Here is a 144,179-nt window from a genome sequence, read left to right on the forward strand (position 1 = left end):
ACGAATGTTCTAAAAGTTTGCTGAGACAATTTGAAATTGCGAATCACCCCATTTACATTGATTTCGTTTTGTTTAAAGAGAGCTGAAAACAGTGTCTTCTTTCTATATTGTGTATATGATGATTCTCTATTCATGCCTTTTAACAATCACAATTTGATTTCCCATCCATTATTTTGGAAAATTGTGGAGTCTTAACAAAAGAAGGCGTTATGACATTCAACCCATATATGCATACATACATATATACAAGAGTCTATTGCTCAAGGTAGTCATCATTGACATAATGGGAAACGCATTATTCTTTGTAGGGAGATTATGTGATTACTTGTAAGTTCTTCCAAGTCAGTCAGAACAATGTTTGAGAGGTCCGCACCTATTGTATTTAATCATAATCTTTGATGCAGGTTCTTCTCAGAGGTCCAAAGAATGCACGTGAAGCAGTGAAACACTTTGGTCCCGCTCCTGGTGTGCCACACAGCCACTCCAAGCCCTATGTCCGATCAAAGGGGAGGAAGTTTGAGAGGGCCAGAGGAAGGAGGAACAGCAAGGGATTTAGAGTTTGAGTTAATTTTTTTATGGGTAAGGTTTGAGTTAGTTTTAGTAGTTGGTGGGGAAGAAATGTTATTTCTTACCATGGTAATTCAAATTTTTGCTAGACTATTAGGTACCTGTGTTGTGGAGGTTGTTTGGCATCGTTATTGTGATATGCACTATGGACACGATCTTTCAATGCTTGTTACTTGAAGACTTATCCCTTTTTACACTGTCTTGTCTCAAATGTATCAAGATAGGGCATCTTGGATATTACGTTTTTTTTTCATTAGTAAGAAAGATAGTTTTATCTTGGATATTCACGTTTGGTTCAATACATTTCAGAAATAATGATTGATCACAGTCGGGATGCCACTTGCAGTTCATCATCAATCCCGACCGTATTTGGTGCAGATTAGTTAATTATTATTGGATATTTTTGTTTGGTCACTTGAGCTACCACCTGATTTTGAGCCCTCTTTACTTCATGTAACTAGAGTTCCCCTAGTCCTTGCTTTATTAGGTCGGCACTGGCCTGGGGAATCCAAGTGGCATTGACGAGGCAAGTATGTGCTTCTCAATAATGATCGTTACAAGCATACCCAAAAAAATATTGTGCTTAGAATTATATTTAGAGAAGTTCTATATTGAGTAGGGGACTCAATAGAAAGGAAAGAATATCATTTTCAAAAAGATATTATTGTAATTTTAAAATTTTTTAAAAATATAACTGAATGGGCTTGTATGAACAATTTCTATTTGAGGACTGTATGTAGACTAACTCTTATATTTATTTGTTCATATCGGATAAGCTCATGAATTATAAATTATTGTGGTTGACTTAGAGTTTTAATTAGACTTAATAACTAGGTTAAATTCTATTTATTATTTATTAAATGAGTTAATCTTTTTGGAATTTAAAGATAGGCTATTAGAAATTTATTTCAACTTAAAATCATTACTTATTAAAGTTTCATTTGCAGTTTCAATCACTGCCAATTCTATGTTGAATGAATTCTTAGATCATGTTTTTCAATTTCAATTTCTTTTCTTGGATGATCACGACCAAGTTTTTAACAGATTAGTGTTATTACATATATTAACCAAATCCAACTCGAGCCGATTGGCATTCTTTCTCAAATTTCTTTATAAATATTCTCTTTCTTGTGTTATTTCGAAAAGATCATGAAATCCTCGTCTAATCTTGAGGACACCCAGAAACAATCGGCCAGTCACCACCCATATTCGTTGCCTTCTATCTCGACCAATAAGCCGCTGCCCCACTATCGCACAGTTTCATCTTCTCGATGAGCTCTCTATTCTAGGGGTGTTACCTGCACCATACTGTGCGGGGGCACTCCCTCCTCACCCCCCTCCCTGCACTATAGCTCACTGGTACTGGGGGTGAGATTGAAACTGCACCTTACCCTGCCCCTGGCTCAACCCAATGACCTATTGGGTCTAAAATTTGTTTTAAACCAAAATTATAAATTAAAATTTACATATTAAAAAAGAATATAAACTCATTAGAGTTGTATTTTAGATTGTTTTGGTCTCTTTACAACTTTTATATAGGAGGCCAGTGTAATATAATAGTCATACTTAAACAATGTCAAACTTACTGTTAACTTGAATTCAACTTCAACTTTTTAACAAATTGTATATCTATAAACAATATATTTATATAAATATTAAAAATACATTTTTTTTTTATATTAAATATGGGAGGGGTGTGGAGCGGGATGTGGAGTCAGGCCCCGTTGGGGTCAGCCGGCCCCCTACCCCCGCATGGGCTGTGCGGGGTAGCCTGCCCGCCCTCCCATGTAGGTGGCGGGGCGGAAGGGGGCGAGATAGCGAGGGACGGGCTCCCGCTGCCCACCCCTACTCTATTCTTAGTTGTTCTTTTTGTCTCACCTTTCTTTTTTTTGATACATGAGAGATGTGAGATTTGATCCTTGATTCTCTTAGTAAGAAATCAAGGAGTTGCTAATTGATCTAAATGATCATGGCTTTTCTCTCACCTTTCTCTCTCATCGAATTGCACTAGTTTCAAATGTTTTATTTCTAAGCTTGGACACGCGACTTTCATCTCCTTTAGCTTTCAATTGCTACCTTTTCCTTTTCCAGCTTCCAATTGTTTTACTTTACCTTTTCCACCGAAAGAGATTTTGTGCAAGTACAATATGGCCCTTTTTATTTTCTCAAGTGCATATTTATTTTAGGGGTATGGTCTCCTAGGTTTAAGGTTCAAATCTTCTTAAGTGTAAACAATCTTTAGGGACCATTGGACTGGATGATTTTTCTTTTAAATTACCTGAAGTGCACTTGCAACTCCTCATCGAGGACTTATACATGCTCAAGATTAGTTAGTAAGTTGTTTCAAACATCTTGTGCCAATCAAAATTCTCTTGGCACCAATCTTATTAGCTATTTAAAAAACTCGAGAAAGGGCTAGCCTTCGACTTTTAGAGAGAGAACGTCTCCCTTCTCTTTAGAAAACTCAATCCTCCAAAGTGTTTTCGCCGGAGAGGAAGGTGAAGTTGTGTCTCACTCTCCACTCCATTCCCTTTCCGAAATCGCTTTGTGTATATGCTTTTGTGGTAATATTTTTTTTCCCTCTCCCTTCCACCAGTTTGGTTTTGGTTAGATCTACCGCTCTCCGGCGACCACCTGTTGACACGCATCCCACCACGCTGCCGATCTACTAGAACGATGCGGAACTGCTATAAAAATGTCGGTGCATGACCCGCAAGCATGGCTTAGTTCTGCGAGTGGCCTTCACATGCTGCCGTAGCTTGACGAGCCTGATAGTTACACGTGCCACACCAGCAGATTCCTCACCTCGAGATCTTTCAGATCTGCCCCACCTCACCTCTCAACCATCGGCGTGTGGCCTCCACGCGCCACTGTAGTTGTACGGGAAGACAGATGATTCGTCTTTGATCAGTCTATCTGATACTGTGCTTTCTACTATCTCAACACTTTCCCTAACCGATGATCTTGAAAAAACGATCCCTCCAAGAAATATTTCAAGATAACAAACTGCAGTGCACCTACTTCCAACGCCTCCAACGGTGTTGCCATAGTTCGCATAGTCATGTGAACTGTAAAAAACATCTTTTAAGACGGCACCCTTTTTATAGGGCAAGGGTGGGGATCAAGAAATTGGTATCAAAATCCGTTTATTTTTCTTTCTTTCCTCTACCTTTGTACTGTGGTTATTGTAATAGGACGTTTGTTGGAGAACACCACTCCCTTCTCATGTATCATCTTTCTTATCTAAATGAAAATTTGCCTTAGAAAAAAAAAAGCCCAACTATTTAAATTCTTGTCCTTTCAACTTGTAATTACTTTTCTGACAAGAAAGAAACCTTTCAAGTAATAAGTCAGACCATTCTTGTTTGGTGGGAAAGAAATTATTATAGCCCTATAAATCATAAACATGTTTAGACTTTCCATAAAATTACCATAATACTACAAAGACTTATAATACGCTTTGCTTTGTATAGAATCAAAGGAGACTGCGTTTAAATTCTTTACGGAAATTAGCTCATAAAATATTGAATTAACACTATAAGGTAAGTAGTTTGATCATAAATTAGGATTAGCATATGTTAACTAGTTATATTATTATTAATTAAAGCCAATTCTTTAGAAGCTAATATTTATGTACAACGTATGTTATGATATCTGCAAATACGTTATTCATCATAATTTATGATCATATTTTCTTTCCCATATTATAGTTATGTATGTATTATGCATCTCACATGTATAAGACATGTAAGTTTTTATAAGATCAAGTGTAAGATAAAGATTAGATTAATCAGATGGACATTCGGATGCATGGTACAAATGCAGTTAGGGTGGACGTGCAAGCCACGAACTCAAGCGTGGTCCACCATAGTATTTTATCAGATCAAATTAGCGGTCCCCTTTGTGGCTATAAGATGTAGGACCAGTGCACAACCTAGGGAGTCAGAGTGCTACTACTGATTCCTTATAATAAATAGAGTCGTTTTGTATTAAAATACTGAAATCATAAATGACAGTGTGTGGAATCATTTATTAAAATTTCTCAAAGTTTGTGTCATAAAAATTATAACTTAAAATCTCTGTACATGATCTATGCTACTGTCACGCCTCCCTGGACTAACTTCTGTCCTACAACTCTGCCTTCATAATATTTTGACTTGGAGTGGTTTGAAAAAAACTAAAACTAAAATGAGTCAAAGATTCAGTAAGAAACCTATCATAATGTAAGCATACTTAACACAAGTTCTTTCATAAAATATTTTATGCTGAGAATTAAAATCATGACCATTCATACGTATGCTTATAACATACATGACGGTATTTTGGCTTATCTGACTTATTTTACTTATCATACTGGCACACATAACCTTGTGTGTAAGGTTGTGCACTAGCTCCACATCCCGTGACCATCAGGGGAACCGTTGATCTGATAAAATACTATGGTGGACCACGCTTGAGTCGTGGCTTGCACATCTATGCTATTTGCATTGGTACCATGCATATGAATGACCATCTAATTTATCTGATTTTTATCTTACACTTTATCTTATGAAAGTTTATGTGTCTTATACAACTTATGATGCATGAGATGTATAATATATAAATAATTATAATATGTGGAATGAAACATGATCATAAATTATGATAATCATGACATACATGGTACATAAACATTAGCTTCTAAAGAACTGTCTTTAATAATAATAATATAACTAGCTAACTTATGCTAATCCTAATTTATAGTCATGGCTTGCACATCTGCACTATCTGCATTGGTACCATGCATATGAATGACCATCTGATTTATCTGATCTTTATCTTATGAAAGTTTATGTGTCTTATACAACGTATGATGCATGAGATGCATAATACATAAATAATTATAATATGTGGAATGAAACATGATCATAAATTATGATAATCATGACATACATGGTACATAAACATTAGCTTTTAAAGAACCGTCTTTAATAATAATAATATAACTTGATAACGTATGCTAATCCTAATTTATGATCAAGCAACTTGCCTTGTAGTGCTAATCCAATATTTCCATCACATAATCGACCACCTATAAATAGACACATAATTTGCATAAATTTCGAATTAAATACATACTCTGTAATTAAAATCTAAAATAGTAAAGTAACCTTTTTTTTTTTATAAAAATCTTAAACCCCAATATTTCCAAATTTATTGTCTATTTTCTCTTTCATTTTATTATCGTAAATGAAAAGCACTAAAAATCAGTGCAAGGGGTTTTTGTGATACAGAGGCTTCGTTTTTCTCCCCAAAGTTTTTTCTCTACCCACAGTCCACCATCACAACGTCACTGCCCAAGGGGGGGTGGAGCTTCGTCTCCTCCCCCCTCGTCTTGCCCAACCCTTATTCTTAGGTTTATTTCCAGTTTCTCTATAAATTTTTTGGTGATAGTAACAAGTTGTTTTGATCTGTTGCTTGTCGGCAATATTCGACCGCCACGCAGTCCTCCAACGGTCATCCCAGCCGCAGATCTATCGGATGGATGAAGAAATCTGTCCAAGTGAGTGGTGTATATGGCTCATGCGTGGCTTATAGTACACATGGGCCTCACTCGCTGCCGCACCAGAGGGGGTTTCATGCCACCACACGCAGCACCATCGGAGCCAGCTACTTCGGATCTTTCAGATCTGTGTGCTTCTTTCTTTCTCAGTGTGGCACGCGCCACCACCGTCAGTGGTGGTCCTTCGCTGGTGCATCAGGTCATCTTCAAGTTGCTATTTTCCTATGTTCCTACTTTCCCTAACCAGCGATCAAGACGATGTGATCGTGATAGTCTCTTACAGTTGGACTAGATCAACAAAATGCAGCGCACCCCTCTCGACTGTGGCGTTTAGTTGTAGGATTATTGTCTGTTTATCATACTATATTAAAACCTTTTTTGAGCAGCTTCTCCGCTTTTGGCTTACCCCACTTCTTTATTTTTATTTTCGGTGCTACTTTTGCTTGTTTTGGGAAGATTGTCGAGGACTCTCACTCCATTTAATCTTGTATCCTTGTAACCGTTTAGTTTATCTATGCAATGCTTAACTTGTCGAGGAAAAAAAAACAAATAGTGCTAGGGTATTTACCAAATTTTATTATAAAACACTCATACCTCACGGGGGCACCTTTCACATGGAGAGGAACTGAATTTACTCGTGGAGAGAGAGAGAGAGAGAGAGAGAGAGAGAGAGCTAACGTGAGGGAGAGGCTTACTGTGCAATGGAGGGACAACGATAGTTGTGAGCAGGAGGGAGGAAGAGACGATGGTGGCCTTGCCGTGGCTGAGGTTGATGCGTGAAGGAGCCGTGCTCTGTTTTGGTGTGGAAAAACAAGGGTGCGTTTGGCGTCGTTTACATGGGCTACGGAACTACTTTGTTTGCCGTGTGATGGTTGCTGCGTGTGGGAAGGGTGATGGTTCTTGGTGTACTGCCATGTGTGTGCTGTGGTTGATCCTCGTCCTTAGGGATGCTAGCATGGGGTGGTGGCGTGAGGAGGTGCAGTGGCTTATCTTGGTGCATGTACGGTTGAGCTTAAGTCCGTGCATGGTTGTAACTGGGTACCAGGTTGAAGCTTCATGTGGGTGGTGTGGGTCAGGCGGTTGCTTCCTGTACTAGCTTGCGGTTGTGTGGTTTTGGGTTTGCCCATGGGCTGGCGGTGCTTGTGATTATTATGATCTTGTGGAGTTGTTGTGCAAGCGGTGACAAGAAGGGCTAGTGTTTATGGGATTGCTTCTCAAGGTGTTCTCCCTGGCTGTTTAAGGTGGTTGGTGGCTATGAAAGAAGAGAATTAGCGGGTAGGAAGGGGTGTGGCTACTATGCCGTCCCAACTTGACCGTGGCTTCTTGGTGCATGTACGATTGAGCTTCAGTCTGTGCATGGTTGTAATTGGTTACCAAGCTGAAGCTTCATGTGGGTGGTGTGAGTCGGGCAGTTGCTTCCTGTACTAGCTTGCGGTTGTGTGGTTTCGGGCTTGCCCATAGGCTGGTGGTGCTTGTGATTATGATCTTGTGGAGTTGTTGTGCAAGCGATGACATGAAGGGCTAGTGTTTATGGGATTGCTTCTCAAGGTGTTCTCCTTGGCTGTTTAAGGTGGTTGGTGGCTATGAAAGAAGAGAATTAGAGGGTAGGAAGGGGTGTGGCTACAATGCTGCCCCAACTTGACCGCTGGGCTTACTGCCCAGCGTAAAAAGTTATTTTTTTTTACATTTTTTTAATACATTTAAATATTTAAAAAAAATAAAAAAGATACACCAATACACTTAAAATTACTTCCTTAATCACTGAGTAAGAAAAAAAAAAATTTTTAACTAGCGGTCAAATAGAGTGGGCAAAGTAGCTTTTTCCTATAAAGAAATTGGGAGATGGTGACGTTGATTTAAATTTGGACTGTGTTAGTAATCAACGAGAGTCTGAATTTTTTTAAAAACATCATGTAATAATTTATTCAATTAGGATTGGCAATGACTGAGATTACTTCAACAGAGGATTGGTAGTGTCCGAGATTACGTAAGGTACTTCTATCAGTGAAAATTTTAAATTGAATTAGATTTTTAGTAGAAAATTTTTAAATTCTAGAAGGATTTTAACTAGTTTAATAAATAATAAATTGAATTCAACCTAGTTATTGAGTTAAATTAAAAGTCCTAATTAATCTCAGTAATTTATAACTCGTGAGCTTATCCAATATGATCTATTAAATAAAATTCAAGCCCAATAAAAATTATCAATATTAGAATTATTGGGTTGGGTCATTACAGTTGGCCAATCAGATAAGTCAGTCAATTCAAATATGCTAGATAATTTAGATAAGTCAATATACCAGAAATATTTTCAAGTCGTGCATGTCATCAGCATATTTATGAACAATCATGATTTTAATTTTTCAGCATGAAATATTTTATGAAAAACTTTATATTAAGTATATTTATATTATGATGTGTTTCTTATTGAGTTTTAACTCATTTTAATTTGTTTTATATTTTTAAACCACCTCAGATCAGAATATTTATGAAGGTAGGGATGTAGGACGATATTGATCCAGAGAGGTGTGATGGTGGCCTAGATCATACACTGAGATTTTAAGTTATGATTTTTATAGCACATACTTCGATTTTAATAAATACTTCCGAGAACTCTCCCTTATAATCTTAGTATTTTTAATAAAGAATGATGTTATGGAATCTTTGTATATGGTGCAATTATAAGAAAATATTTTAAAGTGAAGTTCAGTAGTAGCACACCGACTTCGACTTCTCGAAATTTTCTAAAAATGACTTTATTTGTAGCTATACGGAGCTGAGTGTTACAAAATATCTGCAACATGGATCATATTACAACATAGCTGCGTCATAGATTATATTTGTAGGTTTACTCAACCATTAAAGCTTACTTCAATTGGAGGTAACAGACTGAATTTCAAATAAACTAACAGGAACAAAGCTCAATATAAATAATAAAGCAGCTCAGAACTTTGTGATGAAGTCATAGATGTGAGAATTGGTTTCCTCTGCTCTTTCTTGGTTGATAAAGTGACCTACTCCTTCCATGATAACAATTTCCTCCAGACAGGGCACATCTTTCTTGAAACCACCATTGTTGTGCACGTACTCCTTCACTCCTGGAGTTGTATACGCCATGTCTAACTCCCCTGTAATATACTTCACTGGTACCTTTACTTGCACTCCATTCCATGGCGCCGTGAGCTCCCAGTTTCTGCAAGATAAATAAGGAATGCCTGTTTTATTTTCATGCTTATATTTGATAGTTAGACCAAGAACTCAAGATTTCTTGTTCTACCTATCAAAAGAGAATTTTTGATAGCTAGACCAAGAAACATTTTCCCAGAATTTCAAAGTACGTACAGGTTCAAGGCTCTGTAGTAGTTCAATCCTCCAGTGAAGCCATTCTGGTCAAATTTGGTGGCGTAATAACTAAACTCCTCTTCTGAAAGCCAAGAGGGCAAGGTAGCTGAAGTGTCAGGACCGATCCCGAAGGCATTTCCTTTAGGTAAGCAGGGTGGACCCGGTCTGCGAGTTGAGAAAATGCCTTTGAGTACAGTTGCCGTGCCCAATTGACCAAACTCAGCCTCAATCTCTCCTTGTGCCTGCAACATGTATGTATGGCAATATCAAAGTATCATTGGTTGTGGTTACACTCGATTTCTTACCATTATGAATGCCATCTGTATCAAACGCTATGCTTTACCTAAAAACCTCGTGCAAGAAATCCTAGCAAACCAGATCATGGGACATACATGAAAGCTTTCACTTGAAACAAAAAAAAAAAAAGAAATTTTCTTGGATGAAGTTTTAATGGTGATACTCTCTGTATTTTTTTGTAGAAGATTTCGGGACATGTTTTTCAAATAGATTGTGGAAGATATATTTACAGAATGCCTTTGTAAGAGAACAGTTGGAGATTGGGATATGAAATTACAATGAGCTATCAATAGCTCGAGGGGCAGAAGTTTCCATGCTACTTAATTGATATATAATAGCTTGGGCTGCCCTGATTTACCATGCATGGCTGGAAGGAAGTGCTAGCATTCATGGGTGAGAATATGATGATAGGATTCACTCTTAATGTTGTTGGCAACAATGTTAAAGGCTCAATCGAGATCATCTTCAATTCTCTCTCAATACAAAGAGACAAACACAACATTAAAAATACTACGTGGGATCCATCCAGTTAAAAAATATTATTCTGGCAATGCTAAATGCTGTATAGCCCACATAATATGGATATATTTATAGAATTTGACCGTCTAATACGCCAATACATTAGAGAGTATTTCTGTTTCCATAGCAAGACTAGTAGGGATTTGTGTCATTTCTGTTGACTATTTTGTCGCGATAGTTTTGCATAGTGATGCTATCTGCTATGTGTTAATTGTGTCAATCTATGTTGCAGTTCGTTTGTCTTTTTGGTCAGCTTTTGTGTTTCATTTGCAGCGTATGGTTGTTGAGCCTTCTGTACTCTCTTTTATTGAATGAAGCTTTTATTCCTAACAAAAAAGGGATTATTACCCACCTGATTTCTCTACTTCTAAAATAGTTTATGTAAGTTGGAGGGGGCCCACATGGCCAAATCCCTCCTGTGCTGTAACGGCTATGCGTATAAGCTTAAAGGTTAGTTTCTAAGGTCAGTCGTAAGAAATGTACAGGAAGAGTTATATATAGCTCCTCAAATAGTTTTCAGATAATTCAAAAAAGTTATACAAAATCTCCTTTTGTTTTTTTTTTCTCTCGTGAAAGTATCCAAGTTGTAGATTTTTAGAGTATTACTTAAGTTTATTCTATATAGTATACTTCACCGTTAAGAAGAGACGCTTAAAGCTTGTTAGATTATTTGTTCATATTGGATAAACTTGTAGAGTAACTCAATAAGTTGTGTTTGAGGTATTCGAATTCTCTAACGGTTTGATACCAAAAAGGGAGAAAAAATACTAAAATCACAATACAAGCCATATCTGTTTAAGTTGGTAAGGCAAGTAAAATAATTAAGAACCTGAAATCTGCATATATAGTAGTCATCTCCAAAGAAAGCTCGCATGCTCTCCACCGGCATCATCTGTGGATTTCTCGGCCTGAAAGGAACACTAAGACACACGAATGCCTTCACTTTTTCCGGCCGAAACATGCACAAGTACCAACCTATAATGGCTCCCCAGTCGTGGCCCACAAGAAAAACCTGAGTCACACCGAGAGAATCAATGAGCTCGACAAGGTCTCCGACGATGTGAAAACAGGTGTAGTCGGATATGGAGGTCGGAGTTTCAGTGTCGCCGAAGCCACGAAGGTCTGGTGCTACAGCATGGTATCCAAGTGAAGCTAAAGCCAGAATCTGGTGGCGCCAGGAGTACCAAAGCTCAGGGAAGCCATGGAGGAACAGAACGATGGGGCCTTGCCCTTTTTCTGCTATGTGCATTCTAATGCCATTGACGCTTACAGTTCTGTGCTCTATCCCCTCCTCCATGTCTAATCCCTACAAACTTTTTTTTCCTCGCTTTCCCTTTTGAGCTGAAGTTGCTAGAAGTTTTAAAGAGAGGAGGTGTATACGAACATCTTTAATGGAGTTAATGCAATGCTATGGAAGGTTTCATTAGGTAAAGGTACCTTTTCCGTCCTTCCAAGGCAAAGGGCTGTAGGGAAACACGAGAATATAATGCTACAGTACAAACGAGATTATACAGTGCAACGAAAGTCAGAAAGGGCTGCTGAGAGACGAAATAACTTTATTTTCCGTACCTGTTTCGGTAACGGCGGCAGTAATTTTACATGTAATCGTATAATTATTTTAAAAAGGAATAAAATTTATTATTAAAAAATTAATTTTTTTTATGTAAATATTTTATTTATTTTTTTAAAATAATTACGCGACGGTTACATAATTCACATTTATAAATATCTTTTCTCTTTTTATAATCATTTTCAACTCATCTCATCTAATCGTTATAATTTTTTTAAATTCTCATACAAAATAAAATAAACAAATCAAAATTTTCAAACTCCAAAACAAAAATAATATTAAAAAAATATTTTAATAATATTTTATTTAACTTTTAATTTTCACCTCATTTCATCTTATCTATAAAAATAAACGAGGAAATGCTATAGCACAAACACGTCGATTAGGTTTGGAGTTTTTATGCTTAACAATTTTGTGATAAACATGTCAACGTCTTAGTTAAGGGGTTGCTTGGATGTTGAGATGTTTTCCCCTCGTTCCATCTTATCTTATTTTATTATATTTTAATAGAGAAAACCTTAGCATTGGTCCATCTAATTTTACCCAATTAATAGCCCACTAATAGTTAAGTGACGCATAGACTTCCCACCACAACTATCATAGAGTTGATGTGCATTTCACTTCTCAGGCCCCACTCGTTTCTCCCTTCAAACTCGTTTGTCTCTTTACAGATGAAAAGCTCGCTTCCCTTCCCTTTCATCTACTTCCATCTCTTTGCATCGCTGCCCAAGAGCAAAGTCAACAACACCGACTACCCCTTCGCACGGCTTCAGCCCCTTCATCCATGGAGCTAAAAGATACTCCATGGACGAAATTGCTTCGTCCCCTTCACACGGCTTCAGCCCCTTCGTCCATGGGGGCTAAAAGTTACTCCAATTTATCTTTTTGTTTCATTAAGTTCATTAAATCGATGAGTGATTTTCATTCTCTTTGTTCTCATGATCATACGCTTGAAGTCAATAACACTTTGAGGCAAATTACTAGTAAAACAAGCAGGGACGAGATTTTGTACCGAACTAGTGCTAGCATGTCTTCCTCCACCAATTAACTTGCGTTGTAAATTAGCAACTTCCGTCGTGAGCTTGTCCAAAATATCCTCCATATCGTATGCCAAGTCTTCGACATCCTCAAGCCATTTTTTCACTTCTCTTTTAGAGTATTGCTTGTCATGTGCATCTCCAAGCACCTTTTGAATTTCTAACAATTTTTTCTCCCACTTGTCCAACCGTTTTTGAAGTCCCCCTCGGGCAGCAAAGTCCAAGAACTCACGAGACGCCAACCGTTCGAACAGTACCGAAAGGGATGCAACAAGAAAGACCTCTGCCAGTACCATTATTCTCTTTGGAAAAAGGAATGAAATAAGAAAATGAGTAGAGATTGCTTGGCTTTGACAAGAATCCCTAAATTGTTCAAAGCAACGAGCTGGGAGTTACTTCCTAACATTTGTTGGCTTCTTTCCCTACGCATCTACTACTTTTTTCTTTTTCTTGTTTTTGTCCTATCTGTTGTGAAAAATGAAGACAATAATTGAAAGTAAATGCGAGAAGAACAACCAAGCAATCACACAACACAAGATTTACGTGGTTCGGCAACTTGCCTATATCCACGGGAGCTGCAGATGATTTTTATTACTTGAGGAATCACAATATACTAATGGGCGACTACTGTGCACTCATTGTACGACCACAGTGACAAAAAAAAACATATAAATAGAGTACACTGCGGAAACCCTAAAATCTCAACAAAAGCAATGTTTGCTTGAGCGGCGTGTCGAGTGCGCATCAAGCAAACCTGTTTTTCATCAATTGCTCGAGCCATATGTCGTACGGCTCATGAGTGAACTCTCTGACTTGAACTCCACTCGAGCGATATGTTGAGCGAGTGTTGAGCGAACTTTCTATATCTTATTCGCTCGAGCTCACTGTCGATCAGGCCTTGAACGAAGTCTCTGTGATGCCTCCACTCGTGGGGCTAAAGACTCCGCTCGAGCGGTGTGGACCAGACTCCACAGTACTCAACAATTATCCCACTTGGAGACTAGTACACCCATTGTATCATCCTCTGCCTCAAAATATGATATCCTCCACCTTTGCAACTCATTACCCTTGACTTCATGCTAGAAGACCAACTGAAGTTGGGCACAATTTCAGTTTCTTAAGTGTAACACCCTTTGTCAGCATATCAGCAAGGTTCTTACTTTCACAAATTTTCTCAAGTAACAACTGCCCATCATCTAGCAATAATCGAATAAAGTGATATATGATCTGAATGTACTTGGTCCTGGAATGAAATGTTGGATTCTTGGCAAGGAATATAACACTCTGACTGTCGCTGTCTAGAGTGTCATTTTGATTTTTTTTACCCAATTCCTCTAAGAAGTCTTGTAACCAAATCATCTCCTTTGACACTTTTGACACTGCAATATACTTAGTTTTTGTAGTAGATAAAGAAACTGTTTAACTGCGAATTAGAACTCCATGACATGGCAGTACCATCCAGAGTATAAACAAAGCCTGTGGTACTCTTTCTGCTATTTGTATCTCCAACTAAATCAGCATCAACATAGTCTTGCACCTCTAAACTCTCTTTTGAGAAACACAAGCACGTTTCTGAGGAGTCTTTTAGGTACCTTAGAATCCACTTCATAGCTTCCCAATTTTATTTTCCTAGGTTATTCGTGTATCTGTTCAGAACTCCCATTGCATGGGGAATATCTGGTCTTATGCAAACCATAACATATATAAGTGAACCAATAGCTGAGGCATAAGGAACCTTACTCATGTAGTCTTGTTCCTCCTCTGACTTTGGTGACTGATCCTTACTGAGTCTGAAGTGACTGCCCAAGGGTGTGCCAATTAGTTTGGCCTGGTCATATTGAGCCTGCTGAGTACATTTTTCACATTCTCAACCCGCAAGAGTCTTAACGTGCATTTGACTCTGTCTCTAACAATTCTCAAGCCAGGGTTTTGTTTTGTAGCTCCCAAATCTTTCATTGCAAAGTGCTCTGACATTTACTTCTTCAGATCATTGATCTCATCAATACTTGCCCCTGCAATAAGCATGTCATTCACATATAACAGTAAAATAATGTAAGAATTGTCAAAATATCTGACATAGCAGTAATGATCTGCCTGACATCTGATGTACCCTAAACTACACATAAAATTGTCAAACTTCTTGTACCACTGTCTAAGAACTTGCTTCAGGCCATACAAGCTCTTCTTCAGTCTACAAACTGAACCTTCATTTCCCTGTACTATGAACCCCTCAGGTTGATGCATGTAGATATCTTTTTCTAGGTCACCATGAAGGAAAACTGTTTTGACATCTAACTGCTTAGGAAATAAATCTTTTGTGGCAACCGTAGCTAGCACTAACCTGATGGTTGTGATCTTCACCACAGGAGAAAAGATCTTAGAGTAGTCAATACCCTTTTTCTGTTGAAAGCCTTTTACAACAAGTCTAGTCTTATACTTTTTACTGCCATCATGCTCAGTATTCACCCGGTACACCCATTTGTTATGCAATGCATTCTTCCCTGATGGAAGTTCTGTCAATTCTCATGTCTGATTCCCTAACAAGAAATCCATCTCATTCTTCATGGTTAGCTTCCCACTTGCTTGAATTTTCATCATGCAAAGTTTCGTCATATCTCTGCGGTTCTCCACTATTTGTCAATAAAATGTAATTCAAAGTAGGTGAGAAACGCTGTGGTGGACGAATAGTCCTAACTGACCTATGAACTGCAGCCGCAGGAGTGGACAACTCTGAATCTAACTATGGAATAATAGGAATGGGTGCACTAGGCCCACTCTCCCCGTTACTCACATCTCTGCACTGTACTGCTCATAAACTCAGACTTCTGAGGAACTGTTTCAACAACTGTACTGGACTTGTGCTTGTACATAATCTTCTCATTGAATATCACATTCTTGTTTTTTATAATCTTCTGACCCTGCTCGTCCTATAAACGAAAGCCAAATACCTCGTCTCTACAGCCAATAAAATAACATTTTTTTGACTTAGCCTCAAGCTTACTACGAGCAGAATCAACATGAGCATAGAAAGACAGCCAAAAGTTTTAAGGTGAAAAAATTTGACATCTTTCCCACTCCAAGCCTCCTTAGGCAATTCACACTTCAAAAGAACAATTAAACAACCACACGACACAAGATTTACGTGATTCGGCAACTTGCCTATGTCCATGGGAGCTGCAGAGGATTTTTATTACTTAAGGAATCACAATACACTAATGGGGACTAGTGTGCACTCACTATACGGCCACAGTGACAGAAAAAGAAAACATATAAATAGGGTACACGGCAGAAACCCTAAAATCTCAACAAAAGCGATGTTCGTTTGAGCGACATGTCGACCGCGCATTAAGCGAACCTGTTTCTCGTCAATTGCTCGAGCCATGTGTCGAGCGGCTCATAAGTGAACTCTCTGACTTGAACTGCGCTCGAATAGTATGTTGAGCGAGTGTCAAGCGAACTCTCTGTATCGCATTCGCTTGAGCTCACTATCAATCAGGCCTTGCGCGAAGTCTTTGTGACGCCTCTGCTTAAGCGGCTGAAGACTCCGCTCGAGCGGTGTGGACCAGACGCCATAGTACTTAACACTATTGCCATGATTATGCTTCACCTTGTCCTTAGGATACTATATGTGATGTGATTCTTCTGTGTGATTGAGCGTATAGAGATTATTATGTGATTTCTGACGTGGCAGCTAATGAAATGAGGGTTGTTATACTTCTAATATCGGCCTGACGACTTAGAAGCGAAACTGATTTTAATATTCAAATATCACTTAAACATATTTTTTAATTTTTAATTTTTACTTTGTATTTAATCATTAATACCTAAACTTTTTGAAATTTCCAAACAAAATAAAAATAATAATTCAACTTTTTCAAATCTCAAAATAAATATAATATTAAAAAATTATATTATAACAATATTTTAACTTTATAAGATTTTTATTTAACTTTTCTCTCTCATTTCCCAAAATCTCATAGAATATCATAACTCAAATTATTTCATTACTATTCACAAATCATTTCACTACTATTTTCAATTTTCTCATCTCATCTCATTCCCCAAGTATATTCTAAATTTAGCTTTATACCATTCAATAAGATGTCAACACGTCACCCTTTAATTTCGTACCATAATAATATGTAAAGATGAGAGTTATAGTCGCAAGGAGATTTCAAAGAAGTAAATTTATAAATTGATGCGATATGTTAAATCAATTTTATTATAAAAGTAGTTTTACAATATAATGTAACAAATTAAAACACAACAATATGTAGGTTTACTTTTATAGAATCTCTTTATGAGGGTTCATTTGATAACACAATTGTTCTCAAGTATTATTAGATATTTTTTTCTTAAACATCACTTAAACACAAAATATCTTTAATTTTAAATTTTTAAAATTTTTATCTAATCATTACTTAATTATTATAACTTTCCTAAATTCCTAAACAAAACACAAAAAAATTCTATTTTTTTTAATTTCAAAATAAAAATTATATTAAAAAATTATCTTGAAACAATTTTTTAACTTTAAAAAATTTTTATTCAATTTTTTCTCTCTTCTTTCTTAAAGGAAAATGATATTCCCATCGAGGAAAGCCATTGACTAAACCTATAGATTGTTTTTTTTTTCTTTTTTTTTTTAACTTAATGGTTAAGAAAATTGTTTTAATGAGTTTGTAATTTTTTTAAAAAAAAAATGTTTTAAGGGTTTTAAAAAAAAATTTGGAAAACAAATTTTGCACGTTGGTAGGAACTTTCGGTTGCTTTCCACGGTAGGTGTAGCATTACCCTTTCCTAAAACTTAATAAAAACATCTTAATTTAAGCTATATCACTACCATTCATAGATATAATGAAAGATTCTATGTAACCAAACGCCCTAAATCATTTCTCACATGTAAAACATACAAGATGATGCTCTAAAGTTTGAAAAAGAACATCTCTATGCCACTCTTATCTTTAATAATAGATAAGATAATATGAGATTTATATAAAAATAATAATTTTTTAATAATAGATCTTACTCTTTTTTAAGAAAAAAACACTACACGTACTGGAAATACTTTACTACTATTCGTTATTTTATTCTTATTTTTTACTTATTTTTTATTACTATTTACTATTATTCAATATTTTTTTATTATTTTTTTAATACTATTCACAAAATAATTGAGATAACTTCACTATTCAAATGCAAACTAAATCAAACGTTACACCATTTCTACTGGCTTTTACATGCCACCAGCTCTTCGTTGATCATTCCGCATTATTTCAGTCACTATTTTCAGATAAAGGAAGGTACTTCTTTGGTACTCCAAATTAACTCTCTGAAGCCTGAATTACAAGCTGCCGTCGAACCCAGATTCTCCCTGACAAAATATACCACTGCTAATTTCTACAATATCAAAGTCACAAACTTATCTCACTCGGACGCTATATATAGCGCCGTTCTCACTCGCCATTGTAGAGTCTACACTCGTTTCAAGCTCGAGATTTCGTCTTTTTTGCTGATTTGGGTTTCACATTTGTGGTTTTAATTGGGAGATTCCTTGTTGACATTCTGATTTAAGTAAGAATAAGATATATTAACCATTTGTTTCGATACAATTGATGATGTTTTAAAAATGCTGCAATACGCTTATGTATCCATGCATGTTTTGCCATGCCAAAACACGTACCAATAACTTATAATTTTTTTTTCAAACAGCTTGGGAAGTGATGATCTGATCCAAAACTGACAACTTATAGATGATGATATGATAATTTGAAGACGGTGTGGATATTGTACAAAAGAGCAAATTAAAAAGAATGTTCCAAGGAGTAACTAATGATAAACTGAAGTTGAAAAAGTCTTGGCATATACACGGGAGTGGATGGTTCAAACCCCTAATTTAGGCCAACTCCTACTGTCCTCAGGAAGCCCAAACAGACCGCTTAAACAGTACTACCGTTCTTAATATGTGGTCATGCACTGATCTACCTCTTTTCTTCTTTATATATATATATATATATATATATATATATATATATATATATATATCCTTTGACAATAGCTACTAAGAAAGACAATAACATTCTCCCTACTGTTAATTTCTTACTGTCATAACTCACATTCATTATCCTCTTCTATCTGCAACATAATAAAAAGCATTCTTTCTAGCTAGTGAAAACATGAAACCCATTTCAAAGCTTTTCTTTTTGCTGTTTTTAACTCTCTGGCTACACAAAATTCTAGCTGCTCACGGTGAAATACCAGATTTAATCCCCATAGCCTGTGATCATACCTTGCACAAAGACCTTTGCATAAACAACCTTGAATCGGACCCCGAGAGCATGGAGGCTGTTGATGTTCATGGCCTTACCACTGTGGCAGTAAAACAGGCAGCACTTAATGCCACCAACATACGTAACTACATCACCAAGCTGGACGAGGAAACATCTGACGAGGTTGTTCACCAATGTCTGTCGGACTGCTTTCAGAACTATGAGGATGCAATTGATCAGCTTGATGATTGCCTCAATGCCTTGCAATCTAAACGGTATGAAGATGTTGTAACATGGGTCACGGCCGCCATGAACGATGCTCTTACGTGTGATGAAGGTTTCAAGGATCATGGCCGCCAGTCTCCACTCGCTAATTTGAGAAACTTATTCGATCCGCTATGTAGCATTGTCTTGAGCCTTACCAATCAACTGAAGCAGTGATCTTTTTCTCAAGCTCTTTACCATACCAAGCTTAGCCTTGCGCAATAATAATTAATTATTTGGTTTGTAAATTTTCATTGTTTTCTAAAGTATCAATAACATTTTCTGGTTTGTGTGATTTTACCCGACTCCAAACATCTTTGATCATATCCCATGTCATGCTTTTGTTTGTCTTGGCACAAGCCATTCCCTGGAAATTAAATTGAATCCAGAATTTGATTTAAATTTTGGTTACAAAGATTAACACAGACCTTCAATGAACCTTAATTATTGCTAATTAGAAACTAACACAGACCTATTTGTTTTCATTTCCTTTTCTTGCCTAGCTTCCTAGAACAAGACCATTGATTCGCATTGATCGCTGAGTAAGCAACTACAGCTTTACGGACAAAAATTCTTTGGATAAGAAGAACAAGTTAGACGAAAAGAAAAAGACTTTTTGCAAGGAGGAGGAACGTTACCTCCAAAAAGAAAAAATTGAAATCAAAGTTCAATATGAAACAGAACGACCATGTGCTGCACAAACCAGTACTTGATTTTCAAGAATTTCTTGCACAAGCTGAAGAAATTCAAACCTAACTCATCTCATCAAATCGGTTCTGCAATAAAAGATTGTTCATTCTTTATAAATATGTCCAAGACCTTGTCCACAAACAATGTGAGATTATTCCTCAATACTCTCTCTCACATTCAAGCCATTATTTTTTTCTAATCATTGTCACGAAATAAGTAGTGTGGATCCCGTTCATCCCGTGATAGGCTCTGATACGTCTATGAAGAAATTCATAGGCCTAACTCATCTCGTAAAACCGATTTTACAAAAAAGAATTATTCATTCCTTATAAAGATGTACAAGACCTTGTCCACGGATAATGTGGAATTATTCGTCACCACAAGCAACCAAACACTGCCGTTAAATGGTAAAATCAATCCTTTCGTGGGTTTGGAGAGAGAGAGAGAGAGAGAGAAAAAAAAAGGTTATCCGATAACGCTCCATGTAAAAAGGAAGAATGCTCGAGCAGCAAGGAATTTGATTTTCTGGAAACGAACCATTTCTTTTTCTGCTCTATCGCAGATACTAATGTTCTGGAAACGAACCATTTTCTTTTTCTGCTCTATCGCTATGCGTTCTAATGTGATTGACACTCCTTGTCCTGTGCTCAATCCCCTCCATGTTACCCCCTCCCCCCTTCCCCCAGAGAAACTTTGCTCTGATCCTCGCTCTCTCTTGTGATTGCTTCATGGATACTGGATAGTGAAACATGGAATGGGACGAGAGGTATCTCTTTTTTAGAGGACTATGACGAGAGGTATTAAGGGCAGGTGGTGTGAACAGAATAAGCACTAAATGGTTTATACGAGCACTAAATCAGAGAGTAAAATATTACGAGAAGTGTGAGAGTTCATAAAACCATCTTACGAAATTAAAACTCAAAGTATATTGATATGTTAGATTTATATTATAGTAAAAAGAACATTACAATCTAATGTACGAAAACAAATCATTGAAGTTTGTGAGTTTTTTTTTTTTTTTTTTTAATATACTTTTGTGACATCTCTCAGTGAATTAACAGTGTAAAACTCAATAGGAAATAGAGGGTAGTTTTGTAAAATTGAAACTTATTTATAATGAATATACATGAATGTATTTGTTAATTGTAAAATAGTTGTAAAGCATGAGTTACGAATCATGTTTCAATTTCATCTGTGAATGAGCATTTACCTGTCGTGTGTTTAACGTTGTTATGGGAATGAATTATGATGAATAATCAATCTTTTACTACCTATTCTTGTATTGCTTTTCTGGAATTGGGATCCCTTTGCCCGGATTGCATGGACAATCTAGAGACAGAAAACTCCCTACCCTCTTTCTCTCTCTCTCCGGGTTGCCAATTGGAGCACAGCCAAATTACAGGACAGGATCTAATAATCTGTTATGGTACTTTAAGCCAGATCAAAACTCAACAAACAACAAAAGTTGAACAAGTCTTGCTACAAACATGGGAATAGATCATGCAGACAACTACAGAAACATTGGAATAGATTGCCGAAACTCCTAATTCAGGTTCAACCAAACTCATGTTTTCCATTAAAAGAGAAATGAAGACCCCAAAGAAATCGCTTAAACAGATACATTTGTGTGGTCATGAGCTTTTCTCCAGCACATACCAAAAAAAACTTCTCCTTATATAATGTAGTTCCGCAATGGGTAGTAAATCACAACATTCCAATTCTTCTACTTTCTCCCATTTGTCAGCAGAAAAGATCTTTGTTTTTTGCAGAGGAAAATTTTCTGTCTTGACAACATGAAGCCTATCTTAAAGCTATTCTTTGGGTTGCTTTTCACTCTCTGCCCATACACCATTTTTGCTGACAACAAAGACCTTAATTTGATCACCACAGCTTGTGATCGCACTCTGTACAAAGATCTGTGCAGAGCAGTTTTGTTAAATCACCCCAAGGCCCGTACGACCACTGAACTTCGCGTCCTAGCCAGAGTTGCCCTGAAGTACGCACTAATCAGTGCCAAGCAAGTAGAAACCCAAATCAGAAAACTGAAGGATGCACCTGCAGCCCTCAAAGATTGCGCTGAGAACTTCCAAAGTGCAACTCAACAAATCAGTTACTCTTTCAAGGCCTTGAAATCTAAGAGTTATGGTGATATTAATATATGGGTGAGTGCTGCCATGACCGGAGTCGATTCCTGTGAGGAAGGTTTCAAGGAACTGAAAAGCAACTACCCAATTGATAAATCAAGCAAGATATTCAACCAGCTCTGCAGCATTGTCTTGGCCTTTACCAATCAACTGAACAGCCACTAATCTTCAGATGCTGTCATTGTCCATCGAATCCTTTGAACGCAGCTTACATTCGTGTTGGAAATAAAATTTTTAACATATAAAGCTTTGGGTCCTCCCAGTAAAACATCATTGTGGTCTGAAAATCTGCAGTATCGATAATAAATGTACAATGAAATGGTTTTACTTTGATTCCAAAAACGTATTTATACGATCATTCGATTCAAAGAATCTCCCTTCTAGAACCGTGTTTCATGTCTTTCACGTGTAACAGCAGATTTCATTCCGTATGACCCCGCTCTCTGCTTCTATGATGATGTCTTTGACTACCCTGAATACTGAATATCACGACATAAGTTGAAGACGAAATTTTACGTACAGAAACTTAATTCCCTCCACAAAATGCTTCATCGCAAATAAGCTGAAGACAGACTGCAAATAAATTAAATCCCTTTTGTTCTTGCTTTCTGTTCGTGTTATATTAGTGAACAGACCATTAGAAAGATTCGTATTGATTTTCCTACGCCGAGAATTTTCTTACACAAGCAACCAAACACTTCCCATAAATGGTTGAACCAATCATGGGTTTTAAAGAAAAATGTAATCCAATAACATTGGAGCACATCTCCATGGACTGAAAAAGGAGAAAGCTCAAGCAGAAAGGACTTTGATTTGCTTTACGCACAGATAAAATCCTGGAAACCATTTCCTCGGAAAACGGGTTACCAAGAAGAACTATGTGCGAAGTTTAAAACACAGAAAGATTGAACACAGAAAATATAACCCAAAGATTAGAAACTAGAGAAAGCCATCATCTATAGTGACGGTAGGCGCAAAGCCTCAGATCCAGAGGAAAACCATTGAAAGTTCTAAAACCCTAATTATCTGAACCGTATTTATAGAAGAAAGCTGGTGGGGACTAGGGAGGGGCTTACCTTTTAAAATTACAAAAAGGGCCTTGAGTTTATATTGTTAAAAAAATCCGCTCTAAATACTGATGTGAAATTATATTAATTTATAAATTTATTTTTATGAAAGTTGTCTGTATATTTTGTATAAGCGCTGCATCCATTTTAAAAAAGAGTACGATGTATTATTAAAAAATTAAAATTTTAATATAGATCTTATATTTATTTAGTGCACGACCTTTGTACTTTATAATTATAAATATTATTTCTTTCTTAGATGTCTTTTCTCGCTAAGCAACTCGGTCTTCGACAAACAAACTCACGATATTTAAGTTTGGAATATTTAGATTACATTTGAGTAATAAGGTAATTTTAAGTATTTAGTAAAAAAATAATAAAAGAATAATAATAAAATATTAAATAATAATAAAAAATAATAATAAATAGTAACGATGTATTATAATAATTAGTACCAAAACTAGAAACACAGATACCACAGCTTAATACCTGAACAGGGCTGCTACTTCTCTCATCCCGCTGTTTCTATACAGGGCTCCCGTTGCCAGGACAAACACGACCAGAGAATGAAACAACATCCAAGGGAAGCCAATCAAGCGCTCCAATCATCATGTCACAGACCCCAGCTCCAATTTCAAAGATCCAATCCATAAAACAGGCAGAAAGTATTATAAACATCTCAAATATTATAGTAAAGGTACATGGAACTTTCACAGCTTATAGATAGAAAACTAGAATTGCATTGAGAAGTTTTCAAAGACACTTTTATTTTCTTCTTCTTTTCATTTCTTTCACAGGAGAAGGGAAAGCTTTCTTATAAACCCAGTGTAGTGTAGCACATCTGAGTCATTATGGACCTTATGTCCTATACCTTTAAGGAAATTCAAATTGCGTTCATAGTTACCATGACACATTCTCTTTTGTTCTGTTCATGTATTTAGGAATGACACAACTCACTCACAATTTAGTCACCACCATTAGCACCGTTCACTCGACCCGACCGGGCCGGAATGTTTAATTCCGGCTCAATTTTGCACGGCTTTGAACATTATTCCAACCAGATCCACTGTTTTGGCCAAATTTCCAACTCCAATTATATTCTCTTTTGGTTTTCTTTCCTTATTTTTTCAATTTGATGTCAAAATGTTTAATATTTATATAGACTAAAATATTTAAATATTTATTTGTTGTGTTTTTATTTCCAATTGCATGTTCTATGATTGGTAGATCCAAATATATAATATTTTATTATTATTAATTAATGTCTACGGAAAAAAACAAAAAAAGAAGATGGTACCCCCTATTTTATAAATAAACCATCACTTGTAGCAGATGAATACTGTGGTTACAAAATGAATACCTTGAGGGTTACAATAAAGTATCAATAAAGCCCAAAACCAAGGTATTACAAGTATAAAAACAACAAAAAAGAAAAAAGAAAAAAGAAAAAAATAGCCATAATTCTTATCAGTACAAGCACCATTAGCAAAATCCTAACTAGAAACAAAACGACCGTCGAGCTCAGTAGCCATCTCACCACCAAAGTCGATAATATTCATCATGTACAAACACAAATACAAACTAACAAAAAAAAAAAAAAAAAAAAAAAAAGACACGGAAAGAAGGGAACCATTGCATCCAAAAAACCCACAGAATATTAGACACTTTCAAGACAAAAGTTTTTGAGATAATCCAGTTTGCATATATTTTGACAAAATCCATCCTGCAAGAAAAAATATCAAATGAGATGGGTCAGGTTAAATGGATAAGGAATGTAATGACACCAAGAATGTCAAACTCGAGAATGTCAAATGATAATTTTGTCTAATCACAGATACGAATTTGACTTCTAATGCCTTCCATTATGACTAAATTCAAATATTTCTTTCCTTTTCTCATCTCCCACATGTTTTGTAGTATTCCAACTCTAGCAGTCAGTAATTTAGTACTGCTTAAATGCACCATTGATCACATTACTTGACAGATCCAATATCATGTATTATATTTGTCAGTTCAGACAACCTAATCACTAGGGCCTTATGCTAAAGGAACATCATACAAGAGAAAGCATCGATTTTAAGAATTATCTTCTCTGGACCATCATAAAGTTAAAAGCCTTCCTGAAAATACCAAAAACAAAGGCCAGACATATAACGTAGGGTTCTAAGAAATCAGAGCAACCTAGCTCTACTGCTTTCATATGACTGGAGAAATTAAGGTATGTAACAAGGAGTAGAAATAGTTTCTGATAAGATGAAGCAATAGAATAATAAAAGATGGGAGGAAGGTTGCAATCATTTAGAAAGCTTTGCTACCAACTTAGGGACACAAAAGGGGTGCACGTAGGAACCAACTTTGATTGGAAAGATCAGTAGAAAAATCTGGTCATATAGAAAGCGGTTTAGAGATTTGGTCTTACCCTTAGATTAGCTAGTTTTGTACCAAAAGGAAGGATAACATCATAAGAAGCAAAGATCCATATTTACCTGAAAAAATTTATCAAGTTAAATAAGTTAGCCAGCCAAATAAAGTTCTAAATAAACTTCTGAAACACCATAAGAAACTTCATAATCACCATAAGTCCAAGTAAGGAAAATTCAAGTATTCTTCAATCATCCTCAGTCCAAATATTCTTCAAATTTATCTCTACATGGAAAAAAAAGTCAAGTTAAAATATAATTGTTAGAAAGGACTATAAAAATATTCTTCAAATAGGAATCTTATTAGCTTCTAACTTGTAGCTTTCAGCATCTTCCATTATTTCTTGGGAGTCATAATTAATGGAGGGAGCCTCCAACCAATTTTGTGTGCAAATAAGAGCTTCAATTGTTGTCGGGGCCAATGAGCTACGAAATGAATCTAACACACGACCCCCAATGCTAAATGCTGACTCAGGAGCAATAGTACATATGGGAATAGCTAACACATCTCGAGCTATATTGGCCAGAATTGGAAATTTCGTTGACTTCACCTTCCACCACATCAAAATATCAAAGTTGGGCATCAATTCTTCAAGGCTCCCCATAAAATATTGATCCAATTCTGATTTCGACTCCACAACACCTTTTGATGCTTGATACCGATGAAACCTACTAAAAAGATCATCCTCATCATCATAAGATGTTGTGTTGCTTTGGGTCTCGCCAAAACTACTTGAAACTATATTGGGTTTTGAATATTGCTCATACATCTGCTCAATCATTTTCCTTAACCTTGTAACAAGTTCGGATGCTCGCTCAGGACCATGAAAATTTGTAAACCAAAACTCCAAAACTTCTACCTTGGAGCGTGGATCAAGCATAGCCGCAATAAATAATATTTTGTCCACTTTCTCAAACTCCCCCCAATATTTGTCATATTTCAACATCATCCTCTCCGACATGATTTTCAACATAAAATCGTCACTCATAGAAAATTTGTTTAAATGGTTATAGATTGTAGCTATTTCTTTAAAAAACAAATTTGAAGTTGCAATTGAGCTTGAAATCCACAAGGTGACATTGTAAAAAATCTTCAAAAGTCCTACAGAAACCTTGATGGTTTCCCAATCCTTTAAAGTTGGTGGCCCTCCTCGTCCAACCTCACATAAATATGGTCCAAACTGATCGTCTTCATCTTGCATCACTTCAAACGTCGCATGATACTCTAGAGCTGCACTCAACATTAGATATGTTGAGTTCCACCTGGTTGGAACATCAAGAGAAAGAAGCCCATCACCCGAGATATTTTGTCTCTCCACGCATGACTTGAACTTATCGAGTCTTGCAAGGGAAGACTTCACATACTTTACTGCATTTCGAATCTTCATAATCAATCCATCAATTTCTTTCAGTCCATCCTGGACAATGAGATTCAAAATATGTGCACAACATCTTATGTGCATAAGCTCGTTGTCTAATACCAAACAATCCCTAACTTTGGAACTTTTCCTCAAATAATCGATGGTCGTAGTATTAGAATATGCATTGTCAACTGTGATCGTAAATATCTTCTTTATACCCCACCCAAGTACGGATGACTCTATCTCTCTTCCTATTGTCATCCCTTCACGATCAGAAACTTTCATAAAATCTATTATTCTTCTATGCAAGATCCAATCATCATCAATAAAATGGGCTGTTATGCACATATAGTTAAGATTTTGCACTGATGTCCACATATCAGTGGTGATGCAAATCTTATAACTGGATGCCATGAATATGTCCCTTAACTTGTCCTTTTCTAAAAAGTATATCTTCAAACAATCTCGCATAACAGTAATGCGAGAGAGTATTGGAAATCTAGGCTCAACTACAGTCATCAAATCTTTAAATCCCTTTTTTTCTACAAATCTAAACGGCAACTCATCCACAATTATCATCTTAGCTAAAGCCAACCTTATTTTCTTCTCATTATACTTGACAAGTCCAACACTAGGACCATCACTTGAATCATCCCCATCATCATTCCTCCTAGCTCCAGTTGGAGGCACATTGCTATCCAAATGCATCGCATTGGCGTTTGATTCAGACATTGACGAAGGTATAGTACCACTAAATTCCATAAGGCTCAACTACATTTTCAAGATAAAAATAGAAAAGCAAATATCATTATTCATTAATCAATTCTAAGTTAAGAACACCAATGAAAACAGTACTGTTCATTCCCGTGGTTTATTTTTAATAATGCTTACTTACGACAATAATTAAAAATAAAGTAATTCAATCACAAGCAAGCTTCACTTACTATTAATCAATCACATAGATATTAATCAATAACAAGCATAAGATGTGTATAAGTATAAGATGTGTGGTATTAATCTAATAGATCTAGTTCTGGAAGACTAACAGTAACTTAATCATGAGCAAACACTTAATCAAGATGCTCCATTTCCTATTTATCTAACAGCAACGTGAAGACCAACAGTCATTTAGATGCAAAGTTTTGAAAACCGTTCCATACCAGCCGAAACGGTTTGAATTTGCCATTCCGGAACAGTAACTGGAACATTGTGGCTGACTATTTCATACCGGATTCAATTCCGGTCATTTCGGTGCGTTTGGGGTCATTCCAGCCGGAATGACCATTTTGGTCCAAAAATTAACAAGGTTTTTTTGTAGTTATTTTGAATCCCATGGCATATCTGTAATTTCCTCATCTTCTTATTTACCCCCACTGATTTCTTTTCTTATCAATATGTCAGTAGACTCAGTACACATCTCCATCTACCATTTTCCTTTTTCTGATCAATATGTGTCAGTACACGTCTCCATCTACCATGTAATAAATAAAAGATATGGGATTTTCAGGCAAAAAATAAAAAAAGTTGGTTACATGTTTTTAAAATATTTTCTTTATGAGAACTTGGAGAAGAAGGACGTCCTTGTGATTATCATTCTGAATGTTATATATACTAGTGGCATTTACTTGAGGGAGGAATGGGAAGGTGTGTTTATTGAGTATTTTATTGAGTTTTATAAATATGTGTGTTTAAGACTTGTATTGACTATTGAGAAGTATTATTAAGTTGATCAGGTATGTATGTTTTTAAAACTTGTATTGATTTTATTTTGGAATATAGTTATTATATATATAATTTATTTTATTTTTGATAAATAAAACAACTTTTATCAACAAAAGAATGGGCAAAATGCCAATTACAAAAACTCCTATGCCCTAGCTAGGTAGGCGCATTAGAAGCAAGGAAATTATGTAGATCCATATTATATATATATAATTTATTCATATAACGTCTATTCCGAAATGGTACACCGAAACGTACCAGTACCGAAATATTCCGTTCTGGTGCTTCAACTGGAACGGAATTCAAAACTTTGTTTAGATGCCTTACAGAGCTCAAAACTATTTGCCATAGCTGAGTACTTAATTCATATAGATAAACTAGAGAGAGAGCAAAGTGAGAGAGTGGGTGAAGAAAATTTCCTTGCATGCCTTGGATTATTGGCCCAGCTGGTGGGCCAAGTGGAGGGCCATTGACTCCATTAGAAAATTTACAGCAAATCATCGCAGCTTTAGTGTTAAAGATTCGGTTGCAGTTTACAAACATAGCAGATAGAAATGGTCTGATACTGGTTTGTAACCTCTGGAAATCGAGTAATGACCTCCGAGCTAGCTTGTGAAATTGACTGAATCCAATGGACTTAAATAATATTTATTGTAGCTTCAAATAACTTTGCACTATTTTTATTTATTTTTGATAAGTAAGAAATTTTATTGAATGAAACTAGGCGAAGCCCATGTACATAGGAAGTATACAAAAGAAGCACCTAATTACATTCTAGAAACCTGACTTTGCACTATTTTCTTCTGTTTGTTTTATATATATGCATAGACCCCTGATGTTGAAGCAATAATAACAAATTAGGACTGCAGTATATATGAATTAATAACCACCGGCGCACACGCGCGCGCACACACACACACACACACACACACACTTCATATATACACATATCATGGAGCTGTTCGACACTCAGAATATCAGGCAATGCTATTATCTCTTTCATCAAAGAAGAGTGGCCACCATCATTCCACTATATGTGTTTGCAATTTTATTGGGCCATAAATATATGCTTTTGGGGCCATAAAAGTTCGTCACTAGCATAAAAAAATCTTGTGGATCCTATTAAGCTATAGAGAGTGTAGTGGCCTACCACTTTAAGTTTTTGGCTATGCTGTTTATAGTATTTACTCTAGTTTCGTTCCTTTTCCTTGTTCTAGACATGAAGGGGAAAAGGAAAGGGATAAGAAGACAAGCAGAGCAAGCAAACAGAGAAGTAAGAAAGGAATTAAACCACCACCTTCTTTGGCCTGTCATTCTTCTTGTGCCTCTTTGAATGATTAGACTCGTCATGCTCACCGTGAGAAGAACTGTCACTTCTACAAGAACTCAGCAATAGATAAGACATCAGGAAAGGTGATCATCTTTCTATTATTTTTAAAAAAGAATGGAAAATGCCTGGAAAGTTAATTAACAAAAACTACTGATGCTATTTGAAATTTCTAAGGTCTTATTGTCAAGAGTCTACAACGATAATCATCAAAGAAAAAGCTAGCACTGAGACCGCGTAAACTGTTACTTTCGTAATCCACAATGAAAATTAACCATCTAAAAGAAAACTTGAAGAAATAGTCCTCTAAAAGCAAGCCATAAAAGCCAAAAGATATAATTTTATTTCTCTTTCATGATCTTTCTCAAGAAACAAACGGTACATTAACCCAAACAAATCGTACTAATTATATAAATTACAAAATCATAAACATTGACACCGAAAAAAAATTAAAATTAGAGCAAGAAACTAAATCGGTTTAGTCGAGAATTGAGATAGAAAAATTATAATCTAAAACCTAAAAAATAAGAGAAATGCATAAATACAGTAATTACAAAGCCAACCAAGATTTACAAAGCTAAAAATTCGAACTGGGAAAACCCTAACTAGAATTATAACTATATATGGGACCTGGAACCATCGGAGTGGTGATGGTCTATGTGGATACGGTGGTGACGGCGAAGGTGACGTCGAAGGCGGCGGCGGGAAGAAGATAACGTGGAATCGGACCCTGACGAGGAGGAGGAAGAAGAGCATGAAGCAGCCATTGGCACATGAAGAGGGGAGGGCAAAGAGTCGGGTCCTAAGTTCCGACGCGTCTGGGATTTGTTTGAAACTTCCGAATATAATTTCACGAGAAATGATATTTACTGTGTAAGTCAATGTCGTGGCGTAATGTTTTAAAAAAAATTGTATCATATAAAAAAAATTAATTTTATAACAATACATTTTACTTTTTTTTAAAACAATAAATTTTAATTTTTTTTAAAAAAATTATTCATTATTTATATATTTTATAATTATATGTAACATCACTCTAATTTTATTTACAATGAGTATTAAAATAATTTGTGTGAAGAGTATAAAAAAATTATATATCCACGTGATTTTATTGGGTTTTTTAAAAAAGATAACAAATATATTAAAATTTTATTTGAATATTATTTTTTAATATTATTTTATTTTAAAATTTGTAAAAGTTGTATTAATTTTTGTGTTTTATTTTGAAATTTCTAAAAGTTGTATTAATTTTTGTATTTGAATAATAATTAGGTAATGATTAGATGAAAAAGTTCAAATTTTGAAATTGAAAAGTGTTTTATATTTTAGTGATATTTGAAAATAAAATTATGAGAAATTTTGATAATTCTAAGTGTCAAGTGTCACATACGACGGACTGTATGTTAGATATTTTTAATGAGTAATGTTATACATCACACAATCATCTTATTTTTATCTTATTATGTAAGATGCAGCATATTTATCACCATTTGATGATAAAGAATCATCCAATAAAAAATCATCTAATGATAATAAATATGTCACATTTTATATAATAAAATAAAAATAAAATGATAATGTGGTATATAAAATTTTTCAATTTTAACACAAACAAATCTCCTAAATTTTTTGTCTAGGGAGAGGGAAAAAATTTTAAGTATTTCAAAACAAAAATGATTTATGTAGATTTAGGACATGTAAGTCTCGCTCAGGTATTTTAAAAATCAAAAAGTTCCATCATAAAAAAGTGACTTCTTGGTGGTGGACCTCCACAATTTTTGAAAAGAATTGTACAAGATTAATACATTCTAAGCTTGTATTTGGTGTTGCTGGTGAAATATGAATGATGTGATGTTCTCGCTCTATTATAATATATTATGTAAGAGTATTGCTACAGAGTAGTTATTGTAGCTGCGTACATATTACACACACTACGTGACTACTTTAAATCTTTTAATTTTTTTTTATTTTTTGGTGCAAAACGCACCAGACCTTCCCCTCTCTCTTCCTCTCTCTCAAAAAGAAATGAATTCAAAACGTCAAATGGATCGTAGATGCCAGTCAGTCACTCAACAAAACGCACCGTTTCGAACATGTTAGGTGTGCGCCGGATGCAACTGCACGGTGGCTATTTTAAGATTTATTCATTATGTAATTAAAGTTATTTATATAAATATTAATTTTGATTGACATGACATTATATAATATGATGAAAGTATCACAACAGAATGATAGTACCATTTATTATGAGAATACCTAATAACTATATATTCAAAAAGAAAGCTCCGTTAACTGCATTTAGATATTGAACTGAGTTCAGCTGAGTTGAGTTCTTTATAACTAATAGTAAATTGAGTAGTAAAGAGAATTATGTTAAATCCATCTAAACTGAGTTTAAAATGTGTTTAGATGTTAAGATGGATTTAGTACTTTTTATAGAAAATTGAAAAAGGTTGTGGGTCTCACGTATAAAAATGTTTCAAGTTGAAAATAGTTATGAGTCCTATGTATAAAAAAGTTTTGAGTTAAAATGAGTTTAGTAATTTAAGAGTTGAGTTCAGTAACCAAACAAAGCCTAGTGTGGCTTACGGCAAATATAAAGTGTTTCAGATAACATTAAATAGCTAAATGATATATGACTCAAATATTTATTTCTATGCTGCTAAAGACATTAGCTTGAGGGGACCTTAATCCATTTATAATTATTCAATTATTTAAATAAAAAATATTTAAGATAGAATATATTAAAATGATAAAATTTAATTTGAAGAACATTTCTTTTAGTAAAAATAATAGCAATATTAAAAGAGTTTTATTACTCATCATCTTACACATCACACACTATACTTATTTTTATTTTTTAATTTTTTGTTTTATTCTTCCTAAACTAATTAAATTATTTTACTCATCATACATATACTACATATTTAATAAGAGAAAAAAATAAAATAAAAAATAATGATGCATACACAATTATTTTGTAACTCATTTCACTGCCAACTCATGTGACAACTGATTTTATTAAAAAAATATTTATTTTTAAGTTCCCATCTGATTTAGATTTCAAGTTTTTCATGCCCACTTTCGTTTTAGAAAAGAGTTGTGCCATGTGTCGTCATGTTTTACACTGTCCCTTGAGAAACTTCACAAAACAAAAAGATGAAAATAAGTAAGGAAAAATCATTTTTGAGTGTATTGGTTTAAGTCCGTAAATATTAGTTAAGACGAGACATGATTTGCGACCACTCGGTGGCAATTAAAAATTGTCGTAAATTTTATTTAATAATTTTAAATATTTTTTAGACGATTTTAATGGTCGAAAAAAAGCCTTAGATCATGTTGTATTACAATGATAATATGATATTTCAAACTAATATTTTGGCCAAAACAGCAGTAGATTAGGATCCGAGTTTATTGCACAAATTGAGTTTACAGAGATGTTAGAGCACTGCCATTGACTTAGCCAAATACTAATACATCTTCAAAATTTGAAAGAATATAGATTAAATGATTTGCATTGGAATAGTCAAATAGTGGAAACTTTAAATATAAGCTACAATATTTCCAAGTCTTTTTTCATATTTGAAGATGCACTGTTTATCTTCAAAAGTGATATTTTATTCTAAAATATCAGACCCAACTGCTCATAACGTTTTCCACATTTTTCAATTCCCCTAAACACCTTCTTTCACTTTCTCTCACTTTTTCCCTTGTCGAACATCCCGTTTTAATCATCCTGTCGATTTTCCTCTTCCCTTATCTTTCTCCCCCTTTCTCTCTTTCCTCACCATACACTCCCTCTCTCCCCTTCTCTCTATTTTTTTTTCGATTTTCGTTTCATCTCTCATTGTCCTAAGGTCCTCGAAGTCTTCTCTCTTGGCTGAGGAACACTTGTGATTGCAGAGTGGTGACAAGGTTCTAGATGTGGCGATTGAAGTTTGGGCGCCACTCAAGGTCAAGTCTGACGACAAGATGGTGAAGGTGTTGGCGTGGGTATGGTAGCTATAAAAAATCCAGGAATCGACCAAGGAAGGGGAGCAAGTAAGGAGGGTTTGGATTTGGTTAGAGTAGAAGGACATGTCGTAGAGGTTGTGGGTGTCCAAGGGTAGTTAGTGATCGAAAATACAGATTGTCATGGCAAACGAATCTACAGATAGCAATTGAGAGAGAGAGGGAGATGAAACACTGAAAGAAAGGAAACAAAAGGAAGGAAGGAAGGAAATCAAAAAGCTAGATGTTTGGAGTACAAAAATTCTACGATATATTAGGACTCTTCATAAAGGGAAGTCTTCGTCATTTCGCTTCTTTGGTTTCTTCCTGTGCAAAGATAATGTGGGCCTCGTTATTGTCAAACAGTCACGGACAGACAACTCCCTTTCACATAAATCTTATATGTGATTGTTGGGTAGAAGAAATGTTGGTAAAATGTGTTTGTTAAATAATTAGGTTGAAGAAATTAGTTAGGAACCAATAATTTAAGTAAAAATTAAATTATTAATTATTATATGGTTAATATAGTTGCAAAATATGAAAAAAAAATATTATTATTAAAAAAATAATATTATATTATCATTTTGACTAATTCAATGTAGGGTTATGACTTGAATAGCTTTGGATTCTTGGAAAACATGTGTGTCTAGCTAAATTTTGGGGATGACTTTAATGAAATCAATGTCAATATTTTTAGATGATGAAGGTAATGGAGTTGCTTCACATTTTCTATTCTTTTGATCTCCTCATTGATCATTAATTTTTGAAAACCACTTTATATCAGCTACTGGTTGGCATTAGCCAAACCACACCTAATGTGGCATGCACTCACCCCAGTTCTCCGAATTCGAAATACTACCTGGTGGGCTATGAGAAAGAGCTGATGAAGGAGTGAGAGAGCTGATGAGAGAGAGAGAGAGTTGATGGATGAGAGAGAGAGAGCCGATGAGAGATAGAGAGTTGATGCATGAGAGAGAGAGAGCTGATGGATGAGAGAGAGAGAGTCGATGGATGAGAGAGAGCTGTTGGATTAGAGAGAGAGCTGATGAGAGAAAGAGAGAGAGCTGATGAGAGAGAGGGGGTAGATGAGGTCTAGAGACTGGTGCGTTTTACATAAAAAAAAATAGACACGTAATGTGTGCTATGAATCAGCCACTGTTCATGGCTGATCTGTAGCACAACTCTTAATTTTTTCCTATTTTCTTATATACCTATATATATGTACCCTGTTCCCCAATCTTCACCAGATGCTTGAACTGCAAATCAATGAAGCATCTCCAAAAAAAATGAAAAACAAGAAAAGTTGAAAAACGTTTTAAATTAAAGGAAAAAAAATCTCGTATTGGAGTATACAAATCTGCAAACTCTTTCTTCTTTGATCGTTTGGAAAATGAGATAATTGAGAAAAGAGATGATCAAGAAGATAAATTATTATTATTTGATTATATTTATGTTGCATTGTGTTAGGATTAACTAAATATCTAGAGACGACTTTGAAATAGATTAGCGGAAATAAATAACAAAAATTCGACAATCACACAAAGAACGCCCATATTTAAGTGGTTCGGCTTGAACAATAGTCTATGTTCATTGGCGGAATTGATCTCAAGAAATTCACTATCGTAAAAATGAAGTACAATAGAGAAATCACAAATCAGTCTTCAATCCCAAAAGCCCTAATACACCCAATGAGCTCTTAAAATCTCAAAAAATGAGTTCTCTCTCTTTATGGTCATAGCTCACACTTTTTTTCGTTACAGAAATATGTTTATATATAAAACGGTGCAAGACCTTGGTTTTTTTAACATGCGCTTGAGCGGACTGTTGAGCAGATGTCTAGCGAACAATCTATCTGAAGTTGACTCAAGCTAAGGTTGAATCATAGTCGAGCCACAATCAATCCAAGTCTCTCGAATAACATTTTCAATAGAAAATCAAGCTACAATTCCAACAAATCTCCACATTGGTTTGAATTTCGTCAAGCTTGAACAAAATGAATTCCACCAAATGGAATTTCATCATTTGAGAACAAAGACATCAACGATGTCCACCAAAGATCACACCTCCACAAATCCCAAACAAGATGCACAACACTTATCTCTTGAAAAACCCATTTCCATCCAAAAATCTTCATCTCCATAGACAATTTGACCAAAGCACAAGTTTGGTCCTAATGAAAAGATTTAACCTTTTCACACAAAAGCAACATACTACTATATAGACTGCTTACTTGAATAATGGCTTCTGAATACATGCGTGTGGAATGCTAATAACCAATATTCTCTGCCAAAGTAAGTGCACCACAAAGTCTGCACTAGCATATCCTGAAGGTGGCCAAACTGCCTCCTCTATCTACGAGACGAAACTGTAGACTTGCTTTCACTGTGTGTCAATGCCAAAATTAGAATCATACTCTTTTTCAATATCATGATCTAGAGTGCCATATGCACTCTTTTTGTGAAGCTCTCCCAGCAACTCTACCTTTATGCCATAACTTTGCTCTCATCTCCTATGGAAACAACAACTCAAAAGTTGTGTAAGGAGAAAGGTTCACCCAATAACAAGCTGTATTGACAGCTTCACCTAATTTTTAGACAAGTTGGCATTTCGAAATCATACATCTGCCCAGCTATTCCATTTTGCTATGGAGTGATCCAACTATATGGTACCTGACAATACCAAAATTTCATCACAAATGTTAGTACAAAGTAGCTTTACCTTCTTGCCTATCAGATTCTCAATCAAAGCCTTCCAATGTTTGAAGATTATCAAATGCATCACTCCAAAAACTTCAAAACTAATCAATCGAGACTTTTTCTCAAATGGTTAACATGAGTAAATAATAAACGCCACCTCTGGATGGATAACAAAAGATGAACCCCAAAGTTAGTAAATCTGCTTAAAGATATAAGATTTATTCAGGATAATCATACCTCTGGATGTTTACTCAAGATAATCATACCCTTCTCACTCACATTTGAGTGATGTCAGAATCAAGATCGTCTAAAAATAGTCAAGAGTGCCTAAAGATATAAGATATTTCTTCAAAGATGGAATATGCCAAATGTTAGACAAAGTTAACGGTTCCACTATACATCTTAATCTTGATCGAACCAATCCCAACAATCTCACAAGCATATCATTCTCAACCAAAATGGAATCACCCGTTGATTGATTCATAGTTAATGAACCAATCTCTTTTAGGATACGTACGGAACGTGCAAGCTGAGTCCATAACCCACTTGTCACCAAAACAACTGCAAGAGTCGCTGACTGCTAGGACAACATTAGAGCTGTTAGGCTGTTCTTCAGCCTTAATAACATTGGAGGAACTTATACTTTCCTCCTTGTTTTTCAATTCGGAACACTCGTTCTTGTAATGACCAAACATATAACAGTAGTGACATTTAACAATTTTTTTGTTAAATTTTGAATTGCCACTGGAATTACCCATACTCTTTTCCAAACTTCTTTCTCCAGATTTGCGATCAATAGAACATTTCACGAACAAGTTATCTTCTTGATTATCCATGCCTTGTACATCCAATTTTATTTCCAACTCCTTAAAATTCAAAACAAATTTTATATCTACCAAGGAGATAGTATCTCTACCATAAAGCATCGAGTTCACAAAATTATCAAATGAAACCGGCAACGAACACAACACAACTAAGGCTTGATCTTCATCATTAAGCTTAATATCGATATTCTTCATATTCATAATGATTTTATTAAATTCATCTAGATGGCAAAAATAGAAGTGTCTTCCCTCATCTTGAGAGTGTATAATCATTACTTTAAATACAAACAGTTGGTAAGCGACTTCTTCATGTACAAACTCTCAAGTTTCTTCCAAAGATTGGTTGTGGTCTCTTCATCAACGACCTTTTGCAATACTCTATTGGAGAGAGACAACAAAATAACATTATGTGCTTTATCTTTATCTTCCTTTGTTGATGTAGAAGGCTCATTCGACACTTTCTCTTTTAAAACTTTTGCCAAGCCTTGTTATCATAATAAAGCCCTCATCTTAATGCACCATAGACTAAAACTATTTTGACCATTGAATTTCTCTACTTCAAATTTTTCCATAGCCATCTCTAAAGATCTTCCACAGAGTCTGGCGCTCTGATATTCGTTTGTTAGGATTAACTGAATATCTAGAGACGACTTTGAAATAGATTAGCGGAAGCAAATAACAAAAAATTGAAAACCACACAAAGAATATCAAAATTTAAGTGGTTTAGCTTAAGCAATAGCCTACATTCACTGGCAGAGTCGATCTCAAGTGATTCATTATCACAAAGATGGAGTACAAGAGAAAAATTATAAGTCACTCCTCAATCCCAAAAGTCCAAGTACACCTAATGAGCTCTCAAAATCTCATAAAAGGAGTTCTCTCTCTTTTTGGTCGCAACTCATACTTTTTCTCTTTATAAGAATATGTTTATATATAAAACGGCACATGAATTAGGTTTTCTGAATATTAGCTCGAACGGATTTCGAGCGAACAATCTGTCTGAAGTTCGCTCGAGTCAAAGTCGATCGAGCCAAAGTTTGCTCGAGTCAAGGTCGAGCTACAGCCAAGCCAAATCTCTAGAATAACGTTTTTAACAAAAAATCAAGCTACCATTCCTTATACATGAATGAAAGTATAAAATAGTTACATTAATTAAAGTCCCATCTAATTAGCCCGATATTAATGAGCCTTAAGATATATATGCTAGCTTCTGATCAGCAGTACTGAAGCTTACATATTGACCATATATATGGCAAAAATATGATGCAGCATTCTAAATGATACAAACTGATTATCATTTGAAATAAGAGGAGTTATAAAGAGATTATATAAAATTAATTTTACAAATTAATACGATTTCATATGATACATGATTTTATTTGCTTTATATATATAATAAAAGTAACTTTACAATTTAACGTATTACATCAAATTACTTCAGTTTATGAATTTATTTTATGAGATCTATTTGTGACTAAAGGATACATTTCTCTTGAAATATCATTTTTGCATTATTCGCATGCAGTACTATAAGCATTAATCTATTTCTTTTTTCTTCTTCCCGCTATTTTGTTGGTCAATGGGATAAATCAAGAAAATTAGAATTTGTACATGAAGATGGTTACATAAACTGGATCGATCGATATATATATATATATATATTACAATTTCTAAATAGTACTGACCTATTGGCTGGATTATTTATATGTTAATCGTCGATCATTCAAATTAAATATAGTTATAATCCAATGTGGGACGGCTTTGAAACTGGACATGCATGCAGAAGGCCGAGATCGAAAAAAGAAGCTAGAAGCAGAAAATGCATTCTAGAAATCAGAACAAATATTTCAAGGTTTTCCTATGATTTGTTTCTCGCTGGTGGTGAAGCCAGAGGTGTATGGCAATCCGATGGGCTTAATCCACATATCGCCCATGACGAACCTTCCCGGAGAAAAGTCCAGTGCATGCGCGCGCGTGATGTTCTTGATTCCTCGCCATTTTACACGATCTTTCAAGCTTGCACCAGGGCCTCGGTTGTTGAATTCGGCGTAGAAGCATGTCCTGAGGGCGAAATCGCCCATCCAAGGCAGCCAACCTTGAGGTTGGATCAAGTCATCAATGTAGGATTCCATGATGATGGTCCTCGAGAACTCCTTCCATGGCCGCCCGAGATACGCCCTGCGATCGAATCTCACAGGGTAGAATGCAGGATCCGAGACGATGGTGCAGTCTTGGAGGATCAGTGCTGTTGGTTGGCGCCTCTCTTTCCTGCCCTGTGCTGTCACAATGCATTGTTGGTTTTCCAATGGCTTGCGGACAATGAAGGTACAGTTTTGGAAGACTGCAGCAGCATCGCCGAAGACGAAGTCGATTGTGCCAGAGACGGTGCAGTCGCGGTAGAATTGGCGTTTGGTGTGCGCGTAAAGCGTGTCTTGGTATCCATCCATGGAGCAGTTGTAGAAGATGGACATATCGGCTTGGACTCTTAATGCCACAGCCTGATGTTTCTCAGGGCCAGCAGTGTTCTCGAACCCAATATTCATGGCAATGAAGTTATCCCCAGAAACAGCTGCATGCATGATTCAAAATTGTTGGTCTCAAGAAAAACATACAAAGAAAACTGCTTCTTTTACTAGCTCAAACTATTGGCATATATAGAGACATGGACTGTTGAGGTTAGGATTTCGTACGTACCAACTGTTGAGGTTTTGAAGGTGGGCGTGCCATCAATGAAGTTCTTGTTTCCAGTGATCCTTGTCTTTTGAGCTCCATCACCAAGCATCATCAAATGGGTCATGGACTTGTTGATTTGGACGTACTCTTGATAAACTCCTTCCTTGATGTAGAGAACAAAGGTCTTGTTTCCCTTCTTGGGGACGTGAAACAATGCCTCATTGATGGTCTTGAAATCTCCACTCCCATCCTTAGCCACAACAAGGTCGTGCCTAATGTTGTTGGCTGGATGTGCCTCGAGAAGTCTCCGAACTCCGGGATTGTTGATCCACTCCTGGGGGACGGAACTGTCATGACCAAGAATGGGGAGGTCTTGAAGAAGACGGCGGTGTCCAAGCAGGCCTGGTATCTCCAACCCTGTGAGCACACTAGATATATCAGAGACAATGGCAAGGCTATTGCTGCTCAGCCTCATGGCACTCTTCAAAGCCTCCTTCATTTTCTGCCCAGCGTGGCTGGTCGTGTTCTGAAAGCCATCCAAGCAAGTTTCTTGGTACGTAATGACAGCGCTGAGCCAAATCTTCAAATCAATAAGCACTTTTCCTATTTGGGAGAGATCAAACTCTCCCACTTCTGCAAAAGAGTGCTTAAGCTCAGCAATGGCGGAGTCCAGGAGCTCTTTGCAATTGTTAAGGGCCTGCTTGGCTCTAGGGTCCTTCTCCAGCTCATGCAAGACAGTGGATTTCTTGGCACCCTCGCTGATACGTTCCATTGCCACCTTAAATGCAGCCTGCATGAGTTCTTTAGGATCTGTGGTTTGTCCTGCCTCAGCGTAAAGGGTCTTGATGCAATCTTTTTTGTAATCAGTGGGTTGGCAGATGGATTCAACAGCTTTCATGGTGTCAGATACTTCATGAAACTTGTTGCCATTTTTAGGGTCGCTAGAATCGAGATGATTTAGGTTAACACCAACAGTCACGGCGACAACCATGGACACCAAAAGTATGGAACACAAACTGATAATGACAATTCTCCTGGTCCTTCCATCATCCTCTTGTGGCATTTTGAATATTGCAGCTCTTCAGAAATAAACAAAAAGAAGTGGAAAAAACTAGAACAAATAAACAAATTAAGACTTAGTTTTTTAAAACTTTCAGTAATTTGTTGCAAAGTTCAATATTAATGAAGAGCTGCTCAAAATGCATCAAGGGAAGGATCTCATGCAAAGCTAGCTCGTGGCCTTGCCAAGCCCACTCCGGAGTGTAGTTCTTGGGAATTCTTTCGAGGGATGACTTATAATGGAGAAGAAACGACAACCCCTTTTTTGTTTAAAAATTGGTTACTAGTGTCGCAAAAACATGAGGCTTGGAGGGAAAGGGGAGAGTCAAAGGGAAGTCGGATGGTTGCTATACTGTTTTTCTTCTAAAAAATGAGTGGTCATATCTAGAAGTAATTGATGGAGGAGCCTTGTTAGCACTTTGCTATATTGCAACTTATCACCTCTCTCTCGATGTAGGCCATCGAGCAAGGCCAGCTATAAGCTGCTTTTCTTCACATCCACAAGATTCTTGTGATAAATAATTATATCAACTTTTAACAGCCGGTATAATATATATATATATATATATATATATACACACACACACACACACACACACAATCAAGATAGGGGACTCACGATTTATGTATAAATTAAAGGGAGCCGAAAGATATATAAAAAAATTTCTTTAACAAAAATTAAAAAATTACTTAAAAGCGTACATAAGTGTATATATATAGTAAGTTTCAAGTTTGAATGTAAAATAAAAACTAAAAACATATAACATGCCACTTGATCTCAATGTTCTTCCAACAAATAAGGGTTATTAATTATCACATTCATTCTTAATATAGACTAGTAAATAATTTATAAGAAAATCTTCATTTATTTTGTTTTGAAACTTCGTCTCAACAATATTAAAAGCTGAAAATGTTCATTCAATCTATTTTTATTTCGAAACCTAGTCTTAACAATGTTATGATTTAAAGTTTTTGACTTGTCCATATTCGTTCAACTTAACCTTTCAAAATAAAAACCAAAAAAAAAAAAAAAAAATTGATCCATATCATGAGAGTCATATTATGATATTCAAAACTCATTTAAACATATATACAACATAATAATTTAAAAAATTTTGGTTTTACTTGATGAATCAATAAGCATATATATATACATATATATAATTCTATATATATGATTTATGGAGAATAAAACATATTTGGGATTAAAAAAAATTCACGTACTCTTTATTTCAAAGATCACTTCATTTTTAATTTGCAAATTTCTTTGTAGAAAATTATTTTAATTTTCTTTTTATCTAAAAGTTCTCAAATTTTTAAAATGTTGGAAACAAAGAGATAGAAGAAGCACTACTTCTCTCTGAATTCTCACATAGAGGAACTATTGTAATGGGCTTACGGTTTAAACTTCTCTCTTTAATTTAATTATATAAAAATAATAATTTGGGGGCTAAAAGTTAATTAAGAGAGTTTTATTTTTTATTAAGTTCCGCCCCTATCTCTGTTTGAAATGAGAAATTGTAGTCATCGATCATTATTAGAAACGTCTATTATAATGAGCTCATCAGAAAAATACCGAAGGTTCGAGGATAAATTAATTAACAGTTTCAAATCTCGGTCAACTAATTAACAAATTAGCTACAAAAATATATTCTAATTAGAAGACGATATAATTTATCCAAAAAAAAAAAAAAAATCTATTTATCAATATCTATACACGTACACCACACATCATATTTTTTTTTTTGACTCACCAAATGTATGATATATAGATGATGAGTAGAAAACTTAATTAGTTTAAGAAGAATAAAACAAAAAGAAAAAATTTAAAAATTTGAAAAAATAAAATAAAGTGTGGTGTATGGTGTGTGAGGATGATAAGTAGCAAAACTCTAAAAAAAATATTGGAGAACACGCGGGAAGTTAAGTAACAGATCAAAAGATTATAACAACAATGTCACACTCTTAATTAGCTAAATAAAGCTACAACAAACAGCTCCAATTAATGATCAAACACAAGGAAAAACATACTTACAAAAAAAAAGAAACAAATTAAGAAATAAGTACTACTATTCTTATCTTAGGAATTTATTTGATCACGTACTTAACATACTCTTGCTGATTTAAAATGTTCTTAGACGAAAAAAAAAAGGACACAAACATTTTATATGGTAATGTTTTAAATCCAAATCGCCACTTAATTAATTATACCAGATTAATATGAGAGAGAGAGAGAGAGAGAGAGAGAGAGAGAGAGAGAGAGAGAGAGATGGTACTGCATGCATGCTTGGTTAATAATGGGGAGTCCACCACCCAATTAATTTTGGATATTAAGATTTTATTAACTAGTTAATTAATTAGATGCTGATCAACGATATTGCCTGTAGTAGTTCGACGCGCGTACAGCTAGCATAGAGTTATTTACAAGAATAATTTAACAGGCGATCGAGTTTTCTTTTACAATTGAAACATGTAATTGAAGGATCGATGTCAAGACTCAACATGCCATCATTTTGTAGTAAGCCACCTGTGTAAGGCACTCCGGTTGCAGGCAACCACGAATCTCCTTTTATAAAGTTGGACACAGTGAAATTAGCGGCATCCGTCGCATTTATACCCTTATGGTAACCAGCCCATGTAACCCTTTTAGTAGTGTTCGATCCTGTTCCCGTGTTGTAATTATATTCTGCATAGAATAATGTAGCAAGGGCAAAAGTCCCGGACCACTCATGCCAACCCAAAGGGTCAATTAGGCTATCCACGAAAGACTGCACGTAAACAGTTCTTGAATAACTCGATCTTCCATGGCCTCCCTAGATACGTTTTTGTTGTTCCATCAGTACTAGAAGCCAAGTCCTTCTGCCCTAATGCTGCTGTTATGAATGGAAGTCCCGGTGTTTTGGTTGGGCCGGGTCCGTTCTGCCTTGCGCTGTGATAGTATTAAACTGCCCTTGCATTGGAAGTCTTGGATAGATATTGCAATCTTGGAAAACAACAGCAGCATTGCCAAATATGAAATCAACTGTGCCATAAATATCACGTTCTCTGTAAAATGGCCTGAGTGAATGGGTATATAATGTGTCTTGGTAGCCTTCGAAACTACATCTTTAGAACGTAGACAGATCAGCTCCACTTCCGATTGTGAAACCAGGAATTTGTTGTAGGGGGCGAACAAAGCTAAAACTATAATAAAATATTTTTTGTTCTATTTCAAGATCAAAATAATTTGTAAGATTAAAATAATTTTGTAGAGTCAAGATAATTTTTTAAAAAGGGGGCTAATACAAGATGAGATTAATATAATCCTATTAAATCATAAAAAAAATTAATATATATATATATATAAATATATATATATATATATATATATATATATTTTTACAAACCTTGGCCCTCCCCTGCCCCTTCATAGGTCCGCCCCTGCCCACTTTGGACTGCCACGGCTTGGTGCTTGATTGTCCCGGCTGTGTTACGAATTAAGGTGATGTTTGTCGCCACAAAGCCTAGCCCGACCACGGCTGCGCACAACATAAATTATAATTCTTAATTATAAAGAGAGTTACCATAAAAACACGAGTACGTAATGTATGCTGAATTTATAACTTCCGCAGGAGAGGAGATGTATTTAACTTTAACTTTCTGCAACAGGTTAGCAGATAAAGAATATGATACAAGTTCAAAAACAAGTTAAAACCATTCTATATCCTCTTTCTGCTTTAGATTTTGTTTGCCTTGGTTTGAATCGAGTAAAAGCCTGTCCTTATATATCATGCCTTGTTGGTTCTGGTGGTTGATGTTGCCAAACATCAGACCATGATCTGATTCAAAACATATGGTTATAGATTAAGACGATCATAGGCTGTATTTTTGGGTCAAATATTAGTACTTCTCTATTGCCAAACATCAGAACATGATCTGATTCAAACATATGGCGTTATAGATAATCAAGACGATCATAGGCTGTATTTTTGGATCAATTATTACTTCTCTATTGCTTTATTTATAACACCAATATTAATGCACGAAGTTTCCCACGAAATCTTGAATTAGTCGAATTTAACATGGTTACTTTGGGTATCTTATGCGTGAAATTATATATAAAGAACACAATATTATACTAAAGTAGCATGAATTTAGCTTACCAAATGTCGAAGAATTAAATGTAGTCCAACGATCCACAACGTATTGAAAAAGCAGTGGTTCTATCCCATACAACACCTAGATGGGGGTGAATAGGTGCAGTTCAAATTTTCTGGTCTAATAAAATATAATGATAAGTAAGCAATTAAAAGATTAAACAAATCATACAAATAATCAATACAGAGATTTGGTCACGAAGTGGAAACTCATTTGAAGAACGATTTTAAAACCACTCCGGGTGTAAGCCACCACCTAAAATCCACTATAGAAAAAGTTTGTTACAACCAATATAGAGACACTCACAAAACCTTTGTAGTTCCTAAACTTGGCTTGCAATATCACGAGTGACCCACTCGATCTCTACACGCATGTAGTGTCGGAACTCCGACCTTTCTATAGCATCCCACGAGAACCTCTTGATCTCTGCAGCAACAGCAGCTCTGGAAACCTTCCGGCCAATCAACACGTCCACTTCAATGGACTTTGAATAAGATTTGATCTTGAGTGTGGTGTGGTGGAGATGTGTTTGTCCAAGAGAGATTCACAAGTGAGGAAAGGTTCTCTCTATGGTTCTCTCTATGGCTTTGAAGCAACTAGGGTTTTTGCTCTGTTTCACCACGCTAAGGAAAGACCAAAAGGTTTCCTTTTATACAAACAAGGAAAGAGGCGCTCAAACCTACGAGAATTAGGTTTCCAGAACATTGGCTCGAGCGAAGTGTCAAGCGAACTTAATTTCACTCCAGCGAAGTGTCGAACCATGTCGAGCGAACACTCTGACTTCAATGTAGCTTGGGCGAAGTGTTAAACCATGTCGAGCGAACTCTCTGACTTGAAGTTCGTTCGAGCGATGTTTTGAGCCGAGTCAAGCGAACTCTCGGACTTCAATGTAGCTCGAGCGAAGTGTCGAGCCATGTTGAGCGAAGTCTCTGACTTGAAGTTCGCTCGAGCGAAATGTCGAGCCATTTCGAGTGAACTCTCTGACTTGAGTTGGCCCTCCCTTTTTCACTTCGACACACTTCACACTTGTTACAACACAAGTTTACACAGTTTTTCACAAGAATATGCCAATCAACTAATTTTTTCCTCAACAGTTATGACTGCCAGTGATCACAGTCCGGTATATTCCATCACCAATCATCATCAAATTTTGCTTGTTCTTGGCAATGGAAACATAATCTTCGTAAACTCCGGCCACCATGTGAATCACAAAGTATCCATTGCTAGTTCCTGTATTGATCGGCGCATCAGCCACATCATCATTGATTGTCGTAAAGTTTCCACTACCGTTCGGTTTCCCAACCACCATTTGCCTGACTGACATATTGCCCGTTATCTGAAGTAGCTTTCTCGCAGTATGTAATGGACACTGAAGTTTCTCGATTGCTGCTACTCGACTTTGATATTAAAGGGAAAAGATTCTTTAGGAAATTTTCCAACATGGAAAATATGTGCTTTCTTTCTGTTAGCAACCTTGTTCTCTTTGTCTGAGCAACCCAACCGTAGTTTATGAGCGCAAGAGATACGCTGTAGAGCTTAGTACCATTAGAGCATTTTTAACGCTAGAGTCTGATGCTACCTCGGGAAGGCCAGCAAAACATGTTTCTTTGTTAATCAAAGTGGCACTAGACAATGTGTGCAAGTCCTTGGCTTGCATGTTGTTCAGACTATTTGTCGCGTTTATATTTTGCAAAGTGTTGGACAAGACATCCACGTTCAGGTCAACTAAAAGCAGACAATCTTCGAGGGCACAAATGGTGGCCTGGGAATACAAGGAATTGGTTCGACGGAGGTATGATTTGACAAGCCGATGAGAGTCTTTTGCCGAGAATAAGGACCGGCGAACAAAGTGCCTGCCATAATCCTATATGGTTCCGGATTCATTGGGTGGTAAATTGGATTTGCAAAAAGATGGGTATCTTGGGTGGTAAAGGAGCTTGCAAGAGATGGAGAGTAGGAGAAGAAAAGTATGCGCAGGAGAAAAACAGTGCATAATGTGGAAAGCTTGAAAGCCATTGTCATCAAAGTTTTTGTGGAGAATAGGACATGTGAAGGATTAATGTGTTCTTATTTATAATATTAATTGGGACCGCGTACACACATGAAATTAGGGACATCTGATCAGTTTACTACTGCTCGATAGCGTATAACTGTTTATATTATGTTGTTAATTTGCATCATTGATCAAGAATCATTTAAACAGTATTGAATTGTGAAAAAGCAGTGATTCTACCAATCACTACACCTAGAGGGGGGGTGAATATGTGTAATCCAATTTTGAAGGTCTTTTAAAAAACAAAACTCTAGACGCAATTGGCTCGTGCAGTCGCCATGCGAACGGCGCTGACGTGGAAAATTGAAAACGACGTCGTTTTCAATTTTTCACGTTTTTGCCATTTGCCATTTCCTCATTTCCCCCCATTCCCCCATTTCTCCCTCCTTCTCTGTGTTTTGAGTCTTCGACCCCCAATCCCCCTTCCTCTCTGATTCATTCTTCTCTCTGTGAACCTATCTGTTTCTCACCCCACTAGTCGAAGCCCACCGACGCCCTTCCACTCTAGCCCATTCGTCTCTGTGTCGCGGCGCTGCGATGCGAAGCTCCAGCTCCAGAAGCCCACTCAGCGCGCTTCCACTTTAGCCCATTCGTGTTTGTGTCGCGGCGTGGTGCGGCGAGGCGAGGCGAAGCTCCAGCTCTAGAAGCCCACCGGCGCCCTTCCACTCTGATTCCTTCCTTCCTCCCTCCCTCTTAACCCTAACCCAAACCCAGCCCATTTCCCTTCATCTCGAAACCCTAACCAACCCATTTCCCTCATCCTGAAACCCTAGCCCTAACCAGCCAACCCTAAACCTAACCCTAACCAGCCCCTTTCCTTCATCCCGAAACCCTAGCCCTAACCCAACCCATTTCCCTTCATCCCGAAACCCTAATCCTAGGAAGGTGATTAAGGAAGAAGTCGCCCCTGTCCGGTCCAGGTTGAAGGCAAGTACATATCATTTCTATTCCTTTTGTCTTATGTTTTTTTATCGAGTTTTTAGTTTAGAAAAATCCTATTTGGCAATACGAGTTGACACTCACACAACATCCGAACCCTAACATACGAGTTGAGACTCAAAACTCTGATAATGTATTTGATGTGCTAAGTGGTTGGTTCATGAGCAGAATCTACATATATGGGGTTGGGGTATGCATTAATTTTATCAGATGGATTGTTAGGTTTGTCGGATGCAAAGGCCCTCTAGTACTATACATAGTATTTGATGTAAATGGATTCTAATTTTTCCGTTTTGCTTTATTTTGAAAACCATAATAAAACTTCATATTAATTTCCCTTTTATTGTCTCTAAGCTGGTTGATGAGAGCTGTACTCGTTATTGTTGTTAGCTTGTGATGTATTTGGATTATAAGTGAACCGTTTTGCTTTATTTTGAAAACCATAATAAAACTAATTATATTAGCTTCCCTTTTATTGTCTCTAAGCTGGTTGATGAGAGCTGTACTCCTTATTGTTGTTAACTTGTGATGTAAATGGATTCTAAGTGAACCGTTTTGCTTTATTTTGAAAACCATAATAAAACTAATTATATTAGTTTCCCTTTTATTGTCTCTAAGCTGGTTGATGAGAGTTGTACTCGTTATTGTTGTTAGCTTGTGATGTATTTGGATTATAAGTGAACCGTTTTGCTTTATTTTGAAAACTATAATAAAACTAATTATATTAGTTTCCCTTTTATTGTCTCTAAGCTGGTTGATGAGAGTTGTACTCCTTATTGTTGTTAGCTTGTGATGTAAATGGATATTAAGTGAACCGTTTTGCTTTATTTTGAAATCCATAATAAAACTAATTATATTAGTTTCCCTTTTATTGTCTCTAAGCTGGTTGATGAGAGCTGTACTCCTTCATGTTGTTAACTTGTGATGTATTTGGATTATAAGTGAACTGTTTTGCTTTATTTTGAAAACCATAATAAAACTAATTCTATTAGTTTCCCTTTTATTGTCTCTAAGCTGGTTGATGAGAGCTGTACTCCTTATTGTTGTTAGCTTATGATGTAAATGGATTCTAAGTGAACCGTTTTGCTTTATTTTGAAAACCATAATAAAACTAATTATATTAGTTTTCCTTTTATTGTCTCTAAGCTGGTTGATGAGAGCTGTATTCGTTATTGTTATTAGCTTGTGATGTAAATGGATTATAAGTGAACCGTTTTGCTTTATTTTGAAAACCATAATAAAACTAATTATATTAGTTTCCCTTTTATTGTCTCTAAGCTGGTTGATGAGAGTTGTACTCCTTATTGTTGTTAGCTTGTGATGTAAATGGATTCTAAGTGAACCGTTTTGCTTTCTTTTGAAAACCATAATAAAACTAATTATATTAGTTTCCCTTTTATTGTCTCTAAGCTGGTTGATGAGAGCTGTACTCCTTATTGTTGTTAGCTTGTGATGTAAATGGATTATAAGTGAACCGTTTTGCTTTATTTTGAAAACCATAATAAAACTAATTATATTAGTTTCCCTTTTATTGTCTCTAAGCTGGTTGATGAGAGCTGTACTCCTTATTGTTGTTAGCTTTTGGTGCATGTAGCAACATTTCTTGGTACTCTATTTTTTGAGGCAAACACAGTGCTTTCTTGTTGTGCGTTGTGCTTATTTTCAGTCTTCAAACCTGGTTATGGGCACTCTAGCGGAATTTCTGCTTGTACTGTTCTTGCTGGTTATGTTTTTGATGATGTTAGCTTAGGTTGACTTCTTAAGCACGATGATTTACTGAGAAAAATAGAAGATTGGTTTATGTGTGTCTTTTGATATGTGTGTCTTTCCTTTGTGATTCTAGTTCATGTTAAAATGTTGTCATCATCACTGTCTTCTTCATCCGTTGGCAAACGTACTTTAGCATCTCCCTTGTGCTTCTGTGACGTTGAAGCTAATTTGAGATACTCAAATACTAAGGCAAATCCTGGACAACCCTTCTTAGGGCATCCAAAGTACAACACAAAGGTAGCTACAAGACTTGTAATGTAATATGTTTAATGAATTGATTAGCATTACGTCTAACATTTGAACTGTTTTTCTGTGCAAATATCAAGGATTACTACACTGTAATTATTTCAAGTGGGCAGATAGTGATCAAGACATAGAGCTAGAATAAAGAAAAAATGAATTGTCAAGGAAAACTGAGGAAGAGCTCGAAAAGAGACTCAACGATATCGAAAATAAAGTAACTGAGCTCCTTAAGATAGTGGATGACATAAAAAAGATAGAGATGATGCTATATAGTATATCTGTGGAGGTCTGGAAAAAGGAGTTGGTGCTTCTTGAGAGAGAAACTGCCCTAAGGCGTTCACGCACGTTATCCCGGGTGTACTTTGGTCTTTTTATAGTTATTTTTTGTTATTTATACTCTTGGTAGTGGTTTATGTTACATCTTATTCAGAAGTTGTAGTTTAATTGATATTAATTATTTAGTGTTATAAGTTATTAGTTATTTAGTGCTGTAAATCTTTAGTTTAAGTGTTATTAGTTGTTAAGTGTTATTAGTTATCTAGAAAACTGAATTGTAGTTATTTAAGGTGTTATAAGTTATTTAATTTTTATTAGATTTGTATAATTAATATCATTTATGTGGATGCTGTTTGGCGGAGGCGGGAGGTTTATTCATGTTGAAGCTGTAGCTATTTGTTGTGTTTCAATTGCCCGAGGCAGGGGAGCTAACCCCAAAAATAATGTAAAATAGTACTCAATGTGAATGAATAATGGTCAATTGAAACTAGTCACCTGCACTGGTTGGCCAACAACTAAAGAAGCCATCCAACTCAAACCTGCAACAAAGCCATACTACTCAAACGTTAAAGGCATAGTAGGCAAATCAATAGAACGACTGAACCATTATTCCAACATTGAACTTTTTGTTTTCCAATTGACCATTTGTCTTTGAAACCTGTTACATGGCAATTTCGGGCGTGGCAATTAGGGACTTACTCAATACCTGTTGCATCACTAGTAATAGTAATATAAGTAACAATAAAATCTTTCACCCTTCCAAGAATAATGTGAAATAGTATCACTTTTCAAGCTATATGAATATAACAAAATTACAAAAACTTTAACCACCAACCTTCCTTCTAATAAAATAATTACAAAAACTCCTCAATGCCACCAACCAACATTTCTTCTTCAAAATAAATACAAGATAATTACAAAAACTCATCAATACAACTAACCTTCCTTCTTACAAAATAATTACAAAAACTCATCAATGCCACCTACCTTCCTTCTTACAAAATTATTACAAAGACTAATCAATGACACCAACCAACATTTCTTCTTACAAAATTTGCACAAGATAATTACTTTTCCTTCAAAGTTGCATTCCTCCCTCACCAACCTGCAACAAAGATTCTCAATTACATTTCCTTGCTTCAATATTTTCTGTAAGTGATTATTTTCAGTCTTCAACGACACCATAATGTAAATATCAAGGAGAAAATGGCTACTCAAATCCATAATATTTCTTACTAGTATTTTATTTTACATTTTCCCACTTGTACAGTTCCTTAATGTGATTATACTAGTATTCATTTTTTTTCTAATTTTCGCACTTGTACTTGGAATAAAGTTATTAAAATTCTTTTTAATAACTAGTCAACTACATGAAGGAAAATCCAGAGCAATTGACTATCATATGGCACAAAAATTACATTATAATACCTTGGGTATCTTGCCAAGCTTGCAGAAATTAAATTTCAACCTTTTTGCACCGGTTGTGATCCATCATAGTCCAGGGAGGTCCAGTCGTGCGCCATCGAACTCAAAAAAATCTGTTACGATTAATATGAAAATATTAATGTCATTTAAATATTACAATTAAATTGTGTAAAGTTTAGAAACATTACACTTTCTTGGCTACCCATCACTGTTTCTCGGTGTTGGATTCCATTACTGTCAATTACTGAGCTGTCTATAACATGCTATTTATAAATTACAAAATACTTAGTAAATAGTAAAGGGATGAAAAGTTACCATTTCAACTGAGGCGAAATCATTGTTTGGCTTATAAATAGATCTATTTCTAATACTTGCACTTGTCCAGGATTGGTGATATCCACTTCTGATTGCCCAAATAAATTCTTGCGCGTGCCCATGGTTGGTGTATCTCCAACATTGGAACTCTCATCTCGCTAATAATAATGTAACAATTAAAAAAACTTTTAAAATACTTACATTATAAAACTACAAGACATTCACATGTTAAAGGAATCGAATGGTTATTTTTAATTCTCCCAATATTAAAACATTCACCTGTTTGGCTTTCCCTCTGACTTGGGTTTTCTTCTATTTGGCTTTAACCTTTCGTATGTCTGTCTCTATCCTAGATGCTCTCTTCAGAGATGAGGGTCTTCCATTCCCTCTGACAACAAGTGGACTCTTGACTTGTTTTGAACCAGCAACTGCAGTTGTGTCCAGTGTCATATAACCAGCATTCGAATCTATTATGGGCAAAGAACTGTTTAATATGACATCATTAAACAATAGAAATTAAGTAATTTTTTTTCCTTTTTTCATAAGTAGGAATTAAGTACTTATAAAGAACTAAACAAGATAAATAGACTTTAAAAATCGTCGCATTCGAACCTGTTTGGGTCAATGATCTGTTGCGTGTTTGCTCGCGATAACATTCAGTCATCTCATTTATCCTCTTCTTTGCATCTTTGAATTGCTTATTAGTATCCCCCTCATCTAAAATAATCCACATGAACACTTAGCATTGTAATCTTCTTCATTAAAGTCCACTGAATATATAACCATTTTAGTGAACTTCTCAATACGAACTTCATCTTCTAGCAAATAACTCTTCATTACACCATCCGATGTAAGTAGAGATGGATCCAAATCAAGCACACCTATTACTTGCTGCTGCACTTCTCTAAATTTAGCGTTAGTATACAACTTTTGGAATTTCTTTTCAATTGGAGATCTAGATACACAGGGAATGACCTGGCTAAATGACTGGAATTTCGCATGATTTTCATTCTCAATTTTCTTCTTCAGCACACTGTCAAACTGGTAGCCAAACTCCTTCAGGTTTGTTTTTGAATGAACATAACCGTAAAAAAAACATTCATACTCTCGCTGCGTTGGGTTGTACTCATTCCAGCCAAAAAGTGCCTCTTTCAGGAAAACTGGTACCCAATGCTCATGCTCCGCATATAAACTTTTCAACCATGCATTCATTCTCATGTAAGTCATATGTGTTAATAAACTCGGCCCAACATTTCTCAAACTCCTCAATAGTTTGTGTGTCGTACACACATTTCATCCATTAAGTTTTCAGCCCACTTCTGTATGCAGCATATGACCCAAGCTTCTCAGGGACTTTCTTCAGTATATGCCATAGGCATAATCTATGTCGAGTTTCTGGAAAGACAGTAGTAATTGTATTTTTCATTGCTCTGTCTTGATAAGTAATAATAGCTTTTGGAGCTATACCTTCCATACACTGCAACCAGGTTTGAAATAACCATGTAAATGTCTCCGTGTCCTCACTAGAAATTAACCCAACTCCCAAAAGAATCGACTGCCTATGATGGTTTACACCAACAAATGGTGCAAATGACTTCCCATACCTATTTGTCAGGTATGTGGTGTCAAAAACGTCACCAAAATACTGGTTGGCTGCCCGACTACATGGATCTGTCCAAAAAATATTTTTTAACCTTCCTTTATCGTCTAAATCCATCAATGCAAAAAATCCGTTATTCTTATACTGCATCCTCATAAAATAATCTTGAAGTGCTCCAGCACCACCTGAGCCAAGTCGTAGATGTCGTGCTTTGTCGATGTAATTACGATAATCCTTTTTAAAAAATGGGAGGTTCTCAAAGCCACATACGCCAACGACACGAGATCCGTAACTCTTATTTAGTCGGATGCCAGCTAAATCATTTGTGTCTAGAGCTCTTTTAACAGAGTCATTCACTTCTCTGTTACATCGAAAGAAGCGGGATTTCATTGGGCTGAGACTGTGATTATGTGTATTATGGACTGTTGTCAACTGCATATTTCCCTCAACTCTTAAGGCATTAATCCTTGCCTTACTGCTCGTTTTTCCTGTCGGACGTGGGTTGGTGAGATTGTAACTCTTATTTCGGGCCTTCCCTACCCATGCACAACCAAGGGTGACATATCTGACACTCTGATCCTCTGACCTCTCACTCCTTTGTGTCGTCACCTCAAACCCACATTTTTTACCATAATGCTTATAATAGCTGAATAACTCTTCAAACGAATTGAACTCCATCCCCGACTTTGGTTCCTCAATGATATCATCACCATCTGACGATGGCACTACCTGTGGTGTACTGGTAGTGTCATCGTCAGTTGGTGTACCGGTAGTGCCATTGTCAATTTCCCGTTCATCTGGTCTATCTAACAAAATTTCTTCTTCTACTATAGCAGAAGTACATGGCGCTTCAGTTTGTAGACAATCGTGTCTATCTTCTTCACCAACTTCTGCGCTCGTTGCAGAGCTTGTACCGATAAATGGCCTCGGAGGTCCCATCCCAAATTAAAATGGGTAACCAACGTTTAGCTTAAAACAAAAAAAAACTAAAACATTTAATTTGTTTAAAAAATTATTATCTTATAACTAAAAATAAATAAGGAAGTTGAAAAACCACCTGAATGTTGTTTGGATTATTGGTTCTATTTGGATATGGCAAGAAAGTTGGTGACCATGCAGGCACTGGTCCAAAATAACTGTGCATATAATTTTGATAGTTTAGTAGACTAGTTTGGGGATGTCCTGACAACAACATAATAATAATAATTATGATGTTAAACATTGAGCTACAATGAATTTTTTTAATTATGAAATAACATACTGAGTTTGACGGATCTGAGCTAGATGGTGTTAGCGGAGATAGGTGTTCTTCTCTTTTTTCCATGCCTTGTACAAGTTGTTCAATATCCAAGGCCAATCTTTGATAAGTTATCAAGAAAATTACTTCAATCAACCAGAAAACTAATATTGTACATACTGCTTTAAAGAAAAAAAAAAACTGATAAAAATTTTCTTAGCATCAAATACTGTTTACACATGCCAGACATGGTTGATGCCTTTCTTCTCAACTAAATCATCCACCGGTTGTTTTTTCAGAACAATTCGAATTTAACTAAAGTACATGAGGAAATAGAATAATAATCCTGCACCCAAGATCATTATTTAAAGATCATTCCAAACATTTTGTATATTTAACAACAACTAAACCATAATAATTAAACAACAACTAAACCATAATAATTAAACCACAATATCAATATTTAACCACTAAATTAATTTTTCAGCTAACAAATTCCCACATATCTAACTCTATGCAATGCAAAAATTTTGTATTTAACAATATCAAATCTAAATCACAACATGCTGTGTAAGGAAAAAACCAACTAAATCACAACAGAAAAAAACCAACTAAATCATAACATGCTGTGGAACAAAAAAACTAATCTGTGGAAGAAAAAAATCAGCTAAATCACAACAGCAATGGAAGAAAAAAAACAAGCAAATCACAACATGCTTGATTGTTTAACAGTGACCAAAACATTTAATCAAATGCAAAGTTAAAATTTTAGATTAAAGTAGAGATGAAGATGACCCACAGCGCGGCTGTATGGGGACGAAGATGACCCGCGAAACCTACCCACGTCGCTGGCCCACTAATCTGACCCAAGATGATGGCCCACGAACCTAACCCGCCGAAGCCCATGAACCTGACCCGCCGAAGCCCATGAACCTGACCCAAACAAAGCCCATGAACCTGACCCAGCCCAACGCAGACCGGCCTTGACCCAGCCCAACACACCCACCGCATTCTCTGGGTTTCAATCTGTAGACCAAAACTGAGGAAGAAAATCTCCCAAACTCTCTTGCCTAAATTTCTCCAAATCGCACGACGCACGCACAAAGCAGGACTAGCGGGAAACGAAATGTAAAACAGGTCTCTGCTTTTCAGCTTTGTGTTTTATTTTTTTTTCATTTTTTTTGTTTTTTCTTTTTTTAAATGGCTGACGTGGCGTATGTAAAACAGGTCTCAGCTTTCAGCTTCGTGTTTTGTTTTTTTTTTTCTTTTTTTTTTTTTTGTTTTTTTAAATGGCTGACGTGGCATGACACCACGTCAGCCAACTGCACGCCGTCTGCATAAGACGACTGTGCATAGCAATACTGTTTAAAAAATATAGACAAACAAACAGTTAATCAAATAACACAAATAATCAACACAATGATTTTGGTCATGAAGTGGAAACTCATTTGAAAAACGTCTTCAAAATCTAAAACCACTCCAGGTGTAAGGCATCACCTAAAATCTACTATAGAAAAAGTTTATTACAACCAATTTAGAGACACTCACAAAACCTTTGTAGTAGCTAAACTTGGCTTGCAACATCACAAGTGACCCACTTGATTTCTACAAGCATGTAGTGCCGGAACTCTGACCTTTCTATAGCTTCCCACGAGAACCTCTCGATTTCTGCATCAACAGCAGCTTTGGACTCTTCCAGCCAATCAACACGTCCACTTCAATAAACTTTGAATAAGATTTGATCTTGAATGTAGTGGGGTGGAGATGTGTTTGTCCAAGAGAGATTCACAATGTGGGAAAAACTCTCTCTATGGCTTTTGAAGCAACTAGAGTCTTTTCTCTATTTTTCCGTGCAAAGGAAAGACCAAAAGGTTTCCTTTTATACAAACAAGGAAAGAGGCGCTCAAACCTAAGAGAATTAGGTTTTCTGAACATTGGCTCGAGCGAAGTGCCAAGCGAAGTGTTGAGCCGAGTCAAGCGAACTCTCTGACATGAATGTAGTTCGAGCGAAGTGTTGAACCATGTCGAGCGAACTCTCTGACCTGAAGTTCGCTCAAGCAAAGTGTCGAGCCGAGTCAAGCGAACTCTCTGACTTGAATGTAGCTCGAGCGACGTGTTGAACCATGTCGAGCGAACTCTCTGACTTGAAGTTAGCTCGAGCGAAGTGTCGAGCCATGTCGAGCAAACTCTCTAACTTGAATGTAGCTCGAGCGAAGTGTTGAACCATGTCGAGCGAACTCTCTGTCTTGAAGTTCGCTCGAGCAAAGTGTCGAGCCATGTCGAGCGAACTCTCTGACTTGAGTTGGCCCTCCAATTTTCACTTCGACACACTTCACACTTGTTACAACACAATTTTATACAGGCTTTCACAAGAATATGCCAATCAACTAATTTTTCCCTCAACAATTAACGTCAACTCCTCGCAAGCTTATTTAATTTCTTATAGAATATGGTATATTATTCTAGCCTTTAATTTGAAATTGTCCCAAGTTTGAAAGAAATTATTGTTATTTTTTACTAGTTCTTTTGGAGATCAACATAGATACATATATAGATATATGAAAACTAAATGATATATTATATATACAAAATTAAGAAGATATTTGTACAAAAGACATAATCAACTTTCAACTTCAAAGATCCATCTCTAGAAATTAAGAAGATAGATGTAAAACGACCGACTAAAATAATCCGTTCAAAAATCTTATATTTTCTTAACAAATTCTTTCATTTTATCATCATTTAAAGAAGATTGCTTAGTATATTTTGCTTAAAGGTATGATTTTCTTTATCATTTTATTTCTAAATCTATCATTTTTTATTATTGATTTTGTGGTTTATATATATATATTGTGTAGGTGTTTCTTAGTTTAAACACAAAATATATTTGTTAGAGGATTGCTATTGGACGTTCAACGATTATATGTTTGTTAGAGGGTGCTATTCGAAGTATATTTGTTGTGTTTTCTGAATATAAGTTTGTGAGATACTAATACTCGTCTAAACTGGCTGGAGGTTGTAATCTGGGTTGAGACCGTTCGAACGTGGTTATATACCATTCGAACGGTATAAACATGTTCGAACAGGATATTACCTTGTTCGAACGGTTGTAAAAACTATCTTAAAAATTATCTTACATATCATATAAATATGTAATATTGTAGTAGATTATGTATAGTATATATATGTAAGAATTAATAATATTTAAACTTATTATTAATATTATTAATTCTTAATAATATTTACAACTAATTACTTAATATGTCTTAAAATTATATTATAATTACATAAGGATTAATAATACTTAAACTCATATTAATATTTAAAAGAGAATAGTTGTAAAAATTATTTTACAACTAATTACTTAATATGTCTTAAAATTATATTATAATTACATAAGGATTAATATGACTTAAACTCATTAATATTTAAAAGAGAATAGTTGTAAAAATTATCTTACAACTAATTATTTAATATATCTTAAAATTATATTATAAAAACGTAAGGATTATTAATACTGAAACTCATATTAATAGTTAAACTCATAATGGCCATTGTAAAAACTATCTTACAACACACTTAAAAGGGATAGAATTATATTAGAAAAGATAATTAAACTATGAGGACTAACTTAACAAATATTAAAAATAAATTGTTGTGTTTTAATATATGTTAGGATACTTGGCATATATATTAGGATACTGAATATATATTGTATGTTTGTTGTGTTTTAATATCGTATCTTCTACTTGGCATTGAAATAAACATTAGACCCGTTCGAGAGTTATCAATCATGTTGAATGGTTGATTGATAACTCTTGAATTGTCCAGAGTGGACAGTTTGGGATTGTAAGATCATTTTCACAAACTATGAAACTATATCTGTTGCATCCGACATTATGATTTTGGTAGAGTCATCCCTTATTGTTCTCCGGATATGCAGTTTCGGTGAATGTGCATTAATGTATTACTCGTCGGTGTGCACGACCAACGAGCATATTTGGAGAACTATGGGGAGATGTTGCCGAAATCTTATTAGAAGTGACAGATAATAGTTGGTAGGTTGGCGATTATGATCTTACAATCTCGAATGGAATAGGACCAACTACCCGGTGAAATGAAGAATTGCACTACATGTTAGATAATTGATTGTTTGTTTATGCACGTGACTGTTTGCAATAGGATATTAGACATGGATAAGAGTTGGATGCGAGTAAGAGATCGGTTAGGTGATGATTACAATGTATATGCTGAAGGAGTTAAGAAATTTTTGGAGTTCGCATCCTGTACAATTGGCAGTGACGGTCGTATTAGATGCCCATGTCGACTTTGCAAGAATTTACGTTCTCATAAGATAGAGTTAGTGAGAGAGCATCTGTTTGTCAAAGGTATTGACCAAGGTTATACAGATTGGATCTTACATGGAGAACCCTATCCAACGTCATTTGAATTTCAAGATGAAGAAGAAGATATCGATGAAGATGTACATCCTGAGGTTGTTGGTGACGAGGCCGAAGAGGATATGGAACAAATGTTGGGCGACATTGGTGCGGAAATGTTTATAGATAAAAGTGGAACAGATCCATCAAATTCAAATGATTTGTGCCATGACACTTTTACCCGCTTATGGAATGATTCACAGCGTGAGTTATATCCAGGGTGTAGAAGGCACAGTAAGTTGTCATTTACAGTTAGACTACTTCATATAAAATCCATGTGCCGAATATCTATTAAGGCTGTCAATATGTTGCTTGAGCTGTTTAAAGAGGCACTTCTATCGGACAATATTTTACCTTGCAACTTTTACGAAGCAAAACAGTTGAAAAAAGGATTGGGGTTTGATTACAATGTAATAAATGCATATAAGAATGATTGTGTTATTTTGGCAAGAGAATGAGCAGTTGAATGAGTGTCCCATTTGCCATGAATCAAGATGGACAACTGAGAAGCAGAATGTGCCGTAGAAAGTTGTACGTCACTTTCCATTGATATGTAAGTTGTACAAATGCATGTGAATAATCCGAACGATATATCAGACGAACTATATGCACTGGCGCGTGGCCCTTCGAGGCGCACTGCTCGATATTCTACATGTATTTCTCGAGGAAGTAGATATCACATAATTGATTGAGAACTTTATAGGAAAACACAAAATAGTGGTGTCCTTGTCGAAGGGAGTCATGATGGAGAGAATGTTGATTTCTACGGAGTTATTATAGATATAATTGGAATAAGATATGTGAGGGAGCTTGTGGTTTATATATTTAAGTGTGATTGGTAGGATTTAAGCAATCCTCGAACGGGAAAATGCCAGGATAAATATTTTCTGAGTATTAATACATCAAAAAAATGGTATGAAGATGATCATTTTATTTTGGCTTCCCAAGCATCTCAAATATTCTATTTAGACGATCCTCAGTTAGGAAATCAATAGCAAGCAGTACAAAAGTTCTCTTAGAAATATTTTTGACGTTATCCCTGAGGCAGAGGGACAAGATGAAGAAAAAGATGATCCCTCTACTCAAGAAGCATACCAAGAGAGTCAACCTGCCATTAACTTATTTGTAGATTTGAGCCAGTATGAGATGATCCCATTACAAAGGGAAGATATTGAGGCTGAAATTGTTGAAGCGACAGTTGATCAAAGTGTTGACTTATCTGAAGTATCTACAGATGATAAGAGCGAATTTATAGATGAAACTGATACAGATGATTGATCGGTTTTGTGTTCACATGATATAGTATCTCGCAATTATGCCACCAAAGAGGAAAGAAGTTCGCATCCCATCTCCACCTGTTCTTAGCTCTCCGTCTGACTCACCATTAGAGATTGACATTACAGAACAAGGTAAATAGCTAATACTCACTTTTTTAATTAAGATATATGATAATTGATACAAGGTAAATAACTAATATTATTTTATAGAGATGACAGTACAATCTCGTCACGAACGAGGCACTACTAGAGACGTGACGTTGGAGAAATATTGTAAAGTAAGTAAGATTAAGGTTAACATTCTTGACGAACATACCGGAGGGGAGGGACAACAAGCAGCTTGGCTTGCTTCACATGTGGGTGCTCGTACACGGACTTATGCACCTTTGGCTACGAGGTCATGGCATAAAGTCCAGCAAGATGTGAAAGAGCTTATAAAGAAGCGTTGTTTGGTGCGTAATATTTAAATAAAAATATTTTTTTTTCATATTATTTAATATTCTAAATGATCTTTGTGTATATACTTTTTCAAGGATGACTTCGAACTAAATTTTGGTCAGAGAGAGGAGCGTAGGACTGTCGAAGAGCTTATGTCTAATGCATTCCGCAAGTATAAGACAAGATATCACGAGCATTACAGGAAGTATGAGACCAAGGAAGATGCACGCCAGCATCCTTTTCAGGATGTTCGAGCTGAAGCATGGGGAAAACTTTGCGACATGTTTGAGGATCCATCATATAAGGTAAATTAAATGAATTCTTTATATGTCATATTTGTAATTTCTCACTTACTAACTTTTACAACTTCTATGCAGGAGCGAAGTTCTATAAACAAAACGAATAGATCAAAGTTAAAGATTCATCATCATGCAAGCTCAAGATCTTTCCATCGACTATCTCAGAAATTGGTAATGTACTTTTTATTTATTTATTTTTTTATTCTATGTAGTTTGTTTTTAATATAGACTTTATATCTTAACAATGTCTCTTGTAGCAAGAGTCAGATACCAATTATGATTTGACAAAATTATATGCTGCATCACATATTAATAGTAATGGAGAGTGGACTCATCCCGATGCTCGTGAGAATTATGTAAGTATTATAATTTCTTTTAATTAATCATATTTAAATTATTTTGTCAATATTAATTTTATATGTTGTGTGTAGGATAAAATGGTTACCATTCGTGCTGAAACTGCATCAAATCATAATTTATCAACAAGTGATGTTGAAATTTTTATACAAGTTCTAGGTAAACGTTCTGGCTACTTGAGGGGTTTGGGTCGCTGTATAAAGCCTTCAGGCTCTTCATCAACATCAAGGACTACTGTCATTGCTTTAAAGAATGCAAATTCTAGAATCGAAGAATTGATGGCAAAACAACAGGAGTTAGAGGCTCAATTGACGAAACAAGTAGACATGGAGATGCACATAAAATAGCAAGAAGATCAACAAAGAGAGATGCAACTCCAAATGCAAGAACAACAAAGACAGATGCAGCTTCAAATGCAGATGCTTATGGAACAATTCAGGTCTCCAAACAATTGAATTTCATTATAAGTGTTTTTGCATATTGAACAATTATGTATAATGTACTGATAATTTTATTAGTATTTTATTTATTTAGTTCTGAATTATTTGATTAGTTTTATTTATATTGAACAATTTGTAATATATTTTTAAAATATAAATATCTATTTTGTTTTAAATTCGTATTATTGTTCAAGAAAATAATAATCGTTCAAACTCTTATCTTCCAAAAAAATTCATATTTTTGAAATATAAATATCTATTTAGTTGTCTCCAAAAATGTATGAGATGATATTAGTGATAATCGGACTCATTTCTCATTTATTTAATTGAGAGTTATCGGTGGTGACTTTTCGAATTGTTGACTTCATATTTCCAAGAATATTATAATATGCAGTCCTTGCGGGAATATTGTCATCGCAGCATAACTTGTAATATTTAAAAGGAATCATGATCATCATCGAGCTTACTAATATTATACACTACGTACCAATAACAAAGCTCGATGGATGGTAAAGGGATATAATTGTCGGTGAAAAAGCATCTTTGCAATGCCTTTTTTTTTTTTTTTTTTTTTTTTTTTTTTTATTCTTTTCTTTCTTCTTCAGAAAAAGGTCGAATTGATAAGACTTTCATTTTAAAAATTTGAGTGCTGTACCATCAGATCATATACCTTTAACTGCGTGACCAGTTCTTAAGAGGTAATTAATGTCTTTATAATATCTATGTATGTTGGTTCAGCACACCAACTGGCAGGTACGTACCAAATTATAACCACACTTGGCAATCTCAGTACCACACATAAGCAACATACATATATATGTGTGTGGTTGATTAATTATGTATGTAAATGATCAGGAATATATATAGCATGGTTAGAAATGCAAATAAGATCATGGCCTGGTCAATGGGTTTATAATTTACATAATATATGTTTTTTTCCCCTTTATTGAATTAAGAAACAATAACACAATCATGTGCAGGAAATGGACCCTAGCTACTTAATTTTTTATGGCAAGTATCTTCTTTTTTTCTTTATTTTAAGTCCAGTAACTCCTGACTATATATAAATAAACTAATTAGAAAAAATAGTAATGTTATATGTAGTCGTAGAATGCGTAAGTACTGTGCAGTCGTTTTGAAAAAGAGTAAAGTTTACTATTAAAAAATTATTATTTTTTCATGTAAATCTCGTATAAATCTCGTATTTATTTATTTTTTTAAAAATGATTGCACGGCACTTGCGTAGTTAGAACTGTAACTACTATTTTTCTAGAACAAAAACCCATGCATGCTGCTACCAAATTATACCAAGACTAGGCAAGGGCCTAGCAGTTGTTCATTGTGGTCTTGACCTGGCAATTATTTTCTTTTTAGAACTAAAAAAAAATACAAGTACGAAGAATGTTTCACGCTGTTAATTATCAAGAACGTACGTACCCTAAAATATGCATACCAAAAAGTCTGACTCCTGCATGGCCACGAAATCTTAATTTATTGCATTTATAATATCCAGCCGCGCACCCTTTTTTGGTTCTTAATTTGAATATCCTTCCAATTAAATTAATTAGGATATATGGATCAAATCAATCAGATGCTCATGATCAGATCGATCATAAGGTTGGCTTGGGCTAGATTAATTTCTATACTTAAATTCCAAATTAGCATTAAGAAGGCGACAATGTTGTTAATGTGTTGTGATTTGAGCAAATGGCCATAGACATAATCTGCATGTGCATTAAACTAATTAGTAACTTAATTATTTTCTTATTTTTTTCCACTAGAACACCTTGAAAAATAGCACATATCATGAAAAAAGGACTAACAACATTTACAATGACTTAATTGTTCAAACCCGCTGTGAACCTGACGCCTGTAGCCGGCAGCCATGATCGCCCGTCGATGAATCTCCCGGCAGTAAAGTAACTAGCCGTGGCAGCATTCCGAATAACGTGATAACCCGGCCATTTGATCCGCCCGGAAAGCGATGCCCCAGGCCCATAGTTCTTGTACTCACCGTACCACAGAGTGTCCAGGGCAAAGTTCCCATACCACTCGAGCCACCCTCTTGGCTGGACTAGACCACTCATATAAGTGTTCATGAAAACAGTCCTAGAATATTGCTTCCATGGCCGCCCTAGATAAGTTGGTTGGGTAGCAAAAATAGAGCTGTCTTGGATTGAAAACCCAGTGCTCTGATGTGGGTTTTTCCTGCCTTGGGCCGTAATTGTGACCTTTTGTAGTGGTAGTGGTACTCTAGTGAATATTTTGCAATTTTGGAGGACGGCTGCCCCATTGCCAAAAATGAAGTCTATGGTCCCATAGATACTGCATTCACGGTAGAATTGGCGGAGAGAGTGAACATAGAGGGTGTCTTGGTACCCTTCCATGCTGCAGCGGTAGAAGGCGGATTGGTCGGAGTCGACACGGAGTGCGACAGCTTGATGGTTTTCCGGACCAGCCGTGTTTTGGAATGTCATGTCCCTGGCAATAAATCCCTTCCCGGAGGCAGCTACAAGCATATAACATCATGAACAAATTAAGTAAAATCAATCATTTTGCATGCCAGTAAAGAAAGACTTTCCGAACATGAAGTTTTTGTGTTTTATGTGCCATATTAGGCCAATACAAAAGAATAACAAATAAGAAGGCATTAGAGCTAGGTACGTACCAACAGTGGCAGTTCGAAATGTTGTCCATCCTTGCATGAAATGCCGATTGCCTGTCACAATTGTCTGTCCAATCCCATCCCCGACAAACATAATATTGGTTTTCTTCTTCTTCATATCTATGTTCTCCCTATAAACTCCCTTCTTCACGTATATTAAAAACCTCCTATTGCTATAGCTTGGAGCTGCGTTAATGGCTTCTCCAATTGTACGATAATGACCAGTTCCGTCCAATGAGACAACGGCATCAAAATGCATGGCATGTGGGTGAGACTTGAGAAGTTCTTGATCTCCTTCTGTCATCCAATTCGGAAAACCCGAACTTTTCTTGGTCGTGTTAGTTCTAGGTGGTTTGAATGGTAAGCTATGTAGTTGAGTGTACAAAGCCAAAACATTGCTAATAAGCTGCGTCACTTGTTTCAAGCTTCCGCTTATGAAACGTTCGACGTGTCTGTCTGTGCCCTCAAAGCCTTCGATGCAGGTGTCCGGGTTGCTCAGTGCAGCACTCAGCCAAGCTTTTAGATTTCCTTCATAATGATCGCTCTTTAAACCCGCTCGAATGTTCTTCATCTCAGATAAAGACCATGCTAATTCGGAGACCGAAAAATCGAGAAGTTCTTTGCAATCCTCGATTGCTATTTGTTCACGGTAACTGAAAGACAAAGCAGTGAACCTAGTCATCTTTTGGATGGCTAACCTCGCTTCATTGAGTGTATTGCTAAGGGCAGCACTCAGGATCGAATTAGTAGGATTTTCAGATACTACTGTTGTTTCCAGCTCGGCCTGCAAATTTGTGAGGCATGAAGAATGATTATCAACGTTGGTGCAAGCTTGCATCATCAGGGTTTGCACGGTTTGGTCTGGTTCTTTTGAGGAAGGTCCATGCGAGAGAGCTTCAAGGTGAGGAAAAAGGGCGAGAATTAGAAGAAAATGGGCTAAGGCCATGCTGTAACTTTGGCTATGATAAGGGAGGAGAAAGGAAGATGTTTGTTTATGGTTCTTTTGAATTAAAAAAAGAACATATATATTATTTATAAATGAAGGCATGAAGGATTGTTTGCTTTCAAAGAAATGGTTATCTTTCTGAGTTCTAAAGCTATACCTTCTTTTATGCTTTTTCCCAAGACAAAGTTCAAGCTCGATCTTATGCTTTCTTTCGAGGGCATGGCCTAAATATTCCGTCCTATGGCTGAGTAGAATGCTTCGATAACTGGTATTCCCTAACGCCTGCTGCGTCTTGCACAATGAAGGGACCCTTGCTAAGATTACCTTTCCCAGAATCATAGTCGAGCACTAAAGTCTTAAAGCCCAGGACCTCATTCACATTGTTATGGTATATAAAGCATCACAGAGAGCACTTAGCTAGCAGGGAATATGAAAATATATATATACAAGTTTTGCATCTCACCTCATTTCTAAACAAATATGCTACAAATTGGCCATTTGGCAAGCTTTAGTACCATGGAAAGAAAGAAACAAGAAATGTCCAATCGGGCAGGGGATCCTAAAAAAAGTGAAATAAGCGGAAAAAAGAATTATTTTGGAAAAACCCCTTTCTCAAGAGAGGAACAGGGAAGAACTTCTCCATGATCTTCAAGAAAACCAATGACCAATGGTTGTTTCTAACTTGCAAATATGCATTGAGATTAAAAAAAAGAAAGAAAAAAAAAAAAAAAAGGCTTAATCCCACCTAAACATGCAACCCCTCGCATGCAGTGTCTCAAGTGTCTCTGAAGAAAGTACAAGTCTGAGACGAGAATTTAACTTGAGCTTTCTGATCCGGACAGAGCAGGCCCTAAGTGCAAGTTCAAACCCCTTTACCGTCACTTTCGTGAGATGCACTAGCTTGGCATCTTGTAGCCGTGTTAGATTACCCATCACCATGCACAGCCCCACATCTGACACAGCACAATAGCTCATATTTATCTGCCAACATTAATATATAGTTCAGTTAAAAACCCTTCCCAAAAATCCAAAATCAAGGGATTTTGCCTATATACATCGGCAGACATGTGTTTTATGAATCTAGATACAGATATGCACCCTGACTATTTTGACAATAGAGTTTTAAGTGGAAAAAGAAAACAGGTGACTTTAATTTATAGTAACCACTAATAACATGCTACAAACATATGTCACCTCATAATAGATTGCAATTATAAGGATGCTATTCAATTTGCAGCTCTAAAAAAGGCAATTTATACAGAAAGTTGGTGTTTTATTTGATTCAAATACTTTTGTAGTATTTACTTTTTATTATTTTAATTTATACAACATTAATTTGCAACATATTAAACTAGAATTCCATTCTTAAAGCTAGCTACTGACATGATTTCATTTGAATTCTTTGAAGTTCGACTCCACTGGGAAACGGTAGTGTATAAACATTTCTCACTTAAAAATATAGGTTAAGGACTTAATACAGGCAGAAGGGGGTTGTTTAGCAGCGAGTGTCTCAATTTGTAGTGGGACGTGAGTGTAATCTATTGGATCAAAGCATGGATGCCCCAGTGGCTTTTGAGAGCTGCACTGCTGAAGTGGTTAAAACAAAGTTGCTCATCAGATCTGGTAGGTTAACTGTTCTATTAGTCTATCTCTTTCTGATGTCCCTTCATCTTTACTTTGTCCTTTCAATATCTAGGTTTTGTTTTCAACAGATAAAACATAAAAGCAATTGAAAATAATGGGAAATGAGATTCACTTAAAAACACCTTCAAAATGCAAGACCAAAATAATGGAACACTTGCTATGCATTTATCATAGGCCTTACAATGTTATCACACCATTTGTGTTTCAAATTCCGATCAACCCCCCCCCCCCCCCCAAAAAAAAAAAAAAAAAAAAATCGTTGATATCATTGTCACATGCAGTGTCTCACTATAGAGATAAGGTTCCTGGAGATGGTTTGCTGCAATTCTCTCACACATTGTCTCTTATTATTTAGTCTCACTATGCTTGGTGGTTATGTTAGTCAGGACTAGTCTCTATCCTTATTTTTCTGTGAAAAAAACTGCATTTAAATTCGAAAGAAGGGAGCCATACCTGTCGCATGTTCCGTGAGTAGTAGGCAAGTGCCCAGAAACCAGAGTCATCAATCCTTTCACAATGTTTTAAATCCAATTCTGCCAGTCTCTTACACCCAGCTGCAACTGCTGTCAAACCCACACTTGTGATGTTGATGAGCCCACGCATCTCTAGGTCAGAGAGTTCCTTAAGATGGCCAATATAATGCATCCCCCTGTCGGTAACTCCATTGCAGTAGGACAAGTTCAGCTTCATCAATTTCTTGCAACCATTTGTTAACGCAGCTAATCCATCATCTCCTATACCTGTACAGCTGCAACCCAAAATATATATAGATAGATCGATAAGAATTCACCTAGACTATTTTCTCTACTCTCAATTGATAGATAAAAGGAATCCAGGGCTTAAATTACCGGTATAAATCGAGTTCACTAATTCTTGTACAGTTACAAGCGATATAAGCCAATCCTTTGTCTGATATGTTTGTGCACAGTCCTAATTTTAAGCATAAAAGTTCTGAGCATCCAGACAAATATTTGAGTCCTGCAAATAAGAAGAGAATTATACTCAAAAACAATTCAAACATAATTAGAACTTGAAATAATTTGGAACAGTGTGACAATGTATTTCAACAAGTATACTACCAACGCATGCAAAAGATAATGAAACAGATTCAGGATCTGCATGTATATTAACTACCTTTTGTAGAAGCACTAAGAAATGAAAGCAGATTAACCATAGTTAATATGACAATACTCAAGGGATAAACTTTGAAAGCTTACCTTTGTCATCTACGCCAGAGCAATCAGTCAGATCAATCTCCTCAAGTCCCAAACAACATGATCCAAGCTGATTGAGACTCTTCTCAGTGACTTTATCGCAAGACTCTAACTTTAGGCACACAAGCTTCCAACAAGATTTTGCTAAAGCCGAAATTGCTGCATCAGTGATGGAACGGCAACATGTTAGATTGACAATCTTCAAATCCACACAGCCAGATACTAGCTGCATGATGCCCATGTCGGTCACCCCAACACATTTGCTCAACCCAATTTCCACCAACGACTTGCAATTGGAGCTGATGATCTCGAGACTTGAGTCAGAGACTCGAGCCCCATCAATTCTTATTGTGTTTAGATTCTTCATGTCCTTCAAGCAGTGGAGAACTGTTGCCGGAAGCCTCTGAAGGAAATCACAAGGTTCAAGCATTAATAAAATACAGACAGATACATACGCACATATATATTAGGGAAACCAAATACATGCACCAAATAGCTAAGAATATTACTCACCGAGAGACAGCATCCAGCATTGAGCTGCAGAAGACCGTTATGTCCTCTTGCTACAGATTGTAAACCAGAATAAGTAAGAAATTCACACCTAGATATGTCAATCACCTGCAGCCCTTGGAAAATATATAGTGTACAATTAAATTAATGATTTTCAACCATATGTGTTACAATTAATACTCATAATTGTTAATATCAGCTCAGAAAAAAGTTATTTACGAGTTAATTTATTTTCTAATTGTTTGTTTGGTTGAATTGTCTATTGTCAAACCTATTTGTAAAATATGGTGCCCAATTATAAAGTATCTCACCTGTAGCAATGGGCATCTATTTTCGAGAAACTGTAAACCAACATCATCTACAAAAGCGCATCCCGACATAGCTAAAACCTCCAGTTTCGGCAGAGAAGCAATTGAACGTAGAGATTCACTTGTAAGCTGAAACCACGCCACGCATCATATTTCTTTGGTAAGAACTAAGAATCATATTTAACCAAAAATAAACAAATAAAACACGTAGCATTTAGATTGAAAAATATCTATTAGTTTGCCAAAAAATGTCAACGAAATAAACAATGCAACATGTTATTGTGTCTGCTTCTAGCATGCTGTTTGATCACCTATATATGATGTTCTCACTTGGGTTGGGTAGATAAACCATAAGATTTAAGTAATTCTTCAACTTGTTTAAGATTCGTCTTCCATGTTCTTTGTTAGGATGCTGAGCAAGTGGAAGAACACTATCGAGAGAGAGAAAAAAAAAAAAAAAAAAAAAAAAAAAAAACAGAGGATACTGGGAAAAATAGCTCAAAAACTAAAGCTTTTTTTTTTTTTAATAATTAAAAAAAGGATAAAAAAGAGGCAACTAGTGGAACTGGTATTACTTGGCCCGAGCTTCTATATACTTGAAGAGAGATATACATTGGAATGACAAATGAAGAAAACTTCAAACTAGAAAAAGTTGATCAGAAACAAAGAGCTAAAAACTAGAAAAACACAAAGTAATAAGAGAAAAGCAAATGTTTCACTTTCCTAACTAGAAAGGGACGTCAAAATGGCAAGGTACCCCCAGATTACGAAAGAGTTCGAAATATCAATCTCAAGCACATATAAAAACTACAATTTCAGTCCCAATATCCACATTTTCAAACCTTCCACCATTTCCAACTATTCAAACAATTAAAGAGAGATAAAAAGTAAACCTTGAGATACGAAACATCAAGAGACTTCAAGTCCAGACATTTCTTGCACAAAAGATCCACACCCAGATCGGATATCTCCATGCACCACTTCAAGCTCAGCCTTTCCAGCTTCCCACACCCAACCGCTATCTTTGCCAACCCAACATCGGTGACCCCCAAGCACTTGTCCATCCTCAGCTCCCTCAGCCCTTTGGCACACGATATCGCCGAGGCCTCCATGTCCCCGTAACCCCAACAGTATGACACGTCCACCGCCTCAAGACGCGGACACGCCCGCAACAGCAGCTCCAACCCCGAGTGTCTCAACCCGGTTGCGCCACTAAGCGTGAGCCGAGTCAAGCACCGAGTCCAATTCAGCCATTCAGGCCGGCTCAGTAGGAGCGAAATGGCCCCATCTTCGATGCGCGGGCAGACGGAAAGGTCGAGGGAATCTAGGTTCGTGTACTTGAAGAGAAGGCGCTGTAAAAACTCGAACCTGAGGATTCGGAGGGATCGCCGAGTAACCAAGTCGACTCGGAGGAAGTTCTTGCAGACGATTCTCCACGTCTTTCGGTCAGAATCGGAGCCGAGTCTGGTATAAACCCGGACGAGTAAGTCTTCGGTTAACACAGAAAGCAATGATATGGGCGACATTAAAACGGCAAAGACGAGGTGGAGGTGGAGGAGGAGGAGATCGATCCCGGTAGGTAGTTACGGAGAGAAACTGAACCAGACCGAGACGGCTTCTACCAATCCAGGTTCATTACCAGGGACACTCGGTTTGTTCCGGGTTGGCGAAGAAAATCTGAGCTTGGCTGAGAGAAAGGTGCCGCCGAGAAAAAGAGGGAGGGAGCGTTGAGAAATTGCTGGGTGTGGGAATTGACCATGATTGTACATGTAAACACAAACAAAAACTAGTTTGACTTTGGTGAGGTGGCACAGAACTATTGGTTAAAGGAGCGGCCCGGCAAGTTCCTCGAAAGTGGAGCGTTCATAAAAGTAAGTTAAGTAACGGAGTACTGTTATGTACGGTGCCGTTCATGGGTCCCACCAAAAAACCGTACCTATCTTAGTTTGACTATCGAGGGCGTGGAAAAAGAACAAGTGGTTAAATCCAATTGGCTGGAATGGAGGGGACCACAGCCACCTGCTCCTCCGTATTTTTCAACGCAATTTGTGACACTTTCGGAACGTTGAGAATTGGGGAAAAAAATGTTTGAATATGTTTTTTGAAACGAAGTCCTATAGATTTTTTTCGAATCGAAAACACTATTTTGTCCATTTAGTTTAATCGCCCAATTTAATCGTTGGTCAAAATTATTTATTTTTTTTTAATAATTAAAAAAATAATTTTAAATATATTAATATATTTTTTTATTTTTTACAAATATTTAAATATATTAAAAAATAAATAAATAAATAAAAAAGGGGCGCTGAGTGGTACGCCAGCGGTAAAGGTGGGGCGTAGTAGCCCCACCCAGTGTGTTCGCACTCAAGATATTTATAGATAGTAAAATTTAAGGAGAAATATCCTGGGAAAGTTTTATTATTTAAGATAATCTTTTTTTAAAAAAAAAAAAAAGAAAATCAAGATGGCCTGTTGCATCTCGAATTTCCACATAATCCAATTCAGTATATTTAACCAAAAACAAAAAATGATTGGTCTAAATAAACAATTATCAACAAAGTAATTTAATATTGTTCTTAGTATTTTACAAAAATTATTTGGTTGTTTTTTAAAAAATGCAACGCTGCTTGAAAAGGAAAAGAAGTAGATAATTTAGTTAGTTTTATCTCATCTTTATCTTATTATTATAATTTTTTTAAATTCTCACATAAAATATAATAAACAATTTAATTTTTTTAAATCTCATAATAATAATAATATTAAAAAATAATATTTTAATAAAATTTTATTCAACTTTTAAATCTCATTTCATCTCATCTCACTATCCGGACTAGTTCAAATTCTTACTGGTCTAAATTTTACAACCAAGAAAGAAAAATCCAGACAACCTCTCAAGCCTTTATTCCCTGTTTTATTTCCTTTATTTCAACAATCCATTTTTTTTCCATTGTTTGTTCTCCACAAGTTTCACATATCATTCACTGTCTTTAGCCGTTTGACCACGAATATGTTGTATGCACGCCAGTTTGGTCAAAACTTTGACAGAAAAGTGTTGACTCCTCGTACTAAAAAATAAATAATTGAGTCCAATGGTTTTTAGAATATGAGATATTTACACTTGCATGTAAAGATTTTTCCGAAGCCAAGGGCATGGATTAATCCTAGCACCATTTTTTCCCATCTAATTTAACCAAAAACTGCAGGATTATGGACAATAAACCAAGAAATTGCATGCAAATCAATGCGAAAATCTGTATGGATTTTATTCATTAATGTAAAATTACTGATACAAACAAAATATAAATTCATCTTCTCATGTTAAAATCCATCGCTTGTACAAGTCATCACTTCCTTCCACAGGTGAGTAATTCAGAGCTGGTTGCCTTGTGATGAGATCAGCTCCATCTGTTCCCATCAGTACTGCCTTGGCATTCCAGTACCAAGGTTGAAGATAAGGTGAAGAAATAGAGGAGGAATATGAAGAAGGATGAAGTGTTACAGAACCCCAATCTCTAGCTCCAAGCTTTGCCTCGTTTAATCTTCTCCTAGTTAACAAGCACCCCAGATCTTCCTTTTTCATCTTCGATACACTTATGAGTATTGAAAGACATAGAAGAAGGGCTAATGCTGCATCCTCTTCAGCCAACAATTCAACCACCAATAGCTTCCAATTTAAAAGAGCCGTAGCTCTTCCAGTTGGGTTTTCCTCCGTGAACCTAACAATCGTTACAAACCCTTCCTCCTCTTCATCTTTCTCTCCATCTTCGTCTTCCTCATTTTGATTTTGGATTTCTTCGTCTTTGCTCTCTGACTTGATGTTCTTCAACTGATACTGCATTTTTCGCCCTTTCAATAGCTTCACCTGCGGCTACCACAAATGATTGATTAATGACCTAAATTATAAGCCAAATAATCTAAAATGTATAAAATCGCATGATAGCGAGAGAAAATTTCCACCCAACCGAGGATTCAGGAGATGCTTGATTTCCCAGGTAGAAACACAGGCTTGATATAGATGTAGATGATTCCCACCCAATAATTAGTTCATCTCCTGTTGAAAAGTTCCATGCAGCTTTCCATTGTTCTGGTGGTTCTTTTGGTGTTGCCGTTGCAATCACTTTCTCTGTACTAGATGGCAACAATGACAGCAAAAGTGTTTACAATTTGATTCTTAGGAGATGTGGACAGAAGAGGCGGAATTAAGGTTTATGATCCATTAAGAAGCCAACATCTTCACGGACTTTGGTTTATTAGAAAAACCATAAATCTTTATGGTCTATTTTCACAAATGACACACATAATAGGAACGATCATTTTTTAAACACTTTTATGTTTATGGTATCTTTAATTTATTTATATACAACATACCAGGAGCTCTACCAATGGAACCAGCAACATAAGACCATGAACCTTCACGTATCTCAATAATCCTATCCTCCCATTTCACAGGTGAGGGAATTTCACCTCCTCTTCTCCAAAACCCTCCTCCCACCCTACAATTTGTATTCAAATTGTGTTAATTAGTAAAAGACAACGACATCATTAAATTCTCTATTGAAATCCCCATTCGAAGAATACAGGTAGAAGTTTTGAAAGTTCACCTCATTCGCACAACAAAACACTCTCTTCTTGCATGATCAAGAACAGTTCTTGACAACCAACGGCCTTCTTGAGGCCGATACCTGTTCATTCTGAGAATCAAGTCGGATATCATTGCCCCTGAATCATCCGTGACTCTGTCAGGGACACATTTCAACAAGTATGGTGCTTGAACTGGTGGAGTAATTGAAGCAATGATTCTAACTTGTTGAGAGACTTCTCGTTCCAAAGTTAGAGAGGGTGCTCTTAATAATTCATTCCAATGGAATGTAACAGTCCCTTGCAGGTTACTTCCTTTAAAGCAGTGGCCACCTTGGCGAAAAATCTCAAGTACGACGCCCTTGGTTCCAAACTCACAACAGAGATTCCAAGACTTTTGCCAAGAATCATGGTGGAAGTTGGACTTGCTTTTATCAAGCTTCAACTCCTTGTGACCTCTTAACATTCTAAGACGAAGAAATTCCCATGTAACATTCTGTTGCGTGGCCAAGTTAAGCTTTACAAACAAACAGACCTGTGTTCAAAATAACAGCAATGGTTTCACTAATGTAGACAAGAAGTACCTCCATTATGTTTGTTGAGGAACAAAAGGACATTTCTTCAATGCTTGGTATAAAAACTAACATTATTAGATTGAAATACCTCTAATTGAATAATTAAATCTCATGATCTATCACACACATGAAACCATGATTCAATAAATAGAGCTCTCATATGAACTAACTAATCATGTTTAATTAGACTGCTTATCATTGGACTTTATTCACAATCTAGAACCCACAGCAGCATGATGAAGTCGAGCACAACTGCATGAATGTAAAGCCACAAGAAAGAACTTTCAAAGCAGCATTCTGATATAAAATAATTAGCTATTCTCATAAGTCTTTTTTGATACGTAATTAGCTATTCTCATAAGTCCCCCAAATAAGTTAAAAATCTAGAAAAAAAAAAACAATATTTTACAATATAGTTTTACTTATTAGTGAGAAAAAGTTCTTCATCACTTCATTGTCTCCCAATGCATCAATAGTTTCACCAACTATTTATGAACCTCTGAAATCCTCTTACATAAGTTTTTTGATCAGTAACTATACTCTTATTTTCCAGTGTTCTTGAAGGTACATTCTTTATAGGTCACTAGGCGAAAAGTAGACTTTTCAATTATCTGCACAGTACAAGAGAAATTACGATCCTTTTGTTATTCCCAGAATGGTGAAGTTCACATATTGCCTCCAGCTCAAGCTTCCACTAATGTGATGCTCTTGGATGAGGGATTCGTTCATCTAAAGAACTCTATAAGCACCTTGCCATGTTCTCTGCCCTTGAGTTTGTTATGGGGCTTGCAAGTTTAACAGCACCTTCCCATATCCACCAGACAAGATGATAAAAACTTTGGTATTGTCCTAAAATATTCTTCCAATTAAAAGATCTAAGCTTGCCTGCTGGCTGCTACTAATCTGGGTTAGACATTACAAGATTAATCAAGAACGTTTGCCTCATCGTTGCAGCATTGCTCTAGCACGTAACTTGTAGCATTACATGGCTTGTTTTCAGATATAGGACCTATAAAGAACCAGCAAGTAGCTTTGGTCAAAGAGGGGAAAGAATCACCCGGGAAAGAAACTGTAATTGCAGTTAGTGTGCCCAACAGAACTTGCAAGAGGACTTCAACAAACAGTAAATGCCAAAAATTTCTCAAGCCAGAAACTACCTTACACAAACGGCTAAAGCTTCACTGTAACTAAGAAAAGTATGGGTTACGGTAGTGGAAAAGAAGAAACTAAAGACATCTTTAATAGGAAAGAAAATCTAAGTTATCTTGCTTGAACTGAAAGGGCGCAGACTTAAAATTATCACTTCCCACTATCAGAATTGATGGAACTCAAAATGAAATAGATTAAAAGTTTCTAAATTGAAGTGGGTATAGACATCAAGTTGTGGTCCTTAACAGGAATGTAATGTTCAAGACAATGTCAAGCAAAACACCTAGCACAATTGAAGTGGGTGTAGGCATCAAGTTGTGGTCCTTAACAGGGATATAATTTTCAAGACAATGTCAAACAAAACACTTGGAATAAAAAGAGAGTGCCAAACTAACCTCAAGTAAAAACCTAGGTAGCATGGACTTATACTTGGTGTTAACATCTGTATCAGAAACCTCCCAGTGAACTGGCGATTTGACTGAGGCAGTTATCTCCGACTTCAAGGTTATATCTCCACCAGCTTTTCCATATGGCTGATCAAATGCCGTCTCCCACAACATCTTTGTCTCTTTCACCTCTTTTTCCTTCACACTTTCCCACACAGTCACCACCTTCCCCATATCACCCTCCATTTCCTTCAAGTCCTCTGCGTATAGTGTTGGGTAGCTCTGATATATTCCACACCATTAAAAATCAGAGCTGTACTCCTACTCGGTATACTTGATTGAGAAAAGGCACGGGAATTTGATTATATGGAGCATTTTTAAAACAACTCAAGAAAGTACGGATATAATTTAGACATTACCAAAATTAAAAAAAAAAAAAAAACATTAAATGCAAATATAGTTAACCCAATAAAAATAATTTCTCCAGGTCTCTTTTCTTTACGTCCTGAGTAATAAATACTGTCATTTTGAGTCTTAACTATAAAACTGCTGTAAAACCAAAAGAGAAGCCCAATGTTAAGGAAAACCAACCTGATGTGTCAGCCACATTAGTAGGATGTCTGATGCAGGCACGAAACGAGAACACTCATCAGAAAATCTCTGCAACATATGCAAAAATCCCTTGTACCTCTGCCTTGCTGCAATTAAGTACACAATTTCAGACCTATATGCCTCTGAAAACTTCGAATACAGGAATCTATGTTTTGTGACTTCCGCCAATAACTCTTCGTCTGTGACAGCTGGGATTCGCACATCTAAATCGGTTTCATTCTCGAATGACTCAGATGGGTATTTACGACTCCAAATTTCTTTGCATCTCATCAATGCATACTCTTCGTTCCCTTCATTAAAAATCGCCGGTTTACCAATGAGTTTTGAGAACCTTAACTCGCAATATTGCCTGTAACTCACCTGAAAAATGGTGTTTTTAACTTCAACTTCTTATTGATATCTATATAATTTGAAATTAAAGAAACTCAAACATCTTAGTATCTTACATGGAGTAAGTGGAGGATTTAAGAAAAGAAAAGTCCCATATGTTACTTGTGAAATCCCATGTTGTCTTGTGCATGTGGTTTCTTAAGCCAAAGATATGGTTAGCTCAGTTTAAGATAAAGTACTTATTTTCTCTTTTATTCCAAGTTGTTTCGAGGGTCCAAAATATTGGCGTTACTTACAAATCGCTAAAAAAAAAAAAAAAAAAAAAAAAGCCAACTTTATTTTCTTTTGTCATGCTTTCTCAGGAACCAAACGGAACTTTACTTTACCGGGTTCAAAGTGTGGCAAAACCAAACCCACTCGACATCAAGAGGAGGAAGGACCAAAGGAGGCGCTGACCCCACCACCGTCAGATCAGAAACCAACGGCATCCACAGCTCATTGTACCTGCAAAATAAACCAACACTTAAAAAATCCACCGTCCGAGCAGATTACTTCAATAGAAAGCCTAAAATTGTCCGTTGAGACCTTCTTATAGCTTCAACAACTGTCGCTTTCTCATGAAGCCACTGAGTATCAGCCACAATCCTCAAGAACGCGATATTTCGCCTGGCAGCTGAGACGAGATCTACCCCAACTAGTATCGCTTCCACTTCCGGTATCCCGCCGAGGCTTCTTCCCGACATGGTACCCGAAATTTCGGAACTGTTACGACTATCCGACATGACACAGGGACAGAGAGACGAAGAGAGCGAGATCTGTAACCAAGAAACTTACATGATCGATTTGGCTCGTTGAATGATCGAGGAAAGTATTCACGACAACAGAAAGAATATAATAATGAAAAATATTGGAGCTCGAAGAAAAGAATATAAACACGACACGGGGACAGAGACAGATGGGAATGTTAATAATTAATTACGACGTGGCCTTTGACATTTTTAAGGTTGGGGAACATTCAGCCACATGGTAAGTTTTTGTCCCGTTGCGTTACACAGGAAAAAAAAAAAAAGCACTACACTTACCAAAAATGTCTCGTATAGGTGTCTTGAAAAATACATTTTATTTTTTTATTATTTTTTTAATCATCATAAATATTTTTAAAAAAATAAAAAATTCATAATATTATTAAAAAATATTTTCTTAATCACTGAATAATAATAAAAAACAATTATTCTAAATACTTTTTAATCCGAATTTGAAACTCAAAGCATTTCTTAGAAAAAAAAACTTATTTTTCATCTCACATTATCTCAATAACATTTTTTTTCATGATACCTTACCTCGATCCTGGTATATATTTTAAAAAAATTTATTTATTAATTATTTTAATTAATCAATGCAATTGAAAATGTTAAAATTTAAAATAAAAAACAGTATTGCTCTCAAATAACTTTAATTATGTCACTCAAAGTATCTTTTCAAAATGAAATCGACAAAAATTATTGAAAAATTAATTTCATGAACACGAATGGACATATTGGAATAGATTGGGTTTCGAACTATTAAATTTTATGGGGAAAAAAATATTAATTCAAGAACACTTGTGAAACTCTCCTTAAGATTTAGTTGTGTTAAGGCACAAGCTACTGTAATACAGATCAAAAGGATAAAAAGGAGAAGCTCGAATATAATCTTGAAGATTCTGGACTGATTATGAAATAATAGAATTTGCTCAAGTGGTCCTATGTAAGGGTGCAAATCGGTCGGTCTGATCCGGTCATTTTTGGTATCATTTTTTCAGACTGGTAGCTATCGATCTGGTGAGGTCGGTCTGACCTAATTATTTTTTTATTTTTTTAATCAATTAATAAAAAAATTATTTAAAATACTAAATCAAAATTAAGTGACTTATTAATGTGGATTATGTAACTAACTCAATAAAAAATATTTTTTATGATCAATGATAATAAATTAGATGAAAATTACATTATTAATTTATATAATTACTATATAATTAGTTAATTGATATTATATATTAGTTAATTGATAGAATATTAACAAGTATTAATAACATATTTAAAATTTTATATTGTTAATGGTGATAGATTAGATGAAAATTACATAATAAATTATAGAATTATTATATAAATAACATATATAATATATATTTTTTTTTTCATTCAGTCCAATCCGGGGTGGAAAAACCCTGGACTGAGACCAGACCGAAACTTTTTGATCCTCTAAAACATGGACTGAGACTGACCGGTTTCAATCTCAGTCTTGTCTCGTCCAAACCAAAACGATCGGTCCGGTTGGTTTCTCCGGTTCGGACCGACCATTTATCACCCCTAGTCCCAAGTCTATTTGTAAATTCCAGATGAAATTTTTGTATATGTAATTTCCATTGCTTTGAGACAATCTGTATAAATAAGGCCTAAAGGGTCATTGTAATGTATGAAAGAAAACCGATACATACAAATTCATTCAGAGTAAAATGGTCAAATGAGTCCTTTTTCTCAAACACTGAGTCTGCGTCCTTTCTATTTCCCTCTTCATGTTATTAGAGCTATCATAAAGCTTACGCTCTCTCTACTTCTCAGCAAATCAAATGGACTCTCTCAAAAAACTCCTAGAAATAACCCCGTGAGCTCCACCACCACCCTTTAACTCCTCCATCCTTAGCTCTACCTCTCACTTTGTGACTCTTAAACTCACTATCGACAATTACCTTTTGTGGAAAGCTCAGATTGTACCCTTCCTTAAAGGCCATCAGCTTTATGGCTATGTCGATGGGTCCATTCCCATGCCGTCACCTACCATTGATGGTCATACCAATCCTGAATACACTCGTTGGCTTTTATAGGACCAACTCATAATCTCAGCCATCAACTTCTCCTTGTCTGATACAGTGCTAGCTTAAGTCCTTGAATGTACTACTTCACATGAAGTTTGGACTACATTACAAAATCTCTATGCTGCCCAGTCCTCAGCTCATGTTATCCAAACACAGTTTCAACTTGCTATCCTCAAAAAGGGTTTTGAAACCATTTCGGAATACTACCACGAAACAACCTCTCTAGCAGCTTCTCTTGGAGCTGCTAGACACACTCTATCTCCTTCCCAATTTTCCATTTATTTGTTGGCTGGCCTTGGGCTCAAATTATGAGTCTATTGTCACTGCTATTACCACTCACCCATATCCTCTTTCCTCTCATCAAATTTACAGCTATTTGCTTAATCACGAATCACTCTTAACTCACCAAACTCAATCATTACTTTCAGGTACTAGCCTTGCAGCTCATGCAACCAGCATTAGAGCACCATAGGCATCTAGTTACTCAAACAAAGACGAAATTCAACCCAGCGAGGTGGACGGTGTGGTCGTGGGCGTGGAGGGCAATTTTCAAATTTTTTTTTCCAATCGGCTAGACACACGACCCTTATGCCAAGTCTGTCAAAAACCAAGCCACACTTCCCTCTCTTGTTACCATCGCTTCAACCAATCCTATCAAACTCCTGCCCCTACCTCACTAACAGCCAACTTCACTGCTTTGCCCCTATTACTTCTTCACCAAATCAATGGTTCCCCGACACAGCAACCACCAACCACTTTACCTTAGATTTCTCAAACCTCGGTTTCGATTCTACACCATATCATGGCACTGATCAAGTCAACATTGGAGATGACTCCACTCTTCACATACAAAATATTGGTTCCAGGCATCTCAACACTTCATCTAGCAAATATATTCTCCATAAAATTCTTCATGTTCCTTCAATTGCTAAGAACTTACTCTCTGTGCATCAATTTTGTTTAAATAATTAAGTGTATTTTGAATTTTATTCTTCATTCTTTTTTGTGAAGGATTTACGCACTTGGGCAGCACTTCTTCAGGGTCACGTTAAAGATGGCATGTATGTTCTACCAATGACATTGACGACTTTGAAAGCTTCCAATTCTCGCCATTCTACTGCTCCACAAACTTGGCATGCTTGACTTGGGCTTCCCTCCTCATGAGTCACCTCACTTACATCTAGTCAATTTAAACTTCCCGTTACTAGTAAAATGGCAATGTCATCTTGTCCTACTTGTTCACAAGCCAAATCTCATGCCCTCCCGCACCCCTCTTCCCCATCTAGATCTCATAAGACATTTTAACTTATTTTTCTTGATGTATGGGGGATCAGCACCTGTGCTGTCCTCTTTAGGATGTCGATTTTATTTTTCTATAGTGGATGAATTTTCTAAATACATTTGGATGTTTCCTATACAATCTAAGTCTAATGTTGCTTCTATTTTTTTTTTTTGCTTTCTTGCGTTATGTTAGTAACACATTTTCTACAAATGTCATTTCTGTGCAATTAGATAGGGGTGGATAATTCGTCCACTTCACTCCTTACTTGAATCTCTTGGTAGTATTCATCGTGTTACTTACTCACACTCTCATGCTCAAAATGGTAGTGTCGAAAGACGCCACTGTCACATAGTTGAGACTGTATTGTCTCTTTTAGCCCATGCTTCCGCTCCTCACAAATACTGGGTCGAAACCTTTTAAACCGCAGTTTCTCGTTAAACGCATGCCCACACCAATTCTTCGAAATGTCTCTCCTCTTCAAACCTTATTCAACCATCCACCAAATTACAAGTTCTTACGAAGCTTCGGCACAACTTGTTGGGCCAATCTAAGGCCTTTTAATCGCCACAAAATCGACTTCCGATCAAAACTTTGTGTCTTTATGGGCTATAACCCAGATCACAAAGGATGCTTATGTTTGCACTTACCCACAGGCTGCACTTATGTTTCCAAGGACATCCAATTTATTGAAACTGAGTTTCTTTTTGCCTCTCAACCCATTTCACCTTCTCTACCTAACCATGCCTTTACTGGACCCTCCTCCTCATGTATTCCCGCATCTAGCCCACTTTCTCACAACCTTCCAGGCCATCTATCCCAAATACCCTAAGTCCATCACCCAAACCACATCACTTATCTTTTTCCTCTCCCCCGTCGCCTTCTAACCCTAACTCTCCTGAATCCTCTCTGCCTCCAACCTTTCCAACTCATAACTCCCTCTCGATCCCACAATCTCCTTCACCCGAATCCCTCCCACATCATATTTCCTCCCCTAACTCCAACTTGACACTATCTTCCTCTACTTTCCCATCCACGAACATCGACCCCATGGTCACCAGGTCGAAATCCAATGTACATTGCCCTCTCCACAGATTCGATGGTACCATACCTTAGCCATGTCCCAAGCTTTCTCTTTCTCTTATCATTTCTCCCTTAAATCCCATAACCGAGGAACCCTCCTCTTATACAGAGGCTTTTAAGTACCCTGAGTGGCGAGCGACAATGGTTGCCGAGTTCCAAGCTTTACTTCAAAATCACTCCTGGGTTCTAATTTCTTCTTCTTCAAATTTGAACATACTTGGTTCCAAGTGGGTCCTAAAGACCAAGTGTAGGGTTGATGGAACCCTTGAGCGACACAAGGCCCGTCTTGTGGCTAAGAGCTTCCATCAGTAACCTGGTCTTGATTACATAGAGACCTTCAGTCCTATAGTCAAACCTGTAACCATCCGCCTTATTCTTTCTCTTGCAGTTGCATCCAAATGGTTGTTGCATCAATTAGACATCCAGAACGCTTTCTTACACAACGACCTTGAAGAATATATCTACATGCAGCATCCGCCTAGGTTTGTAAACCCTGATCTTCCCTCTCACATCTGTAAGTTGATGAAATCTATCTATGGTTTGAAAGAAGCCCCTAGGGCTTGGTTCTCTAAACTGACTAATAGGTTAATTTCTCTAGGTTTTCATGGTTCAAAATCTGATTCGTCATTGTTTATTTTGCGAAATGCTTTTGATTGTCTCTATGTTTTAGTGTATGTTGATGATATTGTTGTTACTGATTCAAATCAATTGCTCATTTTTTATTTCATCAATGCACTTGGAAAGTATTTTCCTGTAAAGAATCTTGGTCCTTTACACTACTTTTTGGGTATTGAAGTCACTCGAAATTCCACTAGTTTATTTCTCTCTCAATCTAAGTATATCTCAGATTTGCTAATTCGCACTAATATGCATAAATCCAATTTTGTCTCAACACCAAACTCCTCTATTGTTAAACTCACTGCACTTGAAGGTCCTCTTTTGAGGACCCTCAACTTTATCGTAGTGTAGTTGGCAGTTTTCAATACATGGCTTCTACTCGACCAAACATTTCTTTTGATGTTAACAAAGTATGTTAATACATGCATTATCCACGACTTCCCCACTGGCAGGTTGTAAAAAGGATCATTCGTTATCTAAACCTTACACAGAATTTTGGTCTAAGTTTTCATTCCTCTTATTCATTAACATTGTCTGCATTCTCTAATGTTGATTGGGCCGGTTTCCTGGATGATTGTAAGTTCATTGTGGGTTTTTGCATTTATTTTGGCTCTCATTTATCTCTTGGGTTCTAAGAAACAACCCACAATTGCTCTATCTTCCACTAAAGCAGAATTCAAGGCAGTAGCTAAAATTGCTTGTGATCTCCTTTGGCTACAATCTCTCTTAAAAGAACTAGGCATATTTCTTAGAGATCCACCAACTTTGTGGTATGACAATTTGGGTGCTACCTACTTAACTGTCAACCCTATTTTACATTCCCGCGCTAAGCATGTTGAGCTGAATTATCATTTTGTTAGAGATCGTGTGTCAGCTAAATCTCTTCAAGTTTCAATTGAGTCTAGTAAGGATCAACTTACAGATATCTTCATCAAGCCTTTATCTTTAGCTCGGTTTACTCAACTACGATCAAGCCTTACAATTTTTCTTATGGTGCTTGAATCACGAGGGACTGTTAAGGCACTAGTTGCTGCAATACTAGATCAGAAGAATAAGAAGGAGAAGCTCGAATATAGTCTAGAAGATTCTGGACTGATTCTGAAATAACAGAATTTGCTCAAGTGGTCCCAAGTCTATTTGTAAATTCCAAATAAAATTTCTCTAAACGTAATTTCTATTGCTTTGAGACACTCTGTATAAATACGGCCTAAAGGGTTCTTGTAGTTAGGGGTGTCAATATGTGACACGACCCGTTAACCTAACACGAATACAACACAATAAAAGCGGGTTAGAGTTTAGCTTTAACGGGTTCGGGTCAAAATGGGTTGACCCGTTAAGACACGATAGCGTAACGGGTTGATAAAGGGTCAACCCGTTTTGACCTATTATAACTAGGGTTGTACAAAGAACCGAGAAACCGACCTAGATCGACTCAGACCGGCCGCCGGAGCTCAGAACCGACCGAAACTGGTGGAGAACCGATCGGCGTGCTGCAGCAAATAGAGAAAACCGATATCGACCGATTCGGCGTCGGTTCAAACAGGGTTCAAACCACTGAACCGGCCAACTACATAAACTATTTTTTTTATATATATTCTGTACTTAAAACGACGCCGTTCTACTTAAATCTAAGTGGAATGACGTCGTTTTAAGCCTAAGTTGTGTTTTAAACACAACTTAAATGACGGCGTTTGGTATTAAACTAAACGGCATCATTTAATTCATAATGAATAAAAAAAAAATTAAGTAGAACGACGCCGTTTGGTTTAAACCAAACGGTGTCGTTTCAAAATAACTTCGTCTTCCTCCTCTCGTCTTCTTCCTCGCGTTCTTCTCTGTTCTCATCCTTTCTCTCTCTCTCTCTTCTTTGCAACACTCTCTCTCTACTCTCTCAGAAGAAGCTCGGTCTGGGAACCAACCGTGAACCGCTAGAGAAATGAAGCATTGGTTTCGGCCGGTGTTTCTCCCCCCCGTCGACAGGTTTCGGCCGGTTTTCTCCCCCACAAATTAACTTTCGGTCGGCGTCGGTTTAGCCCAAAAACTGAACCAAAGGGGTCGGTTTTCACCCCTAGGTATAACCCATTATGACCCGTTAAGAAAATTTAAGTTATAATTATACCCTTATACCTAAAAAATAAAATTGTTGGGATTTTAATTTCGATATTTTTATTGTTTGAATTGTAATTTTAGAGTTGTAATTATTTTTATATTTTTTTATAAATATTGCAATTTTAACATTTATATAAAATTATGCTAAACTTAACTAGATTAAATGAGTTAATTTTGCGTCTATTCAACCCATTGATATAAACGGGTCAAAACGGGTTGACACAACTCGTTATGTTAATGGATCGTGTTAGGGTTTGAGATTTTGACACGATAAGCTTAACGGGTCGAGTTAGGATTAACCTATATAATATAATATATATGCCTTGACACGATATGAACACGACCCGTTAATACGATTTGATACCCCTACTTGTAGTGCATGAAGGAAAACCGATATATGCAAATTTCTTTCAGAATAAAATAATCAAATAAAGCATTTTCTCAAACACTTACGTCCTTTCTATTTTCCTCTTCAAGTTGAATGCCATGAAATTGAGGTGATCTTAGACACCAAAATGACTAAAAAAGGTGGGGTCCAGGTCCATGTTTTACCCACGGCAGAAAAATAATCGAATCGGGCCGAAATGATTTTTGTTCATGAAAAGCCGAAAAGTGTAACTTCATCTACAAAAAAGGATGATGAGGTAAGTGAGCACTAACTTCGCCTACAAACAAGGATAGGAAACAAGGATAGGGTAGCAAGCGGAGCAGTTGGTGGACAATTTTGTTTTCTATATTATCTTTTATAAATAATTTTTTTTAATTATCCTTACATTACAAGTGACATAATTTAATTTTTATATAATTTCATATGACAAATTAATTCTGCCGATTCTCCAAACAAGACGGTGCCACCTACCCACCCTGCACCTAATTAATACTAACTAGTCCATATCATATCTTAATAAAAAATAAATTAAAATTTTCTAATTATACAAAAAGAAAAAAGACAAACGAAAGTGAATTGTAAAAAATATATAAGTTTCTATCCAAAAAAGAATCTCGTATACCATGCATGCATACTTGTTAAATTTCCTCCGCCTAGAGGGGGTTGGAGCTTCAGCTCCTCCCTCTCTCTTACTGTCTGGCCAACGTCGGAGATGTCAATAGAGTTTTTTTTTTCCTCTTATTTTTATTGTCATTTTCCGTTCGTAGCACAAAGATGCATAGATCCATTGCCTACCGACCACCTACAATCACCATGCACCTCGCCAGCAGATTCTCTAGTTGTCGATTTGTCAGACAGTAGAAGAAAATTGCTCAAAAGAGTGCCGCGTGAGTCTCACGCTGAGCTCATACCACACGTAAGTTTTACGCGCCGTCATGCCAGAGAGAACCTGCCGCCGTGCGACACCACTGGAATTAGTGGCTTCAGATTTTTTAGATCCGACCACCGCCTTATTTCCTAGAGTGGCGCGCCACCAAAGACAGTGAAGGTCCTATGCCGGCGTATCGATGCATCATCCGGTTGTTATGTTCCAATGTTCATGCTTTCCTTAACTGATGATCAAGACAAAGTGGTCATGTAAGACTCCAACAACCAGTCCAAACAAACAAGCTACAACACAAACCGTTTCACTTCGACTTTTAGTCGTAGTCTAATAGTTTATTTATCAGACTATATAAAAACCGCTTCAAGCAGCTTTCCCTTAGTGAGAAATGGGTGGGGGCCAATTTTTAGCTCTAGATCTTCTTTTTTTTTTTTTTATTTTATTTTATATATATTCCACTAGTGTTGCATTTGTTGATTTTTGGATGATTGTTGGGCACTTCCACTTTATTGAATCTTGTATCACGTAACAACTTAGTTTATCTATAAATTTGCTTACTTAGAGAAAAACAAAATCAATATTATAGGTTTAGCTTAACGTGGTCTAGCTGGCTTGGCAGGGTTCTTAGTCAATAAATTGTAGTGGAAAAAAATAATTAACTTATGAAAGTACTTAAAACATGTAATTTAATATGTATGTGAATTATGAAGATGATAAAATCAAATATAAATAATAGCATTACTATTCTATTCAGTATACTTTTCTTCATTGGTGCACGATAATTATTTATCAGTGGCAAATTAAGAATACCGAAGGGTTGTGTTCTCTATTGTTCCAGTTAACAATACTAACTAATTTTCTTTACCAACTAAAGGGAACCGGAGAGTTTTGTTCTCCATATATCGAAGTCGGAAGGGAAAATGATAGATATACAATTATTTTTATAACTTTTTATATAACTACGTTTTAAATTAGGAGTATTTTATAAAATAATTTATAAAAATAACGTCACTTCACATATATATCTTTATTTTAAAACATAGTTATATAAAGAGTCGTATATATATCATTACTCAAGTAGAAGAAAGATGATCTACTTAAGAGGAGTGGAGGGCAGGAGGTAATTGATCATACACTGAGCACAATTGATGTTAGAAATACTACCAATTCAAAAACATGATATTTGAACCCAAAAGGTACGGCCAATGCGTACTTGTGTGCATTAGAAAGGCCATCCCTGTTTCAAAAGAGATGGAGGAAATTAAAACAAAAAGGATGAATAATCGATTAATAATCAATAAATACAAGTTTTTAAAAGAATGGAAACATGAAAGAGATCTAGAGGCTAGAGCCCTCGAGTACATGAATGCTCCTAAGATTACCCACTCCGATTATGTGGCCATGCCAGATCCATGGATCTATGGTGAAATAAAGCTCTCATTATATCATCATCATCCTCCCATGTCAGATTAATGGAAGCGTGGCATTTACATATATATATATATATATATATATATATATATATATATATATATATATATATATATATACGTATGTATTTTGCTATCCACGGTCTCTGTACACAAAATCGTAGGGGCAAACTTTTCGAATCAAAGAGATAAAAGCTCTCATGCGCATGCGTTATCCTTTGCAGCACTACAAATCTCACAGACATTAAATGACATATGGATGTGGATCTAGTACTACATTAAATGACATATACAATGATACATGGACCTTCATTAATTCTAATGGTTAATTTGAGATAGAAGTGCTAGGTTTGCAATAAGATATGACTAAATTAAAGTTGATAATTAATAGACGGGGCTAAATATGATATGAGGTTAAATTTAATTTATTTTATAATGAAAAGAGTTTTATAATTTAGTATATATTAAGACTTAGAATGTAGACTTTATTTTACACGTGTAAATATAGAAATTTAGTTATCTTTCTATTTAAATGTTAGTCAGTTGCTCATGAACTGTACTTTCAGCTTTGTATATAAAAGCTCTATTACTTTCCATTACTTTCTGTAATACACACTTTCAGTAATACAAGTGAATTACTTTTCTCTAAAAACTAGAATACTTTCTTAATATGATATTAGAAGAAAATTAGGTATTCTTTGTATTTTTCCTCTCGATCATGGCTAATCAAGTTTCTGCTCCTTCTGTTGGTAATGTTGAATCATATCCTCGTAGTCCTTACTTCCTCACGACTGTTGATTATCCTGGTGTTTTCTTAGTTAGTGAGAAATTAACTTCAAACAACTACCATTCGTGGTCGTGATCTATGTTTCTCTCTTTGAAAGCTCGCAATAAGCTAGATTTTTTTGATGGCTCCATTTTTGTTCCACACAAGGATGATCTTCTGTTTTCTCCTTGGAGTAAATGTGATACAATTGTTCTTTCTTGGCTTCTCAATTGTTTGTTTTCAAAGATAGCTTAGAGTGTCATCTATGTTGATTCCTCTCATGTGATGTGGCTTGAGTCGAATGAGAGGTTTTCTCAAGGCAATGGACCTCAAATTTTTGAATTGCAAACTGCAATTTCTGCCATACGTCAAGATTAGAATGATGTTAGCACCTATTTCACAGATTTAAAGGTACTCTGGGATGAGCTATTGAACTATCAAACCCTTACCTGTTTGTCTTTGTAGAGGTTGCACATGTAATTCTTCAAAGACCTTTGTTGCATATCATCATCAGAACTATGTGACGACATTTTTGATGGGACTTGCATATGTTTTTGATGCTGTGAGGGGTCATATTTTGATGATAAATCCCTGTTAGCCAAAGGCACACTACTTTTACCTCTGTTGAGTTTGTAGACCTAGCTCCTAAACCAGACAATTCTTTTAAGAATTTTAAGGCAAATACATGTAGTAAAATCACATGCAATCACTGTGGTATTCTTGGACACACAGTTGACAAATGTTATAAACTTTATGGTTATCCTCCTAACTATAATTTTCGAAATAAGTCAAGAGGTGTCAATACATCTGTCAATGCAGTCCAGACCTCTACTACCTCTGAGACCTCATCTACTTTGCCTCTAACTGTGGAACAATGTCAACAATTGTTGGCCTTGCTGAAACCAACTTCCTCTACTGCCATTCCCTCAGTCAACATGGCATTGGTTCCAAATTTTTCAAGTAATCATAGACCTATCTGTGCTGCTGCCAGTTCAGTTAATTCCTATTCTTGGATAATTGATAGTGGCGCTTTAGATCACATGGTTTGTTCTCCAAGTTTTTATACCAGCACCCCTATATTTACACGTGTAAAATAAAGTCTATATTCTAAGTCTTAATAAGTTGTTTAATGTTCTTACTTGTACCGTACAAAGTTACCACAACTCAGGAAATCAGTAAAACTTTGTAAGGACAACATGCAATTAGGAAATCAAGTGGATTATAGGGAAAACTATTAGGCACTCCTAGATAGGGGTGGGCGCCACCCGTACTCTGGTATATCCCCCATTGTCCGAGGCTGGGTCGAGTCCGCCCAGGATATCCCCCGTCTAGACCGCATATATATATTTATATAAATTAGATTTATAATGAAACAACTTTGTTTTGGGTATCTCTAAAGCGGCATCATTTCATTACAGGGTTAATGAAACTCTTTGCCCTTGGTGTCTCTATTCCTCCTCACTTTCAAACTCTCTCACTCTCACCTCGTCTTCTCTCTCTCTCTCTCAACTCACTCGCCATCTCCATCTTTGTCCGCAACTCATGCTGTCGCCGAGGCCTGAAAGTCATTCTCCATCTTTGTAAGTACTAATCTCCACTGTCAATTTTTTTTACGATGAATTATAGAGGATGAGATTTTTTATTGGATATGGAGGACGAGTAAGACTATTCATTCGGGCTGGGTTTCATTCGGAGTTGGACCAGAATCTTGATAACCGGATTCTGATTCTAATTTTTGGCCCAGGCAGATCCTGGGCTGAAAACCCTATCACACTACCCAGCCCTATCCGGGCCTGGTTTAGTACCTGGGTTTTATATAAAAAGAAACCCACTGTCTCTCTCTTGTCAGACATTTCGATCACCACCTTTGATAGAAAACGCTGCTAGCCTCCAGACGGATCTCGACCTGAGCGTGACAGAGGGCTAGCTCCTTGATTTGGGTTTATCGAGTTGACTGTTAAATCCTGTATGGATTTGGATGAGAACCAGCGGCTCGAACAGGTATCAGGTCTTCTTGATTTTGAGGTTTTGTTTGACTTTTCCTGAATATTTTAGAATTTTAGGTCTTTTGATTTTGAGGATTTGTGTTATGATTTTGAGATTTTTGTTGGACTAGCTCTTAGTGCAGTAACTAAATATCCCCCAATTACTTTTAATTAAAAGAGAAAATGAAGACAGATTTTTAAGGGCAGGAGTTTCCATTGATAGAATTAAGTCTTGCTCTGCCATTCCTTATTTTTTGGATGTTGTTAGATAAAAGAAGGCGTGTAATCTACAACAGAATACTTTCATATGTAGCCTGTATACCTTATTTCTGATTATTCAATAAGATTATACTTACTTTTTCTCAAGAAGTAAAATAAATTGCTGGTTCTATTGATGTCCTCTTCACCCTGCTGCATAACCTATATAAAGTATTTCAAGACCCAGGCCTAGTAATAGCAGTAGTCATGTTTAACTCTTGATTGTGAGCAAGTAATACTTTTGTGGGTATTAAGTTGTTTTAAGACATGCTTGGCCTATGCCATTTATTTTCCCAGCTCAATACTCTCTCTCTCTCTCCATTCTCTTGAGTTTTTTGTTCCCCTTCCCAAGCTTCCCACTGCTGTTGTGTCGTCGCCACTGAGGGAAGCCGTTAGAGTTTTCTGTTACTCTCCATCTTTTAAATTTCTCCCTGAAACAATCCTTCAATTTAATGGCTATTTCATCCTATTATTTCACAAATGACACGTATAACATTGCCGTAATATTTTTTTGTCTTTTACTATCATGAATTGTGTAGTTGGTATCTGGCCTCCTCGACCTCATAACTAACTAAGTTATTGTATTGCTGACCACATGTTATGATAAATAGGAGAAAATATTTGTAATTAGCTATGCTAAGTTATGTAATTGGGTGAAATCTGATTATAAAGACCACATGTTACAAGTTGATTTAAGTTTTTGAAAAAAGATAGCATATTGGTCATTAATGTTGATGTTTGAACTAGAATGGGGCGAAGGGCTTTCTTTCCTTAACTTGTGGATTTGCTTTCTACTAATAATTATTTTCCTCTTCAATTTTCAAGGGATATAAAGTGCACTAACATATTGCTAAGTTATGTAATTGGGTGCACTAACAAATTTTGGATTGGCAAAGTTACCTTTGTTTAGTAGAATCTTTTCCCTCCCCCCTCGCCCAAAATAGTTTTATAAAACTTTGTTTGGTAGCAATATTTTCTGAAAATGAGAAAAAAATAAATGATTTTTTAGAATACTAACCAAATGGAGCCTTGGTTTTATGGAAGACATGTTAGACTACCTACTAAGGTTGGATTCTACAGACAGCATATTAAGCAATTTTGTAAGTAGTTGTTATTTCTTTTGATGTATTAGTTACCATGTGCAGTTTTGTAAGCAATTTTGTAAGTGATTGTTATTTAATTTGATGTATTACTTACGATTCTACAAACAACCTACTTTGTGTATTTTGTTAGTGGTTGTTATTAGCTACTTAGAGTTTTCTGCCTTTTCTGGGATTTTAGTTGAATATCACCTCTTAGAGGACTTCTTTTTTTTTTGATATTTTCTTTTTGATTGATACAAACTGACCTTTGGTTGCTGTTTGTAGGCCTGTACATTGATTTTGCAGACGATCTTACGAACTTGTACTCTAAAGCCTCATCTTCCGGGTAGTCTCCAACTCTTTTTTTTGATAAGTAAAAATATTATATATATCAATAGGAGTAACCAAGTACACTGGACGTATACAAGAAAACACGTAGTCCATACTAGAGAGCTCCTAAAGACTCAAAAAGCCTATGAAAAACTACTTTAAATACACAAAGCCCGAATTGGAATAAAAACACACCTCCCCAATCCCAACCCCAACCCCTTGTTTCCCGTAAGACTAATACTTCACCCGAAACTCCCTCTACGAGAATGTCTTCAAGATGCCCTCCTTTAGTCTTCCCTCGAGTTGAGTTACCACCCTTAGCATTGTAGTTGATTGTCTAAGAAAGAAGCTTTAACTCCCTGCTTTTCTTAGAACTTGTTTTGGTTTCAAGTGAGTGGCCTGCCTCAATCGCAGTGAGTAGTGCTTTAAATTAGTTTTCACATCCTCCATGTGAGAGCCCCATGATATGTTGAATCTCGTTAACCTTATGCAAAACCCAATCTAATGGTGAACCCGCTATATTGTTTATCGGAGGGAGAGAAACCAAGGGAACAACATTATCCCCAGACATAGTACCCAACTGCACTAGACATAGTACTCCTGACCCTAGACATTCCTCTTCACAAGGCACCAACAACAAATCCATAATTTTCTCCCTGCCATATCCTACATTCAAATCCCGAACCTCCTTAACAGCTATATGGTTGCTGTCACCATTAAAGGTTCCTCCTCTCTATCGACGAGGACATTGCTTGTATGTGCTCCACCCCCTGACAATTCTTTTTGTGCCACTTTGTCAGACCCTACTGCTCCCTCAGGAAGCATAGAACAGGTAGGGGAAACACTACATTTTGTTACCCCATTTTCATCTTCTAAAAGAGGCTCGTCAATTTCTTCCAAAGTACTCAAGAACCCTGGAAGGACCCCCATCTTCAATTGAAAGTGAACCTTGGAAAAAAAGTACCAACCCCATTAGCAACTGGTGATTGAGGGCAGTCAGACGACAAGCTACTGATGTCCTGAGTGACACTGGCATGAACAGTGATGCCGGTGTCCAACGACCCTATTTGTGACGGCGTCGAAATGCCCTTTGCCGGCGCACTTGAGGCCTTCAAACCCGTAGGATCTTCCCCTCGCCCCCCTTGTCCGTTTTCAACCCACCACCCAAACCCACAACTAGGTCCAGCCCCTTATCGACTTTAATCATGAGATCACTCACACACTCCATAACTCTCGTCAATTGAGTTTTGACAGCCCACAAGAGCCCCTCCACTTCTCCTAATGTCACTTGACAGTCTGTCTCTTACAAGTGTCTTACTCTTTCCATCAGTCGCAGAGCTATTCTCGGCTGGACTACCTGCCAGCGACCTCAACACCGAAGCGTATGAGGCACCTTTGACCAAGGAAGGCCTTCCCACTATCTTTCCATCAACAAACTCTCCTATGTTTGCATGCTTCATTATAACGGCTTTGGACACAGTAACGCTTCGAATGGATTGCAGAAAACCTTTCCATCCAATGCCATTTGCACATTCTGGAATCACCAACAAACCTTTCCTCCTTCCATTTCGGAATTCTGAGAGTTGCAGAAAGCTGCCCCTTGCGTTAATGTGATGTTGAATGATGAAAACTTCATTACCTATCCTTAGCTCCCTCAAGAATACTTCATGACAGTTGAGTTCTAAACAATCCTCTATCCCCTTAGCCACTCACGAAGCTGTCGTCCCACCTGGACACATGATCTTAGCCATCCTTTTACTACGTTCAAAGATGCGAAAGCTATTTCCTCCCTCTTTCGTAAAAATGAAAGTTTTTTATTCCACCATCAACCACCTTTCACCTTCCATCTGAGACGAATCCATGTTGCGCGTCGTCATCGTCTAATCCCTAGTCACAAGATCGTCAACTTGGATAATCTTGCTTCGTCATCTCAGGGATTATACGAATAAAAAGCAGATCAGAAACCAGATCTGTGCTGATGAAAATGCAGCTCAAAATCTCGGTCGCCAGAGGGGGACTGACGTCGGAGGGCCCTCAAAGGAGTCGTCGGAGCCCGTCGGTCAAGTCTGTGGCGGTGGCCGTGGCAGATGGACAGGTTCAACGATCGATGTCGCCTCCGAGAAAGACAGAGAGAGAAATCTAGCAAAAAACCAGGTCGTCGGAGCTAGGACCTACGCCGGACGGCCCTTAGCGAAGTCATCGGGGCCCGTCGGCCTTGTTCGTGCCCGTGGTGAGGTGTCACTCACCCGTCTTGGGTGGGTGAAGGGTGGCGGTGAGTCTTCTCTCTCCGTAGGGTTTTTTCTCTCTGTATGTGAAATTAAAAAAATATCCACAAAGAAATATATATGTAAAAATTGGTAGTCTCCAACTCTTTGTGGCTTTATATTGTTTTGTTATGTTTTGTATTGAACTTATCTATCTTATATGCTGCTTTTATGGTTTCTGAAATTGAGTTTGCAATTGTTTAGGCAAAGGGAACAATGAGATATATATCAACTAGTGAAATTTTGATGACCAAACATCATTCCTTTCGCTTGTCATATTCTTGTTAAGATTTTTACCAGCATCATAGATTTTTTCCATTTGCATAGTTGATTTGTTCAAGGTTGCTTACTTCTTCATTGTGATAAGCTCATTTGTTTAAGGTTAAGGCATGACCAATCGATAGGGGAATATATAGTCCTTCAAGATCACAGGCAGCTTCAGATTTTTTAGAAGATCTTTCTTTTTTCTGATAAGTAGAAGACCATTCTCCTATCATGGTCTTCAATTTGTGTAATTAATGTGTTATTTAGATTTCTTATTTGTTGTTACTTTGATGATGTTTGAGTTGGTGAACATGGTAGCACGATTATATATATATATATATATATTTAAATTGTTATATGAGTGTGAATTTGGATTTCCAGGATATATATATTGTTAGCTTATTATGACTTATGTATCTGGTATATTATGACATTTTCATTTTGTAACAATACTATGCATTTTAGGACTTTTTCATATTATAGCAATAGGGAAGAGCCATTGCTTAGAACCAAAGCTGCATTGTGTTTGAAGCTTCAGGCTGCCATAGAGTATACCAAAGATCCTGCTGCATACATGCTACGGAATTTGTCACCAAGAAGAACCTGCATGCATTCAGGTAAGAAGAGTTTGGTCAGTTGTCTATTTTTTCAATAGCTTTTTGCTTAAAGATAAATTTACTTATGTATTTCAGCTTGTATGTAACTATGAAGTGAGATCACTAGATAAAGCAAGAGTAATGCTGCAAGGGATAGCAATTATGTAATGAGTAAATATTATATTATATAGGTCTGAGTATGTGGGGAAGTGAGGGAAGTTAGAGTTGCATTAATTAAGGGAAACTCATCTACTAGTGGAAAGGTGATGCTTTGTTTTTGAAGACTAGATTTTGCTTGTGCAATCAAATCAATCATGCTCTGCTCCAGTACATATATAGGTGATGTGTGGGGCATTGGTGATGATGCCCCTGCTCTGCATGAGGCTTGAAAACATATGTGCTTCTTTGATTGTGTACACTTATGTTTTGGTTTGCTGTTGACATGCTATACCCTTTTACTCTACCTGTTCATAGTAGAATGGGTCATCGTTTTACCTATAACTTGCATAAGGAATCTTTAGGTTGTGCACATATGCCTCTAACATATATATACATATATAAAGGAATTTGATTCAGTTTCCTAATGCCCCCTCTAATATATATACGTATGTTGTGTGCAGCCTTATTATTGGGTAATGTATGAGCATTCTATGAACCAAAAGAGTCTGAGGTAGGAGCAATTGACAGGGGAATACCATAAGATTGCATGCAGATGTAAACTTTTTAGAGATCATTCTCCTGTCAATTTCTTTGACCTATATAATTAATATGTTATCTTAGCTTCTTATTTGCTATTTTTTGATGATCTTAAGTTGGTGAAATTGTTTGCCCTGTTGTTATGTTGTAACGACCAAGTTCTTTGTCTAGAATAGATTTGTTCTATAAAGATGTAATTTGTTTAAGCTTTTTGCTTGTCAAAACGGGTCAAAATCGGTTCCATTCCAGTTTCATTTTATCTTAGCTTCTTATTTGCTATTTTTTTTTATGATCTTAAGGGGTTGTTTGGAAATAAATCTCATCTCAATATTCTTAACTCATCTCATCTCATTCTCAAACATAATTCAAATACAAACATTTTCAAACTAATCATTTCAACTTTTTCAAACTAATCATTATAACTTTCCCAAACTTTTAAACAAAAAATAAAAAAAACAATTCGACTTTTTAAATCTCCAAACAAAAATAATATTATAAGACTATATTCTAACAATATTTTAATTTTATAATATTTTTTATTCAACTCTTTTTCACTCCATTCCCAAAACTCAAAAAATAGTTCACTTAGTTGTTATGTTGTAACTCTTTCAGGTTAATTAATCTTTTTATTTTATTAGAGATGAACTCTGTGAGTCTGTAAGCATTCACAACATTAGTTAAATAAATAGTGAATAGGGTTGAAGTCTTCTATCACAGCCCAGGCTGAGAAATTTAAACCCAATTTAACAGAGAAGACAATACAAGGTTGTGTTGGTTTCAGTATCTAGAACACAGGGTGTGATAGAGGCCGTAATTGGTGGTACGTACTACATGATAGATTATTATATTGTTTGTATTTTAAAGAAATTTTTTCCAAAACATTTAAGACGGCATTTGCTAATTTATTGAGAAGAATTTGCCATACTGTTTTGAAAAGCATTCTCTGTACGTAGTTTTCATTCAGTCATACAACTAATGCTATTTTGATATTAATGCATAGACAGAAACACCACATGCAGACAAGAAGATTATGTAAAAGAAAGATTTAAGTGCATGCAGAACCCTTGTGCTCAGGCTAATTCCTTAATCATAAAGTTCTCTTCACTCTTATCTCCGGTACGTACTACGTTTGCTTTAAACATATTCTAACGCTTTTCACAATTGTTCTGTTATTCATACTATATCATTTGCTCCGCTTATAGAAACTAGGCTTTCCATGTAAGGAATGATCTGCAACGAGAGTAATTCTCCATGAATTTGAAGATTCGTCATCTTTTTCCCAGAATATAATGTCATTCCTCCAATATTCTAATGGTCGAAAAACTCCAGTAAGAGGGCCAACCCCTTGAACAGCTTTGTCCAAGACTCCGTAACCCCATATTCATGCAACAACCATATATCCCACCACATTTGCGACCCTTCTTCGACTATAACTTTCCAAGAAATACCCAAAGCAACCAATTCATTCAACAAGAAATGTTCTAGATATTTATCATTAGGATACCCTATATCGCTACCATATGGCAGTGGAGTTTTTAGGAATACCTCATTGGTTATGTCAAATGACAAAATACCTTGCCAATTTGTATCATCATCACCCGATGCCCACCAAGTACCTATCCCATTCTGGTTTGTCCTCATACCTCTAGTAGAATCCCAAATATGACAAGGGACGCTGTCAATTTGTCTCCAAGAATTGGTTCTTAAGCTATATACCTCACTATGGTACATGCAGATTATCGGAAAGTATTGTTCTAAGTAAGAGTCAGGTTCGTAAAGTTGGAAATTCTTGATTATCTTGTAGTCGTGAGTTTTGGCATCAAAACCAAACCCGATGCCGTTAAGGACGACAAAATCATAATTGGAAGAAAGGCGGGACATGTTAGATATGGGGACAACCTTTGTTTTTTTAGTTGCAGGGTTCCATATTAGAGTATTATTCCAATTGCTGTTATCGTGAAGACAAACGAGACCATTACAAGAGCCCACGATATACTGTTGGGGTATATGTGGAGACTGGTTTGGAGCTGAAAAAGTGTTTGCTGAAAGTTGGCTCGAGAGTTGGCTCGAGCCAAGTTCGCTCGACAGACTGCTCGAGCGAAGGCAAGTCAGAGAGGTTCGCTCGACATCGCTCGACAGACCGCTCGAGCGAAGGCAAGTCAGAGAGGTTCGCTCGAGTCTCGCTCGACACTCCGCTCGAGCGAGACACAAACCCTAGTATTCGCTTGACACTCCGCTCGAGCCAATGTTCATTTGGCTGTTCGCTCGAGTCGCGCTCGACACTCCGCTCGAGCGAAGTACGCAGATTTTGCCAGATTAGCTTTCCAGCGCCACTCACTATATATTCATCATATTAGACTTGTGATGGACGGTCTCAAGCATATTTAGAGAGAACAATTGTCTAGTGAGTGCATATTGTGTGAGAGAGCAAAAAGCCCTAGAGAGTGTGAGTTGAGATTGAGTGATTGTAATCTCCTCTAGTTAATAAGATTTCTGCAGCTCTTGTGGACGTAGGCAATTTGCCGAACCACGTATATTGTGTGTCGTGTTCTTGATTGTGTTGCTTTTACTTTATTTGCCATCGTTGGTGTGTGTGCTTTGCATAGTATTTCACAACAACTGGTATCAGAGAGCCAAGGTTGGATCTGAAGGAGAATGATGGCTGGAGATAAAGTGAACGCACCCGGGATTGAGAAGTTTGACGACACTGATTTTGGATACTGGAAGATGCAGATTGAGGATTATCTTTATGGGAAGAGGCTCCACCTTCCACTGTTGGGAAAGAAGCCGGAGAGCATGACTGATGCTGAGTAGACCCTGTTAGATTGACAGGTGCTAGGTCTTGTTCGGCTGACCTTGTCCAGAACAGTGGCACACAATGTTAGTAAGGAGAGAACCACGGTGGATCTCATGACGACTTTGTTAGGTATGTATGAAAAACCGTCTGTGAACAATAAGGTGCACTTGATGAAGAAATTGTTCAATCTGAAGATGTTTGAAGGTATGTCTGTAGCCCAACACTTGAATGAATTCAATACGATCACAAATCCACTGTCTTCTGTAGAGATTGAGTTTGATGATGAGATCAGAGCATTGATTCTGTTGGCATCGCTGCCAAATAGTTGGGAGGCCATGAGGATGGCTGTGAGTAGTTCAGCCGGCAAGGCAAAACTGAACTACGATGACATACGTGACATGGTGCTTGCTGAAGAAGTACGTAGGAGAGACTTTGGTGAGTCCTCGGGTTCAGGATCTGCCCTGATTGTTGACAATAGAGGCAGAGGACATGGCAAGTCAAGCTCCAAGAGTAGGGGAAATAGCAAGATGAGATCTGGGCAGCAGATCACGTGCTGGAGTTGTGGCAAGTCGGGCCACCTCGAGAGAAACTGCAAGAATCAAGAAAGTTTTAATGATGCTGTGAATGTAGTGGCAGAAAAAATTCATGATGCCTTACTTCTTGCAGTACACAGTCCGATTGATGATTGGGTGTTGGATTCAGGCTCTTCGTTCCATAGCACTTCACATCGAGAAATCATGCAGAATTATGTTGATGGTGATTTTGGCAAGATGTATGCGGCTGATGGAGAGGCATTGGATGTAGTGGGAGTGGGTGATGTGCATATCACACTTCCAAACAGGAGCGTGTGGACTTTACAACAAGTCAGACATGTTCCAAATCTGAAGAAAAACCTGATCTCTGTGGGACAGCTTGATGACAACGGTTTTGCAGTAGCGTTCTCTGGAGAAGCTTGGAAGATCACTAAGGGTGCGTTGGTCTTAGCGCATAGTAAGAGATCTAATTCTTTGTATTTGACATCAGGATCCAATGATGTGCAGGGAAATACAAGAGTGCAAAAAGGCAGGCTTGATCGCGCGAAACATGTGAGGAAGCCAAAGGGAGTCAGCTTTGTCGTTCCTCATGAAAGTCTGGGAAAGTTGGCTAAGGTTGTCAAGATCGGTTCGAGACCGGATACTCCTGGTGCAGTGGGAGTTGTGAGTCGCCCTAAGGGTGATGTATGTGGAAGACTGAAGTCGGGCTTGACTTCAGGGCGTTTTCTAGCTTGAAGACGGGAGCTTTGAGCTACAGAGATAATAGAGCTTGGCTGGAAACAATGGCTGGCATGTGGAGACACAGTCTCCAAGTGGGAGATTGTTGGGGTATATGTGGAGACTGGTTTGGAGCTGAAAAAGTGTTTGCTGAAAGTTGGCTCGACAGTTGGCTCGAGCCAAGTTCGCTCGACTTCGCTCGACAGACTGCTCGAGCGAAGGCAAGTCAGAGAGGTTCGCTCGACATCGCTCGACAGACCGCTCGAGCGAAGGCAAGTCAGAGAGGTTCGCTCGAGTCTCGCTCGACACTCCGCTCGAGCGAGACACAAACCCTAGTGTTCGCTTGACACTCCGCTCTAGCCAATGTTCAATTGGCTATTCGCTCGAGTCGCGCTCGATACTCAGCTCGAGCGAAGTACGCAGATTTTGCCAGATTAGGTTTCCAGCGCCACTCACTATATATTCATCATATTAGACTTGTGATGGACGGTCTCAAGCATATTTAGAGAGAGAACAATTGTCTAGTGAGTGCATATTGTGTGAGAGAGCAAAAAGCCCTAGAGAGTGTGAGTTGAGATTGAGTGATTGTAATCTCCTCTGGTTAATAAGATTTCTGCAGCTCCTGTGGACGTAGGCAATTTGTCGAACCACGTATATAATGTGTCGTGTTCTTGATTGTGTTGCTTTTACTTTATTTGCCATCGTTGGTGTGTGTGCTTTGCATAGTATTTCACAACATATACATCTGTCTTTCTTGTCCATAATTCCAGAATATGGTGAAGGTAGCGGTACCTGCGCGAGGGATACTTGGAGAGTTTCGTTAGAAAGTGTGGAGACGACAAGTTTGGAGGTGATTTTATCACGCCGGTTAACGAGAAGAAGGGCATTATTGTTCCTGTTGGAAGGGGATTGAGTGTGGAGGAGGTGTTTATAGATGAAGGTTTGATCTGAAATGAAGGCGTACCAGGATTTGCAGACGCACTTAAATCGCGATAAAGAAATAACGGGCAGCCATAGCAGAATCTGTAACAAGAAGTCGTCTGGAAAGTCGTCGTTGTTCGTCAGCCTGGTTTCTTTACTTTTTTTTTTTTGTTTGAAAGGGCTTGGTTTCTTTACTTGATTGCAAGCTGGACTAGTTTGCGCAATATGAAGCATGAGCATCTACGTCTTCTTATTATAAAGCCAAGAGGTGTGAAAAGTAAATGAGAAGTTGGCGTAATAAATGTGCAAAATCACCCAACGTTAATGTTGTTTATGCTCATAAGGGCTTTCCCTCGAAATCTTCTCTCATTTAATGGATATGTTGTAATTATCATGCATGCATACAGATGGGCGCCGTTTATTTGGAAATTATATATAGTTGCATTTATGGCTGGCCATTCTTATAATAGCTGGCAATTAGATGGCGTGTGAAAATTTTTCTCTATTGAGAGATATCGATCGACTTGTATATAAAAAGGAAAAATGGTGATTAATTTTGAGTGTTGTGAAAAGATTGTAATTAACTTTTTGGGAGAGATTCTAATTAATTAATAATATTGTTTTACCCATACCCGAAACACCACAATTAATTAGCAAATCGGAAATACTTTTAGGGTATTGTAATTAATATTATATATATAGAAATGAATGCTATATATTAATCACCACATGATGCGCGCATGAGACACAAAATCAGTACTTAACATGCTCCAGTATTTCCCTCAAGATACGTATTACTCATGCCTGACCTACTTAATTCATTTTTTCTGTACAGTTTCTTAATATAAAAAAAATGATTAATTTACGATCAATTATATATATAGTGATATACATGGAATCGCTTCCATCTTCAAGGTTGGTATCTTACCAGAATAAATGGTTGATTTAGATCGCGTGAAAATATTGTTGAGAAACAAAGAACAAATGAAAGCAAAATTATGACAATATGGTGACACTTTCATGAGGGTATTTGTCCCACAAGTAGGTGATGAACAAATGGAATTGAATGCATTTATTTGTACACCAATGACCCCTATTTATAGGTCATTATGCACTGGTTGGCAAAAGGGCACATCCATTAGTTAATCAATAGTAACCCAAATGTCACAACCTTAAGAAGTGACACAACCTATTGACAAATAGTACAACCATTGGTAAACTAATGGTAATCCAAATGGCACAATCTTAAGAAGTGACACAACCTATTGACAAATGGCACAACCATTGGTAAACCCAAAGGTCACAAACTTAAGAAGTGACACAACCTTTTGATTAAATCAAAATGTTGTGTCTATTGACACTTCCTTAAACATCACCCTTCATGGGAACCATCACCATGTTAGAGTGTCATTCCAAGGGGTACACCGTTTGGTGATCACACCCCTTAGAATAACATCTCCCACTTGATCACACAAAACGGTGATGATCCAGTTGAGTATTTTACCTTGGTACCAATATAAGCTTTCCATTACTCAACTCTCATCTACTATTCTTGCAGATCGGCGTCAGAGCATAACAAGCCTCTACGTGCACACGTTTTTGTCATTACCTTATCTGATCGCAGCCTTTACCATATGTGCTCCCATTGATCACATATCAGGGGTGACTTCATTTCACTAAAAAGAAAAATTTAGTGAACGACATCAATTCTCCGTGACTGGATCAATAATTCATATCTCGTGATTGAATCAATTATTCATTTCCTTGTCACAATTGACGACTTGAGCCGAATACATAACACATGTATTGACCTGTATTGAATTTTCATTAAGTACTTCCTCTAGAGGCTATTCCTGAGGTTTTCCATAATCATCTTATCAACAACTTTGCAAATGATTAACCGTTTACTTGGGTAATCAAATCACATTTTACTAAAACTTTAGTGAATGACATTGAATTTTCGTTAAGTACTTACTTCCCTAAGTCTTTCATTAATCACCTTATCAGTGACTTTACAAATGACCAAAATTTTCATTTGAGTATCACCATAACTCCAATTTTTTAGGCGTATCCAAAATTTGCTGAGTTATGCATGTCGATCATGAGTTTGCTTCACCTAGGTTTCTCTCAATTCCATTCTAGTCACATGTTCTCTGAATTTCTCCAGAGATAAACCTTTGGTCATTGAATCTGCTACCATCTCGGTCGAGGAAATAAAATTAACCTTGATTTCACCTCTTTCTACTATATCTAAAATATAGTGATAATGCACATCAATGTATTTTCCCTTGAAACTTTGTGTTCCACTTTTTATCAAAGAAATGGTAGACTGATTATCATAAAACATATTGATTGATTCTGTGGATGTAGCCAAATTCAAGCTTTCAACAAAGCGTTTTATCCAACCGCATTACTCACTTCAGTACTACAAGGAATATACTATGCTTCTATAGTAGACTTAGCAACACAGCCCTGTTTCTTACTTAACCAAGAAACTGATGTTCCACCAAATAGAAATATATATCCAGTTATAGATTTTCTATCATCTATATCACTTCCAAAATCAACATCACTATAGTCGATTAATTCTAGATCACTATTTCCAAAGCGCAATTTCAAATTTATGGTACCTTGTAAATATCTTAATATACGCTTCACTGTTTGCTAATGTTCTTTACCTGGATTAGATTGAAATCTACTTACTAATCCTATTGCATGACAAATATCTAGTCTGGTACTTGTCATTGCATACATGAGGCTTCCCACAGCTTGAGCATAGAGAACTTTAAGCATTTCACTTATTTCCTCATCATCTTTTGGGCACATATTTTTATTTAAAGTATGAGTTTTGCAAACAAGCGTACTTAAAGATTTACAATTTACAATTTTCCATACCAAATCTTTTAAGCACTTTTTCTAGATATTTTTCTTGATCTAAATACAATAGATTTGAATTTCTATCTCTAAAAATTCTTATACCAAGAACATAGGCGGCTTCACCCATGTCTTTCATTTCAAATTTAGATTTCAAGAATTCATTTGTTTCATGTATCATATCTAGACAATTACCTGCCAGTAATATATAATCAACATACAATGATAATAATGTTAATTTATTATCATTTTTCTATATGTATACACAGTGATCTAGTGGACTCATTTCATATCCCATTTCCAAAATGGTTTGGTGAAATTTTAAGTACCACTGTCTTGAAGATTGCTTAAGTTCATACAATGACTTCCTCAACCTGTAGACTTTCTCTTCCTGTTCTTTAATTTGGAATCCTTCTGGTTGAATCATAAAGATATCTTCTTTTAATTCACCATTAAGAAAAATTGTTTTTACATCTAATTAAAGTAATTCTAAATTCATCCTAGTAACAATGGACATGATGATCCTTACGGATGTGAACTTCGCCATGGGCGAATATGTATCCACAAAGTCTACACCTGGTTGTTGAGTATATCCCTTGATCACTAACCTTGCTTTGTACCTTTCCAAACTACCATCAATTTTAAATTTTCTTCTGAGAACCCATTTACAGCCAATAGTTTTTCTATCTTTTGGAAGATCTGTTAACTCCCAAACATTGTTTTTGTTTATTGATTCTATTTCATCTTTCATGGCCTCAAGCCATTTATCTGAATCAATACTATTGGCTGCCTCAGAAAAATTGTCATGATCATTATCTAAATTTTTCAAACTGTTATTTAGTGCATAATGATCTTGAAATAATATTGATGGTCTTTTGGATCTTTTACTCCCACTGTCTCCAACATCAATACCTAAAGATTGATTTTCATCTGACTTTCTTTTATTTTATTATTCTAGATTTGAATAATATCAAAATTTTCATTGTCAGACTCTGTGGAGATCTGTTAATTCTTTAAATTATTTAATAAATCTATCTGATCAACATGAGTAATAAGATTCGTATTTTTCAAGAAAACGACATCCCTACTTTCTATCAATCATCTTTCATAATGATAAAATCTGTATTCACTTCCATTTTCTACATACCCAATATACCTGCATTTTCAAGTTTTACATTTTATCTTTTAGTGGCCTTGGGATAAGCACTTGTACCTTACAACCCCACACTTTGAGTTTACTTAAGTCTGGTTTATGTCCCGTCCATAACTTGTAAGGTGTAAGAGGTTTCGCTTTAATTTCAACTCTATTCAACATATATATATGTATATATATATATATATATATAGCAGTCGATAATGCTTCACCCCAAAAACGTTTTGGTAGATCAGCATATGCCATCATCGATCGCACCATATCCAATAGAGTTCTATTTCTCATTTCTGCAATGCCATTTTGTTGAGGTTTATATGGCATGGTATAAATGTCTTATACCATTCAATTTGCAGAAATTATCAAAAGCTTCAAATTCTCCTCCTCTATCACTATTCAAACTTTTAATGGGCCTACCCAACTGAGTTTCTACTTCTAATTTAAATTTTTTAAATTTCTCAATTGCCTCAGATTTATGCTTGAGTAAGTAGATATGCCCATATCTTGAATAGTTATCAGTGAAAGTAATAAAGTACTCCATTCCTTTATGGGTTTTTGTTTTAAAAGGTCCATAAACATCATAATGTATAATTTCTAGTAAATCCATGGATTTTCAACTTTTTGAAAAAGATTTACTACTCATTTTTCCTTTGATACATGATTTACATATATCAAAATTATCTGAGTTTATTTGTGGTATTAATCCACTTTTACACATTCTGATCATCTTATTTTTATTTATATGACTTAATCTTAAATGCCATAAATATGCACAATCTGCAGACAAAATCAAATACTTAGGAATAGGTACTTTATTGATATCAACATTCAGTACATATATTTATTGATATCAACATTCAGTACATACATATTGTGATCTTCCACGCCTTTCACTGACACATTGCCCTTACTTATTACAACAGTTCCAGACTTAAACTCAACTGTATAGCCTTTCTGATCTAGTACAGACACTGATACTAAATTCCTATGAATACTAGGTACATATAGAACATCACTAAGTAAAATAATGGAACCATTCACTTTAGATTTACATGTATCTTGCCCCAAAACATCGCAGTATGTATTGTTGCCCATATACACTCTGTGCTCTCCTGTTTGTTTATATTCAAGTTTGACAAATATATCTTTGTTCCTGCATATATGTCTTGTTGCTATAGAGTTAACCCGCCATGAATCTATCGCTGGTTCCACTTACATTACTTCTGAGATTGTCATCACAATTTCCTTGCTTTCTTGTGCTTTTCCTTTATTAGGACATTGTGATTTGTAATGACCATTCTTTCCATACTTAAAACAATTTTCAGAAAATGGTTTATTCTGTTTCCTTTTTAACTATTTCTTTTTCTTAAACTGTTTTGGCTTCATCTTATTCTATGTAGAACGCTTGTCCTGAGCCATCAATAAATTGGATGATTCACCACTTTATTCATTCTCTTTCAAGTACTAACAGTAATAGAAGCGATATGATTGTTACTTCATTTATACTGTGTGTTAAAGAAGTAATAATGTGATCCCAAGATGAAGGAAGACTATTTAGTATGGTTGTAACTTGTATTTTATCAATGAGAGGATGACCGGTATCATGTAATTCTTTTACAATTAACTCCATTTGAAGTACATGATCACCAATATCATCATTCTCTTTCATACAAGTCCGGTTATACTTATCGAATAATAACTGTATATAAGTATCCGACCTTAAACCATATTTTGCTTCAACTGCATCCAAAATTTCTTTAGTAGTTTCATAGTCTTCAAATAAATGAATAATGTGATCACTTATGCAATGTAAAATTAAAATTTTTGCCCATGTATTATGTACTATCCATTTATCTATATTTGAAACGCTGCTTCCATTTTCACTTTCATAATTTTCTATAATTTCTTTACATGGCTTTGGTGTTGTTAATGTGTATAAGGTCTTTTCGTAGGTTAGAATAAAAGTTATATGCCTTTTCCAGGCCCGAAAATTTCTTTCATTCAATTTTTCTATCTCCGAGAGATCAATACTTTTCTTCGGTGCCATGAATAATAAACCTTAAAAAATTAATCAACAAGAAGAATATAGAAATAATAAATGTGTACTATTTAAATACAATAGTTCAACTGTGAAAAAATTAAAACTATTACAAACTTAATAGTAATAATAACCCTTTGGATTTAAGCCAAGGTGGTAGCCTAGAAATTCTCCTATTATATTTTATATAAGGAGAATAATGAAAGTGACGCCCTGATCGAGGATATCCACGAACTTTCCTTGATATTTTACCTTTTTCAAAGAATTTCTAGCTATAATTTCAGCTAGCAGGTGCTTTGTAATGCTTTGGCTTGAAATTTGGAGCACAACGGCTTTTGAACGGACCAAATCGGGCTTGAAATGATCTCAAATGGCCCGATTGAAGAAATCTGTCACAAACTGGTTCAGGAAACTAAAGAAACCGGTTCAGCGGGTTCAAATCGGGTTTAGGAGAAAATCGGAAGTTGGCGGGTCGGTCAACTGTTTGGTTAACGGCTCGGCTCGGAGAACGGCTTGAATCTTGGCTCAGAGAACGGCTTGATGGCTTAGCTCGGTTTGATGGCTTGGCTCCAAAATTCGTCCTTCAGAATTGGGCAAAACGACAATGTCCTTTTTGCCCTTTTTATCTTCTATTGGCTGAATGACAAAGTCGTTTAACCAGGATAAGTTTGAAAAAATATTACCGTTGGTACCGTTTCGTCCACATTCTTCTTCCTCGCGCTGGACTTTTCCAAAACAGACAAACTGGGATCTTCACTTCCGTCTGGCGAAATGGTCACCGACTTTGAAGATTCCGATGTGCTCCCGAGGTCCACGAAGTCCAGCAGCGGTGATAAACTCCGACGATCCCCCGGAACAGTTACAGTAGGTGATGAAAAATGCACTATTTCTTTGTGTAAAAATATTTCAATAATTTTCTTCAAAATAATAACAACTTACAAGATTTTGAAGATTCCCAGTGTATTCTAGACCCCCCACAGTGATCTGAAAAAGTTTTTCTCTCGAATTTTCAAGCAAGCGAAGATGATTTAATATGCAAGTGTGGTTACCAAACCAAGCACTTGCCTATTTATTGTCTTCACAATACGCGGAAAAATTCCCTTTGTCATGACCAGGCTCTTGATACCACTGTAGAGAAATAAATAACAAATGGAAGCGGAATTATGACAATATGGTGACACTCCCATGAGGGTATTTGTCCCACAAGCTGGTGATAAAAAAAAAATTGAGTGCATTCATTTGTACACCAATGATCCCTATTTATAGGCCATTATGCACTGGTTGGCAAAAGGGCACATCCATTGGTTAACCAATGGTAACCCAAAGGTCACAACCTTAAGAAGTGACACAGCCTATTGGCAGAGGGCACAACCATTGATAAACCAATGATAACCCAAAGGTCATAACCTTAAGAAGTGACACAACCTTTTGACTAAATCAAAAGGTTGTGTCTACTGACACTTTACTAGTCACACACAACCTTTTGATTTTTGTCTATTGACACTTCCTTAAACACCACCCCTCATGGAAACTATCACCATGTTAGAGGGTGTCATTTCAAGGGGTACACTGTTTGGTGATTACACCCCTTAGAATAACAAATATGTTCTATTAGCAGCATTCATACTTTTTTTTTTTACCAAAATAATACAAGTAACAAGCATGCACTCAAAATACTTTGCGTCTTATGAGAGTCAACTATTTAATTCATTCCATAAAAGTTTCAGCAAATTTGCGATCAATGTTTATCTAAAGTTAGCTCAATTAGTGGAAAGAGATTGATTTATACTTCTATCCACTCCAATTTTCTTTTGTTGATATGATTAACAACCACATGTTGGATCATATAAGTGAAATGAATCTAAAATTCTATCTTAAGACTTATACTATGTGAATTCAATATGTTTATTAGTAGAGCACATATTACAAATATTCCATTTTAGTCTCTAAATAACGAGAAAATATTGTTATATTACTACAATGCTAATTATGAGAATCTTATATTTTAGTAAACTTTTTAGAACCACTATTCAATTCTTGAAAAAACCGTAATAAATATAGACTTTTAGATAAAAAAAAAAAAAAATGGTTTTCAACATTATTCTTTTTCTTGAAAAAAATTTAATAACATATAGGCTTTTGAAAAAAAAAAAAAAAAATCAGGTATAGCCCAACCTGAATTTTCGGGTTTCAAAACTGGTCTCATCCAAGTTTCGGTTCGGGTCATAACCCAGGCCAGGTATACTCGGGTAAAAAGCCTTAAGACGAAGATTGTGTTTTGGATGCTACGAGGGATGTTATTGATTGTGTTTGTAAATTTTTTTGTTATATTAATTAGGTTTGATTAGGGTTTCATAAGGGTTCAATTTGGATTGGAGGCGGAGTCGAGGCCCAAACTATTGCCCCCTGTGCATGCGAGGGAGGGACTGCGGCCCCCCATTTAGGGGGTGTTATTTAGGCACCCCTACTCCTAGATTAGAGATTAGTATGTATGATGTAGCACTCCTATCCTATCGCAACATGTTATATAATTGTAATTATTTATTTACACACTAAATATAATTGACATGACATCTTATAATAGTGTACGTGAAAGCACTACATGATTGTTCTGTAAGAAAATATAATAATTATGCGGATTATAGGTGGGTTCGGCCCATTAATGCACTTGAATGACACCGAGTTGCATGCGCCTTATAACATAAAAGAACAAATTAATTTAGTCAGATGCACTAATGTTTTTATTTTGTTGAACAAATTAATTTAGAGATGAACTCTGGGAGTCTGTAAGCATTCACAACATTAGTTAAATAAATAGTGAATAGGGTTGAAGTCTTCTATCACAGCCCAGGCTGAGAAATTTAAACCCAATTTAACAGAGAACACAATTGGTGGTACGTACTACATGATAGATTATTATATTGTTTGTATTTTAAAGAAATATTTTCCAAAACATTTAATTAGACGGCATTTGCTAATTTATTGAGAAGAATTTGCCATACTGTTTTGAAAAAACATTCTTTGTACGTAGTTTTCATTCAGTCATACAACTAATGCTATTATGCTATTAATGCATAGACAGAAACGAAACACCACATGCAGACAAGAAGATCATGTACAAGAAAGATTTAAGTGCATGCAGAACACTTGTGCTCAGGCTAATTCCTTAATCATAAAACTCTCTTCACTCTTATCTCCGGTACGTACTACGTTTGCTTTAAACATATTCTACGCTTTTCACAATTGTTCTGTTAGTCATACTATATCATTTGCTCCCCTTATAGAAACTAGGCTTTCCATGTAAGGAATGATCTGCAACGAGAGTAATTCTCCATCAATTTGAAGATTCGTCATCTCTTTGGTAGAGGGGTCATACAAGGCGAGTTGTCCATCATCTTTTTCCCAGAATATAATATCATTCCTCCAATATTCTAATGGTTGAAAAACTCCAGTAAGAGGACCAACCCTGAACAACTTTGTCCAAGACTCCGTAACCCCATATTCATGCAACAACCATATATCCCACCACATTTGCGACCCCTCTTCGCCTATAACTTTCCAAGAAATACCCAAAGCAACCAATTCATTCAACAAGAAATACTCTAGATATTTATCATTAGAATACCCTATATCGCTACCATCCGGCAATGGAGTTTTTAGGAATACCTCATTGGTTATGTCAAATGACAAAATACCTTGCCAATTTGTATCATCATCACCCGATGCCCACCAAGTACCTATGCCATTCTGGTTTGTCCTCATACCTCTAGTAGAATCCCAAATGTGACAAGGGACGCTGTCAATTTGTCTCCAAGAATCGGTTCTTAAGCTATATAGCTCACTATGGCACATGCAGATTATCGGAAAGTATGGTTCTAAGTAAGAGTCGGGTTCGTAGAGTCGGAAATTTTTGATTATCTTGTAGTCGTGAGTTTTGGCATCAAAACCAAACCCGATGCCGTTAAGGACGACAAAATCATAGTCGGCAGAAAGGCGAGGCATGTTTGATATGGGGACAACCTTTGTTTCTTTAGTTGCAGGGTTCCATAATAGAGTATTATTCCAACTACAGTTATCGTGAAGACAAACGAGACCATTACAAGAGCCCACGATATACATCTGTGCTTTCTTGTCCATAATTCCAGAATATGGTGAAGGTAGCGGTACCTGCGCGAGGGATACTTGGAGAGTTTCGTTAGAAAGTGTGGAGACAACAAGTTTGGAGGTGATTTTATCAAGCCGGTTAACGAGAAGAAGGGCATTCTTGTTCCTGTTGGAAGGGGACTGAGTGTGGAGGAGGTGTTTATAGATGAAGGTTTGATCTGAAATGAAGGCGTACTAGGATTTAAATCGCGATAAAGAAATAACGGGGCCATAGCAGAATCTGTAACAACAAGTCGTCTGGAAAGTCGTCGTTGTTCATCAGCCTGGTTTCTTTACTTTTTTTTTTTTTGTTTGAAAGGGCTTGGTTTCTTTACTTGATTGCAAGCTGGACTAGTTTGCGCAATATGAAGCATGAGCATCTACGTCTTCTTATTATAAAGCCAAGAGGTGTGAAAAGTAAATGAGAAGTTGGCGTAATAAATGTGCAAAATCACCCAACGTTAATGTTGTTTATGCTCATAAGGGCTTTCCCTCGAAATCTTCTCTCATTTAATGGATATGTTGTAATTATCATGCATGCATACAGATGGGCCGTTTATTTGGAAATTATATATAGTTGCATTTATGGCTGGCCATTCTTATAATAGCTGGCAATTAGATGGCGTGTGAATAATTTTCTCTATGTAGAGATATCGACCGACTTGTATATAAAAAGAAAAAATGATGATTAATTTTGAGTGTTGTGAAAAGATTGTAATCACCTTTTCCGGAGAGATTCTAATTAATTAATAATATTGTTTTACCCATACCCGAAACACCACAATTAATTAGCAAATCGGAAAATTTTTTAGGTTAGTGTAATTAATATTATATAGAAATGAATGCTATATATTAATCACCACATGATGCGCGCATGAGACACAAAATCAGTACCTAACATGCTCTAGTATTTCGCTCAAGATACGTATCACTCATGCACGACCTACTTAATTCATTTTTTCTTTACAATTTCTTAACATAACAAAAGGATTAATTGATCAATGGCGCGCATCATTAAATACGTACGATCAATTATATATATAGTGATATACTTAGAATTGCTTTCGGTTCATATCTTCGCAAAATAAATGGTTGGTTTAGGCCGCATGAAAATATATACCACTAGCAACATTCATACTTTTTTTTAGGGGTGTTAAATCGTGTTAGGGTCAATTCAAACATGACCCGTTAAGCTTATTGTGTCAAAATCTCAAACCTTAACACGACTCATTAATATAACGGGTCGTGTCGTGTCAATCCGTTTTGACCTATTAGTGAATACTACGAAATAGGTTAACACGACTCGACCAGACCTGTTTCAACCCGTTTATGTAAATCCACCGTTTATGTAAATGGATTGAACAGACTCGAAATTAACCCATTTGACCTGATTAAGTTTAGCATAATTTTATATAAATGTTAAAATCACAATATCTATAAAAAATATAAAATAACTACAAGTCTAAAATCACAATCCAAACAATAAAAATATCGAAATTAAAATCTCAATAGTTTTACTTTTAGGTCTAAGGGTATAATTGTAACTTTAACTTTCTTAACAGATCATAACGGGTTATAACGGATCAAAACAGGTTGACCCATTATCAACCCGTTAAGCAATCGTGTCTTAACGGGTCAACCCGTTTTGACCCGAACCCATTAAGACCAAACCCAAATCCGTTATTATCATGTTGTGTTCGTATTAGATTAACGACTCGTGTCACATAATATCACCCCTACCTTTTTTTGTATCAAAATAGTACAAGTAACAAGCATGCGCTCAAAATACTTTGCGTCTTATGAGGGTGAACTATATAATTCATTCCATAAAAGTTCCAACAAATTTGTGATAAATGTTTATCTAAAGTCAATTCAATTAGTGGAAAGAGATGGGTTTATACTTCTACGCAGTCCAATTTTCTTTTGTTGATAACATCAACAGCCACATGTTGGATCATATAAATGACATGAATCTAGAATTCTATCTTGGGACTCCTATTATGTGAATTCAATACGTTTATTAGCAGAGCACATATTACAAATATTCCATTCTAGTCTCTAAATGACGAGAAAATATTGTTATATTACTGCAATGCTAATTATGAGAATCTTATATTTAAGTAAATCTTTTAGAACCACTATACCTAGTGGTATATCATCATGCAAAAGTATCGTCCCACTAATTGGTGAATTACTTTGACTGTTTTCGATGAACTTTTATGAAGATTTCAAAAATATTAATATTAAGGTAATGTAAGATAAAACATTACATCAACAAATCAAGCATTAATAAAATCCACAAGACCTCGGCCTTGGCCAAAAATAAGAATAATTTTCTTGATTTAACAAGAAATATTCAACCTTAGATATTTCATATTTCCATCTTAATTGAATTCACTTTGTACAAAACAATCACACAATCACTTGGCCTTAATAAAAGGTGAATGAACTTGATCTACATATGACATTTTAGCATTAAGGCTGCAACCCCATAATACATCAGCCCAAGTGTGATATTGTAACAATTGTCTTGCACTATAATTTACTTATAACTCCACTCTCAGCAAGTTATAACATTGCAAAATATTTGCTCTCATCATATAACTCATACGATTGCAATCGGAAAAAAATACTTTACCAAAAAATTTTAAGAAAAAGAATTTTCTCTTTCGTATCTCATTTATATGATGAGGCGATTTTTTATTTATGTCCTTAGAAATATTAGTGTGCATATATAGGGATTTAATATAGAAAATGCTCATATTACATTTTCTTATTAACTCTGCTAAGTAAAGGAGATGGATCTCATTAGTGAAAAAATGTTTAATTTCTAAAGTCTCACACCCATCATCTTATGCCCCAAGAACATATTTTAGTGTATCATTTTTCCATTTGAGAAATAATATTACAAAGTCAATCAATTTACATATAGACTTCACCAATATTGCATTAAAAATGCTAAAAGAAAAAAACGATTTGTGCAATAAATGTAGTCTGTGAAGTTTTAGTAGCTAAGTAATGATATATCTTTATTTCTTACTTAATCTTTTCTTATTCTTCAATCTACTATAGTAAATTATTCTTATAAGTTAGAATAAAAATAATTAACACACATTGCAAGATCGAGCATTCGTTAAGCTTCTTAATAATCTCTTGAGCTAAAATGTCAAATTATTAATTTCTAACTTAATTTTTACGCAAATTTATATCGTATAGGAGATAATTCCAAATCAATGTCAACTATATTCCTACTAGGATAAGCAATCTGTCGAGTTAGTCACATACAAAAAACAATTTCTTCATAGATTGAAGAAATCCATTTGGGCTCATCATAAGCATGGACTATACATACTTAGGCTACTTGATCGATCATGTACTTTATCACATTCTAAAAAATTTGAAGATCAATTTCTAAAATTAGCCTAACAAATATTATTGATAAAATAATCTCACGTGCAATGGCATTTAGCCCAATAATATTCCATTATTCACAAAAAATAACAATATAGGCAACTTAGAGCATAAATAAAATGCCTAAATTAATAGTAAGTACATGTTCAAAATAATGGAATATTAGACAAACATGCCAAAAATATTTTCAGGAAAAGAATATTCATGTGGCATAACTATTTGCTGAACAAGTTAATAATAGAAATTTAGGGCTCTTTGGATACTAAAAATATATCAAATATCTATGAATAATGGTGATATAGTTTGTAAATAACAGTTAATTAAGAGAATATTTAAAAACAGTTATATTTTCAAAGAAACCCTTAGCAACCAAAACAGTTGTGAGGGTAGTTCAATGGCTAAGGCCATTGCATTGATCTACTTGGCCCATGTTCAAACCACCAGTAGACCTTTCCGTTTTGAAAAAAATACAACAGGCTCGGACCTGCTCGGCTGCGATGCACCCTCTTGGGCGCCTGACTTCAGATCAGGCCTTTGCCTGCTGGGCTCACGGCCCAGTTTACCTGAATCCTTTTTTTTATTAAAAGGATATGATACGGGCAGGACAAAAAAACTGATTTAAAATGGCCCAAATCCATCTCAGCCTAAAACAGGATCTTAGATGATCCAAACCCAAACCTTTATTTTGTCATTAAAAAAATTGGCCGAAACCTGTCTAAGAGCACTCCAATGGCTTTTGTTAAACCTAACTTCTTGTAAAATTTAAAGGTAATAGCTCATAATACCCCTCCAATAGATTATGTATTTCAATATTATTATTGAGTTTGCTACATGAGTATCAATCAAGCATCTAATTCTTGAGGTAAATTCCTAAGCTCAAGCTTCTCCCTCTCCAAGTGATTTTTTCTTGGACAGATTTGTGGATGGTCTGATAGTTAGGGTAGATTTTGGATTTTCACTACAAGAAAACTGCTTATTTGTGGCCAGTTAATTCTAGCGAAATAACTATTTACAGCCAAAATGAGTCTGTTTTGGTCACAAATAGTCTTTTCGCCTCAATTAAATGGTCACAAAAACCCGTTTTTCTTGTAGTGTTTCGAGCATCTTTTTTCTTGGGTAGATGAAATCTCTTATCTTTCAAATTTTATAAATTTAAATTTTGGTTTATTTTATAAATTTGAGTTAAATTAAAATAAAACATAATTATCACATCGTATATGAGAATATATTGTAAATATCAAAAGATATGAGGATATTATTAGTAATTAGAGAAAATATTTGAAATGAATAAAAAAAAGAGTTTTGCTATATACAAGCAAGTTTGCGTACCAATCTGCGTATTAATGTTGTTGCCTTCATATTCTAAATTCAAATTATCACTGTTTTCAATAAAATCTACTTTCTGACCAATCATATTGAATAGGTACGTATATTAGTGCGCAAAATCATTTACAACTAGATTTTTCTTAAAAGATATTAAAAAATATAATATTTAAATTATATAAAGAAAAATAGATAATTTGATATATGATACATGACTTATTGTAAAAATTAATATATAAAATAAAAAAAATAAATTTTGATAATATATTTTTAAGGGTACGACAAAGAAGTCAACGAGTGTGCACTAAGTCCAAAAACAAAAAAACTATTCTTCTTCTTCAGTTACTGTACATGTAACGGTGGAGACAAAAAATAATAATTGCATGTAACCGTTGCCACCCTTTCAGCGCCACTCCGTGGGGCTCCGCCCTTCATGCTGGTTCAGCTTGTTAGCACCACCACGTTCTGGCAGTTGGCAGTGCGGCACCTGCATACCAGTGCGCGCTGTCGTCACGCTTTGGTGCCCAAGATATTGGTTGCCCGCCACCTGTAGCCATAGTACACGTACAACTCTGTGTACGGCAGAGACTGTCGCATCGGCCTTGTGTCCGGCTTTGCTGCCTGTAGGGGTGGTTGAACCGTAGTGAGGGGCTTGTTGCACCTTTGTTTGCTGCATCGCCACTGTGCCACAGCTCTGCGAGCAACAGATCGAGCTCGTTGCGAGGCACCTTAGGTGCTCTGCACCAGTGCATTATTCATCGTCTCGGGCTCATGGGTCTGGTGCGCACCGTCGCAACAAGGTGTACTACCCCCGCTTGGTCTGCGGCATCAGCACCTGGTGCCGCAACCCCTCAGGTTGATGGTGCACTATGGAGCAACCACTTTCAAGTGCATGTCACACTGAGGTGTACGTAGCACCTTTACATGCTCTCTTAGATTAACGCGGCACTTCGTTGTGTTCAATAGCATCTAGTGCGAGCTACACCTCAATTGCACCACCTCAGGTTTGATGGTCCGCATTACTTCTCCGCATGAAGTTTCTGTCTTGTGCGGCCCAACACCGACATCCATGGTTACCAAGAGAGAAAAAAAATTCTCTCATCACATGCGAAAAATATTTCAGTAAAAACAAATCAGAGAGTAGATCATAATCTAACTCAGGAACTACCGAAGCAGGCTTGGATACCGATGTTAGAAATTCTTAAACAGGGGTACATAGCAGAAGTGTTTACCTCAAGCGACAAATCTTAGATCGGGTGTGGTTGTTCTACAGATGTCTTCCACGATTGTTGTTGGTCCGACATCTTCGTCGATGGTAAAGTGTGTTACGTGGTAAGACTAGAGAATCAATCTCAAACTCCACAGCCAAAGTGCTCCATCAAGAGAGACACATCCATTGAGAGAGATATTTCTTGTGCTACAAACCTCGTGTGTTACACTAAGGGAGAGGGGCTATATATACAACCTCCAATTTATAAATCTCAACTGGGTTTAAATGCCCAGCCATTAAGGAATAAAGCCACTTTATAATCCCTGGCTAAGGGAAAGGCGGGGAAGGGGTGTCCACTACGGGTGCCCCTTCCCCATGTTGACTATATATGAAATCTCTGCCCAATTTGAAGGAGCTTGCACATTAAGTGTTATTAATTGTCTTTATAAATCGAGGGTTCCCGAGGCATATATACCTATGTGTAAATATGGCTAAAACTTGCAACTTGTTTGATGCACTTTGCATTTTGTTATGTGCGGTCGGTGATAGCTAGCTAGATGGAGGCTCAACTTCGTTTATTTTATTTTTTTCATTTTCACGCACTCAGTATCATCAATTTTCAGAGCAAGAGGTTTGCAAGAGTTTGATTGATTTTGCACACCCATAAATGATTTATTCAATTATAAACTACTACATACTTGATTAGTCAAAATGTATACAATTATATAGGTAAAAAGGGTCTATTATCCCAACTTCAATTGGAACACCAATATTGTTTGCCAATTAATATCATAAAGGGCATGCTTGTAAACCAAACGGATTCTAGCATATATGTTATTATAGTTCATGGTATTTAAAACGCGAGATTGCCTAAACATTTCGACTTTCAATCCAGCCTTGTCTAGGCAAAATCGAATTTCAAGGAGTTGTGCAGTCCCATTGCCATCCTTGTGGCAGGCAAAGTTGAGGATTAGATGTAACTGCGCCTCAATCGCCCTCCTAAAATAAATTATAAGTAATGAAGTCCCGCCAAGATCAATCCCTGGATTAGAAATAGAAAAATAAATAAATTGAATAAGTGCTAGTACTGCATGATCAGTAGTTGTTGTAGTAGTAATAATAATTATAACAATAAACCAATAATAATGAAAGCAATGTGATTAATAAAATGTAAACTGGCCTTCTGCTTCTAGGGTTGCAGTTATGTTTCCAAGAAAGGTGGCCCTAATACAAGCCACTCGAAAATAATTGTCTTGAGTGTAGGTGGTGCAGGTGCCTGAATTTTTAGTCCATTGAGCCCTCCAAAGCTTTTCGTTTTGTATTTTGTTGATCAGGCTAGGCCAAGTTCGATTCATGGTTTGTACGAGTTTAGAATCAGTTGTCAGCTGCACAAAATGATGATAAGATAATTAGCAAACACTCGACCACATGACATACAAAATATAACTGAAAATATATAATCATAAGCGGATAAGCAATCACCTGATGATCATGACCGACCCCAACAAGAATTAACACGCAGAGCAAGAGCACTAACAAAGTGCGCACTTCCATCATTCCTCGATTACAAAATTCTTAATATATTTCTATACTAGGCAAGCTAGTCGATGCATATGGTGTACTAGGCAAGATAGTTGATGGATACGGTGTACTAGGCAATTAGATAGTCGATGGATATCATGGCCGGAAGGCATGAGGCTAGCTAGCTTTATATAGGCAGAGAAAAAAGGTCCATTCCCCATTTCGCACCGACTTATTTTGAATGATGTTGAAGTTGGACAAAAACAGACATGATATTCAAATTCTAGTAAGGATCATGATACCCAGACATGATAAACACAAACCAGATACATTTATATATATATATATAGAATAAGACCTCACGAGTTATCCAAACGGATGCGTGGCAGTCCCAAGGTTGGATAGGATAGTTACCCCCACGGTTATGTGACCAGATCCATGGATAGTGAAAGAAAGCTACGTCTAGCTCTCATGATCATGATCATCATCGATCCCATATATGCAATTATCCCTGCAGATTCTTCACGATCCATGGGCTTAATTTGGCAACAAAATCGGAGCGGCAAGAAATGAAGCTCTCATCTCATGCATGCATGCATGCATTATATATCCTTGCTGCGGCCACACTACAGATTAATCTGACAGATGTGTTCGGCCATATATATCATGAGGCGCACCCTCTATATAGACAATACTACATGTTCATCATGTAGATCAGCTGGTAGTACTAGGTACAATTAATGACATGATGATAAATGCATGCATGCATGCATGCCACGAACCAAAATAATGCAATTAAAAACCGAAGTGTATGATGTCGTTGTCTCGACTTTATTACAGAATGTGGAATGCATGCAGTACTAGCTACTGTATAATTAGGAAGTCTAATAACTTTCAATAAAATGTTACGTTATTATCAATCCACCAGAGAGAGTCTGGAGACATGCATCACTCATCTGTAAATTGTAATATTAAAACTAAGGGATATTAATGTGGTATTAATTTGTTTTAGATTAATAATATGCAAAGAACTATATGTAGTATGCGTTAGGAAGTTGCATATAAAAATCCCACTGAGAAACCTGCACCCATGGACGGCCGGAAATGAGAATTTGCCCTTTATAAAGGCTTACCTGTTTGCATTCAGTGCATGTGGATTATTTTACATGTCCTCGATCGCTACCTAATATTAAGAAAGCGAAAATGCATGTCATTGTCTCGCATAAATAAAAAAAGCAAAAAAATAGTTGTGGAAACGCGTAGTAAATAAGGAAACCTATTCCGTTAGATCTGTTATTGGTTGAGAAGTACTGGACGTATTAAATATGAAAAATTACCCAACCTAGTACTCTAATTTCTTGCATATATACCATATTATATATATACGTACACTCTTAATTCATTGAGATAAGATCGATGGTCTATATGGGATTTGGGAAATTTTTAGGTGTCAGCCATTGAGATAAACCGGAAAATCAGTCCGGTTCGATGACCGATTTTTCGATTTATCGATTTAAATTTATACCCTTAACTGACCGCATGCTTCTAGTCTTATGCATGAGGCCGGCTTGTTTATCAACATTAATGAAAGGCATGTTTGCATTTAAATCAATTTTTTTAAGCTTTTGAATCTCAGTAATTTTGTGGAAAGGTCCAATCAAACCCTAACAAAGAATTAAAAACAAAAACATAAGAAAACGGCAAAAGATCAAAACTGTACTTACGTGGGAAATGTCTTTCCATATCATCTACCACTATATTAATGCACAGTCTGTGATGTTTTGCAGAAAACAACGACCGATAGGGTCCTTTATAGTTAGAAAACATACAGATGGAATCACAGTTTTCTTTCTTTTTGTTTTTTAATTGAAAAAAGAAAGAAGACAAGGTGATGGATTTTCTCATGTACATAAATTGTCACTTTTAAAATTAAACCCTATTTGAATACTTAGAATATTTCAATATATTTGTAAATAACAGTAAAATAATTTAATAAAAATCTTTTATTAGATTTTGAGAAAAGAGAGAGAAAATTGAGTAAAAATATTATAAAGTTAAAAAATTATATGATCGAATATAATTTTTCATTTTTTAATAGCATTTTTGTTTTTAAAATTGAAAGAGTTGTATTGTTTTTTGTGTTTTGTTTAAGAATTTGAAAAAGTTATAATGATTAGGTAATGATTAGATAAAAAAGTTAAAAATTAAAAATTAAAAAATATTTTATATTTAAATGATATTTGAGAATGATAAACAAGTTTTAGGTACTGATGTTACCACTGCCACAACAATCAACTGATGTTTAAGAGTTTTTTGTGCTTTGTTCCTTAATGTATGCGCGACTTGTTATTATGAACATTAATTAAAAGATATGTTTGCAATGAAATCAATTTTTTTAAGCCTTTTAATCTTAGTTATTAATGGGAAAGGTCAAACCAAACCCTTACAAGAATAAGATCTATATATATATATATATATATGTATATAAAGGATAAAAAAGAAAACTGTACTCATCACATGATGGCAGTGTCTATCAATGTCGATCACATACCACATTAATATTAACTAATGCCATGCAGTCTTCTTTTATAGCAAACAAGGATAATAGCATCCTTGTGTCTAATTATCGATCCTTTCGTAATTTCTTTTATTGGGAAAACAAAGAACACTACAACACAATTGGTTTTTAGTGACGGTTAGGAAATTGTGACGGTCTCTAGACCGTCACTAAAATGTATTTTCTGTGACAGTTTCTGGAAACCGTCACTAAAGATAGAATGAGATTTTTTTACGTTCCAACGTATGGGAAATATGCGTTCGAACGTTACATATACGTTCGAACATTATGTCTGTTTACGTTTGAACGTAAAATGTTTTGGCGCAACCGTTCGAATGTTATTAATTTTACGTTCGAACGTAAAATGTTTGCACCAATGTTCGAACGTTAAGTAATAACATTCGAACGTTCATTGTAAATTTAAATTAAATGACTTTAATTTAAAAATTATGTGGTTTTTATTGTGCATAATTTGTGAACAAGTCTAAAAAATTGAATTGTATATATTTATATATACACACTTTGTAATATATAAATATATATTATTGATTTATATATATTTGAAATGCAGTGATTTAGTATTAAAGTTGAAAAATATAACATCAAAGAAGGTTAAAAATTGAAATTAAAAAACGATAGAAATATTCAATAATATTTTTCGTTACAAATATTAAAAATAAAATACAAAATTTGATATTAACAGTCAGATGATAACGTTATCCGCAAAAGTCGAACTCCGTACCTCCTCAGTCAAGGTATCAACCTTGTCGTTGAGGATAGTTACACGATGGGTGAGTTCGGCAACAGACACCGATATAGCCTCGAGCGATCGATCGATCTTATGATCGATATGCGCAGTCTGCTGTGAGATGACCGCATCAACCCAAGCAGGCCGCACATCTCCTGCAGATGTACTCGGCGTATGCTGACTACTACTCCCGACATGACCTGGCTCAGGCTGCGTCGGAGGAACTAGATCCTCTACAGGGGGGGCTGACGTCCCCTCGCCTGTCCAATGCTACGTCGATGCGTGGTCATGTCGAGGGGGCTCATCTGATCTTTGACCCGGTCCTCTGGCTGGGTCGGCACTCCCCGTGCAAGTAATAGTCGGCTGATGAGGACACCATATGGGAGATTATCCGTGGAGACGATGCTCGCCTCGTAACGGATCCTCTGAAAGATGTGCAATGGCAAATCTATAGGATCTCCACGTGCCACTCGTATCAAAAATTGTGCCCGAAGCCGACTAAATGTGGTTTTATGAGCCACAGGATCGACATTTGTTGCAACAATAAGGTGCAACATGCGGAAGAAATGCAGCAGATGGTTCTGGTTGAAGGCGTTCTTCCGCTCGATCTGCATGCGATCCCTCCCGGTGAGGATGTAGAAATCCTCGTCTCGGTCATCATCCCGAGCCTCGACGCCAGTATCCTCAGCCTCTGACTGGCCTGCATCTCTGGCTGATGCTGGCTCACATCCCCGACCAGTAGATGATGTAGAAGTGCCTACATCCTCACGGGGTGTCGAGTGTGCAAATATCTCCACTCCTCGACGAATCCCAAGGTGCTCGCCGATGACATCTGCTGATACCTCAATGGAAACACCGCGTACAGTCACGGTGTGAGAGGATGCATCATGAGGCATGTCACACATCCCCATATAGAATTCTTGAACCATTGAGGGGTATACCTTCCCCCTCAATGTGCAGATATTTCCCCAGCCTCTACTGAGGAAAACATCTCTCAGGTTCGTCTGCTGCCAACAGAGTTCGTCGAACTCATTAATTAAGATCTCTCGCTCTACCATAACAGTACGAGCTCCAATACGGGCAGTGTCTGACGTGGCTCCTTCCCTCCCTCGTTTCCTAGTATGCAGTGGAAGAGCCATATTCTGAAAATAGAAAAGGAAAAAAAAAATTATTTACAATAATGCATTTTTTTGTATTAATTCTAAGATGCTCTGCCGTAATGTTCGAACGTTTTATCTATAACGTTCGAACGTAAAGATAAAACGTTCGGATGTTTATTTATACGTTCGCACGTAAAATAATGTCAATATATTTACATTCGAACGTAAAACAAATACGTTCGAATGTAACAATGTACGTTCGAACATAAGCAGTAAATAAATATTGGCTGACGTACGTTCGGACGTTAAAACAAATACGTTCGAACGTATTTGTTTTACGTGTGAACATAAATATGGACGTCCGAACGTCGAAGCATGAATAATGTAGAAAATCATTACGTTCGGATGTTATAATCAAACGTTCGAACGTGGAAGCCGTAACGGCTTTGTAATTTAAACGTCGTACGTTCGAACGTCTTGGTGAAACGTTCGAACGTTTCGACGCAGAATGGCTGAGTCGACTCAGCCATTATTGAAATCTCAAAAATTACTCTACACGGTTCTAAATACCGAAATGTCACCGTGGAAATGAAATATACACTTCAAGAAACATTTCTACGGTGACTATTCGGCAAATGACTAGCCGTGGTGGCCGGAAAATGAAGTTGAAAATCCGACATCACTTATCCGGTTTAACACAAAACTCAATCCAAATTTCAATAAAATACATGTTACTTGAATAAAAGATGAATGCCTACCTTTAGTGACGGTTGTGGCGGAGTTGACGGCGGCGGCAAAGGAGGCATGGCGGCGTGCAACGGAGTAGACGATGAACGTAATAGAAATGTCATTTCGACGTTCGGTTTTGGCCTTATATACACAGAACGTTCGAACGTAATTATTATTACGTTCGAACGTTTTTCAATTTAATATTATATTATAAACGTTTATGTTATAGATTACGATGTTATATAATATTATTGACAATTAGATTATTGATTTTTTTGCGAGTGCTTGTTATATTTCTAAAGTTTAGCAATATGTTTATACATGTTGTTGTGATTTTATGCTTACTCTTGAAATAATTGTGATTATTGTTTGTGAATTTTGTGAATAGTTTATGAGCTTATGGTGTTTATTGATTATTTAATAAGTAGTATATAGATATAAATAGATATATAAAATGTAGAATACATATTATATTATAAGTTAGTATATAATAAAGAATTTAATAAGTAACAATTTAATATATATTATTCATTTATATATATGGTATAATTTATATATTATATACATTTATGTTCTCATTTAAAGTATTATGCTATCATACTATACAATGTAGTATATAGTTATAGATATATAAAATGTAGAATACATATTATAGTATAAGTTAGTATATAATAAAGAATTTAATAAGTAACAATTTAATATATATTATTCATTTATATATATGGTATAGTTTATATATTATATACATTTATGTTCTCATTTAAAGTATTATGCTATCATACTATACAATGTAGTATATAGTTATAGATATATAAAATGTAGAATACATATTATAGTATAAGTTAGTATATAATAAAGAATTTAATAAGTAACAATTTAATATATATTATTCATTTATATATATGGTATAGTTTATATATTATATACATTTATGTTCTCATTTAAAGTATTATGCTATCATACTATACAATGTAGTATATAGTTATAGATATATAAAATGTAGAATACATATTATAGTATAAGTTAGTATATAATAAAGAATTTAATAAGTAACAATTTAATATATATTATTCATTTATATATATGGTATAGTTTATATATTATATACATTTATGTTCTCATTTAAAGTATTATGCTATCATACTATACAATGTAGTATATAGTTATAGATATATAAAATGTAGAATACATATTATAGTATAAGTTAGTATATAATAAAGAATTTAATAAGTAACAATTTAATATATATTATTCATTTATATATATGGTATAGTTTATATATTATATACATTTATGTTCTCATTTAAAGTATTATGCTATCATACTATACAATGTAGTATATAGTTATAGATATATAAAATGTAGAATACATATTATAGTATAAGTTAGTATATAATAAAGAATTTAATAAGTAACAATTTAATATATATTATTCATTTATATATATGGTATAGTTTATATATTATATACATTTATGTTCTCATTTAAAGTATTATGCTATCATACTATACAATGTAGTATATAGTTATAGATATATAAAATGTAGAATACATATTATAGTATAAGTTAGTATATAATAAAGAATTTAATAAGTAACAATTTAATATATATTATTCATTTATATATATGGTATAGTTTATATATTATATACATTTATGTTCTCATTTAAAGTATTATGCTATCATACTATACAATGTAGTATATAGTTATAGATATATAAAATGTAGAATACATATTATAGTATAAGTTAGTATATAATAAAGAATTTAATAAGTAACAATTTAATATATATTATTCATTTATATATATGGTATAGTTTATATATTATATACATTTATGTTCTCATTTAAAGTATTATGCTATCATACTATACAATGTAGTATATAGTTATAGATATATAAAATGTAGAATACATATTATAGTATAAGTTAGTATATAATAAAGAATTTAATAAGTAACAATTTAATATATATTATTCATTTATATATATGGTATAGTTTATATATTATATACATTTATGTTCTCATTTAAAGTATTATGCTATCATACTATACAATGTAGTATATAGTTATAGATATATAAAATGTAGAATACATATTATAGTATAAGTTAGTATATAATAAAGAATTTAATAAGTAACAATTTAATATATATTATTCATTTATATATATGGTATAGTTTATATATTATATACATTTATGTTCTCATTTAAAGTATTATGCTATCATACTATACAATGTAGTATATAGTTATAGATATATAAAATGTAGAATACATATTATAGTATAAGTTAGTATATAATAAAGAATTTAATAAGTAACAATTTAATATATATTATTCATTTATATATATGGTATAGTTTATATATTATATACATTTATGTTCTCATTTAAAGTATTATGCTATCATACTATACAATGTAGTATATAGTTATAGATATATAAAATGTAGAATACATATTATAGTATAAGTTAGTATATAATAAAGAATTTAATAAGTAACAATTTAATATATATTATTCATTTATATATATGGTATAGTTTATATATTATATACATTTATGTTCTCATTTAAAGTATTATGCTATCATACTATACAATGTAGTATATAGTTATAGATATATAAAATGTAGAATACATATTATAGTATAAGTTAGTATATAATAAAGAATTTAATAAGTAACAATTTAATATATATTATTCATTTATATATATGGTATAGTTTATATATTATATACATTTATGTTCTCATTTAAAGTATTATGCTATCATACTATACAATGTAGTATATAGTTATAGATATATAAAATGTAGAATACATATTATAGTATAAGTTAGTATATAATAAAGAATTTAATAAGTAACAATTTAATATATATTATTCATTTATATATATGGTATAGTTTATATATTATATACATTTATGTTCTCATTTAAAGTATTATGCTATCATACTATACAATGTAGTATATAGTTATAGATATATAAAATGTAGAATACATATTATAGTATAAGTTAGTATATAATAAAGAATTTAATAAGTAACAATTTAATATATATTATTCATTTATATATATGGTATAGTTTATATATTATATACATTTATGTTCTCATTTAAAGTATTATGCTATCATACTATACAATGTAGTATATAGTTATAGATATATAAAATGTAGAATACATATTATAGTATAAGTTAGTATATAATAAAGAATTTAATAAGTAACAATTTAATATATATTATTCATTTATATATATGGTATAGTTTATATATTATATACATTTATGTTCTCATTTAAAGTATTATGCTATCATACTATACAATGTAGTATATAGTTATAGATATATAAAATGTAGAATACATATTATAGTATAAGTTAGTATATAATAAAGAATTTAATAAGTAACAATTTAATATATATTATTCATTTATATATATGGTATAGTTTATATATTATATACATTTATGTTCTCATTTAAAGTATTATGCTATCATACTATACAATGTAGTATATAGTTATAGATATATAAAATGTAGAATACATATTATAGTATAAGTTAGTATATAATAAAGAATTTAATAAGTAACAATTTAATATATATTATTCATTTATATATATGGTATAGTTTATATATTATATACATTTATGTTCTCATTTAAAGTATTATGCTATCATACTATACAATGTAGTATATAGTTATAGATATATAAAATGTAGAATACATATTATAGTATAAGTTAGTATATAATAAAGAATTTAATAAGTAACAATTTAATATATATTATTCATTTATATATATGGTATAGTTTATATATTATATACATTTATGTTCTCATTTAAAGTATTATGCTATCATACTATACAATGTAGTATATAGTTATAGATATATAAAATGTAGAATACATATTATAGTATAAGTTAGTATATAATAAAGAATTTAATAAATAACAATTTAATATATATTATTCATTTATATATATGGTATAGTTTGTATATTACGTTCGAACGTTAAATAAGAGTAGGACTATTACGTTCGAACGTTTCAGGTTAACGTTCGAACGTTAAATAAGAGCGGGAAATTTCCCGCTCGATTAAGGTATGTGTGTGATTATTCAGACGTTCGAACGTTTAGACTATGCGTTCGAACGTTATTTGATGAAAATCACCAGAAAATTATGTACATCCGAACACCAAATATGTTAACGTTCGAACGTTACTTAAATTAGTGCGGAAAATTTAACTCTCAAATATGGTAACACTTTGATGAAATAAACGTTCGGACGTTTAAGTTAAATGTTCGAACGTTTATCTGTAAATTTACAAACGTTCGAACGATAAATTGTGATACATTCGAACATATATGAGGAAAGTGCGGAAACTTTCCCGCTAGATTTTATGATATAAATAAGAAGGGTACGTTCGAACGTGTACTGTAAACGTCCGAACGTTATGAGCGGGTGAAATTTTAGCATATAACGTTCGGACGTACAACTTAAACGTTCGAACGTTTAAACTAATAATTTGCGGTATTAATCAGTACGCGCACGGGAGGAAGCGGATCATTTCTTCTTCTCCCGTGCGCGCAACAGACAGAGAGAGAGAGAGCGAGAGAGAGAGAGAGACAGAGAGAGAGAGAGAGAGAGTGGGTGTTAGTGTGAGAGAGAATTGAGTTAGAGAGTTAGAGAGAGTTGAGTTTTGGTAAGAAAATATTTTTATTTCTTATCTTTATTTGAATTTTATGATATTTATAGAATGTGTTTTTGTTATAGAATATTTCTAATAAGTTAGTGTTGTATTTTTTTGAAGGATTGCTTGTTTTGGGAAGTTGGAAGATTTTGATTTGTAAGAGGATATTGTGAGTGCTAGGTATATTTCTAAACTTTATCAATATATTGTTGTGATTTTATACTTACTCTTGAAATATTGTGATTATTATTTGTATAGTTTGTAAATAGTTTGTGAGTTTTTGTAAATATGTTGTGATATGAATTTGAAATATTGTGTTTCTTATTAGTATATATTTTCATTAGGCTTTGTTAATACATGTTTATTACTTACTCAACTTTAAAAATATGTTAATACATGTGGCATGTTATTTTGTGAATATATTGTGAGTTTTTTCTAGTATGTTGTGATATGAACTTTAAATATTTAAATTATTATTTGTGAATGACGTTTGAATATATTTACATTATTACAAATAAGTAATAAGTTCGTATAGTAGGAATCGTACGTTCGAACGTTTCAAGTTAACGTTCGAACGTTAAAATAAGAGCGGGAAATTTCCCGCTCGATTAAGGTTTCTGTGTGATTATTGTACCGTTCGAACGTTTAGACTATGCGTTCGAACGTTATTTGATGAAAATTACCAGAAAATTATGTACATCCGAACACCAAATATGTTAACGTTCGAACGTTACTTAAATTAGTGCGGAAAATTTAACTCTCAAATATGGTAACACTTTGATGAAATAAACGTTCGGACGTTTAAGTTAAATGTTTGAACGTTTATCTGTAAATTTACAAACGTTCGAACGATCAATTGTGATACATTCGAACATATATGATTAAAGTGCGGGAACTTTCCCGCTAGATTTTATGTTATAAATAAGAAGGGTACGTTCGAACGTGTACTGTAAACGTCCGAACGCTACGAGGAGAGGAAATTTTATCAAATAACGTTCGGACGTACAACTTAAACGTTCGAACGTTTAAGGTAACGTTCAGACGTACAAGTTAAACGTTCGAACGTTTAAACAAATAATTTTAGAACTTAATCAGTGCGCGCACGGGAGCGCCATTGAACATTTTTTCTTCTCCCGTGCGCGCAACACAGAGAGAGAGAGTTGAGTTGGAGAGTTAGAGAGAGTTGAGTTTGGTAAGAAAAAATTTTTATTTCTTGTCTTTATTTGAATTTTATGATATTTATACAATGTGTTTTTGTGATATGGATTTGAAAAATTGTGATAATAATATTTTAAATTAAGTAATAATAAATAAAAGTAACTCTTTAAGAATTATAATAATTAAAATTATTGTATAACCATTGAAATTTAAGAATGATAGTGTAAGTATAACAATTAAAATTATATTTTAAGAATGATAATAATTAAAATTATAATATAACCTTTAAAATACTCTTCAATAAAAAAGTCTTGAAACTACTAAATAAGTAGAGTTTGAATATGTAAATATACTTATTTATTATAAACTAAAGAGAAAGGAAATAAGGATCAAATAGATTCTTATATAAAAATTATATACTTATTGTCTATATAAGTAAATAACTCACTAAATTAAGTATAAGAATTAAGATTATAATTGTAGAATGATAATAATTAAAATTATATAATAACATTTAAAATTATATATAACAATTATAATCTCTAAATTTTGGTCTAATTGCTTGACTGTCATAGTCTCTTCGGCCTTGAGAGGAGTGTCGAGGTCGGACAGTTTGTGACGGTTAAGTAATTAGACCAAAATTTAAACATTTCATCAAGATCATTCTTCCTCGTTGTGTACAAGACACGAAACAGGGGGTCACATAATCTTCCATCCCTCTTTAGTTTAACAAATATGGAGATATTGTTGTATGATTATATTGCTAGATGCGTGTGTCATTGCATAAATACCCTTAGACCCGTTTGGGAATCAGTGTACATTTATGTGTCCACTGATTCCTGAATTGTCCAGTGTGGACAGTTTGAGATTATATTATCTGTATTGCACATTTTTGTTACTCGCTACTTTCCACGTTTAATATGAAGTTTCGGTGTCTTCTTCATTGTTCTTCGGGTATACTGTTCGTCGGGTCACAATCCCGATATTTGAACATGTATACTTGGAGAATTATGGGGAGGTGCTGCCGAAATTTCTACTAACGTAGAAATTAGTAGAGTGACGAGATTTGTGCAATATGGAGAATATAATCTCGAATGGGATAGGACCAACTACCTTATCAACAAAGTAATGAGAATTGGAGCATGACATGCATGTGAATTTTCAATGTACGTGTTATTAATATATAGATGTTTTTAGAAATGGATAAAAATTGGATGCGTCTGGACGATAGACTTGGAAAGGATTACGTACCCTATGCATGTGGAGTAAGAACTTTCATTGATTTTGCACGGGCTTCTGCTGATAGTCGTGGTTACATTAAGTGTCCATGTCGAGGGTGTAAAAATTTGTGTGCGATAGGATTGGATGAAGTAGAGCGTCATATATTTGTGAACGGTATGGATCTGGGGTATACGCGATGGGTACTGCATGGTGAGCCGTATGAAGGGTCAGCAGATGTATTGGTCGATCATCACAATTATTTGCGGCACATGGATGATGATTATGAGCATGATGAGATGGAGGAGATGTTGGGTGACATTGGAGCTGGGATGTTTATGGATGAGGTTAACGACAATGCCTCAACTGGTGGATCAGGGACTGATTGTGAAAATTTCCCTTCACTGTGGGAAGATGCAAAGCGCGAGCTTTACCCAGGTTGTACAAAACATTCCAAAATGTCGTTTATTGTGCGGTTGCTTCACATTAAATCATTGTGTGGGATGTCGACGAAAGCAATAAACATGGTATTGGACTTATTTAACGAGGTACTTCCCGAAGGGTCCGCATTGCCTAAGAACTTTTATGAAGCGAAGCAGTTGAGAAAGGGATTAGGATTTGAGTACAAGTCCATACATGCATGCAAGAATGATTGTGTATTGTTCTGGAAGGAGAACGAGGAGAAACAAGCATGTCCTGTATGTGGAGAGTCGAGGTGGAAAGGTAAGAAAAACGTTCCAGTTAAGGTGTTGCGGTATTTTCCCTTGAAACCTAGGTTGCAAAGACTATATATGTGTAAGAAAACAGCTCATGATATGAGGTGGCACGAGGAGAAAAGAGTTAAGAATGACGGGTATATGAGGCATCCAGCTGATTCACTTGCGTGGCAGTCTTTCGATAATCAGTATCCAGAGTTCGGGTTAGAAGCTCGGAACGTGCGCCTGGGACTCACAACCGATGGATTCAACCCTTTTGGGAATATGAGTACAAGTTATAGCACTTGGCCCGTGGTATTGATTCCGTACAATCTTCCACCATGGAGGTGCATGAAGGCGCCAAACTTTTTGTTAACTTTACTCATCCCTGGCCCTAGATCACCTGGGAATGATATTGACGTATTCATGCAGCCGTTGATTGAAGAGCTGAAAGAGTTATGGGAAAAGGGGTTAGAACTTATGATGCATCTAAGTCGACATCTTTTCAGATGCATGCTGCGGTAATGTGGACCATAAATGATTTTTCGGCGTATGGGAATCTTTCCGGCTGGAGTACGAAAGGGAAGTTAGCGTGTTCGACGTGTAATAAAGAAACTGCTAGTGAGTGGCTAAAATTTTCTCAGAAGTTGTGTTTCATGGGTCATCGACGTTATTTACCAGCAAATCATGCATGGAGAAGAGAATGTGCCAAGTTTGATGGGAGAGTAGAGGATAGGATTGCACCAAAAGAGTTATCTGGAGAAGAGATAGTGGAACAACTGGAACATGTTAGAGCGAACAATTTTGGCAAAGGTCGGGGAAAGAACAAGAGAAAACGAGCCATACCAGAATTGAATTGGACAAAGCGTAGTATTTTTTTTGACTTGCCGTATTGGTCGTCATGCAAGTTGCGACATAGTTTGGATGTAATGCATATAGAGAAGAATATTTGTGATAATATACTGGGTACATTGATGAGTATTAACAAAAAGACGAAAGACACGATCAAGACGAGGAAAGATCTTGAGAGAATGAGAATTAAACATAATCTGCATTTACGGGTGGAAGGCAACAGGGTGGTCATGCCGCATGCATGTTTTACGATGACGAGGGAGGAGAGGATGGATTTCTGCAAATGGTTGCAAGGTGTGAAGTTGCCAGATGGTTATGCTTCAAATATTGGTAGATGCGTGAGTCCTGATGATTGGAAAATCAATGGATTGAAAAGTCATGATTGTCACGTATTTTTGCAGAAGTTATTACCTGTGGGAATTCGTGGGAAGCTTACATCTAATGTACGTGTGGCCATATCTGAACTATGTATGTTTTTCAAGGATTTGTGCGCTCGGGTAGTAAATCGAGATGTGTTGTCGAAATTGGAAGAAGACATTGCTACTATACTATGTAAATTCGAGCAGATCTTTCCACCATCATTTTTTGATGTCATGGTCCATTTAGCAATACATTTACCGCGAGAGGTACTTCTGGGTGGACCAGTGCAGTTCCGTTGGATGTATCCAGTTGAAAGATATTTGGGTCGATTGAAGCGCACTGTTGGGAATAAAGCCAAAGCTGAGGGTTCAATAGCAGAGGCCTATATACACGATGAATGGTTAACATTTTGCTCTCTATATCTTCGTGGTGTTGAGACACGATTTAATCGTCAAGAGCGAAATGCTGATCTTGCTACTCCGCCTCCTCGTGAGCTATCAGTGTTTTCCCAGAATGTACGACCCTTGGGTGCACAAACAGGTTACGATTTAATTGATGGAGAGTTGGGTAAAGTTCGGTGGTATGTGCTAAATAACTGCCGAGAGATTGATGATTATCTTAGGTATGTCATTTCATTTCTTTGAATAATTATAGTTTTCTTTAAATTAATTAGAATTGTTGTGCTCAAAATATACTTCTTTTGCAACATGTTATAACAGTGACCACATGGACAAACTTAGGACGGAAGGCGTAGAAAATATAGAGGCAAGACACGAGGAAGAATTTCCCGGATGGTTTGAAGAACGTGTATGAACTAAAATCTGGATAATGAAATAATTAATATAATCTATTTCAATTTATAGATTTTGGAACAACGTGCTCGTGATCCCGGATCAATTTCTTCTGAATTGTATGCATTGGCCCGTGGTCCCTCAAATAGAGCACTTCGATATACTGCATGCACGGTCCGAGGTTATAGATTCCATACTTTGGACCGTGAACGTAATAGAAAGACTCAAAATTGTGGTGTGTTGGTCGAGGGGAGTCATGGAACAGATGATATTGACTATTATGGTGTCATACGTGATATTATCGGATTGAAATATCTGGGTGGGTCTGTAACATATGTCTTTAAATGTGATTGGTGGGATCTAGGCGGTGGTCGGGTTTCGATACATAGGGATAATCACTTTACGAGTGTCAATACTGCATCTAAATGGTACGAAGATGATCCATTCGTATTGGCTTGTCAAGCTACCCAAGTCTATTACTTGATTGATCCAATGAAAAGTGCTGATGAAGATAGTGGGGAGATAACTTGGCGAGTCGTACAAAAATTTGTTCCTCGAAATATATATGAAGCAGGAACGGGTGCAGATTACGAGAATAGTGGAGATGAAGATGACACTCCGATTGTTGAGGCATACCAGGAAGATGGAGAGGGTATTAACTTGTTTGTTGACCTCGGTGCACTCGAGTTGCTCCCCTTGTGTAGAGATGATGTCCCACCCGTACATCTCGACCCGTCTGTATTAAATGATCATTCAATTCAAGTCAGTGAAGAGGAAGAAGAAGAAGACGAGTCAGAAGATGAAGACGAATCAGAATCCGGGCAGGAGGTGGATAAAGATGATGAAGAAGAGGTGCATGATGATGATGAAGATGTTATTGATGGAGATTCTGAAACAAGCATGAAAAATTCATCTGAAGAATAAAAGTACTAAATATTTTATTCATATAGGTGACTATAAAATATCTTGAATTTTCATAATTTCTTCTAATTAATTTTCTTTGATATAATTAATTATTTTCAAGAATGCCGCCAAAACGACAACGAAGAAATGTGCCTCCGCCAAGTCCAAGTCCTGAACCCATTGAGGACTTCCCACTCGAGGAATCCGTTCCTGAAGATCAAGCTAACACAGAAGAGAACAACAGCCAGTCGACACCTACCAGTAAGGAAATATTGTCGTTGATAATTATATATATAGTTAATACTTTTTTCTCAATAACTATATAATTATAATTATAGTATATCTATTATCATGTAGTTGATGCATCTGCACGTCGCGGTCGTGGCTATACATGTGGAATCTCTCTTGAAAAAAATAGAAGGCATGGTAAACTGAAGATCACAATTCCTGATAATTCCACTGGAGGAGTGGATGATAGTGCAGCAGCGCTTTCCTCCTATATTGGCACATTAGTTCGAGCTTATGCTCCATTTTATGTGCGCTCATGGCGAGATGTTCCGAATGAGATTAAGGAGCACATTCGAAGTCGTGTGCTGGTGAGTTTACTTTTCAGTACATTTTTTTAACCTAGATTAGTATATTATATTTTTTTCCTGATTCCCTTATTAGGATGAATTCGACCTCAACTTTGGCCGTAGCGAGGATTTGAGAACCGTGAATGAGTTGATGGCTACACTATTCCGACGTCACAAAGGACGATGTCATGACCACTTCAAGAAGTTTGAGACATTGGAAGAGGCTGCGCAGTCTCCTTTTCAGCAGATGAAGTTAGATGATTGGAGAAAGTGTTGTGATCTTTTCGCATCTCCAGATTATCAGGTATTTTACATTTATCTCTTTTAATTATTTACATTCATATTCGTTTTATATATTATATGTATACATATTACAATTAACATTTTTAATATATTTTGTAGCACTTGAGTTCTACAAATGCACAGAATAGATCCGTTATGACTGTCCACCATCGTGCCGGTTCAAGGTCATTCCATCGTCTTGCTGAAAAAATGGTAATTAAAAAATTATAGAATTCATTTATTTTCCTGATATTATTTCTGATAAGTATTAATATTATCTTTTTAAAATTGCTAATATTCTCGCTTTTTTAGAAACGTGATGATCCTGAAAACTTTTCCCTCATTCATGTCTATGCTGCTGCTCACACTAATGAGCATAGTGAGTGGATGGATCCTGTCGCTGCAGATAATTATGTAAGCAGTGTTAATTTTGTTAAATAAATTATTTATATAATATTTTAATAGTCTATTTCTTATTTCTATTTCTTTTAATACGTTACTAATTATTTACGATCATTACCTTTTAAATTGCAGAGCAAAATGTTGGAGATGCAGTCGGCTTCTGAGGAATCATCTCCTAGTGACATAGACATATTCACGCAAGTGCTCGGGCCGCAGTCTAGTATGGCAAGAGGTTTGGGACGATCTATCAAGCATAAATGTTCATCCTCCTCAACCTCATCGGCTTCACAAATTAATAATCTTACGGCAGATTTAGAAGCTGCACGGCGTGAGAATGAGTATATGAGGTCCAGACAACAAGAGTTAGAGTCTCTCTTAGAACGACAGTCTCATTTAGAGACGCGTTTGCAGGACCAACAGAGAGACCAGGAGGAAAGAATACGCAATGAAGTGCAAGAGCAAGTGCAACGGGAGATGATGGTGCAAATGGAACGTGTTATGTCGTTGCGACAGAATCCCCGTGGGCGAGGGAAAAAGAAGAAATAACTTTTATCAATATTTCTGACTAGTTTTAATATCTAATTTTGTACTTTTATAAGACATTGTTACTTCTTAATTGGGTATGTAATATGATACTATTGGTATTATGTTTTTAAATTTTATGAAATTAGTATTTCTGATCTGTACGTTCGAATGTAAATAAAAATCGTTCGAACGTTGGTTCACACTGTAACAAACGTTCGAACGTAAATACAATTGAATCGTACGAACGTTAAACTATACGTTCGAACGTACTCACGCTTAAACGAACAAACCGTTCGAACGGTAAAGCGACTAACGTTCGAACAGAAAACTTGCATTCGGAGGCTCCTTCGTTTACATTCGAGTATACGTCCGAACATTAAACGCGCTACGTTTGAACATTAACGTTTTCGTTTGAACAAATATTCGAACGTTTAATGTAATTAACGTTCGGACGCATTAACATTCGAACGTACATTTTATACGTTCGAACACGATATCCAACGAACGTCAACTTCTCTCATTCGAACGCCAATCGGTCGGGTATAACGTCCGAACGTTTGATTTTACGTTCGAACGTTATTTTCTGTGACAGTTCATAACCGTCACCAAAAAATGAACTTTCGAACGTTGTACCGAACGGAACACTTCCAACCGTCACTAAAAATATTTTTTGTGACGGTTGTACAGTAAACCGTCACCAAATGTTTTCTGTGACGCACTTTAGGTGACGGTCATGGTGACGGTTTCAAACCGTCACCAAAAATTTTTAGTGACGGTTTGCCATTTTTTTGTGACAGTTTTCTCTGTCACAAAATACACATTCTGTTGTAGTGTGTATATATCGATATCAAATATTAATATTAACATGAACAAAGTCGATATACCAAAAACAGAACAGTACTACTTGTAATACTCATCCTAGCTCTGTTATAAATCATAATTAATTAATTAATCCACTAATGGAAACTAGGCTTTCATGTAACTAATGACCTGAAACGAGAATACATGATCTCCACCAATTTGAAGAATAGTCATCATCTCTTTGGTAGAGACGTCATACAAAGCCAGCTGTCCATCATCTTTTTCCAAGAATATGATGTCATTCTTCCAAAATTCTAATGGTCTACGAATTCCTGTAAGAGGGCCAACCCTGAACAGCTTTGTCCAAGACTCCCTAACCCCATATTCATGTAATAACCATACATCCCAACACATACGTACTGACCCCTCCGCATGTCTATTTTTCCAACTAATAGCCACAGCAACCAACTCATTCAACAAGAAATATTCAACATCACATCGATATCCATTATATATAAGGCTATCATCCGGCATTGGAGTTATTAGGAATACTTCCTTGGCTATGTCAAATGACAAAATACCTTCCCAATGATCAGTATCCGATGCCCACCAATTACCAATCCCATTCAGGTTTGTCTTCATACCTCTACAAGCATTCCAAATACAAAAAGGGAGGCTGTCAACTTGTGTCCAAGAGTCGGTCCTTAAGCTATATACCTCGCTATAGAACATGATTCCCATTTCATTCTCGTCTACGAGTCCCATTTCATACTCGTCTAAGTTAGGGTAGCGTTCGAAGAATCGAAAATTTCTAATTATCTTGTAGTTGTGAGTTTTGGCATCAAAACCAAATCCGATGCCGTTAGGGCTGGCACGATAGTTGGCAGGAAGGCCGGGCAAGTTTGATACAGGGACAACCTTTGTCTCTTTGGTTGCAGGGTTCCATAAAAGAGTATTCAAGCCACAGTTGTCATGAAGACAAACAGACCATTACAAGAACCCACAATAAAAATCTCTACTTTCTTGTCGATAATTCCAGAATACAATGAAGGTAGGGGTACTTGTGCAAGGGATACTTGGAGAGTTTCATAAGAAAGCGTGGAGACGACATGTTTGGAAGGGATTTTATCACGCTGGTTAACGAGAAAAAGGGCATTCTTGTTCCGGTTGGAAGGGGATTGAGTGTGGAGGAGATGTTCATCGATAAAGGTTTGATCTGAAATGAAGGCGCACCAAGATTTGCAGGCGCACTTGAATCGCGATAAAGAAATAACAGGCAGCCATACCAGAATCTGTAACAACAAGTCTTCTGGAAAGTGGTTGTTCATCACCATTGTTTCTTTACTTGATTGCAAGCTTGACTAGTTTGCGCAATATGAAGCATGAGTATGTACGTCTTCTTATTATAAAGCGGCCAAGAGGCTTGAAAAGTAAATGAGAATTTGGCGTAATAAAGGCTTGAAAAGCCTTTATGCTCATAAAGGCTTTCCTCGAAGTCTTCCCGATTCCCCCATTCCATGATCAATATGATATTGCTAATTACCACACAGATGGCTGGCCATTCATATAATAGCTGGCAACTAGATCGAGTACTAGCTATGATTTTTGTAAAAATATTGACTTACATAAAAATAACGGTGGAGTTGTAGAAATATCGACTTATGTTACCCATACCGTACAGATGCATGCATGGCTGGCCATTCATATAATAGCAAATCGGCAAGATTCTTTGGTATTGTAATTAATATCTTGAAAGGAATGCTATATATTAATCACAACATGCAGACACAAAATCAGTACTTAACATGCTCTAGTACGTATTTCCCTCTAGATATATTTTAAGAAACTTGATTTTTAGAGACAACCTTTTAGGGAAGAATTAAATTTGATCCTTAATTGTAGTTAATTGAGATGAAATTTAAATTTTGTCCCAAAACATGGATGCAATTTTTTATAAGTTCGAGCTGACAATTATCTGTTCGAATTATAGTTTCTGACATGAAACATAGCGTCCCAAATGAGAAACGTGTTCGAACGTAAGTTAATCGGTTCGAACTGTAATGTATTTTATAGTTGAACGTTGCGATATGAGTTTGAACAATATTTGTTGCCGGAAGTTTTATACAATTGTGGTGGGGAGGGTTGCGCCTAGTTCGAACATACATTTTTCGTTCAAACTGTGTTTGAGACCATTCGACGGAATGGTATTTTTATTCTGAAATTACCCAAATGTCCCTGTGTTGTAGCACAAAGATCTATCAATTCTCTTAATAAATTGGTTAGTCGTTAAGTATGCAATTAATTTATAATCAAACAATAATATAATAGAAATAAATTGCATAATACTAATATTGGTAACAAAATGAAATCTTTTAAAGAACTCTTTAAAAGTAAAACTCTACTGGGCAGCCAAACCTAGAAAAATCAATTTTATTATTTGAAAATCAAGTTACAAGTAAATATCAATTACAAAACTTTTGTTAATTGACTCTTTTACTAGACACGACAAAGGTCTCATTTGCCTCTATTGCAGTAGCAGCCAAACCTCTGATGATATTCAGATATTAGTTTTTCTCGTGGAACTCCACTGGCTGAATCACGATCACTCAATCTCCAACATGGAGCACGATCACACTTGATGAGAGAAAAACAACGAGAGAATTTTCAAGGAATTTTCTCACACATAAGCACTCGGAAAGACTTTGCAAAATCTCCAAGGCCGGAATCTCTGTTGATCCTAACTACTAGGATCTTATAAATATCTTATCTGAAAGTAGTTTGAATTGCAGTAGGATTCTACTGACGGAGTGACTCTGTCGCGACGAACTCTGTTGACAGAATGATGACACTTGGCACTTACTCTTCTAAGCACTTGCAGTTTTCTATTCAAACTCTTATTTGGATAAGACCAAAACTCTTGGAACTCATCTTCTATAGTTTAGACTTATCTAAAAAACTAAAGTCCGCTGCCTCCCTCTTTATGTATGCTCTGGCCATAAGTTTTGACTTCAGGGCATTTTGTCTAGTAGTATGATTCTCGCTTAGGGTGTGAGAGGTCCCGAGTTCAATTCTCGGAATGCCCCTCTCCTTGAATAAAAAATATGTTACCTATAAAAAAAAAAGAAGTTAATTTGAGTTGTAATCTGAACAATGTTTTCATTTTCTGCTTGATTTGATTTGTCTTGGTTTGTTGAACCTGTATGATGATGACTAGAACATTATTAGAATTAGTTTGGTTTTAACCTTAGGGTTTTAGATGAGTTCCAACAGAGGGAAATCAATAGAGCCACCCATGGCCAGGGCATACATAAAGTAAGCACGTTCAAGAGAAAGCTCAGTATGTTGGCTAGTGGGCCACAATCTGGACAAAACTATTTTGGCCAGCAGTCTAAACTAAGGCAGCATGACATTAAGAGGGAGGCGACGAACTTTAAGGTTCCATTTCTAGCCTTGAGGTCCAACAAAGAGATTGTGCATGGCTGTCTTTGTGGGTGCCCCCATGCCCTTGTATGGATACAATGATGAGTCCACTTCAAGAAAATCATACAACTCCCTAATAATAGCAGGGGAAATCTCAATTTGGGTTTCCCTAACAACAGAAGTGATGATGTGATCATCTAGATTAAAATGGGTGATATCTGAATAGAACTCACGCACAATCTCAACACACGGAGTGGGTGAGGTGTGGGTGAATTTTTTGCAATGTTGCTCAACAAATATATGACGAATGATCTCATATTAAGCCGTAGGAAAGTCATGAATGCTAATTTCTCTCTCACCTAGCACCGGCTTGTGGGAAAAAAATATTTCTATTAGTTGTTTTAGCTTTAGGTGAAGTGAAGCGCTCAAATACTGCACCAGGCCGTGATGTCTCAGGAGGAGTGGCTGGAGTGTCTCCAGGTGGTATTGCCTCCATTGGAGGTTTTTCCCCACTTGAGGAATTCTCTGGAGAGGGAGCCTTGGTAAATTTCTTCCTTTTGGCATGCTCTTTAGATCACATCTGGTAAGTCGCATAGGCTTTGTAAGAATCAGAATAATGAAAACCAAGCCTAGATGTGCCGAGATGAAGACAGAAAGGAGAGAACTGATTTGACATGATGAAAAACACCCTCAGTTATCAACTCTTTCATGCATTTGGATAAACTGATGTATGAATATGAATGAATGTAAAACCATAGACAAAGGAATGAGATAGCTTGATGGAAACAAATACACCTGGTGTGCACAATATAATGACCAAAGTGTATAAACCATGAATCACCAAAAAAATCCCTCTTAAATACATCGAAAACTCAAACCCAAGCAAAAATTGGCGCAAACCACACCCCAAACTTCAAGAGGCCAAGACCCAAAACAAAAATCAAAGCAAATGTCAAAATCGCCAAATATGGGTGTGCGTCCAGCCCTAGACGTGAAAAGAGAATGAATTAGATGAGGAGAATACATACGTGACTTTGTTTGAAGGGGCAAAGAAATCTGTGTGGGATTTTGTTATGAACCCTACTAAGATTGGGATGGGCTTAATGGGCCTCCAACTTAGTTGTTACCTTTTACTTTAATTGAGTTGTTTAAGTTGTTTAGTGGCCCATGGGCTTAGTTAATGTTAGTTAGAATTGGCCCATGACCTTAGTTGGCTATTGTGGAATTAGGTCATCATCTTCCAGTATATGTAGAGGAAATGGGGTCCTCGTTTGGGGATCTGGAACATTATTGTAGAAGGCATTTTCATCTTCTTGGAGGAATTGGGGAACCTCGAATATCCCCAAGGCGTAGCCATTGCAATATTCATTTCTCTTGTATCTTGCTTACACATTTCCACAAACACTTTCTGTGCACTTTGTTATTCAACCCCTGCATAACCATTTCCATTTCTACACTAGCTCGTTACAACATAGAGAAGGAAGCTTAAGAAATATTACAGGAATTAACCAGGTTCATTACAAGTGGTATCTAGAGCCACCGATTATTCCATGGACGGAATAACCTTAAACAATCAGCCATTAAATTTGCTACCACTGATGGAAAAAGCTCTTGAAAAAATGTTGCACATCACAGAGTTACTTGATCGAATGCACACAAACTACAAGGTTTACAAGCAACAAGTCGAGGAAGCCTTCTTGGTCTAGGAAGACCAAGCTGTGGAGGAGGGAGTAGAAAAGGGAGCTACGGCTTCAATCGAAGATTCACAAAAATGGATAATGTAGGAAAAAAATGGAACGAAAAATGTAGATGAAATCGTGGAAGAAAGAAAAGAGAAGGCAGTGCTCACGGTATTTGTCCCTAAAGAAATTGCTATTCCCTTTATTATAGAAAATTCCTTCGACAATCCCATCGTATTGTCTCAACCCTAAGAATTTCCCATCTGTATTTCGTGGCTCTCCTCCATTAACACGCCGTTAGAAATGGACATCACCAAGGGGGAGCACTTGATCACAATCCACGTCATCAACAAGGTAGACAATTCTATGAGGCTAGTTGGTCGCAGATGCAGAGATGCTGTTGTACGCCTCGTATGGCAACCCCCATGGGAGACCCACGCCCTCAAGTGGCTGTCACTCACCGTTGAGTGGGTTTGGGACTGAGAGGAGCTCAGTCTCTTTGTAGATCTAGTGTCACTCGGTTGTAAGTCCTTTCAATCTGATTCCTCATCTCCATTAACTTCTTTGCTGCTTCTCACCTCTTATTTCGTGGGAGATGAAGCACTTCTTGGAACTCTTCTTGTGCCTGAGATTGCTGTACACGATGCTCTCCTTCCATTTGTTGCTGTCTCCTTGTCGAAGCTCTTTTAGATTTCGGCAGCAAAATATTTCTATGCTATACTTTCGGCTGTTTTTTGTGTTTCTCAAGATTTTTCTAGAGGGGATCGATCCAGAAGGGTTCGAAGAGCAAGTGCGAGTTTGCATCGCACCAGCTCTTGAAGGAGCGGGCTAAGAAATAGGTCAACGACGTTGAAGGGGTGTTCAACGACCACCTCCAATCTGCAAGGAAGGATAATCGAGCTTATGGCATTGTGGTTTTAGAGCAGCAAGTACATAAGATGTTGCGAGAGTGGAAATCCGAGCTCAATGAGCCGTCCTCGGCTTCTTCTTTAGTTGCGTGTAGTTTCAATTCAGAGGAATTCGCACATCTTTTGCGACTTCGTGAGGAAGAAGATGATGCGATTACGTATGGCTATAAGAGCAATGCACTCAACTTGTTCGATAAAATAGACAGGCAAGGTCCTTGTTTTGGCATGTTGAAAGTCAGAGATGGGAAAACATTGAAGGAAACTCATGAGAAGCTGAAGGTAGGTAGTGTTGATGTGCTACATTGCTACTACTCTCATGGGGAAGAGGCCTTGGCGAGAGTGTCCTCAAAGAAAAGTTTCAAAATATGGTGCCAAGGCAACCAAATTGGCAGATATCTTTCGGCAATAACTCAGTACATTTGTCCACATGGCCTATGAACCAGTTATCAAATTTTGAATTGACAAATGGTCTGTGTACAACTTTATTTGAGCCCAGAACTCTTGATATGAATGCAAGAAGTGCTCCTGAGCCATTTTCTACTCATCCAGTTCAGCAAAATGAACAACTTGTGCAGAAACCGATGATGCCGGTGTTGCAATGGGCTCATGGGCTTGATAAACCGTGCTACATTGACGTGTTTAGATTGTCTGAATTGAGATCAAACTCAAGGAATGAAATGTATCAGTGGGCTTCTGAATCACGTTTTTGCTTGATATTAGGATC

The 144,179-nt window shown here is 35.9% G+C and overlaps 11 protein-coding genes, 1 long non-coding RNA gene and 1 pseudogene across 14 annotated transcripts in view; 3 read left to right on the top strand and 10 right to left on the bottom strand.

Annotated features, from left to right (window-relative positions):
• Positions 1 to 848, top strand: part of LOC121259741 (60S ribosomal protein L18-2) — a 2,462-nt gene extending 1,614 nt beyond the window's left edge. Inside the window, exon 5 of the mRNA XM_041161465.1 lies at positions 405 to 848. Within this exon, the coding sequence (XP_041017399.1) occupies positions 405 to 563 (159 nt within the window). The 3' untranslated portion in view covers positions 564 to 848. The remainder of the gene's footprint in view (positions 1 to 404) is intronic.
• Positions 849 to 8,855: 8,007 nt separating this feature from the next.
• On the bottom strand, positions 8,856 to 11,683 carry LOC121261649 (epoxide hydrolase A-like). The gene is made up of 3 exons (XM_041164117.1): positions 11,097 to 11,683; positions 9,452 to 9,693; positions 8,856 to 9,302 (listed from the first exon to the last, which is right to left on the bottom strand). The coding sequence occupies exons 1-3, from the start codon at positions 11,562 to 11,564 to the stop codon at positions 9,053 to 9,055; spliced, it is 960 nt and encodes a 319-aa protein (XP_041020051.1). The 5' UTR covers positions 11,565 to 11,683; the 3' UTR covers positions 8,856 to 9,052.
• Positions 11,684 to 18,943: 7,260 nt separating this feature from the next.
• LOC121260621 (pectinesterase inhibitor 12-like) lies at positions 18,944 to 19,835 on the top strand. Its single transcript, XM_041162558.1, has one exon. The coding sequence runs from the start codon at positions 19,051 to 19,053 to the stop codon at positions 19,582 to 19,584; it is 534 nt and encodes a 177-aa protein (XP_041018492.1). The 5' UTR covers positions 18,944 to 19,050; the 3' UTR covers positions 19,585 to 19,835.
• A 1,969-nt stretch (positions 19,836 to 21,804) lies between these two features.
• LOC121259161 (pectinesterase inhibitor-like) lies at positions 21,805 to 22,583 on the top strand. The gene has a single exon (XM_041160658.1). The coding sequence runs from the start codon at positions 21,891 to 21,893 to the stop codon at positions 22,404 to 22,406; it is 516 nt and encodes a 171-aa protein (XP_041016592.1). The 5' UTR covers positions 21,805 to 21,890; the 3' UTR covers positions 22,407 to 22,583.
• Positions 22,584 to 39,270: 16,687 nt separating this feature from the next.
• On the bottom strand, positions 39,271 to 41,624 carry LOC121259114 (probable pectinesterase/pectinesterase inhibitor 21). The gene is made up of 2 exons (XM_041160606.1): positions 40,343 to 41,624; positions 39,271 to 40,217 (listed from the first exon to the last, which is right to left on the bottom strand). The coding sequence occupies exons 1-2, from the start codon at positions 41,382 to 41,384 to the stop codon at positions 39,496 to 39,498; spliced, it is 1,764 nt and encodes a 587-aa protein (XP_041016540.1). The 5' UTR covers positions 41,385 to 41,624; the 3' UTR covers positions 39,271 to 39,495.
• A 2,173-nt stretch (positions 41,625 to 43,797) lies between these two features.
• LOC121259583 lies at positions 43,798 to 53,765 on the bottom strand (annotated as a pseudogene).
• A 73-nt stretch (positions 53,766 to 53,838) lies between these two features.
• On the bottom strand, positions 53,839 to 55,077 carry LOC121259584 (protein FAR-RED IMPAIRED RESPONSE 1-like). The gene has a single exon (XM_041161217.1). The coding sequence runs from the start codon at positions 55,075 to 55,077 to the stop codon at positions 53,839 to 53,841; it is 1,239 nt and encodes a 412-aa protein (XP_041017151.1).
• A 9,289-nt stretch (positions 55,078 to 64,366) lies between these two features.
• On the bottom strand, positions 64,367 to 66,717 carry LOC121260780 (putative pectinesterase/pectinesterase inhibitor 22). Its single transcript, XM_041162797.1, has 2 exons — positions 65,294 to 66,717; positions 64,367 to 65,134 (listed from the first exon to the last, which is right to left on the bottom strand). Exons 1-2 carry the CDS (start codon positions 66,573 to 66,575, stop codon positions 64,464 to 64,466), a joined length of 1,953 nt encoding a protein of 650 aa, XP_041018731.1. The 5' UTR covers positions 66,576 to 66,717; the 3' UTR covers positions 64,367 to 64,463.
• A 198-nt stretch (positions 66,718 to 66,915) lies between these two features.
• Positions 66,916 to 71,664, bottom strand: LOC121260781 (F-box/LRR-repeat protein 3). The gene is made up of 7 exons (XM_041162798.1): positions 70,806 to 71,664; positions 69,916 to 70,041; positions 69,608 to 69,712; positions 69,098 to 69,497; positions 68,729 to 68,858; positions 68,334 to 68,628; positions 66,916 to 67,217 (listed from the first exon to the last, which is right to left on the bottom strand). Exons 1-7 carry the CDS (start codon positions 71,436 to 71,438, stop codon positions 66,972 to 66,974), a joined length of 1,935 nt encoding a protein of 644 aa, XP_041018732.1. The 5' UTR covers positions 71,439 to 71,664; the 3' UTR covers positions 66,916 to 66,971.
• Positions 71,665 to 73,152: 1,488 nt separating this feature from the next.
• LOC121260553 lies at positions 73,153 to 78,464 on the bottom strand. 3 transcript variants are annotated; one of them, XM_041162479.1, is made up of 8 exons: positions 78,128 to 78,460; positions 77,929 to 78,046; positions 77,192 to 77,572; positions 76,610 to 76,882; positions 74,514 to 75,025; positions 74,281 to 74,405; positions 73,875 to 74,035; positions 73,153 to 73,774 (listed from the first exon to the last, which is right to left on the bottom strand). In XM_041162479.1, the coding sequence occupies exons 1-8, from the start codon at positions 78,322 to 78,324 to the stop codon at positions 73,226 to 73,228; spliced, it is 2,316 nt and encodes a 771-aa protein (XP_041018413.1). In that variant the 5' UTR covers positions 78,325 to 78,460; the 3' UTR covers positions 73,153 to 73,225. The 3 variants fall into 3 exon arrangements, with proteins under 3 accessions (XP_041018413.1, XP_041018414.1, XP_041018416.1); XM_041162480.1 differs by lacking the exon at positions 78,128 to 78,460 and having other exon boundaries at positions 77,192 to 77,561; XM_041162482.1 differs by lacking the exon at positions 73,153 to 73,774 and having other exon boundaries at positions 74,012 to 74,040; positions 78,128 to 78,464.
• Positions 78,465 to 84,771: 6,307 nt separating this feature from the next.
• Positions 84,772 to 91,514, bottom strand: LOC121260649. Its single transcript, XR_005939762.1, has 3 exons — positions 91,501 to 91,514; positions 86,838 to 86,841; positions 84,772 to 85,209 (listed from the first exon to the last, which is right to left on the bottom strand). It is a non-coding gene; the product is annotated as an uncharacterized LOC121260649 (long non-coding RNA).
• Positions 91,515 to 110,712: 19,198 nt separating this feature from the next.
• Positions 110,713 to 111,594, bottom strand: LOC121259588 (F-box/kelch-repeat protein At3g06240-like). The gene has a single exon (XM_041161221.1). It carries the CDS (start codon positions 111,592 to 111,594, stop codon positions 110,713 to 110,715), a length of 882 nt encoding a protein of 293 aa, XP_041017155.1.
• A 26,019-nt stretch (positions 111,595 to 137,613) lies between these two features.
• Positions 137,614 to 138,782, bottom strand: LOC121259589 (F-box/kelch-repeat protein At3g06240-like). Its single transcript, XM_041161222.1, has 2 exons — positions 138,437 to 138,782; positions 137,614 to 138,374 (listed from the first exon to the last, which is right to left on the bottom strand). Exons 1-2 carry the CDS (start codon positions 138,780 to 138,782, stop codon positions 137,614 to 137,616), a joined length of 1,107 nt encoding a protein of 368 aa, XP_041017156.1.
• Between the last annotated feature and the right edge of the window lie 5,397 nt (positions 138,783 to 144,179).

This window comes from Juglans microcarpa x Juglans regia, chromosome 4D (genome assembly GCF_004785595.1).
Source record: "Juglans microcarpa x Juglans regia isolate MS1-56 chromosome 4D, Jm3101_v1.0, whole genome shotgun sequence".
In the NCBI taxonomy this organism is placed as follows: Eukaryota; Viridiplantae; Streptophyta; class Magnoliopsida; order Fagales; family Juglandaceae; genus Juglans; species Juglans microcarpa x Juglans regia.

Coding starts and splice junctions, on each gene's coding strand:
- LOC121261649 (XM_041164117.1), bottom strand. CDS start 11,564: ATGGAGGAGGGGATAGAGCACAGAACTGTAAGCGTCAATGGCATTAGA. Junction 9,694..11,096: donor ACTATATATGCAGATTTCAG/GTTCTTAATTAT, acceptor TACATGTTGCAG/GCACAAGGAGAGATTGAGGC. Junction 9,303..9,451: donor TACTACAGAGCCTTGAACCT/GTACGTACTTTG, acceptor TTTATCTTGCAG/AAACTGGGAGCTCACGGCGC.
- LOC121260621 (XM_041162558.1), top strand. CDS start 19,051: ATGAAACCCATTTCAAAGCTTTTCTTTTTGCTGTTTTTAACTCTCTGG.
- LOC121259161 (XM_041160658.1), top strand. CDS start 21,891: ATGAAGCCTATCTTAAAGCTATTCTTTGGGTTGCTTTTCACTCTCTGC.
- LOC121259114 (XM_041160606.1), bottom strand. CDS start 41,384: ATGCCACAAGAGGATGATGGAAGGACCAGGAGAATTGTCATTATCAGT. Junction 40,218..40,342: donor CTTCAAAACCTCAACAGTTG/GTACGTACGAAA, acceptor TCATGCATGCAG/CTGTTTCTGGGGATAACTTC.
- LOC121259584 (XM_041161217.1), bottom strand. CDS start 55,077: ATGGGACCTCCGAGGCCATTTATCGGTACAAGCTCTGCAACGAGCGCA.
- LOC121260780 (XM_041162797.1), bottom strand. CDS start 66,575: ATGATTCTGGGAAAGGTAATCTTAGCAAGGGTCCCTTCATTGTGCAAG. Junction 65,135..65,293: donor ATTTCGAACTGCCACTGTTG/GTACGTACCTAG, acceptor ATATGCTTGTAG/CTGCCTCCGGGAAGGGATTT.
- LOC121260781 (XM_041162798.1), bottom strand. CDS start 71,438: ATGTCGCCCATATCATTGCTTTCTGTGTTAACCGAAGACTTACTCGTC. Junction 70,042..70,805: donor TTGATGTTTCGTATCTCAAG/GTTTACTTTTTA, acceptor GCGTGGTTTCAG/CTTACAAGTGAATCTCTACG. Junction 67,218..68,333: donor ACTCACGGAACATGCGACAG/GTATGGCTCCCT, acceptor TAATGTTGGCAG/ATAAATATGAGCTATTGTGC.
- LOC121260553 (XM_041162479.1), bottom strand. CDS start 78,324: ATGTCGGATAGTCGTAACAGTTCCGAAATTTCGGGTACCATGTCGGGA. Junction 78,047..78,127: donor GTTGTTGAAGCTATAAGAAG/GTCTCAACGGAC, acceptor TTTATTTTGCAG/GTACAATGAGCTGTGGATGC. Junction 76,883..77,191: donor TAATGTGGCTGACACATCAG/GTTGGTTTTCCT, acceptor GGAATATATCAG/AGCTACCCAACACTATACGC.
- LOC121259588 (XM_041161221.1), bottom strand. CDS start 111,594: ATGGACAAGAAAGCACAGATGTATATCGTGGGCTCTTGTAATGGTCTC.
- LOC121259589 (XM_041161222.1), bottom strand. CDS start 138,782: ATGGTGATGAACAACCACTTTCCAGAAGACTTGTTGTTACAGATTCTG. Junction 138,375..138,436: donor TATTGTGGGTTCTTGTAATG/GTCTGTTTGTCT, acceptor CTGCAACCAAAG/AGACAAAGGTTGTCCCTGTA.